Source organism: Lagenorhynchus albirostris, chromosome 3, assembly GCF_949774975.1.
Source record: "Lagenorhynchus albirostris chromosome 3, mLagAlb1.1, whole genome shotgun sequence".
Classification (NCBI taxonomy): Eukaryota; Metazoa; Chordata; class Mammalia; order Artiodactyla; family Delphinidae; genus Lagenorhynchus; species Lagenorhynchus albirostris.
The window spans coordinates 54246867-54391045 of NC_083097.1; the positions used below are offsets into that span (position 1 = coordinate 54246867).

At 42.2% G+C, this 144179-nt stretch overlaps 2 protein-coding genes across 5 annotated transcripts; one reads left to right on the forward strand and one right to left on the reverse strand.

Moving 5' to 3' along the window:
- Nucleotides 1–16549: 16549 nt before the first annotated feature.
- Nucleotides 16550–26881, reverse strand: LOC132518319 (collagen alpha-2(I) chain-like). Its single transcript, XM_060146312.1, has 3 exons — nucleotides 26803–26881; nucleotides 25406–25422; nucleotides 16550–18097 (listed from the first exon to the last, which is right to left on the reverse strand). The coding sequence occupies exons 1-3, from the start codon at nucleotides 26879–26881 to the stop codon at nucleotides 16550–16552; spliced, it is 1644 nt and encodes a 547-aa protein (XP_060002295.1).
- Nucleotides 17161–102165, forward strand: PIK3R1 (phosphoinositide-3-kinase regulatory subunit 1). Of its 4 annotated transcripts, XM_060143044.1 has the most exons (16): nucleotides 17161–17343; nucleotides 28337–29056; nucleotides 75304–75396; nucleotides 75834–75908; nucleotides 82007–82138; nucleotides 82919–83120; nucleotides 83331–83410; nucleotides 94951–95053; nucleotides 95609–95707; nucleotides 95830–96010; nucleotides 96259–96384; nucleotides 97101–97243; nucleotides 97452–97628; nucleotides 97727–97795; nucleotides 98487–98657; nucleotides 99776–102165. In XM_060143044.1, exons 2-16 carry the CDS (start codon nucleotides 28723–28725, stop codon nucleotides 99963–99965), a joined length of 2175 nt encoding a protein of 724 aa, XP_059999027.1. In that variant the 5' UTR covers nucleotides 17161–17343; nucleotides 28337–28722; the 3' UTR covers nucleotides 99966–102165. The 4 variants fall into 4 exon arrangements, with proteins under 4 accessions (XP_059999027.1, XP_059999029.1, XP_059999030.1 ...); XM_060143046.1 differs by lacking the exons at nucleotides 17161–17343; nucleotides 28337–29056; nucleotides 75304–75396; ... (2 more) ...; nucleotides 82919–83120; nucleotides 83331–83410 and adding an exon at nucleotides 85630–85749; XM_060143047.1 differs by lacking the exons at nucleotides 17161–17343; nucleotides 28337–29056; nucleotides 75304–75396; ... (2 more) ...; nucleotides 82919–83120; nucleotides 83331–83410 and adding an exon at nucleotides 91097–91490.
- Nucleotides 102166–144179: the final 42014 nt, after the last annotated feature.

A 144179-nucleotide genomic window follows, 5' to 3' on the forward strand; every position in this document is an offset into this window, starting at 1 on the left:
TCATAGGGGAACAGTCGAGTTAGCAAAGAAAAAACTCTATTTTAAAATGTCTTTTTGTCACAGGCTTGGGACCCAGTGTTATTTGATAAAGACTTGCCCTTTTTTTCTGTAACGTATGTACAGAATAAATGATAAATATTCTGAAGTATTCCTGAAGAGTTTTGCACAGGACAAGCTTTGATAATTTTAAGCATATTCCACATAAACAAAGGGACAGCCATTTAAAGAAACCCTACTGAATTTGTTTATCTAGATAACCCCTTATTCGTATGGGTTTTTTTTAATATGGGGTCTTACATACCACCTGCAGTTAGTATAATCGTGAAGATAGATGTCTCCCCACTTGTTTCATTCATTAGTTCCAAACCCAAAAGGACCTTGAATGAATTTTATGTTTATTTTCTGACGCCCCTTCTCCCACATATACATACCCATTTTCTTACTCGACTTATATAGTGCATATTAAAATTCAGATGACAAGAGGCAGGTAACAGCACAGGCAGACGTGGCCAGGGTGAATGCAAGTTTTAAAGATTAACCTCTTTTGAAAAAACAAATTGAGTTGATTTTGAAAACTACCGCATTTGCAAAGCTGATGTGGTATTTTTAATTCTCAGGCTTTTTTTTTTTTTTTTTTTTCAGTCAGTTTGCCACCTCCCCCAACCTACGCAGTGACAGTTAAGGTAGGTCAGGACTAGAATTACAATGTGGCAAGTAGAGAAACCAAAATGAAGAGGCCAGGTTAGCTGTTAGCTGCTCTCCCAGGTAGGCCTTTAGATTGTCACCCGTTAAATAGAGGTATTTTCTGCAGTGATGGGAGGATGCATCCTCAGATAAGCTCTAGGTCCGCTGAGTTATGACGCAGTCATTTTTAGGAGTTGGATCATGCCCTGTACGTTAATCATAGCCCTCAAATCTTGATGGTACTGAAAATAGCTATGAGTTTCTGGTGGGATGGTCAGTTGCCCCACGAACTAGCTGAAGCGAGAGGAGATAGGAGTCTGTTCCTGTCTGCGTGTGTTTTTCCTCTGACCCCCAGGCCAGAGTGTGTTTCACTGCAGTTAGAGTAAATAAAGACTCAGGAGGTGACTTTTTTTTCCCCACACACACAAAAAATTATTTGTCCTGAAGAAGAGCCCTGATAATATAAAAGAGGACAACTGTAGTTGTTATTTAAGGTATCATCTTGGTCTCATTTTTCTTAAATTGAATTTTTGTTGTTCACAATATCATGTTCCATGGATACGTTTCTAGTTTGAGGAAACAAACTACTTTTCAAGGCTATACTTTAAAAAAATAAGGCATTGTAGAACATTGCATGATTGTTTTATGTGGGTTTTAGGTCACTTGTACCACGCTTATCTTTCTCTTCTTGAGTGTGCACTATATACTTATTGGAAAAATTCTTAGAATATAAATGTTTCTATGTTAACTGATTCTGGAAGAATTAAGAATAATTTTGGTGATGATGTTGTTGTGGTTGTTATTGCTGCATTAACACATTACCCTAAAACCAGTAGCTTAAAACCACCATTTTATTTTGGTCACAGTTTTGTGGGTTGGGAATTCAGAAAGAGCTCAGCCTAGGCACGTCTTGCTGTGGATTTTTCATTCTGTTGCAGTCAGGTGTTGGCTGGGGCTCCTACCATCAAAGGCTCCACTGTGCTCTCTCCTGAGTCCGTGGTTGCAGCATCCCCCTGGGAGCTCAGCATGGTTAGTTAACAGAGCACCTACACCAGCATGGCAATCCTGGGGTACTCAGACTTCCTAGATGGTGCACAACTTCCCCCAGAGCCAGCGTCCCAAGAGAACCAGGCAGTAGCCTTTGCCAACCTAACCTCCGACATCACACAGCATCACTGTCACAAGACTCAGCTGGTTACAAGAGAGACACTAAGATTGGGCCCCTCCTGTTGGGAGGAATATCAAAGACACCTTCTTAAACCGCCAGATGTGTGTTTTTGTGTTTTTCTTTAAAAATAACAACTTAGAGTGTATTATCTTAAACTAGCAACCTGGATCCTCCTGAAGACCCCACAAGTCTGTGAGTTCATTTTGTACTTCTGGATCCTAGCTCAGGCACTGTGTTGTAGTGAAAGCTCCAAAGTACATGTTAAACTAAACATAAGGCTGACAAGCTAAAGACCCTCCAATCCAAACCAAGGACTTCATGGCTGCCGAATTTTTACCTTTGGTAAGCTGCAAGGCTTATCATGCTGATAAAACCACTCTATATGGAGATAACAGAAAAGCTGGGGGGTTTAAAGGTAAAGGAGTCTCAGAGATCCTGTGGTCCCATCCTCCTCCCTCCCAGCCCTCCTAACCCCACCCCAGTTTTTTCCAGCTGAAGCCCAGAGAAGTTAAGTGACGTAACTGAGAGAGATTGAGTCTCTAGCCATAAATTCTAGTCATTGCTTCTTTTCCATTGTAATACTTTTTGTCAGTCACTGTTGGGGGTTATGACTTTATCAGACTGTAGGGTCCCTGAGGTTTAGATCTTTTTTGCATATGAAGGTGAATGAGACTGAGACTCTGCGCACCTGTTGACCTCAGCCTGAGTCCCTTTCCTTCTGAACCTTTCTATCCATTCCATCGGGCAGATAAAGAAAAGTCCCAGAAAGATTTCACCGGGAGGCCCCAGGACTCCAAGTGACTCTCTTCAGACGTAGGCCAGAAAACCTAACTTCCTGACACTTTCCTCCTGTCTTGCAATAAAATCTTGTAGTTTCTATATCTGGGGAAGTGCTGAGTCTGGAAGGCTTCCTACAATTTACAAAAAGCTGTGAGGTAACTGAGATGTCCCCGAGACTGCCTAAAGCCTGTCACAGGGACTGGCTGTATTTCTAGGTAGTGACCACACAGCGTACTGTGATCGTGTGCGACACCGTCCTAGCTGTTTGGGGTCTTTGGAGGTAAAAAGTCAAGCCACTTATTTTGCATCACAAAGATGCAGTTTTGTCAGGAAGAACAGTATTTTTAGAATGACCACCCAGTTAATTCACACAAGTAAGGAAATCACATCTTCTCCTTTGAAGCGTCTACAGCTCCCCTTAGCAGGAGAAGGCTCCTGCCTTAGCCTCTGTCAGGGCCATGTTCGAGGCTTGTTCAATTTAATAAATTCCATAGTTATAGGGAAAGGCAAGCAATACAACTGGTGTCTCAGACTTGTTCCTAAACTAATTTCATGGGTCAGTCAATATTCCTTTAATTCATTACATTGATCTTTGTGAAAGAGACTGACTCATAGCAAGCACTCAGTACATGTTAACTCCCCTTTTCCACCCCCTCAGGACCGAACAGTGACTGACTCATGTTCACAGTGTTTCTCTAAAATCTTCTGAATCTTTGTTAGCAATGAAATGTCAATAATATTTGGCCTTCTGACCTTACTAAGGCAGAAAAATCTTCTGAGTTCCTTGTATTCGGGTTCCCCAGAGAACCAATAGAAAAAAAAAAAAAAAATATATATATATATATATATATATATGTACATAGGGAAAGAATTGGTGATTATGGAGGCTGACAAGTCCCAAGATCTGCAGTCAACAAGCTGGAGACCCAGGAAAGCCGATGGTTTAGTTCCAATCTGAATCCAAAAGCCTAAGAGCAGGAGAACCAATAGGGTAGTTCCAGTCTAAAGGCCAGCGAGCTTTCGACTCAGGAAGAGCTAATGTTTTAGTCTGAGTCCCAAGGGAGGAGAAAAAGTCCCAGCTCAAGGAGGAAATACCCTCTCATCTGTGGGTGGGTCAGCCTTTTTATTCTATTCAGGTCCTCAGATGATTGTATGAGGTTCACCCACATTAAGGAGGGCAATCTGCTTTACTCAGTCTACCTACACACATGTTAATCTCATCTAGAAACACCCTCACTGACACATCCAAAATAATGTTTGACCAAATGTCTGGGTACCCCATGGCCCAGTCCAGTTGACACATGAAATGAACCATTACATTCCTCTTCCAAGGAGTGCTGGCCAAACTGAACTTAGAGATGAAATTTGTATGGTTGTAACACAAATGACTTTCCAGTTAAAATGGATGTGTTGCCAAGGATGTGTATTGTATCCAATTATCTGTGCCGTCAGGTGTTACTGTGTGCTCAGAACATTTCATTCTAGGGCATGTGAATAAATGGGATGCCCCCCATCCCTGTCCCTGCGAACATATTTACAGGGATGATGCAAGGCCAGATGGAGGAGGATGTCCTATGCAAAGGGTCGCCTCTATCACTATCCCAGGAAGGGATGCCGATGCAAGCTCTCCATCTTCCCTTCAGAAGGTGAGAGACTTGCCTTTAGAGGTGTTACAGGACATGGAGATTATAGCACACTTCACGGACATTCGTGGACAGAAATGACATTTTAGTGCACGTAGTTGGAAAGCAAATCATCTGCACAATTATGAGTGATCTAAGATTCAGACGTTGTAAATGTGCTTCACTTTGGTCTTATTCAGAAACCAGAAGGCTTTTCTCATTGGATAGCAGAAAGTTTGCACTGTAGCATCTGGGGGTGTGGGTTGCAGTGGTTCAGAGCATGCAACTACCAGGACACCTACTGCAGATCCACCAACACAGAAGCAAAAATGGGGAACCTTGCAGAGTTTTAGAGTAGGAATAAAATTATAAAAACAATAGCTGAAGAAGGCTTGTGTTAGCTAGAATTTGTGCTCGTGTTAGCTAGAATCTGTTGTCTTTGTAATGAATCTCTACAGAGATTATATCTATATAATGTTATATACCTGTTGTGAGGGACACACTCTCATCCTTCCCATGGTACAGTCTGAAAACAGAAACATAGAGAACATAAGTAACTTGTCCTAAGGTCCCATAGCAAGTAAGTAGCAGAGCTCCCTGTAGGGGTTTGAAAAGAAAGAGTCTGGCTCCAAGTCTAATCACCAAACTAGATGTCCTGTGGTTGGATGGGTCCTCTCCTTGTAAGTCAAACAAACCCACAGTCTGCCCTAGTGACCCCACATGGTTGCTGCCTTGTCCTGCCAAGCCCACAGGGATTATTGGGCACACGTTCTCCTTTTTTGCTTTCAGGCCATGCCACTTAAGCCACAGGCAGAAGTTTATGGGGATGAAATGGAAGACCAGACCCGGTGGGGTCAGAGACCTTTCCTCCAGACCCTTCACCTGTCCTGAGTCTTTTACACCCCACTCCCTCCATCTGCCATCAACCACATGCCCCTTAAAGTTTTGTACTGCCCATTCCACTCAAGACTTGGGTTTCCCTCTGAAGTTTTTGTTAGTTTTGTAACAAAAATCTTGGTGCTGAATTTTAACTTCTGTAGCAGTAGGGCTGCCCTCAGGAAATATCACCCTCTCCTCCCTTGGTCCTCATAACAAAGAAGGAGGGAGTTCTATTCCAGAGGTAGACTGGGGACTGGAGATGCAGTGGTGAGCAAAGCAAACATGGCCCCTGCTCACAGAGTTTATAGCCTAATGGGGAACACAAACATGATTCAAACAATTACACATAAAGGTAAAGCCTACTGTGACGAGTGCCGTCAAGGAAGGGTTCAGAGTTCGATGGGCCCAGAATGGGAAGTTGACCTACTTGGGGAGGTCAAGCAAGTCTTCCCTAAGAAGGTGATACAAAGTGCAGATCTGGAGAAAAAGGAGAGTGTGTCACAGGTAGAAGCTGCTCAGAGGCCCTAGACCCAGGCAGGAAGGAGTGTGGGGACTTTGAGGAACCAAGAAAAGACCAGCATGGCCGGAGAACTCAGGATGGGGATGTGGCAGGTGATGAGGGCAGAGAAGGAAGCAGAGACAAGAGCATGGCCGGCCCATGTGAAGGATTTTGGCTTATATACCTTGACCAGCTCTGGCTTTTCATTAGACTCACCTGGGGAGCATTTTAGAAATGCTGATTCGGATCCCACTCCAGAACAATTAAATCCGGATTTCTGGAAGTGAGATCCAGGCATAAGTTTGTTCATTTGTTTGTATGTTGGTTTGTTGTAAAGCTTCCAGGTGATTTTACTGTGAAGCCAGGAAGGAGAATCATTGCCTAACAGCAATGAGGAAATCATAAAATGTTTAAAAGAGGATATGTGTATTGTGCGTGTTTGGGGGGAGATGGATGTCATCATCAAATTCACATTTCAAAAAGCATCCTTTGTCTAGAACTGTGGAGTTAGGGATGCTAGGAGTTAAGAGGTTTCAGAAAGGAGACCAATTAAGTGACAACTAAATGATGCAACTTTGGATTAGGGTAGCAGCAATGGAAATGAAATGGATAAAGATGAGAGATTTCTACTTGGTAAAACCACTGGGACTGGTGGAATGGTGAAATGATGGACTTGGTACAGGAGAAAAGAGAGAGGGTGATTACCTGGGTTTGGCTTACACAACAGACTGGATAATTGGCTATTTGTTGAGACAAGGTTAGAGTGAGGGTGGGGCTTCAATTTTAGCCTGTGGAGTATGCTTTCCTTCATCGCATGCTTTATTTCTCTTTTCTCCACGTCAGCAATATGTCACTCACTAGTCCTTCCTCTTTATTATTCATTAAAACAAACAGCAGAAACAACAACAACAAAACTGTTGAGCGCTAACAAAGTTCAAGTCATTGGTCTGATTAATCTGCTTTCAAGTGTAACTCGAAGAAGCTTAGTAATGAGTAAATAAGCTTTCCTAGTAAATACACATATTTTCCTAGCAAAATTCGATTTCATCTTCTTAAAAATTTTTAATGCTGTGTATTTCTTGAGATGTTTAGTGCCTGCCAAGTGACAGAAGCCCCACTCCAATAAGCTTAAGCAGAAAGAACATCTCATTATAAGGATATAAAGGTATCTCATGGATACAAAGGTGAATGTGCAGGAAAAGCTGAAATCAGGAACTCAGGACTTCATGGTAGCTCTCCTCAGTTCCTCTCTCTGCACATCTGCTTTGTTCTTCCTTCTCTCTCCTCATGACCTTCCTTGTCAATATAAAAGGAAACATGGCAACTGACAGCTTCTGAAGTTTAAGTGTTAGAGCTCAGACTAACTCTTTCAACAGAAAAATCCAAAATCCTGAGGAAGGAACTCATTGGCTCAGCTGAGCCACATGTCCTCCTTTGGACCAATCATCCATGGCCAGAAAGTAAGACTTGAGGAAAAAGGGATGGTCATCCCACATTGATTCATATACCCCACTGAACTGTGGCCGAAATGGATGCTTCTGTGATAACCCTTGGGAATTGCGTTGGGACCGGGTTGCAAATCCTGGAGAAGCAGGGGCTAGGCAAATAGTGCAAGTTTACCAATACATCCCAATGAGTAAATTAACATGTGTGAGCCATCAGCTCTAACTGAAAACAGTCCCAAGAAGGTTGATAATTTTACAAAAGATTTCCTCTCTCTGGCCTGGTGTTACTATGGCATCTGAAGTTTCCAAAATTTCTAGAATTTCATATTAGATAGTGATGTACGCCAATAAATTTGCATTTGTATATGATTTGGACTATGAAGTTTTGAACGGATTCAACAAAGCAACACACTAGTCGTGAAATTATGCTGATTTTAAATGTCATTTGCATTTCTGTAGATAGAAAATTATATAACGATTTCTAGCTCTTTTGATTCTCATTAGTATTTGATTAACACTGACTCCCCAAAGCCCTAAAAGAAGGAGCAGGGGTTGTGATTTCAGTTGCTTTTGGGAAAATATGTACTTTGTTCCCTTGGAAATGAAGGAGAACATGTTAAGTGACAAGTCATGAAGAAGCTGGTTTTGACAGTATTCTTTTGAAGCTCTAAGATAAAATGAGGGCTTTGCAAATGACTGGTGATGAAAATGAACAGAAATACAGATCTCAGCTGAGCTTTCTTATGGGTGGGCCTTGAAAAATACTAGGAAATAATCAGGTCGATATTTCCATTCTGACTTCTCAGGGTGGGGCCCCCTTTGCAGACTCTATACCTCACGTATTCATGACCTTTGGAATTTCCCTCAAGCCATTTACAATCCAGTTAGGACTAAATGAATACATGGTTAATAATGTTTATAAAATCATCTATTTTTGAGTGTCCGGTAGACAGTCTACACTAGTTTAGAGAGAAGTCAAGGGCTGGGAGCCCAGGCAGGCTTGAGTGGCCCTGCCCTGGCTGGCCCTCAACAGAATTGTGAAGTAGCCGCCTCTGTACACCTTAATCAGCACAGACTGGGTTTTCTCCCTGTTGGCCTCTCTGTACTTACCTTTAACTTCCTTCTGCATCTGCTGGATGGTCCCTCTGATTTGTTCCAGTCTTGTTCTCAACTCATCTTCAACTAATTCCTGCTAAGGCGCTAACTGAAAATTGAGGGGCTGTCTCAAACACAGCAGGACAGTGGGTTGGGGATTTGTGTTCTGGACCTGCATCTGCTGTTATCAGTGTCATCTAGGGATCATTTTTCTCATGTCCCCAGACCTCAGTTCCCTCTCCTTGAAGACAAACGAGAAAGAATTTGATAGATGCTAAACTATCTCCCAGATATTAAATTGTTAGTGTACATAACCACAGCCTTCAGATGTGTTTGTACTTCTAAAAGGTGAGAGAGGGACGGTCTCGCTCCTTCCCCAGTATAGTTCAGAGCAAGGGTCAGCAAACTCTTTCTGTAAAGAGCCAGTAAGTATTTTAGGCTCTGTGGGCCATGCTGTCCCTGTTGCAACTACTAACTCTGCCAAGCGAGTGTGAAAGCCACACAGATAATGGGAGTTATTTATGAAAATAGGTAATGGGCCGGAGTTGGCCTCTGAGGTAGAGTTTGTAAGCCCCTGGTTTAGAAGATGCTGTCTGGCTCCAAGTTGCTTCCGTTCAAAGCTCAGCTCTACCAGCTACCTAGCCTTTTGATGCCAGTTTCCTTGTCTGTAAAGTGGGAGGAATGGCACTGTGGAGACTAAATGAATTCATGTATGTGCAGCACTTGGACCAGTGCTTGATTAGGTGACTAGTGAGGTTAACTATCATTCTTCTCCCTCTTTTCAACTTCATGTTGTGTTTCTGCACACTGTCTTTCTGTTCACGAGTATGACACAACAACTTTTTCTGCAGGGAGATGGTACTAAGGCAAGAGGCACTCGCCTGCCGGGTGAGGACCTGTCCCCGTAGAGAAACTTCTGTCTTCTGAACTTTCTACTGGTGAACAGTCATCAGTCTCTCCAAAGCTTCTTTTACTAGAGCAAAAGCGTAGGAACTTGGCCTGCCTCAAACGAATGGCTCTTGTGCTCCTTTGTCGGATGCTACTTTGACTCTAAAACAAATGGTCTTGTAGCCTCCTGCGGGGTAGCTCTTGGTAAGCCAAGAAGTTTCTGAACCCCCTTCCAAGAAACGATGAATAAGGAAAAGCTTGGCAAAGCCGCCTCTGTCAAAGTACTGAGCCTCATGATGGGTAGAATACTAGATTTTTAGTATCACACAGGGATTGGTGAGGGAACGTTCCCCACATGAGGGGACTATCAGGGCATGCTTTTAATGCGGTCCAACATGGCTTGCAGAAAGGAGGTGGTGTCGGTGGTGGTGGGGGGGGGGTTGTGTGCCGACATTCATGGCCAGGTAAATGGTTTGGGAAACAGGTACATATTCTTTTTTCCCCTCGAATTCAGTGACTGAGAAAATAGCAGGAATTGCCATCTCTTTGCCATGGAACTGGGTGTTAAGAGTCTTTTATAGCATTTCAGGTGTAAAGAGGTTTTGTCCTTAGAGCGCATCATCAGCCTGCATGGTTCCTCCCGTTTTTCATGCGGCACAGTGCCTAAGTTGCGTACAAGATTATTAATCTTTTACAAGGCCGTTGTTGACAGACCCATAATCATGTATACACGTCATGAATCTTGTCTTCCATAAGTCAGCAGTACCTGTTATATTTGTCAAGGGCTCACCAGGCACTAGCTAAACCAGAATCGTACTGTGATGCCACAGGCTAGACCAGTGAGGCCTACGGCCAGAGTTAGGAGACATAGGTTCTTTTCATGATTCTGTCACTAACTGGCTGTGTGACTTGGAGCACCACCTAACTCTGTGTCATAGAGACAGTTATCTAACTTCTCTGAGACTCTGTTTCCTTCTCTGAAAGAAAGAGCGTTAAGCTAGATGAGGCAGGCCCTTGCCAACTCTGTGATTTAGGGTTACCCAAGCGGGGAGAGGAGGTGGTCTCAGAGGTCTGAATTTCTCTGTTGGTCAGCCTAGATCCTTTTGGGCCCTTTCGCAGTTTCTCCTGGATTGGTAGTGATGCTAGATTAGCTGATAATTGCAATAGTTAGACTGAAAGTTGCCTAGAAGTGGCTGATCACAGATTCAGGGTAAGGAGCGCATCAACCGGAAGGGAGGTGTCACTGAACAATGAGGCAGCACATGCCGCAGTCCTAGAGTCGGAAAGCCCCAGCAGAGATGTTATTCCACTGCTCTCAGTCTGTGAAACCCGGGTCAAATCACATAGTCTTCCTGAGTCTGTTGCTTCATCTGTAAAATGGAAATCAGGATGCAGGCTCTGCCTATGACCCAGGGAGGATGCATCAGATAAAAGAATTCATGTTCAAGTCCTCTCGAAGCATTAAAATCTGATACAAAAGCCATCATCATAAGCACGGCTCCCTTCTTACAACAGAAAACCTAAGATGTATTTTTCAGACGTATTCATGGTTAAAGAAACTCATGCCCTACAAAATATCGTAAGTGAGGAGTAGTCATTCCTTCACAATGCATTTTGTTCATAACTGAAGAAAGGAAATCCTTGTTAACATTGTGATACAGTCACCCAACAAAAGGTTCTAAGAATCTTAGAAAATTGGTACTGTCAGAAGATAACCTTACCTGATCCTAAGCGTTTTCTTTGCATACACAGCTTGGCAAGCCCCAGAGAAAAGGCAGTGTGGTAGGGGCTAGTCTGGAGAGGTTGATGGTAATGGGTTTCCTTTATTCTGCGAGGCTGTCTGAATACTCGGGGCTCAGTTCTGTCAGAAACACTGACAGTTCTGGGTCCCCTCCAGTGGAGGGAACAAAGGCTGGGGTTTCTTTTGAAAAATTCTTTCTGAGCAGTGAGATTGTCCAACACAGTTTCCTTGATAAAGGGCTCATTATCTATCGGTGTGACTTTGCCCTTAATTTTTATGTTGGCAGTGCCAACATGAGCATATTTAAGCCAACCCTTTTACCCAGACAGCTGTAACAGCACCCTAACAATTCGTGCCAGTGCTCAAAGCTGGGGTGTAGAATATAATCAACCACGGGCGAAATTTCCAAGTAGTTGAATCACCAGGAAATATAATGTATCAGCTTGCTCTTCCATCATATTTACACTTTTTGTCATTTTTTAAATGCGAGCCCATTTTAAATTTAAAAAAACGTAGTAGAATGTTTCAGAATTGCTTCCTTAGCTTAACGGATACGTGCTTATGGATCTAAGTGGGTTGATTTTGTTGGAGAGAGGTGGCTCCAGAACTCTGGGAGAAGGTGACCCTCTGAAAGAGAGATCCACATTAGCAATGAACACGCGATACACCAGGCTGCCGGTGGTGACGGAGAAAATCGCGCATCACCCAAGTCTAAATGAGGTGATTAAATTTTAGCCTCTAAAACCGGAAGGACTGGAATATGATGTTAGCTCAGGAAGCTGAGAGCTAACTAAGCGTGTACTATAAGCTTTGTAAAAGATTTTTAATCAAAATGAGGAAGCTTCACGGAGCCTACACAAAGGGCAGTCAGAGAGTAAGAGTGAAATAGAACCGGGCGCAACGTTTGTGATGTGGGACCTGTAAACACTGTGCTCACTAGGGAGGGGCACATTCCAGCGGGTGCCTGGGACACTTCGGTAAGGTTTTCCAAAGCCAGGATGGAACATCCCTCAAGCCTCCCCACCACCATGTGCTCTGGATGTTTCTGAGGTTAGAACTCCATGTGTCAGAACTCCATTCCTTTTTAAGGCCAAATAATATTCCATTGCATGTCGGTACCACATTTTGTTCATCCATTCATCTGTTCATGAATACTTGTGTAGTTTCCTCCTTTTGGCTATTGTGAACAATGCTGTTCTGAACATTGCATACAAGTATCTATTTGAATTCCTTCTTATTGCGGTTTTAATTTGCATTTCCCTAATAACTAAAGTTGTTGAGCTTCTTCTATACATGAGCTTATTTGCCATCCATTTATTTTCTTGGGTAAAGTGTTCAAATCTTTTGTCTATTTTTAAAAACTGTTTTGTTTGCTTTTTAAGAAAGTATTGTGTTGTGAGGGTTCCTGACGTATTCTAAATACAAGTCCTTTGTTGGATATATATTTTGCAAATATTCTCTCTAAGATGTGGCTTTTTATTTTCATAACAGTGGCTTTTGAGGAGCAAACATTTCTGATTTTGATGAAATTCAATTTACTGGTTTTCTTCCTTTTATAGTTCATGCTTTTTGTGTCCTAATATCTAAGAAATCTTTTCTAAACCTATATTCTCTTCTAGAAGTTTTATAGTTTCAGCTTTTAGTTGTAGGTCTATGATCCATTTCCAGTCAGATTTTTTATATGGTAGGATACCAGGATCGAGGTTCATTTCTCCTTGCACATAGCTTTCCAGTTGCTCCCAGCCTGGTGATATTTTAGCAGCACTCGTAGACTGGCAGCATTTGTGACCCTGTTGCTCCATCCTCAAGTCTGGCGCTGACTTAGGCCCTCAGAGGTTCTATCTGAACAACACTTGCATTCTATTCCTTTAACAGTTGCACATATAAGAATTTCATGTTGAGTTTCCTTTAAACCTCCAGACCATTCTCCTTTACTGAGTGCCCACTGTGTACCAGGAAGTCTATTATTTGCCGGAGTTATACAAAAATAAAGGTGGCCCTGGCATTCAAGAAAATAACTACACAAAATTTTGTTTGTGTGTCTCATAGTTTATCAACTGAGATTACTGTGTTGTAATTTTTTTTTTAATCCAGCTTCTTATTACAGGGGATTTTGAGAGCAGATACAGAGTAGAATTAACTGAAACTATCACTAAGGTGGTTCATTTACTTCCATTGCTTGCTGGTTGATTTATTTAGTTTTATTCCCAAAGTATAGAGGACTGAAGAGCTGAAAGAGACAAGAATGCCCAGACCACAGATTATGACCAGGGAACTCCGAGTACAGGTGATTATGATCTTACATGTTCTCTGGGGGTACAGTCAGGAAGTTGCCTCTCCTTCTAATACCTCAACAGGTTAACAGCAGGTACAAGCTCAGAAATAACAGAATGAGAATTCTAAAACTGTTGGCCTTCTGAATTCTCCCTCTGCTAGGAAGCACTATTCCAGCCAATAATTTTTTTTCATGCTTCTCTTAATATGTGTTTAACCTGGTTAGTTCACAAAGAGGGGAACATTTTCAGCTAAGTAATACGAAGATTGATTTTTCTCCCATTTCAGTTATCAGGGCAGGAGATAGGAAAAATAAAAATACTGGACGAAATTCCAGAGTGTTTTGCCCCAGGGCTGCTAGCACTGGTATCTCACCCATTACCAGTTCTCAGCCATTGAAGGCCTGCAATGTTTGGTGTTGTAGAGAATAGAAGACTCAAAATACATGATCCTTGAGATCAACAGTTTGACCTTCCAACAAGCCCGTTCTCTTCTTGGGTGTGCTTCCTTTTTTTTTTTTTTTTTGGCCCACTTAATTTTATGATGTACAGCGTCCTAAAACTATAAACTACTGGTTGTCATAACCTTATGTGGCCTAACCCAGGTTTCAAAAACTGTTGAGTGAATTGCCATCATTTAATAATTGGGAAACTGCCCAGTAAAAATCTGGATTTCCAGCTTCTCTCTGAGAATTGGGAGGCCTGGCAAATCTGGGCTCACATTCCTGCGTGGCCACAGTCAGCTAAACTCTAGTACCAGCTGCTCCCTTTAAGACCAGCCATTTGGGCTCCAGTCTCTCCCCGGCTGGCTTTCCTGATGGTACCTTTCCTACCTGGATTCTTCAAGATGGTGGTTCTTGAACCTGGCTTCAAACTGTCAGGAATCACGTGAGGAACTTTAAAAGCGACTGATGCCTGTGTTGCAACCCCCAAAGATTCTGATATAATCCATCTGTTGTGTAATCCAGGCACTGGGATTTTTATAAGCTCCCCAGGCAATTCCAAAATTGAGGACCCCTGTGTAAGAGCATCTCGAAGTTTAGCTTGCATATGAATCACCTGGGGACCTTATTAAACTGCAGATTGTGATTCAGCATGCATGTCTGGGATTCTGCATATCTAGCAAGCTCCTAGATGGTGTCAGTGCTGCTGGTCTATGAGAAGTAAGGCTCGAAGGCATTTGTCTTTGTTGTTTTGTTTTGTTTTGTTTGCGGTACGCGGGCCTCTCGCCTCTCACTGTTGTGGCCTCTCCCGTTGCGGAGCACAGGCTCCAGACGCGCAGTCTCAGCTGCCATGGCTCACGGGCCCAGCCGCTCCGTGGCATGTGGGATCTTCCCGGACCGGGGCACGAACTTGTGTCCCCTGCATCGGCAGGCGGACTCTCAACCACTGCGCCACCAGGAAAGCCCTTTGTTTTATTTTGATTTTGAACCCTAAACTACAGACTTAGGTTTCAAGTCTAATGGACGCTTATTCTAGCACTCACATTATTGAAGTAGCTGGAGTGATGGTGGCAAATGAGAATGTACTACTGGTCCTCTTTGGGAGGGTACATCTCAGCTTGCTGTGGCCACTGAAAACCTTTTGGTGTTAGGGGTCCTTAACTCCCATAGGTCTGCCTTCCAAACCACCTTTGCTGTCACCAGTGATGCATGACAGCCCTCTCTCCCTCTGGCAAACTGTACCTCCTTTGACATTTTGAGCTCTTTGATGGTGGGACCGCTCTCATCCACCAGTTCCGCCGTTACTGATTGCATGGTAGTGTTTGTGCGTTTATTTGAGCATTTTATTGCAGTGGTTTCAGTTTGTGTTCCCAGATGCCTTAGGCCTGGAGCAATGGTTCTCAAACCCTAGCGTGCCACTTGGAAGGTGTATTAAAACAGACCCATAGGCTCCATCCCCAGTATGTCTGATTCACTGAGGAGAGAATTTGCATTTCCAACAAATTCCCAAGAGGTAATGCCATGGCTGGTCCAAAGACTTAGAGGCGCCCTTGGTCTCACCACATGGCTTCTCATAACAGTTACATTTTTGGAGTCCAGATAAGATTTGATTAAAGGAAAAGGTTATTTTTAAAAATTTTGAATACTGCTGTTTTGGTGACTTTTGCTTTAATTATTTCATAGAAATTAATAGAAAATAAAAATAGATAAAAATTTGAATATTAGTGATATGGCGGGGAGGTATCAATTTAATAAAGATGAAACAAAGACTAAACTTATTCAATTATGGAAAGAGAGCCATACTGTCCTATCATGGAACACTCTTTGGACTTACACTATGTGTTCAAAGATGACAGAAAAACATTAAAGAAAAAAACAACATATACTGGAAATAAGTTGTTGAAGTCTATCTAGAAAAGGAAGCTTGATTAAGGATTTCATGCTATTTTTAGGTTTGGGGGGAATAGAACCCCATTATAGCAGTATATAAATGTCTTTCCAGGAATTCATCGTGTATAAAAGGAGACAGCTGGTGAGGTTTCTTCAGACGCAAGCCTAAAGGAAATACAGCAAACGTCACAGCAGTTACATCTCAGCTTATTGGACCGGATCAAAGTAACTCTCTCACAGGGTGAGACACCTCATTTCATTTATAAAGCTCAGGCAAACAATATATGAGGTCCTTCATTTCACAGGATGGGTGGGAACCATGTAGCTTAGTAAACTTCATATTTACTTTTAGATGAAGTGGATTCTTAAACAAGACAGTATCTGTCTGCTTTTGTATCTCCACTTCAAGAAATATGCTGTAATAACAAAAATGCAAGGGCCTGAAGACCCTAAAGTAGAACTAACTTGTCCGTTAGAATGTGACTCACCTTTAAGAATGATTATATTTCCTTAGGACAGTCAATAAATTTCAGGATATTCTTTACTTCCAACGCCCAGAGGAATAAAGCACCAAATTCAAAGTTTGACAAAAGTCTAAGTGCTTGGTTTAAAAAAAAAAAAAGTAATATTCTTGCAAGGAAATTGGGAAAAGGGCTCTAGGGCAAGTAGGCTGGGCGGGTGCAGGTCTCAAAACCGCAAAAGAGGAATCTGGGAAGAGCTTATTAAAAAGCGGACTCAACATGTTTTCACGGGCGAAAGAGGAACAGAGGGTGCTGGCATCCCATCCTACTGTCAGAGGAAGGTTCGAATCAACGTCAGATTTTTCTTGAGCAACTAAAATAATGACGACTAGCTGAAGAGTGTGCATTTGAAAATTAACAAATTTAAGGAACCGTACAAGTCACATGAGTTTCCTCCACCGACCCCATGAGCAACCAAGGGGCCGCGGTCTGCCTGAGCGACCTACATTTGCTCTGTCATCTCAGGACTGCGAGGGATCAGCCAGCGTGCGCCCTCCTCATAAAACTCTGCCCTGCTGGCGGGCCGGGCCGGCTCCCGGTGGCGGCAGTGCCAGCCAGGCTCCTGGAGTTCTAGGCAGGCTGCGGGCGCTCGTCCCTCCGCTTCACCCTTTCACCCCTCCTTCACCCCCAGGCGCTACGCGGGGTGGCGAGGATTTTCCGCCCACTCCCGCGGCCGCGCTGGCGAGGCCATGAATTGCAGGGCCTCCCGGCTTTGGCGAGCCTGGAATCCGAGTCCTCCCCGTCCCGGCCACTCCGCTGGGGCGCTGGGGGCTCGAAAGAGGCTGGGGTTTGTTTCAAGACACTGCGTTTAGAGACGCAGCTTCTAAGTCTGAATTTGTCCTCGATCTTCCCCAGACCCGCCGCCTCTGGTCTCGAAGACGCCCGGCAGCCGGCTCGGCCGCAGGCAGGCAGCAGCCTGGCCGGCCCGGAGGGCGCAAAGCCAGAGCGCTCGGCCCGGCAGCCCAGGGCATCCCCGCGGCTGGGGGCGGAAGGCGAGCCCGGCAGCAGGAAAGGTTCGCAGGGCCGGAGCTCCACCCGGCTGGCCGCCGGGCTCGGGGGCCCGCAAAGTGAACGGCGGCGGCGGAGGGCGCGGGGCCAGCGGAGAGGGGCGGAGACGCGGGCGCCGGTTGGCGCGGGCTCGGGGGCGGGGCGGGAGGGGCGGGGCCGGAGGCGGGGCCGGCCGCCGGGCGCTGGAGCTGCCGGCGCACGGAAAGGAGTCGCGAGCAGCTGGAGCGGAGTTGGAGGAAGCGGCGGCCGCGGCCGGGGCGGCGGGGAGCGTGTCGGGAGACGGCGAGCTTGGGTCGGGAACGGCTGGCGGGTCGGAGCCTGGTCAGGGGCGCATCGGAGCCGTGCGCGCAAGAGGCTGCCGCTGCAGCCTGGGCCCCGCAGAGGAAGGAAGCCGGCCGGCGGGGGAGGTAGGCGGCAGCAGCGGGTCCGGGTGTGTGCTCGGGAGGGGGAGGCGGTGCGTGCGCGCGCGGCTACCGCCGCTCTCTTCCTGTCACCAGCAGCCGCTTCTCCTTCTGCAGAGCCGAGCCGGGGGAAGCGAGCCGGCCGCCGTCCTCCCTGCCGCCGGCATCTCCCGCCCGCCGTGCAACCGCGGGCCCTACTCGCGGCCAGCGTCCTGCGTGCTCCCGGCCACCTCGCGGCTCCCGTTTCCCTAGTCCTCTTCCGAGCGGGTTGTGCGTGCCGCCGGGCGCATTCGTCCCTGGAGTTGCAGGCGAAGTCGGGCTTCCGCCACCCCTCCGTCACCTCACGCTTCTGTGGGTCCCCACTGTCGCCTTGCTGCAGTTTTCCGGCGCCTTTCAGCAGAGGAGAGCGCCCTGACCGCTGCCTTTGCGTTAGCGGGAAGGAGCTATGCCTTCCCCCGCGCCCTCCGGCTGCACCCGCGTTGCTGCCCGGGCCCTTCCCCGGGGCGAGCGGGGCGGCGGGGGTCCCCGGAGCTAGCCCCCAGCCCCCGCCCTCCGAAGTTCGCCTCCCTCCTCTTCCGGGGTGGGGGAAGTGCGCCTCGGGGCGGCCGGTCGCTGGGACCCTAACTCGGCGTGTGGTGCCGACCGGGCCTGGGCAGGTTGTTGGAGGCAGACTTAATGGGGTCTTGGAACAGCCCGGAAATCCAGGTTTTTTGTAACGCGGGGCGAGGCTGGAGGGACCGGCCCAGCAATATGGAGCCGGCTAGAGAGAGCGAGAGAGCGTGCAAACCCGAGCTGAAAGATCGTGGGGAATTGTCTGGAATCCACAGTTCTCACACTCACTTCCCAAGGGCAGAAACTGCCCCGCAGATCACAAGACAAAGAGAACAGGAAAGCTCAGGCCAACCGCTCCAGTGCAGAAATGTACTTTGGTAACCAGAATTCGATCATGAAATGTAAGGGTGTGAGCGGAATGGCTGTTACATGTTGAATGCAGAATGTGTGTGGACTGGATTTGGGGAAATTCTTCTGCTTCTCTGGGCGCAATTAAGATCAGAAAGGTCTCACTTACACCGTTAATCCCTGGTTGGAGCTGCAGCACTGTTGGTATCTGAGTATGAGTTACTCTGTTTGGGGGTTTTGTGACTTTAGAAGTGATAGGGGTTTGGGGGGCTTTTTTTTTTTTTTCAGTTCTTTTCCTCTTTGTCAGTGCGAAGTACGAATGGATAAAGCAGTTCCGGGTTTTGAATGCAGCAAAAGATTGTCATTTCAGTGTGATGGGGCTGGAGTTTTAGTTGTTAGGCGGGACATTCACAAAGTAAGTGACCCAGGGGTTATGTGGAATGGTTTTTGTTTGTTTGTTTTTTAATATTTCATTATCTTGTCTTGCGTTTGGCAGCTTTAAAGATGGTTAGGTATTAGCTAGGAAAGGTCAGAGTAGGAAGACAAGTTTATTTCTGAGACAGGCTATCAGTAATGGGGCAGATCATCAGGAATTTGGTGACTTCTGCACAGAAGGCCAGAAACATCTTTTATCGTTGGAAGAGAAAAAAAAGCACCCTCGTAGCCATAATTTTTTGATAGATTACACTGTCTTGAAATAAACAGCTTTTAAAAAGCATAGATGATAGTCTTCTTAGAAACAAAAGTTCTTAAACTTTGGGAATGTTTTGGTCATGACAAAGAAAATACCCTGAGTGATTTTGGGGGGGATCCCTCTTCAGTTTGGGAAGGTGTGTTTGGTTCAGAATCAGGCTTAAACTGGAAAGGCTGGTGGAGGAGGCTCCCTGCCTTGCAGAAGTGTTGGGTTATGTCACTGCTGGCCTCTTCAGCTTTTATATGACAATTGCAACTAGAGAGTTGTACTTTTTCCATAGAAGTGTGTAGATTGTTGTGGTTGGAAGAAAGTTTTATATATCTGATACTGGCTTTCAAAGTGTGATGTGCATTTGCTTTATAACTTTCATCTTGATTTGGGACCTGTTCTTGTCAGTTGCATAGCAGATAATTTGCATTGTACACACTACTATCTGCTGTTTTATCTGTTTTTGTAAAATGACGGTATCACTGTGTCTTTTCACCTCTGTGATGCTGATAGCCAATGTGAAAAAGCATTTCACTTCCCATTGATTAATTATATTGTCTTTCCATAGCTGTTTCTTTAAATTTCACTTTATTAAGAACAGTAAATCCCCACAACATTAAGTTGGTTTTGGGAAACAGAAGTGGTACAATAAGTCATAGGTGATACGTATTTTGGTTACTGACAGTGATGATGGTAGTACGCATTTATTTGTTGGAAACGTTAAGTGCGTCTAAGCTGGTTTTTGAAGGGTTTTGGTATCTTCAGTGCAAGCCTGCTCCACTTACTCAAATTTTGTGTTATGAAGAGTGTTGCCCATATATTTAATTAAAATTTTCCATGAATGCCCCGTAATTCTTAGGCTAATATGTTCGTCAGAATCTCCTTTTTTTTCTTAGGTAGTTCAAGGGAGTATTCTAAAAAAGGCATCCACTCTGAAAGGTTGTCCACACACTCATTAAAACAGAAACAATTCTAGTTCAGCTCTCATTGTGTTTGCATTTTGTCATATGCAAAATGAGTTTTAGTGAATAAAGAGATGGTCAGTGAGCACATTGAAAATAAAATGATTTCATGGTCAGTTAGAATATAGAAAGCTGAGATCATGTTTGCATTTGGTGTTTTGCTTTTAATTCTCCCACAACTGGGGTATACACAATGCAGAAGAAAAAGGGAAGTGCCTTTTTCAGTATATTATACATTTAGGTGGGCTCCCCACAGCTCTTCTGTCTTTTGGAGGATACAGGGATTGCCAGTGAAGGCAAGAGAATGGAGCATCTTACTGAAGCCCTCAGAAAACAAGAAGTTACTTATCAATGGAAGGAAGAGATTATCACTTCGTTTTTACCTTAGAAGGCATAATATCAATTATATAACAGCTTTTAATAAAAAAACTTATGTTGTAATTGATTTTAAAAATATTCATCCTATTTATTGTTTTTTTCCCCCCGTCTCCTCCACCTACACCCTAATGTGATTACCTGCCATGGTTCTGCCAACCCTCTTATTGGAATTACTTGCTTAAGAGAGTGGCAATTAAAGGCCATTTCACGTACGTTATGCCAAAGCAGCTGAAAATAGACTATGTAATTACTCCTAAACTTGTCTGTTTGGGTGATATTAGGGGTTTTGTCTGTTTTATTTATTTGAAAGGATAGAATGAGTGTAGTGTACCTTTTGCTTTAAAAAAAAAAATCTACTATAAAAACATCTTTGGAGATTGTATCCTCCCAACATTGTTTTCCTTAAAGTGAATCCAATAGGTACCCCCAGGCACCTGTAATCAAAATAGTTTTCATGTTAAGGATCACCCAGAGAGTACTGCCAGTACTGCGATCACAGGAGTCTAGCAAAAGTGAGGAGACTCCAGCAGTGGGTGGAGAGAGTGAAGAAAGCAAGGTGCCTGGGCCGGGCTGGAGTGCTTTGCCCCTCTCCTTTTTGGCTGGACCCCCAGTGGTCTAGCCCCGGCGCTCAGCCCCAGGATCTAGGGCTGTAACAGGAGGACGCTGCTGCCCTCAGTCCCTGGAGAACCGCATGAGTGCTGTCACCTTTCCTCTTTGAGGGCAGCTAGGGAGCAGCCACCAAACCCTGCTGGAGAGGAGTGTTGTCCCCTAACTCCACCCCCTGCCTCATACCACCCTCTCACACAGCCCTGGCTCCTCCCAGGTCTCCTCTGCCCTGACCTCTATAGAGCCACCCTCTGCCTCAGGACTAGATGGGCAAAGTCCACAAGCAGCCCTTATCTGTCTATCTATTTACTCTGAAAAGAAGTTAAAGAAACAGTGGAGAGGTTGATTTTGGCTAGCTTGAGGATTCTTTCAGTAGACTCTGCAGCATTTAGAGGCAGGGCCAAAGAAAATTCTTGGCAAATGTTCCGGTTTTAAAATGAATTGTATAAGTGGTAGGAAGTGGCAATCAATATTAATAGTAATGACAGTAGTAACAATACTACTACTAGAGCTGTGGTTTACTAGCCATGTGACTTAAAGCAAATTATTTTACTTCTCTGTGCTTATTTTCCCATCTGTAAAATGGAGATAGTAATCATACCCACGATGGTTGTAATTAAATGAGTTGACATATGCAAAACCGGAAGAAGCGTGCCTGGCCCCTAAGAAGCACTGTGTTGGTGTTAAGCAAGCTCTAATTATCAAGCATGGAGTGCAGTCTTTGTATAAATAATTTCCTTTACTCTTCATAATAAATAGGGGCACGGAGAGGTTTAAGTAACTTGCCCAAGTTTAAAAATTTAGGCACCAATGGGGACAAGAATCTTTGAGGGTGAAACCCAGTGCTTATACTCACCTTCTTGCTCAGGATTTTACACAGTAGCATTGTATTTTCACAAGAGGGGGGACCCTAGATTGTCTGCTGTAGTCCTCCCATTCCATGGCCATCTCCTCAGGGCTTCTTCCCCGGGATGACGCAGAGAGCTAGAATGGTCCATCCCATGGCCTTTTCTGGGTGATGGGATATGTTTCTCAGGCTCTGGAAGCCACAGCCTCCCTGTGGTGACCACTGAGCCTGAGAACTGCCTCCAGCTGGACCTGTGTCTCTGTCGCTCGGCAGTGCTCCGCTATCCCATCACTTTGCTTTCTGCAGAGCCCTGTGTCCTTGTTGTTTGACTGGGGCTTGTCCTGTCCCCCCACCCCCATACCCCCAACCCCCAGAGGGCTTGCGGGCAGGAGTTGTGCCCTAGGTGCCTTGCTTCCCCCCACAGTGCAGACCCAGCCCTGAGCCGGGCAGCCTGGGACACATTCTGGTTGGTTTGAAAAATGAATGGAGATACTTGAGGACTGTGGCTTGGGGCTTCCTCCGAGCCCATCATTTTATTTTGTTTTAATTGAGGTAAAATTTACATCCCATAAAATTTTGCCCCGAGCCCATCATTTTAGCTTGAAATTCATTTTGTTAGTAGGAAATTTTAACTGTTCGGTTTGATTTTCATGATTTCCAGGACACTATTTGAAAGGTAAAAAGAGTTTTAAATAATGAATTGTGCCTTTTGTTTTTTAAAAAGGCTGTGTGGATTTAGTTAGGGAGCTTGCCCTACTCAGAGCTACCACACTGAAGATGGAGAGGTGAATGATAGGTCTGGGGGCCCAGGAACCTCTCTGTAGTTTTGCAGCTGGATTGAAAGTCCATTCTGTGCTGGGACCCAGGGCCGAAGTGCTGATTTCAGGGCAGGATAGAATCACATGATCAGGCTATATTCTTGATTTATTTAAAGTGATTTGAAAATATCCTTTATTCCTGCCTCCCCACCAAGTTTGCTAAATCCCCGTCCTTTGTGAAAGGGGAATGAGTAAGTCAACAAAGTCAGAGGACTTTTCAAAGAATTTTGTTTGGTTCTTTGCCCAAATGCCTGCGGGTTAGAGGGTTTAAATTGAAAATTTACTTTCAAGCAGTTGTACATTAAAAAGTCATGGATTGCTCCTTGTCAGGCATCAGAAACAACTTTATTCTGAGGAACAGAATGGGAATTGGTTGGTGTTTTAGCAGAGAGAGAAAAATCTGTCTTCCAAGTAATGGTATTGCAGGCAGTCTGTAAAAGGCTTGAAAAACAGGAGCAACATTTTTCCTGTGAAGGACCTTTTGAACTGCTGCATATGATGTTCTGTATGAGTAAGTTAATTTGTTATTTGTTCCTAGGACTCCTTTATACCTTTTGTTAACAGTAACTTAGGTTATGCACTGTCTTGGAGCATGTGTCATAAAACTGCCTTGGTTATTTGAAAACATTAGATTATCCACATATAAAAATCTTAACTGGGAAATAATTCTGTTGAAGCTGGCTGGAAACATTTCAATGAACAGGTGTATGTAGCCAAAGAGGTTGGAGGGGTAAGCTTGTGGATCTGGGCACCATATAGTTTCAGCTCCACACTGATCACAGGAGAGTGATCTAGGCACTACCAGTGCCCCGGTCTGCTGAGTCTTCTGCTCTGTGGGTAAGAGAGAAATTTGAGGGTGAGAGAAAAGAGAACTTGCCAGTCCTCTAAATGTGATAGCCCTGGTGACTGTGGACGATGCTTCACATACCCCCCAAAGAGGAGCTGAGCTGTTAGAAATTGTGCAGTGAGGGGCCTGGGGTAGCAGCAGGGGGCATAGATGCCAAGAAGCATGTAGGTGACAGAAGCTGAAGCTTGTAGAGCAGAAATGGGCAGGATTCCAGAAGAGGGCAGCCTTCCAGAAGTGATGTGCCCAGTATTCTTTGATTCACTAGTTCATGGACTTCTTTGGCAAGGATGCATCTTAATGAAGTCTCTTTGGAAGAAAATCTGTGTGGTCCAAGTTGCTGAGTCTCAGACTGAGGGCACTCCTGCTGAGTTATAATGCTTCTTTTTGTGCAGGTGTTTTTGTGAAAGAGTCACAAACACTATCGGTAAGGCCACCGTCACAGAGAGCAACAAGCAGACCTTCAAGATAAAGAGAGGTCAGAGTGTGCAAGCGAGGAATCCGCACCATTGACCCCATGTATATATCTGGGCCGTCCTGGGGCATCCGAGCAAGCTAGCTGAGTTTGGGCAGTAGGTTTTTGTTTGGTTGGTTTTTTTTGCGGTACGCGGGCCTCTCACTGCTGTGGCCTCTCCCATTGCGGAGCACAGGCTCCGGACGCGCAGGCTCAGCGGCCATGGCTCACGGGCCCAGCTGCTCCGCGGCACGTGGGATCTTCCCGGACCGGGGCACGAACCCGTGTCCCCTGCATCGGCAGGCAGACTCCCAACCACTACGCCACCAGGGAAGCCCTGGGCAGTAGGTTTTAAGGTGTTAAAAGTGGTGGCTCTGGAGCCAGCCTGCCTGGATTTGAACTCTAGTTACACCTCGCCCTTGGTGAGTGTTATCATGGCCAAGATATCACAGCCAAGACACTAAACTCTCCGCACCTCGTTTTCCTCCTATGTAAAGTGAGAATGTTGATAGTACCCATCTCATGGTTACCTTGAGTATTGAACATGTTAATACACCTATAGCTCCCACTGAATATTCGATGGTGATGATTGAATGGGTTAATACACCTATAGCTTCCAGTATTTAGTGACGACGACAGTGGCAGCCATTAAAATGGGCATGGCCGTCAGGAGAAAGTGTACACTGTGTAGCAGGGGAGGGCCGCCCCCCTCTAGCCAAGGCCTCTCTGCACCTCCCCATGGGATGCGCTCCACTCACCACCCCATGGCTAGTCAGTGCTCCCTCTTTTTTTTTTTTTTGCGGTACACGGGCCTCTCACTGCTGTGGCCTCTCCCGTTGCGGAGCACAGCCTCCGGACGCGCAGGCTCAGCGGCCATGGCTCACGGGCCCAGCCGCTCCACGGCATGTGGGATCCTCCCGGACTGGGGCACGAACCCGTGTCCCCTGCATCGGCAGGTGGACTCTCAACCACTGCGCCACCAGGGAAGCCCAGCGCTCCCTCTTAATTGGCACTGCATCATGGATGACCTTGGACTGTTTGGATTGGTCTTCCTGGCCTTGACGGTGGAGTCCCTGAAGATGAGTGGTGTGTGCTGCCTATGGTCCAAGAGTCATAGAAGATCTGGGCTTCTCTTGGTCAGTTGAGGGCCCAGAGTTCTGCATAGGATTCTTCTGCACAGAAAGTAAGGTGGTTCTTACAAACGGTGGGGGAGGGGGACTTTGTAGAGACAGGTAGATCTCTGGCATCTATGGCGGGAATTGTTACTCTAAAGTCTGGTCTTACTGAAGTCTTTGGGTTCCTCAGGGTTCTTTATCTCCTTGCAGGGATTTAGCCTCAGGCCAATGTAAACACAGTTTTTAGGTTTGTAAAACCTTGAGCAGACCTGGATCTTTTCTTACTGCAGTGTCCCCTGGTGAGGGACATGCATAGCTACATAGGTGCGCCGTGAGCAGGGCTTGGCGATTGCTGAGAGCCGTGTAGCTGAGAGCCGTGTAGCGGGGAGAGGAGGAATTGAGGTGGACAGAGTAGGAGGGAGAGGGGAATTATTATACTCCCCATTCTGTTAAGAATCTCACCAAACTGGCCTCCTGGGCTGTTGAAATAGAGGAAGACATAGGCGGCAGCTGGCGGAAAGATCTACCCAGCCTACTAGTTGAGGTTTTTTTTTTTTTTTCAAAAAAACATACATTGCCAGGAAAAGCTAACAAAAATTTCAAGGCAGATTTGGAGGAATTAAATTATTCTCAGGCATATTGCCTGGTTTCCAGGCATTTAGGGATATGTAAATTTTCATGTTCTGTGTCTCATTTGTAAGAGTACATTAGTACTAAAAATGGGATTTGCTAGTTCTACATTTTCTTGTGAATTTATGCAGCGAATATTTAATTTGATTCTGGATCTAGCAAAAGGAGAGGCTGTCTTCAAACATAACATAGTTTATTTTTCTCATATGCTGTGCTGGCTGCTTTAATTTTTTTTCTCTGCCAACTGAAATACAAAGTAGAATACTACTGCAAATTAATATTCTTGCTACACAAAGATCTCCAGTGTTTGTTTTTCCTTCTTTTAATATGTAACTCTCCTAAGAGCGTTATTGTATTACAGCTAAGAGGCTTTAGCCATGTAAAGTTGAATACTTTACACTTCTGAATGCCAGCATAACAATTAATCTGTGATTAGATTTGCTTCTTAAGATGCCTACACCGCAGAGTGCCTATAATAATAAACTTCTAAAGGGCTCCATTCTTGAAAACTTATAAAAGCTCTCTTTGACACAGCGCACCGAAATTGTGAGGCTATTGTTTTTATTGCTTTATTGTTCAGCCAGCTTAACTGAAACCTTGAGTTTGCTTTTCCTCTTTCTAACAAAGATAACGTGGAGAAATGAACGGAGCACATAGTGTGTCCGTGTGCACATTGTTCTCTACTGTTCTAGCAGCTATCCAAGCTGCCTTACTGCCTCTCTAACTTAAAGAGCCTCTGACTCTCTAAGCCCTCTGCCTCTACTAGTTTAAAAAAAAAAAAAAGAAAAAACTTGCATTTCCGTTTCCCCCTCCACTGAGCTTATCTTCATAGTGTGATCTGCAGCCATCTCTACTTTCTTTTTATTCCTTAACTCCTTAAACTCTGGTTACTCTTCTCAATACTACTAGACTAGAGTGGGCTTTCTCAAGTCCGTGATGATTCCACTATGGACAAAAGCCCCAGATGACCTAGCCCTGCCTGTTTCCCACTTCCAGAGGCCCCTGCAGGATTTAGTCTTAGAGATCACCTTTTCCTACCTGAACCCTCTTATCCCTTGTTTCCAGGACATTGCATTGTCTTCAGACCTTGACTTTCCCTCCTCAATGGCATTCATTGAACCTTGATGTTGGGTCCTTGGATCTTTTTTTTTTTTTTTTACTTTTAATATTTTCCCTCTGAGTTCCTTCATTCCATTGAGCTTGGCCTTGCCTTATATGTGGCTGATTACCAAGCCTCAGGTGTGTTTCCTCTCCTGAATCACAGACGAGGTTTTCCACGATCCACGCTTGCATTTGGGTGCCCAGCATCGCCGTTAGCCCATCAGGCCTCCTGGCTTCCCTTTGCCTGATATTGGTAGCTACATTCTTCTTGTGAACTCAGGATCAGGCACCTTTTGCTTCTCTCTCTCTTTTTCTTCTTCTTTTTTAAAAAATATATATCATTTTCATTGCTTTTTAAGAAAGGAATCAACGTAAAATTAAAACAGTAATCAACGTTGGGATAAAAGAGAAAGTGCGAGAGAGAGAAGTTTTTCCTTTTTATTTTGCTTTTCCTTTTTATTTTGTGCTTGTATTTTCTGTACAATTTATACTTTCTATTTTACTTTTTTGCTAGGAAGGTACCAACAAAATGACCTATGCTCTGCTATTATGTCCTAAGTTTTGTGTCTTTATTTCTTTGGCTTAAAAATACTAATATGTTGCTAAACAGACACACAGGTCAGTGTATCTCTCTGATTATCTCATGTCATGCAGAAATGAACTCTAAAATAGCTGGCAGAGTGGATCCTCTTTAAGGTCCAGCAGTCAGCTAGTACCTTGAACCTTGGCTCAGCCCTCCAGACTGGGAAGAGCCCCTTCCTCTTGGCTTCTCTGCCATCCTGTTTCTCATATGCTGCAGTCTGTCCGTTTCCCCAACCAGGATCCAGTACCCAGTACCGTGTGCTTCTCTCTTTCTTGATCCATTTTTCAGCATTGCCACGTACCACACATGCTTCTTTCTCCCTTACTTCAGTCCTCCCCTTTCCGTACCTTCTGCTGCCACTTTGGTTCATGCCTTCATGGCCACTTGCCCAGATGGCTGCAAAACACCTTTCATGGCTCTCCTCTTCTGTCCCTACGCCAGTCCCTTCCACGCACCAGGATTAGACTGAGGTTCTTCAAGTGCCGCTCTGGTCTTGTTGTTCCCCTCTCTCCAAGCCTTTTTCCAGCTCCCCAGTGTAGATTGCATCACTCATAAACTCGACACGGGTGTGTGTGATGTTTGTTATACAACCCCTGCTTATCTTTCTAACCCGGACGTGATGTTCCCTCTTTGGCTTCACACATACCGGTCTGCCTGTTCTAGCTCTTCCCAGAATATGACAAGTGCTTCATCACATCTGTACCTAAGATCATGCCACACGTTCTCTTCTGTCTTCAGATGCCTGCAGTGAGATGTGGTCTCTCCCTTGTTTGAACTCCCTAGCGTTCAGTCTCTGCTCTCTTATGACATTTACCTAGTGTTATAGATCCTTGTGTCCTGTCTTATCTCTGAGATGTTGCCACATTCCAGCATCCCTCCCACGCTGCCGAGTGTTCTTCGAAGGCTGGGACTGCCTGCCTCACTAATCTTTGTTGTGTATACCATGTCAAGCAAAAGCATACTGGCCTGTGTACGTCTGCCAGGTTGATTAAGTACTTGTTGAATGGAAGTCGAAATTCAGATTCACACAGATGGCCAAGTGTGCCGTTGATTCATAAGTCTTGTTTTCCCTTTGCTAGGTGCAGCTCGCATGTGGTGTGTGCCACAGTCAAATCAGATGACAGATGGACAGTGTGACAAGAGTGTCAGAAAGGATCGGGCCTCGAAGGGAGAGTCAGCCCCGAGTCAATGTGTTGACGAGTTGCTGAAAAGGAAGCCGGTGGGAAGACTGCGGCCACAGAGGAAGTGAGCCCTGACTTCAGTCACACCCTTGATGGAGGACAGATGGACGGCCGGATGGCCAATCACCTCTCCTCTTAAACCTTTGGAGAGTTATCCTTTATCCCCTGCCGGACGTGTATTAGGAATTTTAACACACTCTCTGAATTCACTTTCCATAGAAACGTCAGGTTAGACTGCGGTGTGCAGCCAGCCTCAGCTGTCGCATGGTCGCAGGTCGGCAGCCATGAGCGCCGAGGGGTACCAGTACAGGGCGCTGTACGACTATAAAAAGGAGCGGGAAGAAGACATTGACTTGCACTTGGGGGACGTACTGACTGTGAATAAAGGGTCCTTAGTAGCTCTTGGATTCAGTGATGGACAAGAAGCCAGGCCTGAAGAAATCGGCTGGTTAAATGGCTATAACGAGACCACTGGGGAGAGGGGGGACTTTCCGGGAACTTACGTAGAATACATTGGAAGGAAAAAGATCTCACCGCCCACACCAAAGCCCCGGCCACCTCGACCCCTTCCTGTTGCACCAGGTTCTTCAAAAACTGAAGCAGACAGTGAGCAGCAAGGTCAGTATTGATGAGTGATTGCTTCATGACTGCTTTTTTTTTTTTTTTAAAGGAGAAGTCTCATGTTGGTTGAGCTGGGCTGAAACGGTCTGGGCAGAAGTTGTTTTGGCAACTTTACCTGAATTTATGTATGGTGCATAAAAGTTTGGTCAATCATTACATGGCTAGAAATTTGTGTTTGTGGGGTGGAGGGTTGTTATAAAACTAGGGTGGTGATATCTGAGAACCTTTTCAGTTAGTGTCTCAAAACACTATTATTAGAGTTGCCATGGAATTAAACACCTTTTGCATTCTTATTCTTGTAACTAGTATTATATACCTAAATAATCATTTTGGGAAAGTAGAGGGTAAGTCTAATGTACGTATATTTAACATTAATTTGATCTGCATGGAAAATGGAGAGAGTAATAAAATGACCACAGAACTCAACAGAGAAGAAACCATTGCTTTTGTAACCTGGTGTCTACCTCTTGGTTTCCTCTCCAGGAATACTTGCTGAAGCTGAAACTCTATCCTGTAGTTAGTGTAGGCGCACAGGGAGTCCTCTTCCTGCCTGGGTAGTGTCATCTGTAGCATTAATGCCAAGTGTGCTTGGCCTTCATGAGAAAAAAAAAAAAAAATCACTGAATATTTTTCTCAAGTGGAAAACACCTTGATCCAAAGCCCACTCATTGTTCATTGGAGATGGTCCCCACTTCAGCTCTGAGCACAGCTGTTCCTTAAGGTATTTCTTCTGTTCAGTTTCACACAGAGACAAGCCTTTTACTCCGCTTTGCTGTTAACAGCCTTGTCAAATCATTCATTTCTTCACTGGTAAATCTCAAGCATTGTTCCCCCTGTATAATCTTTTTCCCAGAGAATGAGAAAGGCGTGGAAAGATGTGTTTCAGATGGGTGGACTCAACTGCGGTGGTTATGTGTCAAGTAAAACTGACTGTGGGCATCACGGTGTATTTCTGGAAGAGATCCTGTTCCTATTGTGTCTTCTTTAATGTTGGCTTATTTTAGCACAAATGAATGAGGTACCGGGAGTGAAGAAGCAGAATGCAAGGGTAAATGGAATTGGGAATATTTCATAAATGTCGAAGAACTCACTAAGGACACTTGAAGGGAAGAGCTTTTCTCTTCCCATCCCAACCCAAAAGGGATACTTGTTTTATAAACATTATACTGTACTTTAGAAATAATATTCAAATGATATGTTTTACTTGACAGTTCAAAAGCAAAAGTTAGGTTTTTTTCTAGATGAATCAAAAAAACTTGACTCTGAAAGTTTCTTGTATATATGTAATATACGATTTTGTCATTTTATATATATATATATATATATAATTATATATAATTTTGTCAACCATTGTGTTTCTTGCATAGTTTCACTTAGCTGAGGGGAGGTATATACATAAGTGTTTTTTCCTACCAAACTACATATTTTTAATTTGACTTTTGATTTTTTAAGTGAGATACACTTCCTAATATGTAGTCTAATTCAAAAGGAAAAATGATATAATTTCTCCTGGCATACAAAAGATTACAGACTTATAAAAATATTTGAGTCAGGTCAGAAAAGATTATTTAAAAGGGGTACCTTGTCAAGATTAGGGACAAAAAGATTTTGTAAAAATAGCTTCTAAACAAAAATTGCATTTGATATTTTCATTTGGATATAGTATACGGAAAAGCAAGTCTTTCCTTAAAAATGATTTTCTCTTTGTAGGATCTAAACTATTTTATAATGCTTTCTTTCTAATGTAATGTGGTAACAACTGAGATTTTTAACAGCTTTTTCTTTTTTTTTTAATACATAGAAAGAGTAAAATGAAATATTTTAGCAGAGTTTAAGAAAGAGACCCACGGTAATGTGCATTAAAGTATTAGAGCAGGCCTGAATATAAATGAGAAATTAGGAGCAATTGAAAGGTTGAAAAGACAGTATGGGGGTTGGGTGGGGAGTTGAGGTACTAAATATTAGATTTTCTACAAATGTTACTCTTGCATTCTCATTTAAATTTGATTCCTGTGAAATGAGGATTCCACAGCTCCTGCTAGTTGCATGTCAAATTGATATGGAAAGTAGTTGTAAGGACAGACTTATTTGTTGGAACCTGTGGGGCTTTAATTTCTTTTGCCTGAGGGTGTGTTTATTTGAAAAGTGTTTGCAGGGACAAAGTATATGAAGGTGAGAAAGGATAGTACTTTTCTCTTCTTACTGTAATTGAATTCTTTCGCCTTTTTTTCCTTTTTACTCCCTCACCTTACTTAGCCTGTTTTTCATGTTTGACTGTATTTTATTGAGAAGGTTACCCCGGTGACATGCAGGTCTCTTTTGTGGAGGGAGTGTTATGGGGACAGTGGGCACGCCCCCGAGATGAGCGTGGGATAAACCTACCTTTATGCCCCTCTCACCAGCTTCCCTCTTTGTATTTAAAAGAACGTTGTCTTTAAACTCTGCCCACAAGTAGCATCTGTGTGAGGAGTTCCGCCTGATGACAGAACCCACTTTTTGCTTTTCTTGCATGTTCCTGGAAAGAAGGCTGTGATGTCTCACATTTTGGGGAAAAGAGAGTCAAAAACCCATTTGAAGATCTGATCCCCAGCTCCTCTCAGGAGAATGTACCTTCCACCCATCCAGTTTGCATACAGTTTTCTTATGAAGCCCTGGCCTAGTTTGGATTGAATTTGTATATTGGATAATCTTGTATTTCTTGGAGTTTAAATCATTCAGTAAATATGAACTGAGCCCCTATCTTGTGCTAGAAAGCAGGGATGAGAGATGAAGTCGGACCCGAGAGAGATGGCGTGCCCTCTGATGCCCTTTCCGGTTCTTCTCCCACCTCCTCGGGCCTCTGCTTGGACAGCTCTTCCTCAGCCGTCCTCTTAGCTGACCCACTCTCCACTCTTTGTTTAAAGCTTTCTTCTCAAGGAGGCTGGCTCTGCTCATCTCGTTTCACATACAATCTGCCCTTCTGCTTTTGCAAAGCATTTATCATCTAACCTACTCTAGAATTTACTTACCACATTGTTCGTTTATTATCTGTTCACTCTGGTAGATTGTTAAGTCCTGTGAGGGCAGGGGTCTTGGATGTCTCTCCATTATCCCAATTACCTAGAACAGCATCGTAGGTGATTAGCAAGTGGACAGATGCTTGCTGTGGAAGCGCATCATCCAGCTGTTTCACATCCCACGTGACTCTGGAAGTGAGCCACGTGCTTGGTATGTCTCGTGCAGGCATACGGCTGTAACAGCCCATTCTGTTTTTAAACATCACGGTTTATTGTTAGTCACATCATTCACATCTGAGGAATCTTGACCTGGCCTTGACCATTGCATGCTGTGTCTCCAAAGCTGTTATTTTTTACCCCATTTCCTAGGACGGGTAGTTCTGCGGGTGGGAAAGCATGTTGAGCTGAGAGTGTACTCTGTCAGCCACTTAAGCAAAGTTAATAGAGCACATGTCAAGATCAGCAAGTGTCCTCGGGCACAGATTTTATGCTGTCCCTCCCCCTCTTTTATCTCCTCTTTGCATGGAAGCTAAAATCACAGATATCAGCATCACATTTCATTTTCCCACAGCCCAGTAAAGCCCTGTTTTACCTTCTTTGGAGAGAACCTCTTCCCCGTCAGGTGCAGGTGAACGGTGTGATGGGGGTGCACAATGGGTGGTACATGCTCCTTAGGGGAGCTCTTGAAAGACCATCTTGCTGCTCTTTCTGCATTCAGCGGTGCTTCCATATTTCCCCTGACACAAGGAAATGAGTTGATGGAAGTGGGGATTTAGGAATAAGAGAATCAAACTGTATTCCTTTCATAAGTAAGCTGTCCAGTGGGGCTATTTCTTGAGACAGTATTTTGAGATCCTTTGATTAAAGTCACACTAATCCAGAATATTTAGACTAGTGAGATTCCATGACCACATCAGTTTGTATAGGATGTTGAAATCTGCTAGCTTGAGAGATCACTTAGGAATCTGAGTTCATCCCCACTTCCATCCCCCATCTGCACACCCCTCCCCCAGCTCCCACTCTGGACTTTGACAGTGGGTCCCAGCTGGTCCTACATATAAAACATAAAGCACACATTTGGTATGGGCTGTTTTAAACTTTGATCAAAATTCCTTCTAAACAGAAGAAGAGAAAAGCCTGCAGCTTGTGTTTGCTTTCATGGTCTCCCCAGCCACGTGATTTTTCCATTTTTCACACTCAGCATTTGAGTGTCCCTCCACGGTTGTCGCCCCCTGTCTAGAAAGCAAGGCTGTAATACATCACATAGATTGACTACACTGTACAGAGGTCGCAGAGGATGGTGACCCGATCCCAAATTATACACCTTTGCTGAGCCCCCTGGTCGGAACGTACTGCTGTTACTCACAGAAATAGTACCTGTGAAAGTAGTTTGCTTTGCTTCACGAATTCCTGCCTTTATGAATTCTGTTTTAGTTCAGAAGCTGTCTTGTCATAACTTTCCTCACCTTTTCTCCCGCTTAAGTGAGACTTTGCTGTGAAGCGGGAGGACTGTGGTTAACCGCCCCCAGTGATGGGGTGAGACCTCTGACTTCGGTGCTGACTCCCTGTTTTTCATTGATCACTGTGTTTTGGGAAGCAAGCAGGCCTGGTTGCAGGATATTTGAAGATCAGGGCCTTGGAGTCCTGTCTTTAATTTCTGACCCACCAGAAAAATTAATCAGAACAGTAGAGATTTTTACCCAGATGTAAACATATACCTGTTTTTTGTTTGTTTGTTTGGGGATTTGTTTGTTTGTTTGTTTGTTTTTCTTTTTGGCCACACAGCGAGGCTTTCAGGGTCTTAGTTCCCCGACCAGGGATTGAACCCGGGCCCCGGCAGTGAAAGAGCTGAGTCCTAACCACTGGACCGCCAGGAAATTCCCAACATGTAAGTGTTTGCCCTTCGTGTTTTAGTAGGAAGTGACATCTGAAAGATGTCATCAATATAATTGATTAAAGAGCAGGCCTGAAAAAAACAAATGTGGTGATCATTTTTGATAAAATCAGGTGAGCCTACCCAATTCTCTTATGACAGACTGTATCACTCAGGCATTTAGTTACATATGATAACAGTTCTCCCTCTCAGGAGCACCAGCGTTTCTATTCTTCTTACTAAATTCTTGATTTTTAAGACATTTTCCCTGTTAATTTTAAATTTAATTCTTTTGTTTCCCCAGAAATGTGAAGGAGAAAGTAACCCTAATAAACAATTTCCATCTCCACAGTTATTTGAAAAGGAAATTGAGAAGAAGAGAAAGTGTTCTCGCCTTTGCTGCTTTTTAGCAGAAAGGTTCTGCCCCGAGCTGGCCCAGCCATGTTAGAAATTAACAGGGCTCCCAGAGGTGGGATGGGCAGGAAGGTCCCCTTGTCTCCCAGAGAGGAGAGGACTCCTCCCTCCCTCCTCCAGTCTGTTATTAAACAGGAAGGATTTGATTCTCGCTTTCCTGGAGCTGCGGTGACAGCTAAGTTCAGGGTTACAGATAAGACATTATTTGAGGAAAAGCTTTTCTGCCAGGCTACCATGGCATGTGTCATTTAGAATCACAGCTGTAGTATGCAAATTATATATATATTTTTTTACTTAAGTGAGATATATGTTCAGAGGCTTTCATTAAGGCTGCTGGCTCTAGAGATTTCACTCTGTGTTCTTTTTTCCAAAATGGGTAAAGGGTCCAATGTCCATGTCTGTATAACCAAATAAAGCCCTCACACTTCTGATTCGAGCAGGAGCTGTGTAAGTGGAGTGATCCTATTTTGTTTACTAGCCATCAAGGTAATGTTGATGTTCTAATACAGTTTTCTTTGTCATGAAAGTAGAATTCTGTATGTTAAAAGTGTTTCTATTTTTAACTTTTTAGCTTAGTTGTCAATAGATCCTTTGATAACTTTGAAGTCGGTCTTCCCTTGTTTGTAGGTGAATGCATCTTTGTCTAAAACAGGCAAAATTCTGATTAACAAACACTTCTCCACTAAGTCAGAGTTTGAGAAAATAAATGTTCAAAATTCTGAAATCCAACAACAAATGGCACCTTATATGCTAAGTAGCTTCCAAAAAGGGGAGAATCTGGTACCTCTGGCAAATAAGAATACCAAGTATTAGATGCCATTTACATATCCATGTTTTTCTCAGTAAAAGAAAGCAGATGTTAGCAGTACAGCTGGTTGTTGCATATTTGTGTCTTTGTTGCTAACAAATTTCCATGAGGAAGGACGTAAAATTGGTTTGAAGGCTAAAATAGGAGAAAATAACTTGGTATTTTAACTAGAAATGAGAAGGATAATTGCATGATGGATTATATCTTAATTTTTGAGGTCTTGATTGAGTTTATAGCATTCAGTATCAAAACAGTGTTTTCAGTTTCAATAAAATAATCTAAATAGAGAAGGTCAAAGCGAATTAGAAATTGACTGTATTTTAATTACTTGGGTACAGTTTCCCTAAAATATCAAGTTTAATGAAATGTTGTCAGAATACTTTATAAACGCATCATTCCTACTTACTAGTTGATGTAAAAGACCGTGATATTTTGCTTCTGCTACAATAATTCCATACACTGTACATTTAAAAAATGTTCTGATGAAATATAACTTTGCAATTAAAAACAAAACAAACAAGCAGCAGATCTTTCTGTTTAATTTTGCATGGAGAACTTTGTCCTAGTGGCTTTATGCCCCCTAAAGTATGGCTGTCATTTTCAGGAATACCTTCTCTGTTCTGTTTCTTGCTTGGGGGTGTTTGTATTCATCTATTTATCTCTTCTCAGTTGGTAGCTTGTATTGTGCAATGCTTATAGATTCTCCTGTCCTATCACAATTTGATGCTTATTGAAGTTCCCACTGTGAGTTAATTACACTGTATTGTAGAAGACTATTTGTAATTTGATGATCAAATCTGATATCCAAGATGGTAAAGATGTAGCCATAAGTGAAACATAAATCCCTGTGGTATATTATTTGAATCAGAAATTCCACTCTGCTTTGCTTTCTGTAAATTCCATAACCCTTCTAATCCCAGTGTTCTCTACTTTTAAAACAAGAAGTAGATGCTATGTCTTCTGAATTCTGGCTGTATTTTTATTTTAACCTCTTACTGACACTTGATCAGTAAAAGTTTCTCCATTCCTACTCATAAGAATTGTTGGAGAAACAAAACGCAGAAAGTGTTAAGTTCTCACTAGTAGTGTTTCCCCAGTAGTGCAACCCAGAAGCTAGAAGGGAAAATAATGAAGGAACTCAGAGAAATAAGCAAAGATGGTTGGGCAGATGTGCTCACATGACCTCACTGTAAGATCTGATTGGAGGTTGGTCCTTGGGATGATACAGGATTGTTGCTAATGAAAGCGCCAGATTGGTACCAAGTTTTTGCAAATCTACATACTGTATGATTTTAAGATCTGTTTCACCAAGTGTGAGAATTTATGCTCTAACTCTGTTGGTGGGCACTCAGCAGTTGCTGACATCAAAATTGATTTGAGATTCTTCCCGTTTTACACATCGCAGTTTATCAGCGAATTCAAAGACATTGATGGAATGCCTCCCTTGGACTGTGTCTGTGTGGCATAGCTACATTTGTTGACATGATATGTGCTCAGAGTTCCTAGGGATTTTTCTAGTGGGTTTTTCGTTAAATTTTCCAAGGCAGATAGAAGGTGATGTTTTTAACATTTGCCTATTCAGGTTATAAAGATTTGTTTATTCAGACCTCTTCAAATTTATGTGATAGCAGTGTTAAAATATGTACGCAAGAGATAACACATTAGCATAGGCATTATGTGAGTCTTCATTGTAAAGCCAGAGGGACTGTTGGGTGGTCAGTGTTATATTCCAAATTTTACCCTAAGGAGCAAAACTGCCATAGTGCCTTCATACGGCACGAGGTACCACCGTCACAGCAAGAGACAGTCAACATTGGTTCCAACTTGCTACTGGGTTTTGGAAAATGCAATTTTCAAAATGACTTGAGGTTGTTCATAAGATAATCTATTGTGAATCCGCATTAAACACTGCTGGCTTTATTTTTTATCCTGTTTAAAAATTTTCTAATGTTTAGGAATGTTGCTTCTTTATCAGTAAATAGTTCACTTGAAATATCTTTCTATTCCTGTTCTTAACTATAGAAACGTAGTTGAATATTTATATCATTATTAATTTATAATTTCCGAGTATTTTACAACATTGCTTACTTAGGTCTTACCATGTTTCTTCAGGGAGCAAAAAGTAAATTTTCCATTTTCAAAGGAGACAGGTGCAAAGAAGTTTGAGCGAGATGTGACTTTATTGCTAAATAATCGTGATTATCGACAAAGTACCAAGGAACGAGATGTAATGAATTTGGTTAGAACATATCAAAGTATATATTAGAGTCATTGTCCCATGTTTCCCCATGGGTCTATTTAAATATTGAAAATGGCTTTTTCTAAATATTCCCTAAAAATTTGCTGACTTACTGTTTGCCAAGCATTCTGCTCAGCATTTTAAAGACATTTTTCAGTTGATCCCTACAGCCACCCTGCAACTATGGCATTAGAACCATTTTCCAGATTAAGGAACTAAAGCTCAAATGATTGTGTAAATATTTAAAAAGGAGGGGGCTCCCTAGAAGGAGCATTCAGAGGGTTCAGGAACACTCCAGAAGGCAGTCGTGTGGGTCTTGTTCAGCAGTCCTTTGTGAAGTTATCAGTAACTGAAGGAACTGGCTCTTTTCTGCTTTTTGGGTGGTCTGTAATTATGTCTGTTTTATCTGTTAAGTTTCATTGGCTGTTACATTCGTACCATCACACAAATTATCTTGTTTTACCTACAACTTATAGCATTTTCTTACGTCTGCTAAATATATGAAAGAGTTGAGTTACAAAGAGACTGATAAGGCCATGAACCTGAGACAAAGTTTGGGGTTATATGTGTGTATGTGCAGTTTTTCTCAAATACACCTTGATCAGATACTCAAAAGTTATGTACCATTGATAAGTGATTTTCCTTCCATTTCTGTTATTTTTGAAGAAGTTAAATGTCTGCTTCAAATGTTTCCCTGAGCTTCACATTTTCTTACTTCTGATTCATAATTAAATCATTTTGGTTAAAATTGAGCAGGTTATTACTTGCTTCTTAAAAGCCAAAAGCTGAGGATATCCAGCATAAAAATTATGTGTTTTGGCATGTGGACAGCAGCTGCTTAAAGTCCCTAAGTATAAGAAATCTGAAGTGGACTCACATGAATCTGAAGTCTTGTACCTGAGTTCTGTCAAAATTAGCAGTAAACGCCATTTTTAAAGTTTGGCTAAATGACTAAATTCCTTTGAATGTCAAACTTTATTTCTCAGGAAAGTTAGTCACTGCCAAGTTTATAACATAAACATCATGTTTCTGTTACCTGAATTCCAAGGACAAGAGGGTAGATGAGGGCAAGTGAAAGGCACAGGTGAATTTAATCCTAGGTGTTTAACTTAAAAGGACACTGTAACATTGCACAGAGAGAGTTTCTCCAAGGACACGAGTGCCCATAAAAATTCTTGGATGCTTTTATTGTTTTATTTTTCTCCCCCAGTTAAAAAAGAAACTTATTTAAAAGTTTCCTGATTTAAAAAGGTCTTTGCCTGGTAGCCCTGACACACTTCTCACTAGAGTCTCTAAGAAGGTAGAGAAAAGTCCTTATATTCTAAACAGTTATAAAAACTAGAACTAGCAGGAGAAGTGTCTACTGTAAACCAAATGGAACTGGGTTTAAAAACACAGGCAGAATAAGTTTTGACCACCTAAAAATAGGTAGGCAGAGACATGTCCTCCCCAGCTCTGCCTGTAATTCAGAAAGAGCCTAGCAGCTGTCCCCAGAATGCTCTTCCTTTCCTCTTTCTAATCTCCCCAACAGTGCCGTTTTATTCAGTGGAAGGTCATAACTCAGAAAATAACCAGGCAGAGCTGGGAGGGTGGGGTAGGGGCATTATTAATACTGTTACCTCTTGAGAATCTTACTCCACAAAAGTAAAGTGTTGGAGGTGGGGTAGAGTTAGACCCGTGTTTCCTGAGGGTTTCAATATTGTTTGAGTCCTCCATCCTTCAGAGCCTCAGAAAGCCTGGCAGTAAAGGTAGGAGAAAGTTTGCTTTCAGCAAAACTGTATTGAAATGAAAATCACATTGGAAATTGGCCTGGGAACTGTTCATCTCAACCTGCCTACCAACTCTTGGTCTGAAGCCAGCACCCACGTGGATCAAGAGTAGCTCAGAGCAGGGCTTCCCTGGTGGCGCAGTGGTTGAGAGTCCACCTGCCGATGCAGACGACGCGGGTTCGTGCCTCGGTCCGGGAGGATCCCACATGCCGCGGAGCGGCTGTGCCCGTGAGCCATGGCCGCTGAGCCTGCGCGTCCGGAGCCTGTGCTCCGCAATGGGAGAGGCCATAACAGTGAGAGGCCCGCGTACAGCAAAAAAAAAAAAAAAAAGAGTAGCTCAGAGCAAACACCAGGTCCAGGCAGATATCTCCCTGTATGGTGATCAATAAACAGGGGGAAAAAAAAAATAGCTGAGCCTACTGAAAAACATTGCTCTGTAAAGGAAAGGAGAGATTGTATCAAAGATTTGAAGGAAGAATAGACCTCCAGCAATGGCCCAAATGAAAGAGGGGCAGAAAGTAGATGATTATGAGCTGAAAAGAACTGGATGGGATGAAATGGGAGTGAAACCATTAAAAAAAAAAAATTGTAAAGAAATTAAGAATGCAGTATAACACATTAAAATCCATAGGAGAGGCAATAGAGAGTAGAATTAACACAGCTGAAAATAAAATTAATGTTGTAGAGAAGAAACTCAGAGCTCTTCCAGAATCGAAAGAGAAAAGAGATGAAAATGAAAGAGAAGATTGTAGATGCATAGTAAGAAGGTATAACATGGGGATTTTCAGTGTTGATAAATGAGTAATAAGTCATATCAAATGAAAAAGAACAAACATTATAAAAATAAGCATGCAGGCATTTTGTGCAGATTTGGAAGCGTGGTCCACATTGTTTAGATGAAATCAATGACAGGCCACCTCTAGATATGTTTTGGCAATTTTTTTTTTAAATTATAAGAATGCTGTTAAACGTCTTTCCAAAATATCTGGTTAACTATCAAGGAGCAGAATTCAGGCTTCCTTGTCTTTTGTAGCAGTAAATGCCAAAAGATGGTGGATGCAGAGTTTTGAGGAAGAAAGAAGGTGACTCAAGACCTTAATGTGTTGCTTCCTTATATATCATGTGGAAGGAATTGAGAGGCGTTCTCTGATAAGCAAGAGCTCAGTGAGATATATTCAACTTCTCATGTCACAAGGGCGAACTTCAGAATTGCCATTTCATTGTTAAGCTTTATAATTAGAAAGGCATAGTTTAAAAATGAATTCATTTTGATTAACTTAAAGAATAATTGCCAGAAGAATAAAACTGTAAATTATATATTTTCCAAATACCTAGAAATACAAGGCGTATTCCAAAAAACAGACAACAAAGCATAAAATTATTATTGACGTGGGGAATGTCAATACTATTACTATGTATGAAAATTTACAGAAATACATGTATTAACATATATCTACATACATAAATATAAAGTTGAATTTATACCTACCTATATTTGTGCATTCAACAAATACTAGTTTTGTGTCAGATGCTATGCTAACATTTTGCTACATTAACTTGTTACTTTTCATTAGAACTGTATGACATTGGCCTTACTATTATTATACCTGTTGTAAAGATAAAGAGATTAAAGCTTAATTAGATGATGGCCCATGGTCACACAGCTCAGGCAGGAGTTGGGGTTTGACCTCCAACCATGTGACTTTTGACCCAGAATTCTTAAGCAGCAGTGTGATACAGTGGAAGGGCCCTTGGGTGGTCATGTTCATGCTGTGCGACACTACTGTATTTCTGGCCACAGTCTGTTAGCCAGGAGGGCAAGTCATCCCCTGGCTTGCCAGTGACCTGTGAAGCAGACTGATAATGCAAAAAAATGAGTTAAACAACCAGATTTTCTCACTCTCAGGCAATAGACCCAAGAACATCTAAAGAGAATGAACAGATGCATGAGTTACTCTTGCTTCCAGCAAAAGAACCTCATCAGAACAGGCTGGGAAGAGGTGATTAGTTTTAAGGGACAGTTCCTTCCCTCGGCAGGTTGGAAGCTATGGGGCTTATTAAGTGGTTAAAATATTAACCTTCGAGTTAGCCCTCACTTGGCTAGTGCTGTCATATATATATGAAAACATGACTTTATAACATGGTAAGACATTAATATAAAATCATTTATATAAGTTATATAAATGATTATTAAATACATTATTATATAAAGTTATATAATTTATATAAATATGTTTATGTATAATAACATTTATATAGATAATGTTTATGTAAACATCTATCTGCTAGTACAGTATATAAGGCAATATAGAAAAGTCAACATTGAGTTAATGGTGGAAATGTAATTGATTTGCTACTTCACTAAAGGAGACTTGAAAGGATTGAAAGCTAGCTCTAACTTGCTCCTTTACTAGCCATCATTGTTTGTAGTTACATGCACAGTTACATGGTAACTGTCATTTGTGGTCTGATCTTCCCCTGAAGGGAAACTTGAGAAACCTGGTTGGCTTTAACATTTAGAGGAAGTTTAAACATATTGGAACATAAAATTTACAGTTGTTTAGGTTAAAACTCTGTTTCTTGTCAGACCACATCTATCCAGCTCTTCTGTGATTAGAATCATCTAACTTTGGCCTGAATTAAGGAAGAGTTTCACAAGATGCACAAAATATTTACTCGTGTTTTCTTTACCAGCTTCCTGAGCCTGTGCAGCGGACTGAGACCTCTTCTTATCTAAAGGCAGTGTGGTCACATAAGCCAATTGTCACCAGTTAACTATTTTCATCCCCTGAACTGCTTTTGGTGAATTCCAACCTAGTTATTACGTCCCTTTAATATTTTCAGTAATTTATATTCTTTAACTTTAAGAGTAAAAATATTTGTGAGTTTATTTTGCAGGGGGTGGGGGGGTGATTAGTTATAGTCTAGCTGTGAGGCTAGTTGCCTTTCATATACTCTAGAAGAGAAGGATGGGGTCAGTTTCACAATGATCTTTGTCCAAAATACAAGACCACTGTCACTCCCACCTCTCAGGCAACCCCTGCTCCATCTGTTTTCTAGAACAATTTAAAATATAGCCAACGCTTTTGCTTCAGCGTCTCTTGATTCACTGGATCTCTAAGGGACCATCTTTTGCCAGTGTCAGATGCTGTGTTTATTTCGCATTTTGAAATATTCTAAATGTTATATCCTAGCAAATATAGTAGTCTTCAGATTATGTTGTCTCACATTCATGTATAATTTCCTAAGAAAAGGAAATGGAGAGGGTGGGGGTTAATAGTTAGAGTAATTAAACCTTTTTAAAATGAAGGGGAAAACAATCTTTTGTTTATAGGAGGTGAAGAGAGCATTACTGATTGATGTTAGCCTTTTCCCAGAAATCCGTCTCACGGAGTTGATATTGAGCGTTTTAGGCAAAGGTGGTGTAGGCTCTGATGAACTTTGTTACCTTATTCTGGACCTTTTATTTATGGGCATGTAACTGAATGATTACATGAATTTTTGATTGCTATAAAAAGGTTGTATTTGCAGTTTTTAAAATATAACTGTTTTTAGTTCATTGCTTCTGAACGCTGCCTTTTTCTTTTCTTAAATACGTGTCAGATGAAATGTTTTACCTCTGAGATGAAAATTTTGAAGTTTATTCTTTATTGATATGTTTCCTGGCACGCATGAGCATTTGCTCTGTGCTTTACCTCCATTATCTTATTTAGTGCTATTCATAGGTTGAGGCTTAGAAAAAGCAAACTGCCCAGGGGCAAATACTAGTAGATGGTGGACAGCTGAGACTTGCATGCAGACCCTCTGACTTGAGGACGTGTGCTTGCCAACACCACACTGTACCACCCTCAAAGTGAAATGGGGGAGGACGGAACCTCTAGTTAGGATTAACTTCTCCAGAGGTCATGTCATATTAAAGCTACCACAGGTTCTGAAAGCAATTAAATAAATATTAGGAAATAGTGGCCTATAAATTGTAGGCTTTTTAAATACAGTCTCACATCTTTGTAACTTTTGCCCCATAATTCAGTTACCCTCAAACTAATTGAAAAATCTTAGAGATATTAAAAATGCTTGATTGACCCATATTTTGTTTCTGTTAAGATCATGTGCTTGAGCCATATGTCAAACCAGAGACTTCTATTAGACAATTTGTATGAAATCATCAACCTCTCTAACAGTTTTCTTGCAATAAAGAGGGAAGAATATGTAATGTATGAGTTAAAACAGTGACCTCATACCATTCATGCAAAAGTATTGTGCTAGCAGAGCAGTATCAGCGTTTGAACCTGGAGTTGGACTCCTCGACAGCAGGGCCAGTCCAGAAGAATGTGTGTGTTTTAATGGATCATTTAAATGAAAGTTTAATCTTTACTCAGAGAAGAGAGCAGCTCTGACTGAGAGCATCTGAAGCTAGAACATGGATCAGGGGGCTGAACGTTTCCATTTGGCCTCTGGTTGAGCCTTGCTCAGGGAACACAGCAGTCAAACTTCAGTTCATGTCAGTCATGGTGTAGGAAGCCAAAGGAAAAGTCCTCAGTTCTAGTGGTTTTCTTAAGTCATCAGGATGGATTTAATGATTTTATTTGAATAATTACTTCCAGTGAACCACAGCTGGAGACTCAGAAAGAGAGGTCTTCCAATGGTAGACAGGCCCTCAGATGCTTTCCCAGTGTCCACTACTGCAATATGACTTAGCCCTAAGGCAGAAAAATCCTCCTCTCTTAGAAGTGAGGGTATGCTCTGTAGCTGTGATGGGGGAAAATTCACTCCCATGAAATGGGAGGTATGCTGGGTTGACCAGATAGCCCAAAGCTGAGCCATAACCAAGGATTTCTCAAATTCACAAGGCCTCTTTCTTGAGCTTGTCTTCTTTCGGACTTAACCCTCAGTTTCTGGGTAAATTGCAATACATCTGTAGGGAAAGCCCCTGGTTTGGGTTTAGTCAAGCTTGCCAGAGAAAACTGGATCTAAGCGGGAATAAAATTTACTGACCCCTGTTCTCAGAGGTTAACATTTTCATTTATGTTTTACATGACTCATTTTAAATTACAGTGCTCTACAGATATAGAAAGAAGCCTTCCTCTTCCCACCCTCCTCCAGACACCACATAATGGAAAAAGCAAGAATTTTCTGCATGAGCAAGGCTTTTTTTTTTTTTTTAAACAAAAAGCCAGTCTCTGATGGGACTTTTTTTCCTGCCAGAATTCCCACTGGTCCACTGTCGCAATATTTACAAAAGGCCACGATGAAAGAGGAAGGCCCATTTGAGCCCTTTGCCTCTGTGTTATGTGAAACGTAACTTTTATTTCTGTTCTTGGTATCAGAAGAATTGTTACTTTTGAACTTCTCTGATAGGCTTGTAAACCTACTAGGTCCTCTTAACTCGTAAAGTATAATTTTGATTAAGAAAAGATTTGTCCCTCTGCTCTAACTAGACACATAAAACTTTGAAAGGTTTTGATGTTCTGTTTCCTGTTTTTTTTTTTAAAATGTATCCTCTCTTATGAACTCCAACTAGATGAGAGGATTTTCCTTAGAGAAAATTCAGCTCTGGGAACACCATCCACGAAGGTCATAACCTAGAACATTTTTGAAGGGAAGTTTCAGTGAATTAAAAGAGGGCGGGGTTAGGAAGCAGAAAGTTCTGTTCTACCATAGCTGTAGCTAAATAAATCGTTTCACTCTGGAGCCTGGGCAGTTCTGTAATTTATAGCTAATTGTCAACAGAGGTCACTGATTACAGTTCATCATGGAGGAGAGAGGTGGTCTGGGGCCCCACTAGGAATTCATATTAATAGTTGTACCTTTCCTTCTTCCCCAGAATGTTCACTGGAGAACATTCTGTTAACCACTGATCCTCAGTGATCTTTTATTTCTACATAAAAACCTTTTAAAATGGAAATAGGTCGACTTGATTTTTTCTTTTAGTCAGGTAGAAGATAAATGAATCAGCTCAAAGCACAATTAAAAAGTGTGTATTTGCTTGGGTGCAGGACTGAGGGATGGAAAATTCTGTTCTTTTATTCAGTGGGACTCTACAACCAACTGTGGTAAACACATGTATCCCATTGTGCAGCCTTTCTTTTGCTTTAGGGGCAGTTTGATCTACTGACCAAAAAGAAGCGACATTAAGACTAGCTCCCAGCCCAGGGCTTTAGCAAGTGCTCAATTAATTTCGGTGGCTCAGGGAGAGAAGCAAGTTAGTTTGGGGATGCAGATTCTAAACAGTCTGCCATTGAACCACCTCATAGACCGGTGACAAGAGACTGTTTAATTGAAGCTTCATAAAATGGTTCCTTAAACTTCATGGACAATTGAGAAACTTCAGTTTCCTCTCTTTACTCTTGTTTACTTCCTGCTCTTCTAGAAGGTATTCTGATCTCTTACAATGAGAAGATTAAACAGCTGTAGCTTAACTTCAAGCATTGATTTGGAGTGTTCTGTGGCTGCATTCATTATATCTTTACTAAGATTGCATTCCTGTGGATTGGGCAGAAGCGTATAAGCAGCGGTGTGGCTTATCCAGGGCAAACCCAGATCCTGTTAACCACTGAGCCTTGATGGTCTTTTATTTCTACATAAAAACCTGTAACACTGGAATAATTCGCCTAGATTTTTTTTTCTTCTAGTTAGGTAGAAAAACAAAAGAATCGGCACGGAACACAGTTGTGAGGAGTGTTTGTATGGGTGCAGGACTGAGGGAGGAAAATTCTGTTCTTCAGGCAATGGGACTCAGCAGGAAGCATGTGTTGAAAGTTTCTCACCTAAACGGGTCATAATTACAGACTTTAGGATTTATTTTTTTGAATTAGAACATGAAGCTCACTCAGCGGTCCTTATGAAAACTTTCCTTCTAACTGCATATTTTATGTCAAATCATAAGTTAAATTTCTGTGGTACAAAGAAGAGTTTTTTGCTGTAACCGTATTGTAGCCCACGCTGAATATATCAATGCTACTTTTCACTGAGTAGTTGAGTGGTCGGATCCATTGTTAATTTTAAGTTTTCTTTCTTGTTTTCTAAGAATAGACTTAAGGCTGTATGTTTTAGAAAAATGCGCTTGTTCAGAACTTCTCAGATCTAACCTGGCAATCAGTGGGACTAGAGGTAAGAAATAATAGCTTTAACTGAACATCATCTAAAATGCTGTAATATTCCATTGCATGACACATCCCATGTGTCTTACAATTTCTAAGAATTCAAAGTAGTGTGCAGTTTTATTAACCACCCTGCATCCCTGTAGCACAAGGAATTATTTTTGTTATTGAGCGGACAAAACAGGGGTGAAGTGACTCACAGTTAATTGCCGGATTAAATCAGGCATCCAAGTCACTCTGCTTCGGGTAGATTCTCAGAGACTCAGCTGCTGTCTTCAAAAGGAAGAAATACATCGCAGTATCCGGAAAGAACATAGCGTGCAATATGTGACGGGTCTTGTTAACTATCTCTTGTTTTCTGATCAAAGTAGCCTCTGGGTTGGAGGAAAATTTTGTACTACTGTAGTGCAAATCCTTATTATATTTCATCATTATTTATTGCGTTGTAAATGAATGTATTTAACAGTGCTAGTTTAGGAATTCTTGGTAAGTTTAGGAATTCTAATCATTTTTCTTTTTTTTTTAATTTTAAGATGGTTGAATTTTGCATATGCTAAGTTTTGGCCTTTGTGGGCGTGTGTAAGATGCACAGGAGAATGAGTTAGTGATGTTACAGGAGCACCAAAGCGACCATCACACTTTCGTTCAGTGTCCTTTTTCATTGTTCTTGCTTACGTGGAGCCCTTGTGCACAGGCTGGGCATCTCGGGGCTTTGAACAATGCCCTTGGCCAACCGTTAGTCCTAATTGCTGTGACTAATTTGCTGTGTGACCTAAAGACAGTAACATACTTAACTTTGGTTTTATCATCTGTAAAACAGAATTAATGACACTCTACCAAGCCAAGGCTTTCAGTGAGGCATCATCATCACAAGCAAGCCCCTAAAATACTAATTAGAGTATTAAAAAGGAAATCTTCTCGGTGAAAACCAAATACTCATTGATGCCAGTCAAAAACCTAAAAAACACATTTGCCACACACACATACAAAATTGTTTCTTAGACTTAAGTGATCTGTTTAGACCTGAAGGAAATGAAAGGAATTGAAATTGTTTAGCTGCGGGAAATAAAGACCTGGGGCCGATTTAAACAGTTGAAAATTATTTGAAGAAGTGTTTTGTCTCCATAGTAATGAACTTTTTTTTAGCTTCTCTGAGGCGAGGCTATTCAAAGAAGAAATGAGGTTCAATTACAGCAGAGTTACATAAGTTAGATAGCAACAGTAGTGCTACCAATTCTTTGTAAGACATAAACTTGAACTCACTTCAGTTTCAATGAAAAGGGCAGTGAATTTGCCAAAGAGCTGTGTACGTGTTGCCTCAAAAAGCAAAAAAAAAAAAAAAAAAAACCACAAAAACACTGGAATAGTGCTTTGAAGACATTTTCTAGTTAACTCCTGCATTCTTTCTACATTTGTGTGTCTTCATTACCTGTACCATTTGGTTGAGAGCTGTTTCAGAGTCTCTAATATGCCATCAGGGTATACTGTGTACTTTCTCTTTGCTGTACTTGGAGGTAATAATACTGCCAAAACAATGCTGGGACAAAAAAAAAAAAAGGAAAAAGTCGTGTTTTTGGTGTGTTTCTTTGTGAGGAGGTTTTCAGGTCGTCTTTTTCTCTTACGAAGCCAAAATTACAGTACCTTAGTAAATTACAACTCTTTCGCTTTTATAATTGCTCATCATTTAACAAATAGCTCATTAGTTAAAAAAAAAAACAAAAAAAATTCTGAGCCTTGACAGGAGGAAGGGAAAACAATCTTTCTCAGCTGAATCTTGCCTAAATAGTCTTAGCAATAAAGATTGCCACCTATTGGTTAAAGAAAAGAACTAAAACTAAAAAAAGGTTTGCCACTCTTACAGGTAATGAGTGTGATCAAAACAGAATTATTTCGATGGTGCTCTGGGTTGAGGTATTTGAAAATGTGTGATTTGATGAGAATCTTTATTCTGTGCTTTGAACTTCGCATCACCAATAGCATTAAATTATAGCAGGTATTTCAGGAGAGGAGGTATGCTGCTCTCAGGATCCCTTTTGAAAGCATATTTTTTGAGACTGTCAGAATTCCATTGTAATAGAATATTAAGTGGATAAGTGCATTTTTATTTTTTTTTATTTTTTTAAGTGCATTTTTAATTGGACAAATGTTGGAAGCTTGATTTTGAAAACATTTTTCTAACTCTATTGTTAGTTTGGACTTCCCTTCAGTCCAGGCTTTGAAATCCAGCATTTCCTGTCCAACCAAAATGGGATGGGCTTGGTGACATGGGCCTTTCGTGCCTCTTGGTGCCAGGATCTGTTTTTCCCAGATGATGAGCGCTATATAGACGATGCTCTCTCCAGTGTCATCAAACATCCTTTTAAGGTACATTTGATAATAATTTTTAAAAAGTTCATATTTTGATGTTGAAAAGTCTCAAGTGGTTGTACCCTGGGAAAATGTTCGTTTTAATAATTTTTCCCCAATATTATGTGTATATAAATTCAATTTTTAGGAATACTTGTATTTAATTATAAAACAGCAGTGCAGCAATTTTTTATTGTTAATAGTATTATACCATCTTAAATCCACCTTCCCTCTGTGTGTCCTCAATATCTACAGATCCTTCACATCTTGAGATTATTAAAATTTACATAGGTAAGTGTTTCATCAGTGATTGTGTGTGTACACATATGTATATGTAGGTATATATCCTAACAAATTCAGGATTAAGGCCATCACTGCTCCTGTGTGCTCTCTTTATTTTTTGCTCATGTGTCTGTCTGTATTTGAAATTTTAAGCATTTTTATCTTAGGTACTTTCCAAATAATCATTTGATGCCCTTTGTTGGCATTGTATATTTGGTTAATTAATTTGACAAAGCCTGTTTACCACCAACACCGCCCTCCCGCCTCCCCCCAACACACCTGGGAACTAAGTACTCTAACAGCTAAAGAAGATGTGGTACAAGGAAAACTGGAAGAACCATATGTTATTTGCTTTAATTTGTACATAGTACACCTATATATGTGTGAAATATATATATATAAACTGTTATAAAGCAACATATTGATGAATTTAAATGAGTAGGCACAATAAAAACAAAAAGCAAACAGAAGAGTGGTTGGAGTGAGGCCATAATAAATCAAGGAATGTTTTTTGAAGGAGGTGAAACATATTTATATTTTCCAGCTGATTCCTGTGGACATCAATAGTAGGCTTATACCTGGTGTATAATTTGAAAAGCTGAGATAGAGGAGAAAAAGGTAGCTTTGTGAACATTGTCAAAGAATTTAAGACCTGAGTGTTTTTATGTAGGAAAGTTGAAATGCATTGTTACAGTCAGTTTGTGTAATTTCCTTCTGTAAAGACCTGCCCATTTACCAGTAATGATACCTTCTTTCTCTTCTATTTTTGTCCCTTCCTTTAGGAAAAGGAATATATGCTTACTCATTATTTAAAATTCAGAGTCATTTTCCTGTTCCAGTTGGTGGGGTTCCTACCATTAAAGAAGAGTGGAATTAGGCACACGTGAAACTCTTCCCTCCTTAACTTGTGCTCTTTCCAACTATCCAACTTTTATCCCTTTTAAAATTCTACTCTTTCAACCATCAATTCTGTATAGTGGTTACCTCTCCTTGGTCTTTTTTGTAGTTTATTCCCATGAAAGCAGATGTACTGGGCTTTTTCAATGCTGCCCAAATGATCTGCCTTGGCAGTAAGAGGTCCTGTCACAGAATCCAGTATTTAAGCACACACAATCAAACTAATTAAATTCAAATTCATTTATAAAGAATATTGTATTAGGCAGTTGGACTTCATGACTAAAGTTTATTTCTCCAAAGGACATGTTAGTTCAACAGGCCATTCTAGGAATTCTGCTTCCCCTATAGCTCCTGTTACTGCACTACTATGATAATGATTTAACCTCCCATAAAGCTGCATTTTAATAGGTGTTTATAGGCATCACTTACCAAGCGTTTCAAGTATTCTTTGAATAGAAACTGCTGGGGAAAAAAAGTTAACACAGATACTTTCTCAATCAGGCCACCATTTGAACATTCTGCATAGAAGGCAGTTGGTAGATGATTTGGTGAGTACATGAATATAGCCATTTATATTCAGATGGTATTTGTTTGCCAGTTAATAATATTTATTATTCAGATGGGTAAATGAATACCCAGCTCAGGCCAGTGACTTTCAGTTGTTCCCTCAGAGAACTGGAGGGGATTCCCTGGGTGCCTCTGTTCACAGTCATTTATTATGCGCTTATTTTATGCCGAGTACTGGGCTGAATGCTGTGGTCGCCATAATGAATAAAGCAACCTCACCGCCTGCAGTGAAGCTCCAAAACCTAGTAGAGGGAAGCAAAAAGCATGAGCTTAGTGCCACCCCCGCCGTGTGAACAGTGAACCTCGGAAATGGAAGGAGGTGCCTTCCCTCACCTCTGCCACAAGCTCCTCTCCTGCATCACTGCCCTTCTCTCTGGGATATAGGTTGCTTGGGCTGCAGTGCCCCCTCCTCAGATTGTACAAGCAAGAGAAGTGAGTGGGTAGCCTCTCACAGAGTCTTGGGTCTCAGTGACAGTCCCCAGCATGGGAAGAACCCACGTGTTCCTTCCTGGCATTGCCAGGTCTCCTCTGACCCTTGCTTTCCACCCGTTGTAATTCCCCCAGCTCCGTCTCCGCCTGCGCCTCTAACAACATTGACAAAGAGGGGAGGACTGGATTATTCCTATTGCTCTTGAAATACTTAGATACAGAAATTATTATAAGTGGGTTAGGTTTCCATGTTCATTTACTAAAATTTCAATTACCCATGATGCCACTGAAATATGCTCATTTGTAGTTATCACCAATGTAGCTATTGAAAATAACTTGTGAAGTAGACTTTGGTGGTCTAATCTGGGGACCTAACCACCTTTTATAACATTTCTGGGGGAAAATGTGTTCCAAGTTTTGCACAACCAACTTACAAACGAGCTTGGGAAACACAATCCATATGTAAGTCGGAGACTTCCTGTATTGACATTCAGCTGCGCTGGGAGAGTTTGGTTTTGCTAGTGCTTGTGTGTCCCCAGCCTTCTGTTCCTAAAAGCAATGCTGCTGGGGATTTTGAATTGACTCTCTGGGCTTCTTGAGGTTACACAATTCAAAACCTGCTTACCAGCGCCACCGAGCTAAAGGAAACCTAATTCATATCCGAAAAGGTCCTTTAAATCAGAAGTGTGTGTGTTTGCCTTTTATGTATATACCTGCCGCTCCATCAGCTTGTTGCCCTGTGACTCTCCAAGGGACTGGGGAAGCAAGGGGAATGATTAATTTCCTGACACAGTAATCACCTCTTGGGTATTAAAGATTTATCTTCAGAACCTCTCGGCATACAATGGGCTACTGCTATTGCTTTCAGATAAGGATCCCATTTAAACTATCCTAGGGTTTGTATTGTTTGTTTGGTTAGGTTTTCTGCCAGGGAGGTTCTTTAAGGTAGGTGATTCTTTAAGATAGGTTAAAATTCCTGGATTCTAGATTTGATTTTAAAATAGCTATTTCATAATGTATGGTGGAAAAGTATTCTTGCTAAAACCTTTTTGGTAGCCCTGCTGTGCATGAGATGACCCAGAGGTTCTTGGTTCAGCAGATGAAAGGCATAAACAGTGGTTCTGAGTTGATTTTTCAATGTCCCCTGCTATGTTTAAAAAAACTTTTTTTATAATGAGTATGTCTCTCTGAGCCCTACTGGTCCTCAAGGTTTTTACTTATTTGACTGAACTTAGCGGGCTGGGTATTTGTGAGCCGTTGACTGACACTCACAGGAAGTGCATCAGAGTCAGTCTGTAGGTTGAGGTTGGGGTGTGTGGAAAGGCAAGTTCCGGGAGCCCTGGATTCATCCATTCGCCGATTTTGGATGGGAGAACCAGCTGCCAAAAGTAGGAGGCCTTTCTTATGGGCTAGAACAATTTTCTTTCAAATCTTCCAGCCTTTTCATTCGTCCATTTTTCAGACTTTGCAAGTTTGAAAATCAAGTCTTTTCTATCCAGAGAAAGGCACGAAGTTGACAGCGTTGATACAGAGAGGAGGAAAACTCGGTGTCCTCCAAGGAGAGCCTGAGATCCGGAGGTCTGCAGGGGCCCACCCTGCTGGGGGTTTGGTGGAGCCTTGGCTGTGTGCAGAAGGAATGGCTGACCATGGAGATGTTCCGGTTGGATCATGCATTTGGGCTTGGAAAGCCCTGCCTCAAGTTCACCGGCAGGAATGAGGCAGAATTCACAATGTGGTGTCTTAAGACCTTAAAGTTTGCCAAGTGTTTGAGCAATGCCTCACATCTCCCGTGGATGGGAAGAGCTGTGCCTTGTCCCACAGTAAATCCAGCAGAGATGAAAAAGGTCAGCCTCTTGCATCTCTCATGTGTTGTTTAGACTAAGACCTAGACCTTGTTAGACCACTCTTGGCACCCTGTCCTGAACCTGAGGATCCTCAGAATTACAGGCCCAATTTCAGGCCGACTTGAGGAGTTGGTGTCTGATGACAGGCAAGTACCTACATGTGTCTTTCATTATTCCGTTGCCTTAGGAGATGGTGTTTAAGTTGGCAGATAGACTTATTGAAAGCAAAGCTTGTCGCTGGTGAGATTACTGACTTCACCCAAAAAAAAAAAAAAAAAAAGGGATCAAATGCCAAGGGAGAGGGAGGGGAGTGTGTAGTATTTAAAAGTGTGGTGAAGCCATCAAGTTAACAAGAAAAAGTAGAATAAAATGTGGTTTCAATTTGTTGTACTGGGCTTGGGATGATAATGTTTCAATAGTAAACTGTAGGGGGAGAGAGAGAGAGAGAGCGTTTTCTGAATTTCAGAATCCTAGAAGTTATTTCGAAGGCTTAATTTGTTTCAGTCCCCAATTCTATACTATAGTAAATCAGTATTTTTTGCAGGACTTGCTGATGACGAGAACAAAGGTTAGCAATTCCTAGGACGGAGGTCCCCAGCCTTTTTGTGGAGAGGAGCTACTTTTTATTTCCTGAAGCCTTGGGTTATGGGGCAGAGCGTCTTAGGAGTGTTGAATGACCCATCCTAACTCTTAGCAGTTCTTACCTATGTGACATCCCGCTGCCATCCAGTGGCAGCTGCCAGACAGCATGGTAGCTGTAAAATCTACCTCGTTTTGCTCTCCCTTCCTGAGCGTCCATCTTTCTGCTGCTTCTGGTTTGGGGTCTTTCCCCCAGATAGTACCCGACACAGTATTTGATGGGAAAACTTGACTATATGTCTCGCTTCAGTAATTCAGGGTGAACGTGCATTTACTTACCTTGTCCCTTCTTCCTAGCAATACTAATTATTTATCTGCATTGATGTTTTTCCTCCCCAAATTACTGATAATGTGCATACTTTTTTTTTGTTTAAATTTTTTTAATTCCATCAAAGCAGTATAACATATACTTCCCATAAAACACTTTTTTAAAGAAGATCAACAAGGATTCTCTTACTGTTGAGAATTTATTTTCAATATACTCTTCCTTTAGAGGCACAAAATTGTGATCAATCATGAATTTTCTTTCTGAAATGCAATCTAGCAAATATATTTTGAGACATGGTAGAAATGCTGATAGATCCACTCAGTTCTAACACTGCGTGCATACTTTTTCCTTGAATGTTTTTGTTTCCTTGGCTAAAGAATTATGGCTGGTGGTATTTCTGCTATAACTGTTATAGTTTTAATTCAAAGTGGGTCTTCACTTATATCTTTGTGTTTATGCTTTGAGCTGTGGTGTCCCAGTTCCCAAGTATGTTTCATGACACTTATCCTACATTTCAGACAAAGTTTTATGTGTCCCATAGGATTCGAGCTGGACTCGGAGAAAGAGCCAACTAGCAAATGGAATTATTCTGTCTTGTGAAAGGTTCCAGCCCTTTTAAAACGCGACTCAGAGAGATAGAAAACAAATATTCTTGGGAAGAAACTGGGTTTGTTAGTACTTGGAGAGAAATTTTCGGAAAGGAAAGAACATTTCCCCTGGCCTCAGGAGCACATTCAATGTGAAATATTACTGTTTTTAAAAGAGTTAAATTTACCTTTGGGTCATTTATCTGACTTGAAAATAAATGGATCTAGTCCTTACTAAAAATAAAAAAAGATACAGAATCCTGTCTTAAATAAAATGATAGTTCAGTAAATTAGGTGAGATGTTCTCAACATCAGCTCTTCACTGAAAACAGCTGGGACTTACGGAGGTGTTTTCAGAGATCTTCAGGAGTTGGGGAATGGACGAAATGTGGCAGAAGTTAGTTCCGACTGCACGCATTTGCCTTGTCCGAGCTCTTTATGGTAAACGAAGCGCGTGCTTCCTACTTCCTTGTAGTCAGATTCTGTCAGCAGTTGACTAAGCAGGTGGAAGGTTTATTTAGTCAGAGGAATGACTGAAAACAATGAAGTGTAAACCCATCGATAGCCATTCCAAGAAAGAGCTATTAATGTCTTCTTTTTATTTTCCCACAAATCCCTTTTCTGGTTTGTTTTCGTAACCTTTCTAGAATCTTGAGTGATTTTGAAACGTTTGCCATTTGGTCATAAATGTGGCGAGTGAATGGGAGCCTGTACACTTGGACGTGATATAAAGCAGTTGACCCACCAGTGTTGGGGCGAGCTTCTGAGGATGGTTCTATGAATGCCCGCCCTTCTGGCACCGTCAGCCAGTAGGAAGTGGACCAGGAGAGATTTGCTCTCGACAAAAGAATGATCTGCGTCCTAACTCTAAACGTGCACTGTGTAGATGTTGCAGTGTTTGGTATGGTCAGTTCCCTTCTCTTGTCCTCTCCCCTTTTTAATTAGGGTGGAAAATGGAAAGTTTACTCAACAGAATTTTGAGTGGAATTTTAGATTTGAAAAGGACTATAGGGATCATCTAGTCCAAATTGGAAAAAAAAAAAAAGAAAATCCAAAGAGGATGAAAGATGTCGTGTTGGGATACTGGAATCTCTTCATAAAGTAGGAATCATCGTAAGGTGTTTTCATCTTAGACCTGTATCCAAAAGGGTATTTTTACAAAGACTTTGCTTTAGTGACGTCTTCAGTTACAAAAATGGCCCTGGGTCAGGAATTCTAAGGACAGGGTTATGGGTATGTTTCCTGAACATGAGTGTAATATTTAAGTCATTCTTACCTTGGTGCTGGTCTGAATAGACTGATAATTGTTTGAGTTAGTCGCCATCTGTAACCTACTTTGTACAATTTTAATGTGATTTAAGGGAAGACACCCTTGGAAGTACTTAGCTATGGTTCATACCTATAATCAATCATGTTTCTTTTTTGGTCTTAAAACTTCATGTAATACAGAAAAGTAGATTGCATAAGTACAGTCTTTGTTTTTCAACGAGGCAAATGAAGCAGTATCTTAAATTAAATCAGGGTTTCCTGAGGTTCCGGAATCTTACTCCTAAATTTTCCACTGGGTAACCTCCAAATCCTTCTCTTGCCTCTGTCCCTAGTTGACATGAGTCAGGCCACGATTTGTACCACGAATGAATACGATGCTGCTCTGAGGCTGTACTTGCTGGGGAGAGAAATCCTTCAAGGGAAATAAACCTAGAATGGAATGTTAGTCTCTGGGTGGCTTCAGAAGCATTTCAGAGCTTAACTTCTGAGCTTCTAAAGGGGGTTGAAATTTAACAGCATCTAATTTTCTAAAATTACCGAAGGAGAATGGTATCGGCCTGTGGTTTGCAAAGTACTCACTTTACAGTACTCTCAAAATTTTTGTCGGCTAAAAGCTTTTTCCGTGCCACAGATGTGGAAGGAATAGCCCACTCTTGCTGATAAAGGGAAGCTAGTGTTGAACGGGAACAAACAGTGAATTCAGGGCTTTTCCAGAGTCTTTGGAGGTATTCATTCTTGACCCAGCTATGTGCGAATAGCATCTTTATCCGGGTCAGCCTCTGATTCAGCCTCGTTATCTACTTCAGCAATGGAGTAAACAAATGCCACTTGTTAGCTACTTCTTCCTGACCCTGACGGATCAAGCATTAATTTGAAGCCATGCTCCATGAAATAGTCCTTGGGGGAAATGGGTTAGTGATTCTATAAATGATAGTAGGGTTTGGGGAAAACACCTGAGCTTGCTTATAATGATTGTATGTGTCTCCATTTTGATTCTCAGCCTCACTACTTTCATAGTATTCTTTTAGGATCCCAGCCTGACTTGTCCACACCACGCTGCTTCTTATAACTTGGAAACTGAGGGCAGGAGAGAAACATGCTGGCTGTCAGTGTGAAGCAGCTACTCCCCTTCTAGCATTGGTGTCTGTGGTCTTTAATCACTCTTATAATGGAGAGATTATAATACACATGTTCATCAGAGTTCTTATGTCGACTGGAACATTATTTATGCTTTGCACAATTCCCAAGAGTGGTGCTTGGGACTTTGGTCTACAAGACATTTCACATTAAAATGCAGATAACATCTTCAAAAACCACAAAGACATGGGCTTTGCAGGCTTGGTAACTGAGTGCCTTTGTGGTGTGGTTTTATTCTTTTTTCTGAAGTACCTGGTTGCAAGTAGTGGGACACTGAACTCATAGGGACGTATTCACTAAATCTTTAAAACCAAGTAGCTGTTTATTCCATATAGCACATCATTCAAAACAACTTTGATGACCCCAGCTGGATGTTTTTCTGGTCTCAAATGATAACACCCTGAACTTATTTATTAACCCGGTCTTTCTCTGCCTCCCTTGACCACCCCCCTCTGCTTTTCTCTTTATCTAGTTTCTCTCTCGAGAATCAAAAAAAAAAAAGAAAAAACATATAAAATCATTTTGTAATCTTTTAAGGGGTCTAGAAATTGAAGGCATTATTGTCACCCTTCTTTTACTGTTGTGGTGTGAAGTGGATTGTTGTTGAAGCGCTAACAGCCAGCATGGTTGGGCGTCTTAAATGATCATCTGGTCTCAGCTTTGCAAAATCCACCATGAACTGGAGCATTTTAATGATCTTAATTAGACCCATTCTCATGATCCACTTCAGAGCAGAGTACTAAAGGACCATATATGTGGGTGTATGTTTTCAGAGAAGATTATGCCTGGAATTCTATAGAAGAATTCTGCAAGCAGACCTTATTAAAATCAGCCGTGTCCCTCTGATGTGATACACGAAGCTTTGTCTGTCATTTCCATTTCAGTGTGATTGTTTATCAGACCCTTCCCTTATAAGAGACTGGTTTTTGAGCGGGGATGGGAGGGGCGGGGGGGAGTGGGGGAGTGAAGGGGGGTTGAAGTGGGTGGACGACAAGAGAGACCACGGGGCACTGAGTGGTCTCATGGCTTGGGGAGGAGGCTTAACAAGGGAGTGGGATAATGGAGGAAGGAAAATACTGCCAAGTTGGGAAGAAGGTTCAGGAAGGGAAGATGGAGGCATTCAGGACAAGCCTCCTGGTTTTCAACTGTGTCGAGGGCTTGCCCTGTTGAAGAAGGTCAGTGCATCCACCAGGCCACTTGTAGCTTGATGCCCGGCCAGGTTGGGGTTGCACTTGTCCTGTGGTAGAGAGCGGCCTCCTCAGGGCGTGGCTACACCAGGGAGAAGCAGGTGTGGTACGTAGGCCACTGCATAGCTCACAGTCTGAGCTGGGAGCCCCAGAAAGAGATGAGGGCTGCAGGGCCCAGCCAAGCCCGGCTCATCTCCACATCCTGTCTCATCTTTCTCCTCTTCAGTATTTTGAATTATAAGAGCAAGTAAAGGGGTTCATAACTCAAGGAAATGTGATAGATGACAGTAGAAGCTGTCCCCAAAGTTCCGTCTACCTGCACATTTCACCCCCTCTCATCTACCATGCAGCCATTACCATGACAGAGTAACCCAATAATACAGGCCTGACCTTTAGTAATTTAATGTTGGTCCTTTCATGCCTTTGGCTTACTGTCTGTGAAAGACCCTAAAAGGGAGCAATGTAGTCTTGACAGTTGGGTAGGACGGGGAAGGGGGCTTTCACTGCTCTGTGAAGTTATGACACTTTTACTTGCATCCTGCAAAACAGTATTCTCCTTCCTTTGTTAGACTGTTTTTGCAGAACAGGTTAATTGACATTTTCAAACATTCACTGTATATGGTGTTACTTAGGATTTTGCTTGTTTGTTTGGTTTGTTTTTTATTTTTTCTAACACCATAACATCTTTTTATTGTTCATCAGTAATCTGAGTTATTTATACACCATCTTCAGGTGCTGGGTAAGGAAAGATCTATTACTTATGGTTGCTAAAATCGTGGTGATATGTTACTTTAGGGTTTATGTTCAGTATTGTTAACAGAAATAGATAACACAGTTGCTCAATTATTTTCATCAGCAAGTTCGCTTCGTAACATTGTTCAGAGAGCACTTGAAAAGATCTTAGAAATGATCTTAGAAAAGATCTTAAGCCACTCCGTATAGTTTATGTCTAAGAGAACTGAGGAACAGAAAGAGTCAACTTAGAAGAGTCCAACATTCATTCATTAAAAGGTTTTTTGTGTCAGGCACTTGACAAATCACAGGGTCCAGTGATTGACATCCTTGCTCTAGATCCCTGCCTAGAGACACCACCCAGTGGAAAAGAGGCAGGGGTGTCATTTGAACCCGAGTCAAGCTAATTCTAAAGTGATTGCTCTTTCATGACATTAAGTAAACGCCTAAGGTCTTTTAATTAAGCACCTCAAATGGATCGTAATCTGTCCTAAGTTTCATCTTCCAGTTGTCCTCTTAGAACAAACATTCTTGAACATTTGGGGTGAAATGGACCTCTTTATAAATGCACTCAGTCAGTTGATCACATCCTCTGGGTCCTGGTACAGTGAGTTTGGGGCACATTCCAGGAGTGACCTCCCAAAGCCTATTCTCTTGGTGATCTTTAGCCACTTCCTTGAAATACGGGTTTACATCTGAAGTGAAGCTCCTCTGGCTGTATGGACCCAGTTTTACAAACCGCACACTTCCTCCTGAGAGCCAGTTTCCTAGGTATCACCATAAAGTAGCACATTCTACCAGAGTTTCACCTGCAGAGTCAAACCCTAAAACCATTCACATTGACACCTCCAAAGCCATGCTACCCTGATAAACTCTCTGTGTCAACTGCCTTACAAAGGGCAAACTCTTGCGAACCTCTGCTTAGAAGTTCAGGCATCGTGCCCCTCACTGCCTTCAGGCCTGGAGGCCTTATCCCAGAAGGAGCCCAGAGGTCTCAGCAGGATGCTCACTGCAAATTTCTGTTCTTTTCTCGTCCCCTTTCCTGAATCAGAAGTTTTGATTCAGTGCCTTTTAGCTCTTTCTGATGTTATCACGTCATCTGAGGTAGAAGCTGCTTGCCACTTCCAGCCTCTGCCACCCATAAAACATTTCACATTTGGAGAAAACAATAGCAGCTTGAGTTTTTAAAGGAAACAGCTTCTCTTCTGGGATCAAACTGAAAGCAGATATCTGAACTGTGAAACTTTTTTTTGTTGTTTTTAAGAAGTATCTGGAGCTGGATTGAAGCGTCGTGTTCCATGTACTTGGACAAAGTCAAGTTTTAGGACTAGATTTAGGACTAGAAGCAGGCAGCATGGGCACCTGCTTCAGGAGAGACAGCCTTTGACAGCACAGTCTTCCTCTTAAGTTTCTCCACCCTTGTCCACAGCCCTGTGTTTTAGCAGAAGTTTGAAGTCCAGAACACACTTACTGTTAAAACCCACACAGTCGACAAATAGTCTCCAAGGTTTCATAAGAATGGATACATTAAATTATATGTTCTGGGAAGAGTGGTTGTATTAGGAACTTTGAACATAAAGATGCTGGGCTGTAAAAAAAATACCCACATTGGACCATCTTATCAGAAAGAACACTCCCTAAGGTGCCTGCCTGTGCCTGTGAGAGTAGGTAGACATTTTGACCTCCGCCCTTTCATTCTGACTTCTGTTCATTTATCCTGTAGCAAATATCAGGCATGTTAACGATCTCAAATTTTATAAATGAAATTATTGCAGCTCGCGCTGTCAGGATGTGAACCTAAGCAGACCTCATATTTTCTGACTTAATAGTCAGACTGTAGCAGCCTTCCCTTGATAATGGAAGCTTCTGTCAGCTGCAGTCAGCAGCCTGTCTCTAACAGGAGGTACCCAGACACATTGAATGCAGATTTTAAGGGTAACTAGTAACAGATGGAGAGCCACCAGGTGAAGCAGTTTTACTAATCATGGCATTTCTGAAGAACCGACTTACAGGTCTGCCTAATGTCCTGACCCTAGGCCAGGCACTGTGATGGACACCAGGCCTCTGCTGCCTAGTCTTCCAGAAGGTTCTTAGTGTATAATGAACCTGCAGGTGCCCCAGCTCCCAGTCAGCCTGGACTCAGTGCCTTCACAGTATGGTTAAAGCTGGTTGTACTCATTACACACTGAAAGTAAAGAACTCAGAACTCTTAATTGATCTTTTGGGATATAAGGAATATGGTTCTTTTTTGTATATCTTTTTAGTATTGATCCCAAAGCTAACATCTTCTGCAGATAACCAAATTCATACTGAGACAAACTGAAGGCTGTCCTTCTAGGGCTGTGCTGCCCAGTACAGGGTCCACCAGCCACATGTCACAGTCACATGTGGGAAATGCGGCTAGTCTAAATTGAGATGTGCTGCGAGTGTAAAAAAAGAAATGAAAAATGTCAAATAGCTCATTAATAACTTTTATACTGATCATATTTTGAAGTGATAGTACTTTGGATATATATTATTAAATAAAAGATTAAACTTTCCTCTGTTTCTTTTTGCTGCTAACGTGGCTGTTAGAAAATTTTAATGTATATGGCTTACATTTGGACCCCACCATCAAAGGTACTGAAAGCCATCTTTCTCTGAATTTCTGGTATAAACTCAACTATTTTGCGTATTCTGTTGGATTTCTTTTCATGTATATCTGTGTCTTTTCTTCCAAAATGAACTGTTACCTGGTCAAAGACAGGACCTTGGAAATGGTCCATCTCATACTGTGATTTTCAGCGATGGAGAGGGTGAGTGTTCGCCATGCCTGGGGAGTTCTCTCCTTTGTGGGACAGAGCACATATGCTCAACATCCTGTAGAATATCATAGAATTCAAACAATGTGGTTAATAGGGAGTGCTGGGAGTCAGGGAGTGCTGTTCTCTCTCTTTTTTAAATATTTATTTAATATTTATTTAAAAAATATTTTTTAATATTTATTTAATATTAATTATTAATATTTATGCTGGGTCTTCGTGGTGGCATGCGGGATCTAATTCTCTCACTAGGGATTGAACCTGGGTCCCCTGCATTGGGAGTGCAGAGTCTTAACCACTGGACCGCCAGGAAAGTCCTTAGGGAATGCTGTTCTCTCTCTCTCTTTTTTTAATATTTATTTTAAAATATTTTTTAATATTTATTTAATATCAATTATTAATATTTATGCTGGGTCTTCGTTGTGGCATGCGGGATCTAATTCTCTCACTAGGGATTGAACCTGGGTCCCCTGCATGGGGAGCACAGAGTCTTAACCACTGGACCACCAGGAAAGTCCTTACGGAGTGCTGTTGAACTCTCTGCCTTCCAGGTCTGTCCTTTGACTGGAGAACTCTCGTCAGCTTTGTTTTTTTCCTAACTCTATGGTCTGGCTCTTGGCCATCCCAGTTTCCAGAGTAGTGCACTGGGCTGCACCAAGGAAAGGTGCAGTCTTTAAAGAAAACATGTGCCCTATGGCACTCAGAGGGAATGACACACAGTTAGTACAGAAGGATCCCTTGCAAGGAAGGTGCCGTCTTGTTCTCTAAACCCCTCTCAGTTAAGTCCTGGCTCTGACTGGAGCAGCTGTGTGAGCCTGGACAAAGCACCTAACCTCTCTGAGCCTCAGTTTTCTCCTGTGTAAAATGGGGATGCTGATAGAACCTTCCTCATAATCTAATAATTTCAGTAAAGCAATTTAGTGCAGTACCTGACACATCACAAATGTTACCCGTTATTATTATTACTATGGTGGTAATGAGAGCCTCAGCTACTAAGGGCAGTCTTGAATGTTTTATTCCTGGTCTTGTGCGATTTGGGATTATTCCTACTGCCACATTTTTGAGAATGAATTATTTTTCAAATGACTGAATGGCCAGTCCCAAGTCCAGAGGTTGTACTGGACTTGGGACTGCTCTGTTCCCCAAACCCAAAGATCTAGGGTTTGGGGAACAGAGCAGTTTCCTCTGAGTATCTAATTCACCCCTTTACCTCTTTTATCACTGATATTTGTACTCACTGACTGCATAGCATAGATCGCCAGCTCATTTTGCATGGACCCGCGCATCTCTTAGAACCCAGCCGGTCATTGGGCGGAAATCTCAAGATGTTGAAAGGAACTGCATTGACAAGCAACTTGATTCAGAAACTCAGAAGACGGTGAGCAGGAGAAAACTCCCTGTAGGAGAAATCACAGGTGAAGTAGAAAGAGCAGGGCCCTTGGTTCCAGACAGATGTGGGTCGTGGTATGTGCCCTGGCAAACACTAGTCAAGGGATCTTGCCGTAGCCATCTAACCTCTCCCGAGTCTTCCCCACGTACACAATGAGACCGATGGACTTTGCAAGGCTGTTACCATGACTCAAGGAAATGGCCTAAGGGACTAGAGCAGTATCTAGGCCAGTGACTGCTCAGCCCTCCCGCCTTCCTCACTTGGCCTGACCCTCACTCTCCATTTCCTGATCTGCCCTCCCCCCACCCCCATAAACCATGGTGTATAGAAGCCAGTTAGTGTTACATTCCCTGACTTGTAGCAGCCATGGCCTTGGAGTACATTTAAGAATATGTGGTTACCTGTCTTCCGTTAGATCCATGTACAGAAATGTGAGAAAGGTTTTAGTTCTTTTGAATTTACTGTTCATTCTGGCAAAGTGAAAGTTTATATCTCACTTAAAAACACTTTCAAAAAAGTTTCCCCTTCCCTGTTAGAAATTGTAAACTATCTTAATGAAATATAACTAAATTTTGCCGTTTTCCCTCTTACTTAATTTATTGAATTTATCCCCCCCCCGCATATTTGAAGTAAGTTGTTGCTTGATGCCAACACCAGCCATCCCCAGGTGCCTGTGATTTTTGCCAGCTTTGCAACAATATGGTGGCTAAAGGGAATATAGAGTTATTTTTAGAGTAATTCATGATTAAATGCAATTTAGTATTTTGTATTGGCCATGTGATCTCCTTGACGTTAATCTTCAAATCATGGAATTTTAAGAACTAGAAATTATTTTAGAACTTCTTATCTAAACTTTACCACTTCAAGACCCAGAGATATTAAATGTTTTCCCCAAAGTTCCCCAATCTGTTATTGCCAGATCTAGAACTCATGTCCTTACCTATCATCTATTTTTTTTTCTACTATGGCACAGTGGCTTTTCAGTTGTTTTTTCATATGATAGAATAATAATCCTGCATAGGTATGGCATTTAATAGAGCTTTTTTTTTTTTTTTTTTTCTTTTTTGCGGTACGCGGGCCTCTCACTGTTGTGGCCTCTCCCGTTGCGGAGCACAGGCTCCAGACGTGCAGGCTCAGCGGCCATGGCTCACGGGCCCAGCCGCCCCGCGGCATGTGGGATCCTCCCGGACCGGGGCAGGAACCCGTGTCCCCTGCATCGGCAGGTGGACTCTCAAACTACGCCACCAGGGAAGCCCAGCGCTTTTTTTTTTTAAACAGAAGTCACAGAAAGGATGCAATGTGTTAAAAGACCCTGATTTTTAGTTTCTCCAATAGATTACGTTCAAGTAATAGCCAAAAAGTATTTTACAGACTAAAATTAAAGTCTTTAGTCTTTAAAAGGCTAATGCAAAAAGTGACCAATGGGGGGAAGCTAATACAGCCTTTTGGATTAATTAGCTTAACTTCGCCTAGCCCCTTTTAAAGAATTACCCAAGCTCCTGTCGAAGCCAGCAAAAAACATCTGTTGACTTATTTATAGCCACAATTTCTAAGAAGCATATTCTATAGCAGATGAAAAAGTAGTTGACAGCTCATAATTCATAAAGTTACTGAGGCCTAATCTAACAGAACAAAATGTACAAAACTCGCTCCCGTGGTTCAGGCCCTATCACTTCCCTTTTAACTGAAGACAGAAGTGGTGCAACAAAGTGAAGCATAGGTTGCTCTGGTGGTTAAGAAAGGTGACTGGGTCCTTTTTTTCATTAACAACATCACAGGTATTGCAATATCTCCATTGTAGGAAACCAGCATTTTTCTGACCATTCCCACTTTTCACTGGAAGTTTGAACAGGGTGCGACCTACAGATTGTTACCAACGTATTTTCTATCAAGAATCTGAAGGGTTGATGAAAATGACTGATTGAATACTTCTGTATCTGGGGCAAGCTTAACTTTTTTCTTCATTCCTTTTCTTTGACCACTTGTTATATTTGACATAGCCACTATGATATAGTCAGCCCTGCTGAATTTTAAGCAATTATAAAAATACACCCACTCCTCAGATGTCACCTATCTATACTTTTTAGCTCACTTCTGATCATCTTTTTGGGAACATAGTCAGATATCTTTCTAAAATCAATATGTTTTATATTTTGCTTCTGGTCTAGACAGGAAATCCTGTCTATCACAGTTTTTTTTTTTTTAAAAGGTAGATTAGTCTGGTACAAATAAGTCTTATAGCATAGTACTATTTATTACCCTGTGCTTTTTTTTGAGAATGTAATGATATGATCCAACTGCTGCCCAAATTGACCCATCTAAAATTGTTATCTTTAAAAAGAAAATCATATCCAGAACAAGTCCATGGATTTCTTTAGCTGAGAGGTGAATAGCCTCTAGTTCATTTCACTGTTGATTTTTGTACATTGTGAGATGAGAGAATTTATTAGCCCACAAGAATTACTCACATTTGTCTGAGGTAGTGAAAGTATTGCTCTGTTTTTTAAAAACTCTGATCCCTCACACGATTGTTAATGGTTGTGTTTACCTTTGTCTCACAATTGCTACCCTTTATTGTATATGTGTTTAAAAAACATTTAATCAAAAAGTAGGATTAAATACTATCTTCCCTTCTTAGTTTTCTGTGCTAGCTGATAGAGAATTTTCTATTCAGTTATTTTCAGGCCCCTTGTCTTTCTCGCCTTTATTTTCTTTTTCTTTACAATCCTATAGACACGTCATCCTTTTCCTTTTCTCTGCCTCTTTGATCATGAGCATTTTAACTCCCTTCATATACTTATTAAGCATATCGTATTAATATTTCATTTTGGAGTCTTTGAAATATGTTACTATATATATATATAATATTTTTTTGGTAAATTTTTTGCTGGGCCCTTTCTGCATCTGATGATTAACGAAAATAAGTCCATTTGTACCTTGCTGAAAGTGATGTTAGCCAGCTATATTTAGCTTAACAAAACCCATTACATCCTTGGGGAAGAATGTGCTTAGTTTAGCCTTATGAGAAAATATTTAATAAATGCTGTCCTGAAAATATTTAGCCTGGCTGAGTGGACTGGCAAGAGTTTAATACTGATAAAGCCGAGGTGATGGCGAGCAGCCGGCCCTCCAGTCCAAGCTCAGGTGGAACAAACGCACCTCTTGTCACTAAGGGTTGTAGCTGTGGGTGTCTCCTGTTGCCAGGTGCTTCACCATCAGTATCCTGCAAAGATTTTCCACCCCCTTCTCATGGCTTCAGAATGGCATCATGCAGCAGGTCTGCCTAAGGAGGAAATGAGGTTCACGGAGTGGTTTTATGGCCAGCTTGGAAGTTGATCTGTTCTTTAAAATCCTAGCTTTACCACTGACTGCTGGCGTGTCTTTGACCAACTTGCTGAACTTAGCCTCAGTTTCCTCCTCTGTAAAATGGGGACAATTACAATACCACACAAGGTTCTGCACACGAAATGAGATAAAGCACATAAAGCATTGAGCAGTTTTCAACACTTACTGTTCAATACTATCAGTAGTACTGGGAACTAATACTGCTAGTAGATGGGAACTATCAGTAGTAGTAGTACTAGTAATAATGTGTTAGGTCAGCCTTTCTAATACATCCTTGCCTTCCCACCCCCATCCCCCTACCCACTAAATTTAAAGAGCTGAGTTTTCTTGAACGTGGCAAGGTAGGAAAAGCTCTGATGTGGACATCAGAACCGAGTTCTAGCCCTTGGCCTGAACTTCTGTGGGACCTTGGGCAAGTTGTGACCCACGCAATCTCACCCCACACCGTGGTCCACAGATGCACAGAGCAGTAGTAATAAGGTCACACTACTTGGTCTGCGTTTTGCTGGTGAACTTTAACTGAAGCCTTCCATCAGCCAGAACCTTGGAAGAGAAGAAAAATGCTAATCTCTCTCTTTTGGTATCTAATTGGGTATAGTAGCAGATCTAATTAGAGTTGATAGCCAGACCCTCTGCGTTAGGCAGCCTCACTTGCCTGACACATGTTTAGGTGTTGGGCCACAGGATCTGGTATAAGATCAGCCCATGAAGCCAGGACATTTAGGCAACGAGTTATCAGTGTGGAGGTCAATCGTTGGGAGTCTGTCTCCCACAGAGATCTGGATTTCCTCTCTCTGATTGGTGGCTTCACTCTTAATCCTTGCTACTCAAAGTGTGGTCTGAGGACCAGCAGCCTGGGCATCACCTGGGAGCTTGCTGCAAATGCAAAATCCTGAACCCCACCCTGATCTACTGAATCAGGTTATTAATCCACATCAAAGTTTAGGAAGCACTGCCCTAAACATCTGCTCTTGGGAGTATTCTGTCTGGCACAGAGGATGTTTACTAAATACTGGTAGAATTTGTATTTGGCATTAATTTTTTTCTAGATTTACAGCTTCTTTCCTCTCTTTGGGTATAACATGTTGATGTGTTAGGTAGCTCGGATTGCCGTGACAAAATACCATATCCTGGGTGGCTTAAACAACAAAAATTGGTTTCTCAGTTCCGTTCACGTGGCGGAAGGTCTGAGATCCAGGGGCCAGCATGGTTGAGTTCTGGTGGGGGCCCTTACCTGGCTTGCAGACAGTGCCTCATTTTGTGTTCTCATGTGGCAGAGAGAAAAAGAGGAAGCTCTCTGGTGTCTCTTCTTATAAGGGCACTAATCCCATCGTGATGGCCCCCACCCTCATGATGTCTACTTAATTACCTCCCAAAGGTCGCATCTCCAAATACACTCACATTGGGAGTTAAGGCTTCAACATGTGAATTTGGAGGGATGCAGTTCAGTCCACGGCACCTGATTTCTACACCTTACTTTGAGATGCATCCAAAAAAGTAAGATGGGCTGATGGAAAAATATGTAATAAATATAGTAAATATTTAAATATAGTAAATGTTAATTATAGAGTCTAGGATGAGGATATATGGACATTCACTGTACAGTTCTTTCTGGTATGTTCACAATTGTCAGAGAAAAAGCCCTGCTCTTTCTTTAGTTACTAGAACAGAATCTGGTGGTTCTTTTCTCTGATTTCCATCCGGGCTTTCTTAAAACTGCCTCACTGGACAGCTTTGCCTCTTCGGCAGTGCCCCCCTCTGCCTGCTCTCCTTGGTCAGCCAATGTCCTGCTTCTTCGCTGTTAGTGAGGTTCCAGCCTCCACTGAAATGCTTCTTTCTGGTCTCTGGTTTCCCCAGTAGTGTCCTTCTGTCCAGTTTCTCTCTTACCTCCGCCCTCTCCTGATCAGAGGATCCTTCAGTTCTTGTGAGATTGGGGTTTCTCAAGTTAACATTGGAAGAGCCTACTGTATGGTTTTTAAGCATTTCTACCATTTTCTGCCTTTGACGGTGAAATCTGCTGTCAGATAAAAGTGGGAGAGAAGTGAGTGCCATGCTCTGCCCCTAGGGAGAGAGCATGGCTCACCTGGGGCCCCAGCCTCCCTCTTGTTGTTCATGGGGCTCCCATTGTTTTCTCTTTATGACCTTAATTATCTGCAGTTCAAGATGTTTTCTAGTGACGGGTGATGTACTGACTTGTATATTTGGGGGGAAGCTCAAAAGCCCGTGTTATTAGGGTCATTTTACTTGAACACACCAGAAAGTACTATGGCTGCCCACTTGTAGGATGGGGCATCCAGTATCTGTGTGTCATGTGACACCCTTGCCACAGTTACTCTTAAATTAGCCTTGGTGTGAAATTCGGGGAAACTTATCACAGGTTTCTCTCCTTGACTGGGGCTTGTAGACTCTGGTGGAGAGAAACAGGTCCAAGCTGAACTCAGGGACACTATTCATGAGCTTTGTGACCAAATGACTTAATTTCTCTCTGTCTCCCCACCTTTAAATTGAGGGTGATAAGGAACTGCTATGAAAAATAAGTGAAAGCATGTCTGTAAAATACTGAGTGTGGAGGTGTGAGTCCTCATTGATGTTCAGTAATAGTCATGCACCCAAGAAACTCAGGGCCCATTGGGTATGTGTCACATGATTTTCCCTTCTTTCCTTCCTTTTTGGGGCCTCTCAGTCACACTTCATACAAAATCTTTCTAAGCCAACAGACCAAAGGCTCAACTTCCCTTATAAACCATTAGCCTCCGAAATCCCGGGGACTCAACTATAAATTATTTTCCTGGTGGGGAGAAGTGGGTGTTCCCTTCTCTTCCCCATTTATCTCCTGCCCAGAATCTTAATTTGCTGTATGCTGTAAATTGTAATCTTTAAATCAGACTCCAATTTAGGTGATAAGCATCACAATTAGGCTAGCCTGTCAAAAGATTAAGTGTAATCTTGCATTTCAATCTCCACGCAGAGGCTTTAGCCGAGGCCATCAGAAGCTAAGCTGTAATGTCTGCTTATGTTTAATAAAGTCTTTGCCTGCTGTTTGTTTCCTGTATAGTCTCTTGTCTAGAAATAAATTAAATGGGCAGAGGATCTCAGATCCCTTTCATTTGTTTTTAAGCTGTGAAGCCGAAGAGATAAACGGGAGAAGATAAACTTAAAGATATTAAAGACTAATTAGTTTAGGGTGTCTGAAAAGATCTGCAAACTTCTTGTTTAAATCTGTTGACAACTCTTATTAATTCCCTCTGACTAGTTATCCCTGAAAATAGTGTAGTTATGGCTGAAGATTTACTTTCACATCTACTCTTTCTACTCCCATTTTCAGTTGCCCCTATTTTTTTTCCTTCCTTCTCCTGCAAAAGAAAAATCCTTGTTTCCACCAAGTTCAATATCCTTCCAACTTCATCTTTCCTTTACATTCAGAAAACTGGAGTATAATAACTCAAATAGATAGTCCTTATAGGAGAAAGTGCAATGTATTGAAAATCATGTGATAATTTAGATATGAGTTCTGAAAAGATATTGTTTTTATATGTAGAAAGGCAAAATGCAGATGTCTACCCTAATTAAATGTTTCCTGTTTGCCACCTTAAAAAAGTATTGAGAATTCTTTCTGTCTTATAATAATTTCTGGTGTTAAAATTTGCCATTGCAACTGGGTATTTTAAAAATCTGTAAATAATAATGAAAAAGAGTACATGAATAAGTCTCAATTAATAATAGCTACCCATTAGTTTGTGCTTGCTACATTCTAGGCACTGTGCTTACCCATGTTTGTTGATACAGTATTCATTTAATCCTTGTTACACTTAAAATTATTCCCATTTTACAGATGAAGAAACTGGGATTCAAGTTAATTAGCATACCCAAGATTACACTCAGTAAGTGGCAAAACTAAGATTAAAACCCAGGTCTCTTTGGCTTTAAACCTGTGTTTTTAATAATTTCTCTACTGCTGATTAAACAGGTGTGTTCCAAAATTAAGGAACTCATAATTGGTGGTGGGGGGGGGTGCTTTGTTTCAGTTTTTAAGTGCATTATCTTAGCCAGCATTGGTTTTGGCTTTGCCCATAGAACTTAAGAAGTTTAAACCTTCAGAGTATTAACTGTTATAAGCATAAAGTATGAACATGCTTATAAGGTTTATTTAAGAAAAGTATAGGGATTTGTTAGATTTTTGCCCGCCAGAATGTCCATTTTTCATTTGAAAGAATGAGAGAGACTGTGTTAGGCAGGACTAAAGTTTTGATTCAGCTACAATTTAGCAGACAAGCATCTTGATTTAATATTGATCCACACTTTGCACATACTTTCTTTTCTGTGTATTTGTATTACATTTTAAAAGGTAAGTGGCAGCTTTTCATGTACCTCCAAGCTGCTTCCATCAGTAATGGAATACTGGGCTTGGGCAATCTCTGGAGTCCCAGAATTTCAGCTTAAACTTTCCATTCGTCCCTTCCAGGCACTAACTCTAAAATATCCTTTTTTATGGAGAAGGCCTCCAAAAGGTGTAGCTGTGTGCTGGTTTCATCTTGCACTTTGTAGCGCGTTGGCACCATTTAACGTGAGGCATGCCACTATCTCCCACACACCACTGGTGCCCAGGGACTGTTCAGGCCTGTCCATGTTAGTGATTTGGGAAGGGCCTAAGTCGGGAGAGAAGGCTCTCTTCTGTGTGACTCGTTGTCACCAGGGCAAAGGGGGAAAATAGAACTAGTGGAAAATGCAGCACTTATGATGTGTCATCAAAAATTCTTTCTACAACCTGGGACACCTACTTCATTGGTGTTCCTGTTAAAGGCTGATTCCTCTCTTTTTTTGAAACAATACACGTCTTGGCTTCACCACTGCTTTTAGACCCTTTTGCTGTTCTTTCTTATCTTCTTTCTCCTTAAGTAATACTGATTTCTTTTGCTGAAAAGTGATTCAGCTAAGTGAAAAACTGGTGTTGGCTTGTCGTAGAGGAATCTAAAATTCACCCAGTTTTAAGAGTGGACTTGGCTCTCCAGACGTGTACACTGGCTACAGCAGGATTCAAAACCCAAAAAACATTCCTCATTCAGATATAAAAATCTGTCTGAAAGGTGAAATCAAATGAGAATTTACATGTAAACTTGGTGAGGATCATGCTCTGCTAATTTGTGTTTTGTTTAATAGCCACCATGTACGATCTCTACATTTTGTGTGTGTCTGTCTCTCTCTCTCCTCTCTCTCTCTCCCTCCCTCTCTCTCTCTCTCTCTCTCTCTCTCTCTCTATATATATATATATATATATATATATATTTAGTTCCATTATGTTTTAGTTTATTGAACTGTATGATGTGGTACTTTATCATGGACTTTTCAAAGAACAACTTGCCAAATTTGGTACTTCCTAGCAATTGTCATTTCCTGTTGGAATTTTTTAAAATGGGATCTAACGGAAGCGTAAATATTGACCTTGTGTATTTAATAAAAGTAAAAGAATCGTTGATTTTAGGATTATTGAAATAATTAATACTTTGCTTTAGAATGCTTTTTAGACTTTCACTGTTAATTGATCCTATTGCCCGGAATAGAAAATGTGAACTTTAAAAGCTTACTGGGTGAAGCTTCCACATCCCATATGTTTAAATAGTTTAAAGGGGAAATGGATTGAATCATAGATATTGTACTAGAGAATAGGAAATCCTTGAATTGTTATTTTAAAAAACCTTGTCTCTTTGTAAAATTTACCTTTTAAAACTCCCATTGAAAAACTTTGATTAGTTATGATGCTTTATACATTGGGGTAATAAGCTTTTTTCAATATTAACAAAATTCAGTGGTAAATTCACTCGATGTGTTACAAAGGAGTACCTGTACTTCCTAATGTATATGTCTAGTTTTTATCTTTTTAAAGTATTCTGGGGTGTACTTTGAGAAGAATGTCGTTATAGATACCTGATAGCCGTCACAATGCTTTTTAGAAACTTCATGTAGTACTTGTATGAGTGAAAGAAATGATATTTTGCAGCTCAGGATATGCTGCATGGAAAGTAAACTACCATGTTTTGCCAAAGAAACATTGAAAGGACTAAGGAAAGGCTTTTTTTCCCCCTCCTTCTTCAAGCTGAAGTGAAGCAATAAGAGTGGCAGAAACAATTTTATATGTAGTATTTGCCAACCCAGTAATATAACAACTCTTGGGTGCATATTTCAGTCACAATTAGGTGAAATCTTTAATTATCACTGAATTTAACTTTCATATTTGCCTGCAGAAATGACTGTGTTGATAAGATTCTGAAAGGAGATAAACCTTTATTAAGTAATTCCATTTTTAGTTGCCAACTTTAAGGGGTTTTTTTTCATTTTTCATTCAAAAAAATGCCTGTGTCATTTATGAGGGAAAGAAAAGAAGAACGAGGCATGTTAGTTGGATGAGTGTCGCGTGGATATGTGGGTTCATGCATTTACTGTTTAATCTTCAGCTTTTTGCATTTGGCTGTGCTGAGATCTGTAAGTTTGAGAGGGCTAAGAAGAGAAGCTACAGTGAGTCCCAATTAATAATATTTCTCTACAATATATCTCTACCTTTATGTTTTCCTTCTGTTACATGTGCTGATAGGATGATATTTCATTTTGCTCAGTGTAGAAGGCATCTCTGAGGGAGGCTATTTTTGTGAGCTGATAATCTAAGGCAAAGGGAAGTAGTTTATAACGTATCAGAGGAATGAGATGCTATGCTCTTTCACTTTATAGTATTCCTTTTTTTATTTTACAGTGCTTTTAACTAAAAAAAACTATGAAACTTTCAAGATATTTTTTATTAAAGTATAGTTGATTTACAATATTGTGTTTCAGGTATACAGCACAGCGATTCAGTTTCATATATATATTCTTCAGATTCTCTTCCCTTATAGGTTATTACAAAATATTGAGTCTAGCTCCCTGTGCTGTACAGTAGGTCCTTGTTGGTTATCTATTTTATATATAGTAGTGTGTATACGTTAATCCCAACCTCCTAATTTATCCCTCCCCCCCCCAAGATATTTGTATTTTTAAGTGCTTTTCGGGTATACTCATATTTTAACAGATTTGGGCGACATCATTGCTGGATTTTTTCAGGCAGGGGGTGGGGGCCACCCGCATGGATTTGCTTATCATATACAGCATGTCCTAAAACTTACTACTAACCCAAAACAGATGACTAGCTCCATTCCTGGATATTCTGATTCTGGGGGTTTGTAGTCATACCCAGCATTCTGTCTTCCTGGCAAGTCCTCCAGATGACCCGTAGGCACAGGCCAGTGGGGAAAGCACCAGTGAGATGAAGTGTCCATTCAGCCCTCTGCATCGTGACTGTCTGGCAAGTCAGTGGCATATCTGTCCTGCTTTCATGAAGTGCGAAATGTATTCAAGTGCTGTTGCAGTAGGACAAAGTGGCCCAGGAAACTCAGTGATAAATTTTGTGTGCCCTGCGTTCAGATGTTGATAAGCCCCGTGTCCAGATGCCATGTCCTCTGGGACAGCTTTTAGTGGGGTCTCTGCAGCACGAAGTCGACTCAGGAATCTTTCATCTGTTGCTGACAAAACTTGCCCTTGCTCAGGCTATAGGACTGCGCTCTTCAATAGTGTGGCCACTAGCTACATACAGCTATCTCATTTTAAATGACGACAATTAAAAATTCACTTCCTCCGTTGCAATAGCTACATTTCAAGGGCTCAGGAGCACTTGCTGGGTAGCACAGCTAATAGAACATTTCCATCATCACAGAAAGTGCTTCTGGAGAGTGCTGCGATAGGATTTTCTTCCATAACGTAGCTCTTCTCCTTTTATCCTGGGTACTTGGAATGGCTAATAGCGTTAGGTGGCAAGATCACGTTACTGTCTATCTCGGGAGATAGTGCCACCTAAAAGGGTCTTCTACTACACGGTCTGGGTTTCCGAAATGACGTAAATCATACTTAATTCTCTAAGGTCCAGATTTAACATAATCTTACTTGACTATTGTCTTGTGAATCTGTTGTTCTTCTGTTCTGACTCACTGTTAGAAAGATGGGCTTCGTTAGAAATGTGCTTATCTAACATGATATATGGCTTATAATAAAAATCACACCACTAAAATCTCATTGAAACAAAATTGTCAGTATTTAGTCTTTCTTATTAGATTATATTAACTATTCCTAGGTGAGAGTATATACACAGCATTGAACCTTAAGTGTCTACAAATTATTTATTGATGGCTGATGAACAGACTGCACATGTAGGTATTTTCATGAAGGCTGTCATTTTACCTATATTTTGCACTTTGAGATGAGTATATTTAGCTCCCTCTTCTGGTATATTATGAGAAAAATATTTGTCCTTTACTTTCGTATATTTTTGGAGTGAAAATACAGTTATCAATGTTATGTTGAAGGGCATTATTTGTGTCATCCAATTAGACTTTTGTTTTCCTTTGTATCATTTGGTAAAACATGTGAATAAAAGCATGGACACAAGTTCATGAAAGCATCACATTTCTTAAGATACTAACTGACCAAAACGTATGTAAGCAGATAAAGGCTTTTCAAGAGCAGGTCCATGGGGATTTAATTTGAGTCTCAAGGGGCCAGGGATCATTTGTACTGGCTTCAGATCTGATATTAAGCCCACCCCGCCATTTGTGGGGCTTGGGGCAAAAATACAAAAGGAAGGCCAAGCCTGTATCTAAATATTTTAAAGTTATAAATCATATATTGATTGTTAACAGACTGTTCAGTAAGATACGTTCCAGTCTCCTACCTGGGAAGTTACTTCTTCACAATGACCAGCAAGCTGGATTTGTATTTAGAGTTCTTGGGTTCTCAGTTCTGCCTGAGAGTGTGGTGATATGGGGAGAGCTGGTTCCCAGCCCACCCCTGGCTTGGCCCTGCGCTGCCAGGGCCTTTGCACGTCCAGACTCTGTTCCATCCTGATCCCCACTTCCCACAGCCCTCGCCCACTCCCCAGGTCCAGAGGGGCACCCCTGCGGGGAGGTCTGCCCTGGGGAGGATGGACCTGGGGAAGAGGCCCGCGAGGCCACTGGGGCAAGGGATTCCAAGCTTCTGGGAAGTGTTCTGAGTGTGTCCTAGGAGAGAAGCAGTGGGCGTGTCCCCTTGGCCCCCCAAACTCATCACACTGTGGGAAGAGGCACAGCTGGGGGGCGGCCCGCAAGGAGCCTTCTCACCACAGGGCGCAGCACGGGCTCCCTCTTGTTCCGGCCTGAGGCTGCTGCCATCCCAGTAGGACTACATGACCTTGTGTTCTAGTCATCTTCACTGATGTTTACTGCATTGGATTACCCCCAATTAAACGTAACCGCACAATTGTGTTTATTTGCAGCTTCGACTCTTCCAGACCTTGCAGAGCAGTTCGCCCCTCCTGACATTGCTCCACCGCTTCTTATCAAGCTAGTGGAAGCCATTGAAAAGAAAGGTAATCCAGCTGGTAGAGGGAGTCGGTTAACGGGTTATGGCCTGAGTTCGTGGGCGTTATCATTTGTATTTGTCTCATGGACGTTCATTAAATACACTCCTTGCCACCTGTGCTGGACCCACAAGCTGTTTGTTGCAGTGACCTGGGGAGATAATCTTGGTCTGACTTCTGACTCTCCACTAACATGTAGTTATTGCATGGAAACTGTTAACTTCTCCCTATTTTAATAAAGAGAATTAACTTGCTCCTCAGTGGCCAGGTGAAGTTGCCAAAATTATTGACATGCCATAAGATGAACAGTAGGAGTTGACTTCCAGGAATATTTGGTACACATCTAGAATAGACACTGGATGGAAACTGGAATGTCCCTCTGGCCGCAGGCTCACACATTCTCCAGAGAGCTGTGTTTTGCATACTCAGTCTGTTTTGTGTCCTAGGTCTGGAATGTTCAACTCTATACAGAACACAGAGCTCCAGCAACCCAGCAGAATTACGACAGCTTCTTGATTGTGGTGAGTGTCACAGAGCTAGAAATACACGTGGGAAAGGCGATTCTTACCTTTCTGTTTCAGGTAAAGCACAAAACATGTGAGCTTAACTGTGCAACATTCTCAGTTTGAAGGGAGCTCAGAAATATGCACACTTCCCTCTGCCCTGTTATGGTAAGAGGGCAGACCTCTGATGTTTGTCTCCTGAGTTGGGGTGTGTGTGCCTGCCTGCCTGCAGGTACTTGGCTGTCATCACAGCCATGAGCCCCTGGGTGCTGTAGAAACTGCAGAGGAGAGAAGCATCTTGGGATTTCTCTGCCTCTGCTTATCTGCCATCTTTCTCTGACCCTGCCATTGGCTACATCTAATTCATCTGGACCAGTTAAAAAATTATTTATAAGTCTATGTCATTTAACAAAGGTCTCTTCTGACCTTTCCCCTTTTCCCTTTCTCTCTCTTTTTCCTTTTCTTTTCCCTTTCTTTCTGTCTTCCTTCCTTGCTTGCTTGCCTTTTCATGCCATATTTACATCAAGTAACATCATGATATTGTTATCTACTGTAATGTGCTGGTAAACCAACTCTCTGGGGGGGGGGGAAAAAAGCCCTGGTTTGTAGCATTTACCTACTTCTGTGGTGTAAATCTTCTCACCGTGGCTAATTTCAAGCTACCAATGTGTCATCACTGAACTCTTGGGAAGAATTGTGAGCCAGTACAAGTCGGCTGAAGCACACCATTGGTTAAATGACGTCAGTTAATTTAACCAAGTGGGGGCTTTATTATTTGTCCCTGCCCTCCTTTGCCATACAGAATAAAACTGTACAAATGTAAATTTACTGGCCATCATTCTAGCAAGTCATCTTCTACATCAACTTCTAGAATCTCTCAGACCCTTCATTCCCTCCCAGTACTTTTCTTTTTATTAATAATTTTTTGCCTCACACTATTTTAACTGAATTTGGGTGTTTGAAACAAAAGGAGTGAAACCCAGTTTTGGAAGAAGCACCTTCAGGCGTGCAGTTATGCAAAGAATGCCCACATGACATTTAATAAACGAAAAAGTTTGAAGTGTGAGGCAGCTTCAAAACGAGGCAGCTTATGAAAATTTCTAGAAAAGATGTTTCTGGGAAAAAAGAAGGAGATTAGATCTTTATCTGTCGATAGTTTTACTTGAAATGCACCGCCCAAATGTTTGAAGCTTAAAAAAAAAATTTTTTTTTAACTTTCATTTTTCCTTTGTACATGGAAGTCAGTCTTACACACACACAGGGTACATCCTCCTACATACATTCAGAGTAGGTCATTAGAAGTTGACTGGCGGAAAAATCAAGGTGAAAAGACTTGTTTTTCTTTATCTCTAACAGCTTTACCAGGGTGTTAAGGAAACACCAAGTTTTGTCCTAGCCAGCTGAAATAGACGTACCTGTTTTGGTCAGAAAATTGGTCAAATCAAACATGTTAAAAGTCACAGGAAGTGTTTAGACTTCAGAGACTGATGAAATGGAAGTTATTTGCGAAAGAGCGGTTACGTTTTTTAATGTGACCAAAAACAAAATGATGCAGTTTGGCTTTAAAAAAATCTTCACACCACCTGTAAGATGGAATAAATAACCCAAATTCACTTCAACAAGATATTTTGACAGACAGCTTTCTTTGCGCATTTGAGATCAAAACACACATAGAAAACTGGTTTCCCTTGGATTCTGTGCTATAAAAGTGAATTTTGTGGCAAAACAAAAAGAGTAAACATTATCTCAATTTAGGAGTGAGGATCCTCCAGGACTGTTTCCAGCTTGAGGAGTTTTCAGTCTATAAAAAAATCGTAATATCCTGGAGGAAGCTCAAAGATAAGTCACTTACACTAAAAGCAAAAAGTATGGCTTTTAACCAACCCCATGAATTACCAATGTCTGAAAAGGACAGACGTGGGTGGAGGACAACAGCCTACATTTATTAGCACCTACTGAGTTATTTTATTTCATCCACACATCAGTCTTGTGATTAGTAACTGCTGATGGTAAAGCCATGACTTGCATCCAGATGGTTCTGACTCTCAAAGCCCTTATTCTCGTTTTTCCCCCACTATATTGCCCTAAAATAAAATATTTCTTTCTTGGTTTTTTTTCGTTTTAATGGTGTGAATTATTTTCTTTCTCTCTTTCTCTCTCTCTTTTGGTTTCTCTTAACCTGCATTAGGCTTTTCCTTTAAAAGTTCTCATTACAAGAAAAACCTATGTGTGTGACTCCGTGTGGTGATGGATGTTAACTAGACTTACTGTGATGATGGTTTAACAATGGTATATACAAATATCAAATCATTATGTGGTACCCCTGAAACTGATACAATGCTATATGTCAAGATACCTCAATTTTTATTTATTTTTTTTTTTTTTTTAAAGAAACGGTAGAGATTTTTTTTTTTTTTTTGGCTGTGCCACATGGCATGTGGGATCTTAGTTTCCCGACCAGGGATCGATCCCACACCCCTCTGCACCGGCAGCACAGAGTCTTAACCACTGGACCTCCAGGGAAGTCCCAAGATACCTCAATTTTAAACATCAGCCTTCTGCAGCCTCAGCACTGTGGGCATTTTAGGATGGATAATTCTTTGTCGTGAGGGGGCTGTTGTGTGCGTAGGGTTTCAGCAGCACTCCTGGCCTCCACCCACTAGATGCCAGTGGGATTTTCCCCTGGTTGTGACAATTGGAGATGTCTCCAGGTGTTGAGAGATGTCTCCTAAGGGTGGAGGTGGGGCAGCAAAATTGAGGACCCCAGTTGAGAACCCTTTACTTAGATAGAGATCCGTCGGGGAGGGGACTCCATTCCAGTGGGAGAAGGGGTGAAGTGTTGGAGAGTCTGCTCGTTGCCCGTCAGGAGTAGACTCAGAAAAGCAGGGTAGAAGAGGGTGTAAACGCCCCAACCCAGACCTAAAGATTGGGTGGCTCTCTCTGAACTAACTTCCACTGTCATCACATGACAGATGTGTCTAGCTCTTGGAAGAGCACATTAGCATAGCTTTAATGCAGAAAAGGAGACTGCTAGAATAGAAATCAGAAACCCCAAGGAGCTTTAGAAGTTGTCTATAAATAAATAGAACATACTACATCGGCTCTAGTGGAATTTGACATACGGTGAGCTGATCCAAAGACTTGAAATAAGGTTATTTCATTCAAAGGTTATAAAGGCTCTTTGGAATACACCTCATGTGTTGGAGAAGGGCTTCAGTGAATGAACATCACTCTCAGGACTTTGTGTAGCTCAGCTCACAAACATTCAACAAGCACATTCTCTGCTGAGCACTGAGGGATGTGAGAAGAGCAGGTGAGAGCCACAGTCCGTGCCTTGGAGGGACTGTCAGTCTAGGAGAGAGACTCGCAGTTACCATAGTGGGAAGTGTCAGGTGTCATAGAGAGATGACTCCTGCCGGGGGGACGTGTGGAACCTTTCGCATCTTAATGTTTATACCTCATCGCCAAATGGTGTTTTAGGATGAGCAAATTAAGTAATAAGAATTGGCTGGGCAAAGTGATATTAAATGAAGTATACAGGGGGCAGATTTGGGGGGAGGGGCAGCCGCTTGCTGTAGAGTGGGTGGCTATGGAATACTCCAACAGAGATGCACGCACAGTTTTGTGTGACAGTCACACTAGTAGTTGCATTACTTTCCACATGGACCCTTTATGCAGAGACCCAGTCTTGCCCTTCCCCACACTTATTAGAGCTGTCATATGCCTCTGGTTTGTTCTTTGTGGGACACTTAAGTGATTTAAGCCCTTGCTTCTCCACCTTTTCATTCTTTTCCTCAAACTAACCTATCCACATTTGCTACCAGCTGAGGACTTTCCTGAGCTCTATGGTATTGTACGATTATCTTTCGTAAGTTCTGCCTAGTTAGTGGGACAGGTTTGACTGATGATGATGCGTCCAAGAAGCTTTGTTAACTCAGCCTAAGTGCTTTATAATATCACACCTGGTTCATGGGCATCCAGGATGCCACTTCTCCTTCTCATGCTGAATACCTGCGAGTAAACTTTGATTCTCTCTCATCCTCTCCTAGGCCACAACCCAGTCCTGTCAATCTCCTAGTTAGGTTACTTCTTTTTTTTTTTTTAACCGGATATTCATTTTTATTTATTTATTTATTTATTTATTTATTTATTTATTTATTTATTTATGCTGTGTTGGGTCTTCGTTGCTGCGCGCGGGCTTTCTCCAGTTGCGGCAAGCGGGGGCCACTCTTCATCACGGTGCGCGGGCCTCTCACTATCGCAGCCTCTCTTGTTGCGGAGCACAGGCTCCAGACGTGCAGGCTCAGTAGTTGTGGCTCACGGGCCTAGTTGCTCTGCGGCATGTGGGATCTTCCCAGACCAGGGCTCGAACCTGTGTCCCCTGCATCGGCAGGCGGACTCTCAACCACTGCGCCACCAGGGAAGCCCTAGGTTACTTCTTGATAATGTCTCACACGTTTCTAACGGTCCTGAAATCCAGATTACCCCGAGTGGTATCAGCACTTCCAGCAGCGCTCCTTTCCGACTTATTTTGAATGCCACGATTAATAAAGCTGTTTAGAAATGTAGCATTCTGCTCGTCAGGGCCCCTGTTCTCCACTGAGTACATGCACTAGTCCCCAGATAATTTCCCTCAAGTCATCTTTCCTGTCAGTAGTGTGCATCCTTCTGTGGTCCCTCCTGCCCACAGCACCCCTTCCTTCCACCAGGCAGTGTGCCTCATTCTACCCCAAGTACTCAGAGAGCGGCTGTGATTCATACTACCCCAGTGTTGAATTGCCTGACCTGTTTTCCAGATGAAAGATTTACTGGACAGACTTCATGTCTTATCTTTCTTCTGAGATAGTTCAGTGCCCACCAGTTATATTAGTAATACCTTAATCAGAAATACCCTGTCAGAACTAGGGAGAAACATGCTAAAGATGTTCACATCATTTTTATGGCCGTTCTTGAGACTGACTGCTAAAATTCTGTAATAGCTTACTGTTTAATCAATCAGTCTGTACTTTATTGGATTAAATTTATATTAGTTCTGATATGCAGTATCGAGCAATTCAAATTTTAGGAAATCTATGGATTTGCCCGTCATGTTTTCTTGTTGCAATTTTAGGAAGTATTTACTGTGTGATTCACCATCCCTAGAACAGAACCCTTCTCAATCAGGGCAGAACCACCGTCCAGAACGTACCTGCAAACATTGTGGGGGGCTGCATTTGTTTGCTGTGGCTGCCATAACAACATTCCACAGACTGGGTGGCTTAAAAAACAGAAATCTGGGCTTCCCTGGTGGTGCAGTGGTTGAGAGTCCACCTGCCGATGCAGGGGACATGGGTTCGTTTTCCGGTCCAAGAAGATCCCACATGCCGCGGAGCGGCTGGGCCCGTGAGCCATGGCCGCTGAGCCTGCGCGTCCGGAGCCTGTGCTCCGCAACGGGAGAGGCCACAACAGTGAGAGGCCCGCGTACCGCAAAAAACAAAAAAAACCCAGAAATCTATTTTCTCCCAGTTCTGGAGGCTAGAAGTCCCAGATCAAGGCAGGTTTTGTTTCTTCTGAGGCCTCTCTCCTTGGCTTACAGATGGCCGCTTCCTTGCTGTGTCCTCATATGGCCTGTCCTCTGTACGTGCACCCTCGGTGTCTCTTTGTCCAAATTTCCTCCTCTTATAATACCAGTCAAATTGATTAGGGTCCACTCTAATGGCCCCATTTTAATTTAAACACCGCTTTAAAGGCCCTGTCTCCAAATATATTCATATTCCGAGGTGCTGGGAGTTGGGGCTTCAGCATATGAATTGTAGGGGAAACATTTCAGCCCACAGCAGGAGCCCTGTTTTTTGTTGCCCCCAAAGTCTGGGAATGTGTTCCTGGCATTGTGGGCAGGGGCCTTCATGCTAAATGCTTACAGGGCGGGGGACAGACCTACACAAGGGAAAAATGTTCTATTCGAAATGCCAGGAGCAACCCCTGCAAGAAACACTGCTCATAAATACGCAAGCATCTTACATATGTCCTCATACTCCTTCCTTTCATGTGTCACACCGAAGTCGCACATTCAGAAAATCGGCCCAACCAATGCATAAAATGTCTGAAAAAATTTTTTTTGCATATTTCTACCATAGATGCTGCCTCCGTGGACTTGGAAATGATCGATGTGCACGTTTTAGCAGACGCTTTCAAACGCTATCTCCTGGACTTACCAAATCCTGTCATTCCAGTTGCCATTTACAATGAAATGGTTTCTTTAGCCCCAGGTGTGTTGTGTCTTCTGAGAACCTCCCTGAACGTGTATTGAGATGTGGATGTACTTGTCAACTCAAGGGCTGCAGATAAAGAGAGATTCCTTAGAAAATGTTAGGAGGGGTCTGCCCCCACCCCCATCAGCACAAATTCCCTCCCTTACCAGGGCATCCGATAGAAGAACCAGATTCTAGTTTGCTTAGGAAGGCCGTCCACATGTTGAAATGGCTAATTGTTAACCTTTTATCAGTATTTTAAGGTTCACTACGTCAGCGAATGCCTCAGCGTGTCAAGTGCCATCCCTGGATTCAGGGAACCGGACTAGGACCCAGGGACTGGGGATGTTCCCATCAGCTTCCTCCAGTGGCCATTAGAAAATGAGTTGAGGGAAGAGGACTCTCCGTTTTAGGAGCTAATGCTCAGTTAAAGTGCTTTGGGGACAGGAAACTGGTTCGTAACCTTCAAAGTTAAAACCTGTGATACTTATCTGATGCTCCTCCGAATTAGCCAATCACACTCAAAGCCGCTCCGTGGACGGCAGCACACCGAGAACTTCTTGTGGTTTTGTACACCAAGAGTTTCTTGCATTTCCATTTGACTTGAGATTTTGACTTTCTCGTAATGCCTTTTCTAATGAGAAGAGCAAATGTATTGTCTGCTGTTTCTGATGCCTTGGTTTTAAACGATCCCTCGGTAGCTAGAACAGAAATTTTCTAGGTGTTTATTCACTAACAGCTAGAAACAGTCTCTTATTCCTTTTGCTTTCTTTCTTTCTTTCTTTTTCTAACCTGTAGAAGTGCAAAGCTCTGAAGAATACATCCAGCTGTTGAAGAAGCTCATTAGGTCGCCCAGCATACCTCATCAGTACTGGCTCACGCTGCAGTATTTGCTAAAACATTTCTTCAAGCTCTCTCAAACATCCAGCAAAAATCTTTTGAATGCAAGAGTACTCTCTGAACTCTTCAGCCCCCTGCTTTTCAGATTCCCAGCAGCCAGGTAAGTGATAGAAGAGCAACCTGGATTTTGGGGTGATGAGGGTGGTCCTAAGTTTATGGGTCATTAAGCTCCTTCTGAAGATACCAGTTCACAAATGCTTGTACATAGTTCCATCAGACACATTCATTTGAATATGCAGAAATGAAAATAAGTTTGTTGTTTGGGGAAAAAGGTATCTAATGGATCGTTTTTTTTTTTTTTTTTTTGTAGTTCTGAGAATCCTGAACACCTCATAAAAGTTACAGAAATTTTAATCTCCACCGAATGGAATGAACGCCAGCCTGCACCAGGTAATGCCTTCGGAACATTTAAAATTCCCTCACTGTTCGTTTTTTAGAGCCTGAAAAATGGTGGTTTTTAGTCTCCTCTGAAGTGCTGTAAGTTTCTCGTGGAATTGAGATCCATAATAACATGTTACCTCATGACTTAAGGGGAGAATAGCTGGGCAGCAGCGCTATGGGTCAGTATTATCCAGCTTTTGATATTTGTGGCTTTTACATGGTCTTGGTTTCAGGTGAGGGTTGCTGGGAGAGCTCCCCGACCCCCTTAACTTGATGCTTCTGGTTGTTGCATAAATTATGGCGTTGATTTTCGTTGCTGACATTTTTGTTTTTCTTTCTCATACTTACAAAGTAGGGGATTTATAATTACTATATAATTTAAAGTATTTTGGAATGTGTTTTTTGGAAGCAGGTAGGCTGAGAAATGTCTTGTCAAAATAAACATTTATAATAATGCAAGTAGTATGAAACTAGGGGTCTACTGCAACAAGTTCGAGCAAGCCAGACACTTCTGTGAAAGCAGGCTGGCATTCAATTAGCCGTTTAACAAAGCGGGAAATGTAGACCGAGTTAGCAGTGGATTTCATTTACACTGATGTATTTTTCCTCTACTGTGGAAAGTCTAAACAACCCTACTTTGCTGTATACTGGTTAAAAGTGAGCTGGTCATTTAGAAAGTGATGAGGGCCCTAGAAGTGAAGTGGAGTTTCAGGACCAGTAGAAGGTGTTGCTTGTAGTCTGAATTTATGTCTGGAATTTAATTAAAACATCATGAATTTATTATTTATTATGAGTAACTCATGCAAATTACCAAACTTATCTCTGTATGAGCAAACGTGGGGACCCAGATATCAGTCATGCAATGGCGGACCATGTTGTGCTTTTTATTAAGGTGTTCCATAGCTAGGCTCAGTTGTTTGCATCTGGAAGGGGCAGACAGAGAGGTGAGGGCCTAGACTTAAAACCCACGTGTAGGGATGGGATAAAGAATGGGATGGGTAACCACTCATGAAACAGGTATTGGGAAGGGCTTCTGTCGACAGATCCAAAATACGGGATCCACAGGTAAGAGTGGCAGCATAAATACTACGTAAGGCAAGCCTGGTCCATTCCAAGTGTTCCAAATCCCAGCAAGCAGGATATGTAACAGGGATACCCTGGATTGTAAACCGCATCAGAGAAATCTGTCAACAGGTACGGCCCAGGACTGGAGTTCCAGAGGGTGACCAAAAGGTGTCATATCGTGTGACTGCTTGGGTCACTCGATAATGGATTTGGGAGCTCTGTGTTGGTGTTCAAAGGCTGCCTTTGGGCTCAGTAGGAAACGATGCAGTGATAGATTAGAAGTACCCTGTGGGGAGGGGACAGGGGCAGGTGTGAACGTGGCACTGGAGCCGTTTATTGACTACCCACTCCTAGACTGATCACATGGGTGGGAAGAAAGAGGACCAGCAAGAACAGAACAGGACCCCCGGCCAAAGGATCGAGCTACGATCTTTCACTTCCTCCTGACCCGTGTGGAGGTCCACCTCAGAGAGAGGGAGAGCTGGGCCCTGCTTGCAGGGAAGGCGGGGGAGGTGCCCAGTCTTCTCAGTGGCCAGCTCTCTGGAGAGGGGGGAGACATGGAAGCTAAAAGCCAGACAGGGCTTGACACATACCCACAAGCGAATTTATCGCATGGAGTTTTCGAGAATTTCTGCTACACGGGGTGTAGTAGAATCAGTGGTGGAGTTTAATGCTTCTGCTTCTGGTGTAAACTGGTTAAACGTCTTTCTCAGTTTCAGCCTAATTCCACCCAAGAAAAACTTCATCTGCATCTGTTTTGATAATGCACACTTAAGACTGCTTGCTATGTCATAGACCCTACCTACATCCTTCTACTAAGAAATTGGCGTATCAGTTTCAAAGGCAGATGGATTAGTTCCATCAGCTCTGTTCAAGAACGATCCATAAAGCCTTGAACGTTGCTAGACTATCCCAGAACACATGCAGCCTCTTCCAAAAAATTGCATCCACGTAATTTTTAAGTCCTAGTTGGAGGCATTTCCCCCTTTGTGTGATCTCTGTCAACTATTCTGCAAATCGTATGGGACTTAGGGAATTAAAAGGTTGCTTCAGCGTCTCTCACTGGTGAAAACAGACTACCCACCCCAGGACAGCGTCCTCATTAACACCTTTGTATTCAGGAATGGCTCCAGTGAAGATGATTGGCAGGGCACCCTGGGTTAGAGAAATGACTTCTCTGGCCTGGTAGGAATGGGATGTTTTCATGGAGTCTTTCATCATTACCCCTGCATGTGCTCATCCCAGTGGGCTGGGAAGCACCGGCGCATCTCCAGGGAACACTCGTAAGTCATCCATTTGCAGTAACTTTGTCATGAATAGAAATGAGTGCTTGAATGATATTTGGTGGGTGGAGGACAAGCAAGACTATTATGGGGCAAATAGACACCTTTTCTAGTTGTTATCAGTTAGAACTTGAGATGATAGGCAGGGCTAATGATGTGTGAGGCAGCGTGTCAGTTGCAATAAGACCCGTTAGCACACAGCGTCTCATTAAATTCTGGGCAGGAGGGTGTGTACTGTAAGTATAAAAAGAATTTGAGAGATGTGGTTGGTGACTTTTTTAGTAGACAGGAAAAGCTCATAGGAAAAAAAAGAACTTGAAGTGGGCTTCGAAGAATAGGTACAATTTGAAAAGGGGAAGGAGAAACAGCATCTCAGTTCAAGGAGTTTCAAAGATTTCTTCAAAATAGATTGGAAAGGACAAAAATAACAGCTTGATATTTTTACCGGATTTGAAAAAGCAGTAAATATTTTAGGTGACAACGTCATAAAAAGCATCACTTGAGAGCTGAATGCATTGTCCAGCTCTCCGTTTGCACGTGAAGAAACTGAAGACCACAGAGCTTGACGGTTTCACCTGGTGCCACCCCAACCAGTGTGAGCCGGAATGGGTCTGCCGGGGGTGGGGCACCTGGCCCAGACACCAGGCTGCTGCTCTGTCTGCTACCCGGGCTTTTGGAACCTTCGTGGGCAGCGGGACTACCCGTAGTGTCCAGTCAAAAAGTCCTCCGAAGTTTCCAGCAAGCGATAGACCAGGAATAGGTGATATTTGTACCTATGGGTCACATATAGTAAAGAGCCCCAGTGCGACTGTTGGTAGCTTTGGGGATCAGGCTCAAGGTCGCTCCGTCGTGTGTCATGCAGTGGAAAGAACAGTGCAAGTCACGTCTGGGTTTGAATCCCAACTCTTGTTGCTTACTTACCGAGTTCATCACCGGGCCATTCAGCCTTTCCAGACGGTGTTCCAGTCTGTGAAATGGGAATAACGCCTCTCTCCTGGGATGGTTATGAGCATTAAATGAGGTGAGGAGTACTGAAGCTTACGACCCTGTAGTATGTCCTTGGTGTCGTTGTGTCAGCTCTGGCGTTTAAGGCCCTGCCGGAGCTGGCCTCGTTCAGGGCTCCATGTCCTCAAGCCACCTTCCTGGTTAGTGCCGTCTGAATCCTACCAGGCCGTTCTCCCCACTGGTCCCACATTCCCATGTTCCCGACCCGCGGAGCCTGGCCTCAGGATGCCTGGAGGGGACTTAAACGCAGATCTGAAAAGGACACTCAGTGGGCAGTTGCTGCCCCGTGGGCGCATTGCTTGGAGGGAGGAGGATGCCTTTGTCTGACCCCCTTTGCTCCGTGTGCGACTCAGGGAGTGGAGGCGCCTGGATCTCCGCACCAGCCCCAGCGCCGCCGCCGCCCCCCCCCCCGCCCCGCCCCGCACCTTGCCCAGGTGCCTTTACGCAGTGCACAGCCGTCCCCAGTCGCCCCGAACAGTGCCATCCTCTTCATCTGCACCCAGGGAGCTCCTCCCCTGCTTGATGTGCAGGGTTTTGACCCATTCACTACATTTATGTCCTTAAGCCCCTTGTCCTCTTATACGTAACTGTTCTGTAGTTGTTCCGGTAGTTTCATCAGCTTAGCTACATTTCTCAAGGACAAAGGCTTCTTCTTTTCAGCTCTTCTTAGCGTAGAACTGGACACAGCATAATAGTCATCCAAATGAAATCTCAAAGAACTCTAACACACCAGCTCATTTAATGCATCCAGCATACCTGTGAAGGAAGACTTCTTCCCCTGTAGGGAGGGAAACTAAGGTTTGAAAGGCTAAGCACAGAGTAAGTTCTCCGAACTTGGTTGACAGTTTGCTGTTCTCTGTTACTAAAAGTCTTAAAAAGGGTTAAAGCTGAACAGCGGGTTTTCTTGAATCACTTCGTGTTACGTTTACCCTACTGATCCTTAGGTCGCTGAAGTAGATTTCTATAGGGCAACTAAGGTAAAAACGGACCATTTAACACTGAGTGCCTTTGAATGAAACCCATTATAAGTGTATTTACATATTTCAGATTTCATGGATATATTCAGAAATATTAATGTAGCATAATTGAAGTTTAATATTGCACCCTCAAGCCCAGAGGGAAAATAAATGACTCTTTCTCCCCCCTGCCCTTCTACACCTGTCAGAGTTAATTTTTAACCGCTGGTGCCTTTGCAAAACATTCATCCTGAAGAGCCCGATTCATGAATCTTGTTTTAAATGCTCTGGGCTTGGTTTGCAACCAAGACTAAAGCAAGCACTAAGGTAGAAGGAAATGACTTTCAAAGAGTTTTACTTTTCTCTGATTTATTTTTTATTGGGTTTAAAATGTGGTCTGACATTAGAAGGTTGTTTCAAAGGTGAGAAGTGAAAGTTTGAAAAAGCTGCACGTGTTTAGAGGGGCAGGAGTAAGCAGGCAAGGCGTGTACTAGGTTTTGTCAAAAAATAGGAAGTTTTATTCGTGCTCTGAACAGGAGATGTATTGGAGGGTATAGTTCAGTTTTACTTTTGTTTTCACGGTGCAGCCTTCTCTTTCTCTCAAGGGACATCTGAGAGGGCAATTGTGGAGAAGGGGTCCTTTTTTCTACTAAGCAATGGGCGCACCTTTTCAGGTGAATGTATCACTTTTAGAATGTATCACTTTTATGCATCTGTAAACCTGAGTTTATTTATAAATTCAAATGGACATTTTTCTTAGTGCAGGGTCATTCAGAGCCCTGGATGTGGACTAAAGAATTGACATCATCCTGAAGGGCCCTTCTGGCCTAAGTTGTCTTAAGTTAAAATTATGAAAAGAGGCATTAATTTAACCCCTAAAAGAAGATTTGGGCTCATTTATTTTTTTCTCAAACGGGTTTTTTTTCATATGGGCTTTTGTTCATAAATCGTGGCCCTTGACAAAAAACCATTTAAGAAGCTGTGCAGGATGAAAGCTGCTCGTGGAGCATTTGCTACTTGATGGTGATTGGCACGTATGAGCTACAGTGTTCAGTCTGTAACTTTCGCACTATTTTAATGATTAAGGGACATTTTCCTGACTAGATCACACCTGCTGAGAAGTGACACATGGCCTCATTTTGCTTCTGAAATGAGTTTTGCAAAACTTTGAGAGAGAGGAAAGTAGTAAGACTTAGTGTTTTGAAGAATCTAGAAGGTAAAGATAGCTTTTCAATTATGTAAGTTTTCCAGTGTGGTAGACTAGGCTTTGGGTTTCAGAAATTGAAATACAAGTTTTCTTACAAGAGCTTATTAGCAGGCATGTGAAAAATATTTCCAAGGTTATGACATCTGTGCATTTGATTTATTAGTGATTTCTTAGTGAATCATATAGATTTAAGTGACAGTTGGGCAATTATATTTATTTTGTGTGAACTTCTGGACATAGTGGGAGATGAATGAAATACACAGAAAGTTGACCCTTTTCTCTGGAGCAGAAGTTACTGATTCTGTTCTACCAGCAGAGGGCTCCCTTTTTAAGCTAATGAAGAGCATGTTTTTTGCAGATCACTAAATTGACTAAAATTGGGAAAAGACTCAGCTCACACTTTGAGTAATATAATAGAACTTCTAGGGTAAATGATTGTACATATTGTGAGAAATTTGAAGCAAAGTTTTCAAATCTATTTTAAGACTTTCTCTAAGTAGAGAGTGTGCCACTTCCCAGTAGATAATTTTCTTCTGAAACGGGAAATAGACTGTCAGACTAGAGAACACTTTAATCTTAGAAGGTTTTGACATGACATATCCTGTGAATCCAGACAGGTATGCTTAAGTGACTGATGTTTCCAAAGTTCCCAGCTTCAGAAAGACTATTTTTTAAAGTAGGGCAAGATTATGCAGCTCAGGAGGCAAGGGTATTCTGTGAACTAACCCTGTGTCTGTGATCAGCTGGCAGGAACTGTGTCTATTCACTTATAGACTAATTTTTTGCCAATTGGAAAAGTAGGTGTTTCGTATGACCTCAATTGCACCAAAGGAGAGCTTGTAAAATCACTTTCATTGTGAGTGTAGCAGCACTTCCCAGATATTGCGAGTAATTCTGAAGCTGGTTCCTGCCTGTGTGGACTCTTGTGTCAGCCCCTAGATCTTCCTTTGTCACTGCATGTGACCTTTGGGTCACCTTGTCATACAGAGTCTGAGGGTATTATAGACAGAACCCGTGTTTCTTCAAAGATAATTAGAAAGCAGCTTTCTTTTTTTTAATTAAACTAAAAATAGAAAACAAAAGTTTTGTTGTAGGTGTGAAAGTTTTTGCATGGGGCTTAAAAGAAATTAACTTCAGTTTCACTTGTTAATTTTTACTTTCTCTGGCAGAGGGAAGTAAAGAGCAGGGCAAGTGAGTGGAGAAAAAGGAGTTTAGGACCAAACATCGGAAGTCTGGGTTCTGGTCCTAGTGCTATAATGTTATTGCAAACCACTTCATTCTGGGTGAGAAGCGTACACGTGTGTGTGTGTGTGTGTGTGTGTGTGTGTGTGTGTGTGTGTGTGTGTGTGTGTGTGTGTGTGTGTGTGTGTGTGTGTGTGTGTGTGTGTGTGTGTGTGTAGCATGAGGGAATTGAAGTGATCTCTAAATTTTTTTTCTGGTTTTAAAGCTAGTGATTTTGGGATTTTACATTGGGTTAAGGTTCTTGGGATAACAGTAAAGCCGTCTATGCTGATGTGAGTGGAAATTTTCTTTGGCCAAATTTTAGTTCTTTAAATAGTAGCCAACAGTCCTAAGTTTGGTTCCTTGCAACTTTTTCGAATAAAGGGAAAAAAAAAAAATCCTCTAGAAAGGTGTGCCATTCTCCTTGCCCTCCCGTCCTTTGCTCCATGTAGCATCTGCACCAACCTCATGCAGGCAGACCTTTTATGGCCATTTTAACAGGAGTTGAAATTTGACTTCATACAAACAGCTGCAGAGTAGAGTTTTTATCTTGGAGTGTATTTTTAATACAACGGAGCTTAGCGTACCCATGCCGAGGCGCAATACTCTTCCCGAGGAGCCTCCTCCTGGGAAACGTTTGGAAACCTGTTCCCTGCAGGGTGGCTCCGCGGGGCTCTCCTGTGACACCTGCGGGGCTGTCTGTGCTGGTATGTGGGAGGAGGTGGACGCGAGCAAGGCACGGTGTTCTGGGCAGCTCTGAGAGGTTCAGGCCTTTACAAGCAAGGCTTTGATTCTATTTTTTGCTGAACTAGCTCAGCCACTTCCTGTGTTTGGCAGCGCCTAGTGCCTCGCTGCACTGTGGCCACTTGAGCCCCGCGAGCCTGCGAGCCGCGCGCCGCCGCAGCCGGTTCGAGAGCCTATTTTAGGTCCCCTGACAATGGCCTTCTCACTTCCTCGGCGAGGAGGAGGACCTGGGCTGGCACTGGCCACTTGTTAACGATGATGACAACTTCGACTTGGACTTGGGCTCCCCTCCCCCACCCGAAATCCCTAGCTCAGCAAATATTTGAACCTGCCCAAGTTAATCATGAAGCCGCGATCGTTATCTGAGAGGGACGTGCGAGCGCCCGGGCTCCTTCCCTCCCCGGCGCAGCCTCGGCCCCGGCGCGCAGCCGGCTTCGGCTTCTGCACGGGCGGCGGGCGCTGAGCTGCGCTGCTGCCGGCGGCGCGTGCGAGCCTCGGGGTCCTGCGCCGCACAGGCTGGAGGAATCGCTTTTCGGATTTTTTTTTTTTTTTCCGTTGTCGGATACGGGCATTTCTAAGGGAAACCGTTGAAATGCATAACCTGCAAAGTAAGTTGCCTTTCGTTTGGGCACAGCTCTGCCCCTTGGCTGTTTCACTGTTTTGGGGGACTTCTCTGAAAGGTTCATTTCTGCAGTTTGTCTTCGTGTGTGTGTGTGTGTGTGTGTGTGTGTGTGTGTGTGTGTGTGTGTGTGTGTGTGTGTGTGTGTGTGAGAGAGAGAGAGAGAGAGAGAGAGAGAGAGAAGAGGGAGAGGGAGAGCGGGAGAGATAGTAAGCGCTGCCTGGGGAGGGCAGATGAGAGATTAGGGGAGACACTCCCCCATTTCCTCGAGGGGCACAATGTGAGGGAGAGATGGGGCTTCGGTTGGAAATGGGGAAGGAGGAAATTACCAAGTGCTGGTCTGGAAGTTGGGGCCTGGCCAGGCCTGGGAGAGACGTGGAAAGTCACCTGTCTCCCTGCCCTCCTCCCGGGGTCTACCACATGGGTTCCAGCAGCAGGACCGGTTTGCACCAAGTGCTCCCAAAGGCATGGGGGACAGGTCCCCTCCGGGCTGTCGCGCTGTCCTCCACAGCTGCTGGGAGGACTTGGGTCAACATTTTTATTAAATTAAGATTTTTTTTTTCCTGAGGACATAACCCCACCACCACCATTTTTCTTTGCATTTAGGGTTACTTCAACCTTTAGGCAAAGAGAGCCTGTGAGTGGGAGACGGTGGGGGGGTATAGGTTGAATCTGCCTGCCTCCTTAGTGGGAAACTGAATTAAACTGGAGGAGAGACACGTGAACAGTGCTCAGAGGCTGTCTTGCCTTTGCTCTATTTCTATATATTTTATGATTCCAAATTTGACAGAATGTCTAAGAATAAATTTCCAGGGCTTCTGTGTTCTTTAAATTGTCACAGAAATATGTGACATGCACATGTACGTAGATCACACAGCCCACTCTAGTTTTTTAAATTAACTACATTTATATGGGTGGGGGGAACCTTTTCTCCCTTCCTCCCCTCTCACTGTAGAACTAACATTAATTTAGATTTATAGGGGAATTGGTTTCCTCACATTAAATACTGCTAAGAAGGAATAATAACGTTTCTTCCCAAAGTGAGGCATTTGAGATGGAGGGGACAAAAGCCCCCCCGCCTCCGCACACACACACAAGTGATTACATCACCCACCCCCCCTCAAGCAGTATTTAGCCCAGTAAATCTGAAGATGGGCTCATCAGTGAGAAATACTTAGCAAAGATAGCTCTGCCTGTACTCTACATTCTGATATGTGGCCTCTCTTTTTTTTGCATTTTCATTCCATATTCTATAGTTTTAACTGCAGTGTTTAATAGAGATTTTTGCCTCTACCTTTTTTTCATTGTGCTGCCTATAATGTAGCACGTTTGTGACAGTGCATAAGTTTGAGTTTGCAGTGAATTATGGAGGACTGAAATTAAATATCCAGAGTTCTTGATCCTTCCTGCTTTTAATATATATCAGAGGCATTTTAGGACTTTAAAATATATCTTGAGTATACTATTTGGATGCCTTTGTAAGATTTTTAAACCAAGAAATGACCGGGCTATCTATAAACCCAGATGCACTGGGGGTGCGGCGGGGGGGGGGGGGGGAAGCTACGTGCCGCAGCGTATCAGCTTTTGTCAACCTGCCAAGAGCGGAGCGTACCATGCTGCACGGAGCAATAAAAAAGGAATTAGAAAACTCACGGCTAGAGAAGAACAGTCAGATTAAACACCTTTTTGAAACGAAGAGCGTGTATACATTGCAGTTCTGTTAAATGTAGGATCTTCGTGAGATTTGGGGCTGTGTTAAGGCTGGTAGAGAAGAGAAATGATGAAGCAGGAGTGGTCTGGTGACATTTTTCTGACTTGATTGGCTGGGGTGTGTGATGTCATAGGTTACAGTGCAGCCCCTTATAGGTTTTGAAATGAATTCCAAGACACCATTACAAAGAAAGCCGGACTCTTTTCTTATAACTGAGCTCAGCCCAGGAAACTCTCGCACAAATGTACAACACTGTTTGGAATATGGAAGACCTGGATTTAGAATATGCTAAGCCAGATATAAATTGTGGCACAGACTTGATGTTTTATATAGAAATGGATCCACCAGGTAATACTGCAGTATTCTTGTAGAAAGCTGGTTAATGTTGTGGCATTTAATCTTTCTGACAACTACGGTTAACAGCTCCTCTTTGGATGTCTGTTTTTATTCATTTGTTCTAATTTAATGAGTTTGCTCATAGCTTGAAAATGAAACAAATGGTTTGACTGCCTGTGGGAGCAAGTCAGGCTGTGTGGGGTAAATGCTTATTCTTAGTTGAATGGCTATAAATTGGATTCCAGTTTTGCACTGGTGTCTTTTGTTGCTGTTTGGGTTATATTGTTGTATGTCGTTCCTTTAATTAAAAGGATGCAACCTCGGTGCCGCTTTCTCTGTTGACAGTGGATGAGGACAGTGTGGCACTTGGCAGTGATAACACTCGGTACTTTAGAAAGCATGTACCAGTGCTGCTATCAAATGTAGCAGTGATTGCAACTCAGTTCTAGGTGCCCCGAAACTATTCTGAACCAAATGTTGAGACTTTGTCTGCTCTCTCTTCTGTTAAGATACTGCAGTGAGAGAAGTTGGCTTCTTCCCATTACTGAGTCTCGGTCTTTATAAAATATACCTGCTAGACTCCTGACATTTTTTGCTTAAAATAATAACAGTGCTTTAAAACTTATGACTTAGCATTTAGCTAGACATCCTAGACTTATTTTGCTTTCTCAATTATTTTCGCCTTCCTCCCAATTAAGAAATTCAGAAACACCGCAGTCTTTCTTTATTTGTCACCAGTTGGTACATGAATACTGATTTGATATTGAGGAAGAGGGATATGGTTTTTAATCACTCTTGGCATAATATAGAGCACAGTTATCCAATAGAATATTATCATGAATACTAAAGAGATTGAGGTCACAGAGGAGTTTCTTAAAGTGCCTGAAATACTAAGATTAGAGAAACCCAATTCCGCCTCTTAAAACATATTCCTGTAGATGAGCTTTTTTATTACCACAGCAGCATTTGTGGAGGACAGAAACCAAATTTGTCTTTTATAATTAAATAAGAGGAGGAAATTAAAACCAAGCCATGTGATTCCTTCTGCTGTTCTCTTTGTGGTCTCTTACTTTAGATAGATTTGACCAGATATGAAACTTTAATTCAACTCAAACCTGAAAGTAGAAAATGTCGTGACTGAGTCTGGGTTTACTTTGAAATTCATTCACATGGCCAGCCCATTTTATTTGTTGGTCTCTAAGCTCTTCTCTTTTTTTCCATTATGGTCTATAGTCAAAAAGATTTCTGATTTTTTTTTTTTTTTTGAGAAAATGTTCATGGACTCGTGCATTATTGCTGTGTTTCACAGTTGAAAATGTTACTTAAAGGAACTTGGGTCGACTTTTAAACGTTTATTTGTAGCTGGGACTGCAAAAACTTTTTCTTTCTCCTTCATCTACAGCACTGCCTCCTAAACCACCAAAACCCACTACTGTAGCGAACAACGGTATGAATAACAATATGTCCTTACAAGATGCTGAATGGTACTGGGGAGATATTTCGAGGTAAGGCTACAGAGACTCTTTGAGTTTCTCACCAGAGCTAGGGAGTTTTAGATGAAGAGAAAGAAAAGCAAAACGCACCAGCTTGCTAAGTTCCATTTTTAGGCTATCATCCAACATAAGCACGAAGCTGGTTCCCTTCCAAAGACGACCACAGAAGTCACTGAGCTCTGGGGAATTGTGGGTGCTGGATGCCACAGGAAATTAAATACCCGAGAAGTTTCATTACTGACAGAGCTGTCAGGGGGGCAGCAGGGTGAAGTGGCACTGCCTCAAGGCAGAGTGTAAAGTCACTCTCTTTATTAGACCAAACCTCTAAGAATTAATGTTATCAGCTTAAAGTGGCATTTCTAGTCTCAGCTTTTTTTTTTTTTTTTTTTTTGAGGGGAATGAAGAGTTGTTGGGAAGAAACCTTTTGGGGATCACGACTTTCTGTGCTGATTTGTCAGAATGACTTGTGTGTTAATTCTTAAGCTCTGAAAATACAGTTAAGAACATGTAACACGAGAATCACCAAATCCACTAGGTGAGCATTGTCTCATGTTCTTTTCACTTCAGGGAAGAAGTGAATGAAAAACTTCGAGATACAGCTGATGGGACCTTTTTGGTACGAGACGCATCTACTAAAATGCACGGTGATTATACTCTTACACTAAGGTGAGTTAGGGCATGTGGCTAAAATTCTAAAATTGGCGTGTTAAAGGTGATGGGAGAACACGCTTTTTTTTTTGTTTTTTAAAGAGAATTCTAATGCCGTTATTTATATATTGCATTTGCAGGAAAGGAGGAAATAACAAATTAATCAAAATATTTCACCGAGATGGGAAATATGGCTTCTCTGACCCATTAACCTTCAACTCTGTGGTTGAACTGATAAACCACTACCGGAATGAATCTCTAGCTCAGTATAATCCCAAACTGGATGTAAAATTACTTTATCCGGTATCCAAATACCAACAGGTAATCACATACTCATGTTAATATTTTAAAAAGCTACTTTTAATGTTTAGAAAATATTTTGAAGCAGATGAATTGCATGTAATCAAGCTTGAAAAACGTTCAGACTGCAATTTTGTGATCACAAGTGGCTCAATAAAATACTTTCACAAAACAAATGACCATTGTTTTGTTTGAGGATTTTTCCCATGTCAGATAAGTACCTTATCAACTGAATTTATATTTTGTCCATTTTCTTCTAATCCTTCCAGGATCAGGTTGTCAAAGAAGATAATATTGAAGCTGTAGGGAAAAAATTACATGAATATAACACTCAATTTCAAGAAAAAAGTCGGGAATATGATAGATTATATGAAGATTATACCCGTACTTCCCAGGTGAGTTTTCTGTGAAAATCACATTAAAATTGTAGAGCTCTTAGTTACTAGAAGCTAATGCATGTTATATTCAGCTTCAGAAAAAGAATTTAAAAGGTTGCGTTTTTGCCAGTAAGAAAGTGGGGAGATCATTTATTTGTGAATCGTTGATTATTCTAATAATTACTTACTATAAACCTTTTAAATCAAGCCTGTAAGTATCAGAATAATAAATTAAGTTGGATTGGCATAACTGCAGATTGAAGAATTCTCTTTAGAGTGAAAGCTAATAATACTGGAAGTGCCACAGACTTGTCTAACCTCTGAAATGGGGATTTAACCCTGCGATGCCCTTACTATGAAAGGGTTGAGGCTACATGTACTGCCTTGTTTTCCTAGAGGCTTTAATCTCCTCTAGACCATCACGTATCCGGGACCGCCAGAGGGAGCAAAAGGATGGCATAAGCTGCTGATAAAGTGGAATGGTTTTTAAAGAAGATGAAAACTGTAGAAAACTGTCAAGCAGTCATCTTCCAGAGACTGGGAAAAGTCTCCAAAGGAAATGTGTGCTCCTGTGATACTATTTTAAGGGCTTTTATGAATTTGAGTCCCACCTTGCTAACAAAATACTTCGTGCCAGATAGTAGCGCCGGTCAAATGTCCCGGTAGTGTCTTGCCGTAAGAAGTTGTCTTTTCTGTGAAAGGAATGACCTTGTCTTATTAAAATTGGGTTGCAGGAAATCCAAATGAAAAGAACAGCTATTGAAGCATTTAATGAAACCATAAAAATATTTGAAGAACAGTGCCAAACCCAGGAGCGGTACAGCAAAGAATACATAGAAAAGTTTAAACGCGAAGGCAATGAGAAAGAAATCCAAAGGTTGGTGACCCAGGAGGGTTTCCCACTGCCCATGTGCTAGAGCACCACAACTCTCTTAAACTGTTCAAAGGTGACCTCGCTTTCTGTGAAACGACAGGGAGAGAAAGCATTCTTTACCTGAGGAAAACTGCTGGGAATCAATACTGCAACCTTGGGGGAACTTTCCTGATGCTCCAGGTAATTATGGATGCATTGCTCTTGCCTACAGGATTATGCATAACTATGAAAAGTTAAAGTCTCGCATCAGTGAAATTGTCGACAGCAGAAGGAGATTGGAGGAGGACTTGAAGAAGCAGGCTGCCGAGTATCGTGAGATTGACAAACGGATGAACAGCATTAAACCAGACCTCATTCAGCTGAGAAAGACAAGAGACCAATACTTGATGTATGTACTGGAAATGGAACCCTGCACGTGCATGATTGGTCATTGCAAAAATCAAGGATAGGTTCTTAACGCATTTTCCTTTTAAACCTCTTTTCCAGGTGGTTGACTCAGAAAGGTGTTCGGCAGAAGAAGCTGAACGAGTGGCTGGGCAATGAAAACACCGAAGAGTAAGTAGTTAGCACAGATGGGAGGTAGCAAGGGTGTTTTTTCATTTAAGGAAAATGCACAACTTGCTTCGTTTTGCAGAGCAAGTGAGGAATGGAACGTCTCGTAGGAGAAAATATTATCAGTCTCATTACCCAGAATTTTAAAAAAGGAAAGTTTAGCAAAGGAGAATGCAGATTTCCTTTTCCCCCATGGGGCTCTGAAGTGACATTGTGTCCGTGATGATGTCCTGGAACCGTCTAGAAAATCCGAACATATTTTGGGTCCGGTGGGGGTGGGGGTGGTGTTGGGGGGAGACAACCCTGTTTAGCATATTTTTAAGGCTTAAGTATATGTTTTGTTTCAATTATTTGAAAACTGGTGTTCCTCCCGGTCAATCAATTTCCTGATCTAAACTGGACAAACGGGATGGTTTAATACCTTGCTGTCTGCCGCAGGTAGCTACTGACTGACTTGAAACAGGAAGAGTATCACTTAGTGCTACTAAAACTCTTTGTTCGGGGGTGGGGGTGGGGGTTGAAGGCTAAACTCAACGAGGAAACTCAGGCCAGAGAGGCTGGTCGAGTCAGACCCGCAATCGCTGGCCTGGCTTGCTTGAAGGAGGGGCAGGAACTAGATCGAAGCGAGGAGAGCTCGGGCAGGCTGCTGGCTGCCATGTACTTCATTTAGAAACCTTCTCTTCTACCTTTGTAGCCAATATTCGCTGGTGGAAGATGACGAGGATTTGCCCCACCACGACGAGAAGACGTGGAATGTTGGCAGCAGCAACCGAAACAAAGCCGAAAACCTGTTGCGAGGGAAACGAGATGGCACTTTTCTGGTCCGGGAGAGCAGTAAACAGGGCTGCTACGCGTGCTCCGTAGTGTACGTACCCCCAGCCCATTATTTGTCTCGTCAGACAGCTCAAGGAGGTGTTTCATTCATTCAGCCAGCCAACCGTGCGGGCAAGGATTTGGAAAAGTTCTAACCTTTAAGAGTGTTACAGTAGTACAACGGTGGAGAAGAGGAAATGAGACCTACTGTTTTCAAGTCTAGGCAGGAATGGCTGTCGAGTAGAAAGAAACCTGCTGTTTAGGTGGGAGACTAGGGCTTGGGAGAAGTCCTGTTTTCCTTTTTCGTCTTTCAAGTGGAAATAGCCACGCTTGCTGCTTTTTGGGGGGGGGGGGGGCTTCCGTATAGTTAGAATCTGAGGCGATCCACATGGAAGCACCACCCACAGGTAAAGTCCCCATCAGCGACAGGTTTAAAACAGAAAGAGAAAGGACCCTGCTCACTGTCCCTGAGATGAGTACACCCAAGAGAAGACATTTCCGTCCTATGGCCTATTTTCCTTTGTTTTTGTAATAGTTTGGGGGTACTTTGAAGAGTGAGGTTGGATCACTGACATTATTTCAGAGACGTGAATGTCCTCTAGGAGAGAAAGGGTCTCGCGTATTTTATAGCCCATCGCCTCCCTCCATTTAAGCAGAGAGATATTGCTACAGGAAAGAAGTGAGACCTTTGAGTGAGGACAAGGGAATAGGAGAATAGATGGAGAGGTATGTGGACGATTCCAGGCCTGCCTGAAAGGAGGAATCCTGTTAATAATTGTAATGGTACCACTCTGGTTGGGCGGCAGCGCTCATAGTAACGGCTAAAGTCACCACCCGTTGCCTGCTCACCGCGCTCTAGGCATCCAGCAAGCCCCTTCCGTACACCGCCTCATTTCTCAAAGCGCCCCTCTTACAGATAGATGACTACTGTCTCCCTCTTAATCCATGCTAAAGATGGCAATCCAGTGGCTCGGTGAAGCTGGGTTACCTCCCGAAGTCACTCAGCCAGTAAGTAAGTGACAAGGGACAACTCCACGAGTCTAGGGCTCCCCCAGGACTGGTCCCCAGGTGGAGGCTGGCCTGCATCGGGGCTTTTCACGACGCTTTTACCCAAAACGCCTCATCCTGGCCCAGCTCACCCAGGCCCTTGTGCTCTCTCTCCATGTGCAGGGTGGACGGTGAGGTCAAGCACTGCGTCATCAACAAGACGGCCACGGGCTACGGCTTCGCCGAGCCCTACAACCTGTACAGCTCCCTGAAGGAACTGGTGCTCCACTACCAACACACGTCCCTCGTGCAGCACAACGACTCCCTCAACGTCACGCTAGCCTACCCGGTGTACGCGCAGCAGCGGCGATGAAGGGCCGCCCTCCCGCCTGCTTCTCACCTTCAGCTCCCCGAGGCCTCCAGCAAGCACAGGGCTCCCCTGCAGCCCGACCTGGGAACTGAGCTGCGGACACCCAGCCGCCCGTCTTCAGATGTGACTCGAGCTCTCGATCACACGGCAGTAGGGGAAGACAGACACATACGCGGCGGGCTCGCACTGGGCGACGACCACCGTTCCTCGTCTGGAGTGCTTAATTAGCCTTCCTTCCTTTCCTCTTCCTTTCTTTTTGGTTTTGTTTTTTGGATTAATTTAAAGTCACAACCACACACGACACCAAGAGAAGAAATGCAAAAATCTCTGCGTGCAGGGACAAAGAGGCCTTTAACCATGGTGCTTGTTCGTGCTTTCAGAAGCTTTACCAGCTCAAGAGTTGGGACCTTGGAGACCGGAGCGGGGACGGGCTGACGAGCCCTGGCCTGGGGTCGCTCAGTCCAGCCTGGGTGTTGCCGTGCACGGTGGCCCCAGACACATCGCACTGTGGATTATTTCATTTATTTTCTAACGAAATGAACCGATATGTAGCAGAAAGGCACTTCCGCTCACAGGGGACGCTTTGGGGGAACGTCCGCTCACGTACGTTCAGAGGAAATTCTGTTGTAGCAAAGTGCCAGAAAGTGTTTCATTAAAACTCTACAAACCAAGAAAACCCACCAACAGAAAAATGGAGCTTGGAAAATAGGACTTCAAAATGACATTTAGTATATAAAATATGTACATAATATTGAATGACTAACTATCAAATAGACGGATTTGTATCAATACCAAATAGCTTCTGTTTTGTTGTGCTGAAGGCTAAATTCACAGTGCTATGCAATTCTTAATTTTCATCGTTGTTACCTGTTTTAAACGTACCTTCAGAATAAGCTTCCCCTGCCCCAATTTTTGTTGCTTGAAAACACTGTCCCAATTTTTGTTGCTTGAAAACACTGTCCCTGATTTTTTTTTTGTTAATATTCATTTTGTTACTCGTTACCTTTTTTTTAAAAAAGAAGAAATGTACAGGATGCCAGTTTAAAAAAAAATGGCTTCAGATTTAAAACTATGAAATATTTTACAGTTTTTCTTGTACAGAGTACTTGGCTGTTAGCCCAAGGTTAAAAAGTTCATAACAGATTTTTTTGGACTAAATGTTTTGTTGGGCAGTGCCTGATAAGCTTCAAAGCTGCTTTATTCAATAAAAAAAGAGAAAGATATATGAATATGACAAAGTATGGCTGAGTTCAACAATGTTGTTTCAAGACTTAAGATACGGTACCTGGCAATGTTTGTTTCATAAAGAATTGTGAACTTCTTGAATCTGGGGAGGGGAATGTAGCAAAGGGATGTACAGGTGGGGGGGGAGGGTGGCAGGATGGCATGCACTTTCTCTTTCTTGTGATTACAGAGAAGTGGATCACTGCAAAGTGAAGTCTTTTCCCACTTTGATCTGCTACTTACTATACCCTCATGACAAATACAAACCTATGGGAATGCTAGGTCTTAGGAAGGCAGGCAGGCAGGGTCCTGGAGCAGTGTTCACCCTTGTTGGAAACACCCATTTTAAAGTATCATTGCTGCATTTAGAAAACCTGTCTCTCTTTCACATTAGACTACCCGTTAACAACCAGCCAACATCCACTGTAGAAAAAGCATGATCTGAAAAGATATTTTTAGCTGGATATCTGCTATTTTCCTAGCTTTCCACTCAACTTAGATCAGAAAGCAAATAGACGTGGTCATAATCGTTCCTGCCCCGATTGTGGGGAGCTTGTTCAAGTCATGGCCATTGTAGGAATCATAGTAACAGTCCTCATTCACCCAAATAATTGTATGTGTTACACTTCACCGTGGGGAAAAGGAAGGGCTTGTTAGAGTATTCTTGCCAACTGAAGGCAACAGCAAGAGATCTCTCTCCCCAATTTACATATGCAAAAGCCTTTGGGTTCAGTGGGAACTGTACCTGTGTTGGGAGGAATAATGGGGAGATTAAAATGGAATCTTAACAACGTCAGTTTTCCTTTCCTATTTAGATTCACCACAGCTTTATTTCTCTTTCCTTCAACTACTGGGGGGAAGGGGGTTTTGTTTTGTTCTCTAATGTTGTTCCTTTTAAAATTCTTTTGAAAGAATCAGTCTAGTGGCTGACTCAGTCAACTGTAGAATGTATTTTTTTTTTCCTTTTTACATGAAGCTACTCATATCAATAGCAATAGTCAGTCTTACAGCCAGACTGTCAGCCCTCAAACTTGACTGTACTGACCTGACCATCTCCCTCACATCTCCAGACAATTGACGATTCCCCTGGTTTTATTCTCTGAGTGTCTCCTTTACAACTATCCTTCCATGTCATACAGAAGCCCAACCATTAGTTAATAGTAGTTTATCAACTAGGTTTGGTGGTTTTTTTAGTAGCACATCTGTGTATGCTATTAAGGAACTTTAATTTCTAAAATATAAGATCTGAGATGGAATATTGCGTTAAAAAGCTACCATTCTGTCCACGTTTTTGCTTCACCACTTCACAAGATGGCATGGTATTTAGGCCCTTGCCTTATTTCTGCCTCTCACGAGCAGAAATGCAATAGGTTTTTCTTTGACCAGCAAAGGCAGGATTCATCGTTTCCTGTCACCGTGAGTCACAACTTAACCTATGATGCTACGCCTGTGCCCAGTACCCTTCTGCCAGCGTGTGGCATGCCATCACATCTGTCCTTGTAGATGTTTGACCAGCAGGGCTCTGAGTCCAATCATTCATCTCCTAACCACACTGAGCAGCTTATGATTAGGGATGGAGACAGCAGAGGCCCTCCTGATACATGCTTACATCCACGCATTGATTTTCCCCACCCAACGCAGCATCCTGAAGATACAAGCCAGAAGCTAAGCTGAAGAGAGGCTGTGATGGGGCTTTAGAATTGGGAGCATTGGGATCTGATATAATACATGAGGGAAAAGTCATAACCACGTTGAAAAGGCAGAAAGCCTGCGTCTGCAACACCGGACGACTTCACGGCCCTCGATATATGTATATATGTATATGTGCATGGACTGTGTTTCCAGTACACCTTTCAGCCAAAACAGATCCACAGTCGTTGAGTTCAAGTACATAACAAGCCAGTGTCTAGTACAATTCTTGTATGTGTGTATGGGGTTTTTTTTTTCCTTTGAAGTTGCTTTGTTTTGTCTTACAAAGGTGAAAAGTGTTTGCAAGTGAAGTGAGAAGAAGTTCATAATTCTTTGGCTTGTTTCTGTTGTTTAAAAGTTACTCCTCTTGGGTAGCTGGTCTACGTGACTCGCTGAACTCGGAAATCCTCGTTTTCAGTGTGTCAAGTCAAAATGTGTTTATGTGAGCCGTCACTGTGGGGAACCAATTGCTTTGTCATATAGCTGGTTATGAGCTAGTAACGTGTTTGGGAAGTCCTACTGATGTTCCTTTTTGGGAGAAAAATTCTGCTGGTTCTAACAACTGTGCTTTTGCTATGCATGGTATCCAAGTCAGTTGGAGAGCAGACCCTGAAATTGGAGGTCAGGGTCATTTAAGAAAGGGGCAGTTTATAGCATAATGCCTCACATGGGACAAAGTTCTGAAATGCCAAATTCTTATTTTTTAGAAATCTAGTTATGTAAGTTACTAGTATAAATTACTAGTATTATGAACAAAATTGGGTTCATTGGAAACACTAACCGACCTCACTTGGAACTTGTCACCGTGAGATAGCGTGAGCTGCCCGGGGTGCTGCTATTTAAAAACAGAAGAAAAAAAGGCAAAACAAACAAAAAAATCTCATTTATATGTGTGTATTTTTTAAAGCTACGATCTCTTCGATGTTTTTACAAATCTGTTTCTATGACATTGTTAAAGTTGGTCTTTTGACGAGAGGGAGGATGTCATGGTCAGTTGTAATTTTGCCTTTACAAGGCACCTGGGGCGGGGGGCGGGGGGACTGTGCCTCCTTGACATTTGTTCAAGCTATAGATTCAATGGAGCTATGTCTTGTTGTTTTAAGTTGCTTTAATGCATTGTATTAGGTCTTCAAACAGAATAAAGTTTGTTTTGAAACTTAGGTTATGGTTTGAGATTTCAGTGATCACCGAAGACGATGTTCTCTTGCTCTTTCGGTTAATAATGTTGCTTCTCCTGGAGTCTCCCACCCGCCCCCTTTCACTGTCATTACATTATCTCATTTTTGTCAAGTGAGAAGAACACATGAATGATGGTTCAGTGTCATTTACATCGGTTCACTGTATCCTTAATGATGAAAAGAAGTAGCTCTAGGTGATGTCATTGCAAGGCATGTTCTTGGTCCAAAAAAATGTGATCTCTACTGTCCCTCAATCCCTCCCCTTCACCATCCAACCCCAAACCTTCAGAATGGTTCTCTACAAACTATCGTTCGTGAAGGTATCTGGCTTTGTCTCTCTGTTCTACAGGCTGCGTCTTTGAAACAGGCACAGTGCGGGGACACTGTGAGGCACTGTGCAGCAGGCAGAGGTGTGACATGGGGTTCTAGACAAGGAACAAAGACTCACTACAGATGCTGGTTTCACACTCTAGTATCTAGTCAATATATGCAAACCATTCTTAATCTAAAATAACTTTCCCCACTTGTTTTGATTGCTGAGTGAATTTATAATGAGGCCACTTTGCATGTACGTGGCACTCAACACCTAAGCACAGTGAGGGTCCTAGACATGGAGGCATGGTCTAGTGATGGCGATGAGAGGGGCACATAAGTAATTACAGTCATGGCAACAATGACTAATATACCGTGTAGAGGAGTAACTCTTGAGACTCATTTCCTGCTTTTCCCCTGCTCTGTTCTGTATCCCAGAGAACTATATACTCAGGGTCTCTTGCCCTCTGGCTTCTAGGTAGTGAATCTCCCCTGTGGCTCCAGTTCCTGCCAGAAAGACTCTGGGAGCTGAGCAGCCCTGCTGTGCTCCTCTCTCCCTCTCTGTGCCTCTGGCAACAGTGCCTCCTCCCATTTTTATTCTAAGCCAAGGGGTAGTTGCAGCTTTCTGTTGTTGCTAAACCTCTGGTTTCTCTCACCACCCCCAGTTTGGTTTCTGAGTCCTTCCATCACCTGAGTAACCAGTCCTCTTTATTCAGGTCTTTCTTTAAGAGCTAGAGTCATTTCTTTTTTCCTGACTGGTCTCTGATTGCTAGACCAAGCGATTATTGTTCATTTAAACTCTTTGTATGTGTTATCTGATTTAATCCTTCCACAATTATGAGTTAGAAGACAATATCTCCGTTCTACAAATGGCGAAACTGAAGCACTGAGGCTAAGCGACTTATCCAAGATCATGCAGCCATTAGAACACAGAAGAGAGCACCTAGGCCGTCTGACTCAAGCCAGAGCTCTCCACCCCTAAGCAAGTGCTGAAAAAGGCACTAGGAAGGTCAGAGAAAAGTTCACTAGTTGCTCTTCCTGCTGGGGGATCTAACCATGTGGCTCTCAATTGGTGGACAGTATACAAGTGGCACATAACAAGTAGCAGGAAATGGCATGGGTTTGCTTTAGACCACCTAGGTTCCCGAAGTGTGGTCTCTAGGCTAACAGCATTACCATCAGGACCACTTCGAAACCTGTTATAAAGGCCTACTTGAGGGCCCCATCTACTAACTCAGAGTGAGACCATCTGTTGCAGCAAGTTCTCTGGGCAGTTTTAAATGTATACTAAAATTTGAGAATCACTAGAATCACCAGATTGTTGAAATAGTACTTCCAGTATTTTAATTAAAAGCCACTACTATTTTTTTTTTTTTTTTTTTGCGGTACGCGGGCCTCTCACTGTTGTGGCCTCTCCCGTTGTGGAGCACAGGCTCCGGACGCGCAGCCTCAGCGGCCATGGCTCACGGGCCCAGCCGCTCCACGGCATGTGGGATCTTCCCGGACCAGGGCACGAACCCGCGTCCCCTGCATCGGCAGGCAGACTCTCAACCACTGCGCCACCGGGGAAGCCCCCAAAAGCCACTACTATTAATGAGTGATATATATTTTACTTTATGGTATAATTTGTGCTCACAGTATAGATTCTATACAGGAAAGATAATAGACCCATTTACAGCTTAGGAAGGCCTAGCTGGGTCTTAGCTCTTTCTTTAACCAGCGATGGAAATTTGACCAACTCCATTTACCTATCTAGATCTCCAACTCCATACCTGTGAAGTAAGGTTATGAGTCCAGAAAGTCTTCAGGACTCCTAGAGCATATACTGTGGTCTGGTGAACTGAATGAAACAACTCAATCCCCCAGTTCTCCACTTCTAATTTGACCAAAATGATAACCCACAACGTGACTTGTAACTACAGACCACTGAAGTTGTAGTACCGGCCCTTTATCAGTGACAACGGTCAAGAAGCATTAGCCAAATTAGAGTCCCTTATCTTGCTGATGTCTTAAAGTTACACTCCAGGCGAATCAAAATGGTAAGCCAAGTTCTCGATAATGTGATGAGGAGTACGTTGGAAATGACACTTTGTCCACCTATCTAAAGCACAAGGCACGGAGTCAGAGAACTTGGCCTTCCAAATCTTCTGGGACATGGTGGGAGTGAGGTAAGTATGGTACATTAAGACTTTAGGGACTTCCCTGGTGGTGCAGTGGTTAAGAATCTTCCTGCCAATGCAGGGGACATGGGTTTCAGCCCTGGTCCAGGAAGATCCCACATGCCACGGAGAAACTAAGCCTGTGTGCCACAACTACTGAGCCTACGCTCTAGAGCCTACGAGCCACAGCTACTGAGCCCGTGTGCCACAACTACTGAAGCCCGCCTGCCTAGAGCCCGTGCTCCGCAACAAGAGAAACCACCGCAACGAGAAGTCTACACACCGCAACAAAGAGTAGCCCCCGCTCGCTGCAACTAGAGAAAGCCTGTGTGCAGGAACAAAGACCCAATGCAGCCAAAAATAAATAAATTAATTAAAAAAAGACGTGATACTTCTTGATACTGTGTCAACTCAAAAATTTTTTTCTGAACTTGTCCCTTAAAAAAATATATCTAAAAATAAGAATCCTGTAAAGACTTAAATGTAAGAACTGAAACCATGAAAGTCCTAGAAGAAAACATAGGGAAAAAGCTCCTTATATAGGTCTTGGCTGTGATTTTTTGGATATGACACCTGAAGCACAAGCAACAAAATCAGAAATAAATAGGAGGGACTGAATCAAACTAAACAGCTTCTGCACAGCAAAAGAAACAATCTACAAAATGAAAATACAATGAACAGAATGGGAAAAATATATTTGTAAACCACATATTTGATAAGGAGTTAATATCCAAAATATATAAAACACTAATGAAACTCAATAGCAAAAAACACACAAATAATCCAAAATGAGCAAAGGACCTGAATAGGCTTTCTTTTTAAAGATACTGAAAAGGCCAACAGGTACATGAAAAAGATGCTCAACATCACTAATTATCAGGGAAATGCGAAATGAGCTAACACTCACTCCCCCTCACAAGGGAAACAGTTAACAACAATTCATGGACAAGACACAACTAAGAGAATCCTAGAACAAGGGAGTGAGGCGAAAGCACCCCCCCCCCCCCGTGCTTCAGTAGTAGTCGCAACCAGTGGCTTTGCTCATCTGTAGAACCAAGTCGATGGCCCAGTCTGACTAGGGTACTTGGCAGGGTACAGGTCTATCTGATTCAAGTCCCCAGTGGAGGAGTTTTGTGGGCCCTGGAGCCTGGTCTGACCACTCCCAGGCAGAAAAGCTGAGTCACAGCCCTACCAGCTGCAGAACATGGCTCCCATCCCCATCTGACAGGAAGGGCTGGTGAGAACATCTGGAAGCTGTGTAACCCAGCAACACTTGAGCTGAGAGGCAGGTGGACAGAGCTGATGGCCCCCAGAGTAAAGTGAGTGGCCCTGTTCAGCCAGGGAACTTGGGGCATGGGTCTACTTGAGTCAGGATCACAAACAAAGAGCCTTAGTGGTTTTGGAGCTGCTTTTCTCACTGTGCCCAGGCAGGGAAATGAATTCATAGCCCCGCTCATTGCTGAATACAGCCTTCAGCCTGCCTGACCAGGGAACCTAACCAGAGCACACAGGAAGCTGCACAGCCCATCCAACAGTCCTTCTTACATTGGAACTTCAACAGAGCATAGCCCATGCTTTCCCTGTCTGCAGAGCAAAACTGGTGGCCTCACCTGACCAGAATATTCAGTGCACACTGTTGCCTGATTCAGGTCCCCAAACAATGAGTTGTGCAGGCTCTGGGTCCCATCCTGCTGTCCTAACAGGGCAGGGAAGCTAATTCATAGCCCCACCTACTCTTGAGTATATTACCCAGTCCCTGCCATCTAGTAAGCCTGACCAGAGAATCAAGGCAACTGTGGAGCCCATCCTATAGCCTCACATGGGCAAGGAACCAAGCCAGCAGTCCTTTCCAGCTGTTCTCAGCTAGTGGCATACACCCCCACCCCTGACCTCAGCTTGAACAGCTGCCTCACCCCAAAATAAACCCTAATAGCAGGCTCAACCTGCCCAAGGACATTACTAGGAGACATGTCCAGAAACCCAAACTGAACTAACTGGTGAAGAACTGTCTCTGCCAAAGTAAACATGCAAAATCTGGAAGAGGAGACCACATACTCAAATGCACAGATACCAATTTAAGGAATCAAGGATCACAAAAACATCAGGTAAATATCATACCACCAAAGGAAACTAATAAAGGGCTAATAGCTAACCCTAAAGAAATGGAAATCTATGAACTGTCAAAAATTTCAGAATAATCCTCTTGAAGAAGTTTAGTGAAATACAAGAACACAAAGCCAAACAACTAAATGAAATTAGGACATCTGCATGACCAAAACATGAAGTTCAATAAAGAAACAGAGACCATATAAAAACAAAAAAAAGACATCCTAGGGCTGAAAAATAAAATAACTGAACTGAGAATTCAACAAAGAGCTTCAAAAATAAACTCAACCCCACAGAAGAAAAAATCAGTGACCTAGAAGATAAGATGTTTGAAATTAACCAGTCAGAGGAGCAAAAAGACAAAAAAAAAATGACAGAGAAGAAAGTTATGGGACACAATAAAAAGAAACAATATTCATATTGTGGGAATTCCAGAAGGAGAAGAGAAAGAGAAAGGGACAAAGTAAAACTAAAGCAATAATGACTGAAAAGTTCCCAAAACAGAAATAGATATCCAGATCCAAAAGGCCCAAAGGACCCCAAATACATTGAACCTGCACAGGACTGCACAGAGACACATTATAATTAAATTATCAAAAGACAAAGAATTTTATGAGCAGCAAGAGAAAAGAGAGAAATTACATAAAAGGGAATCCCCATAAGACTATCAACAGTGTTATCAACAGAAACTTTTCAGGCCAGGAGAAAATGGGATAACATATCCAAAACACTGAAAGAAAATAACTGTCAACCAAGAATTCTACACCTGGTGAAGCCATCCTTTAGAAACAAAGGAGGAATAAAGACTTTCCCAAACAGACAAAAGTTAAGGGAGTTCATTACCACCAGACCTGACTTCCAAGAAATGATAAAGGGAGTTCTTTGAGTGGATAGAAGAATGCTAATTAACATCATAAAAACAGGATTGGGAGACAACATGGCAGAGTACAAAGATCTGAGCTCACTTCCTTGCATGAAAACACCAAAATCACAACTAACTGCTGAACAAACATTGACCAAAAAACACTGGAACCTACTAAAAAAGATATCCTACATCCAAAGAGAAAGAGGAAGCCACAACAAGATGGTAGGAGGGATGCAACTGCAATAAAATCAAATCCCATACCCACCAGGTAGGCAACCCACAAACTGGAAAATAATTATATCACAGAGGTTCTCCCACAGGAGTGAAAGATCTGAGCCCCACATCAGGCTCCCCAGCATAGGGGTCTGCCATCAGGAGAAGGAGACCCCAGAGCATGGCTCTGCCCACCAGAGGGACAAGACCCAGCTCTACCCACCAGTGGGCAGAAACCAGCCCCTCCCACCAGGAAGCCTGCACAAGTCCTTAGACCAGCCTCATCCATCAGGGGGTAGACAGAAGAAGCAAGAACTACAACCCAGCTACTTGCGGAATGAAAACCACAATCACAGAAAGTTAGACAAAATGAGATGGCAGAGGAACATGCCTCGGATGAAGGAACAAGATAAAACCACAGAAGAACAACTAAATGGAGTGGAGATAGGCAATCTGCCCAAAAAAGATTTCAGAATAATGAGAATAAAGATGATCCAAGAGCTCAGAAAAAGAATGGAGGCACAGACCAAGAAGAAACAAGAAATATTTAACAAAGAGCTAGAAGATCTAAAGAACAAACGAACAGAGATGAACAATAAATAACTGAAATGAAAAACAAGCTAGAAGGAATCAATAGCAGACTAACTGAGGCAGAAGAATAGATAAGCGAGTTGGAAGACAGAATGTTAGAAATCACTGCTGAGGAACAGAATAAAGAAAAAAGAATGACAAAGAAATGAGGACAGTCTAAGAGATCCCTGGGACAACATTAAATACACCAACATTCACATTATAGGGGTCCCAGAAGGAGAAGAGAAAGAGAAAGGACCTGAGAAAATATTTGCAGAGACAATAACTGAAAAATTTCCTAACATGGGAAAGAAAACAGTCACCCAATTCCAGGAAGCACAAAGAGTCCCAGGAAGGACAAACCCAAGGAGGAACACACCTAGACACCCAGTAGTTAAACTGACAAAAAATTAAAGACAGAAGATATTAAAAGCAACAAGGAAGGGACTTCCCTGGTGGTGCAGTGGTTAAGAATCCACCTGCCAAGGCAGGGGACACAGATTTGAGCCCTGGTCCGGGAAGATCCCACATGCCACAGAGCAACTAAGCCCGTATGCCACAACTACTGAGCCTGTGCTCTAGAGCCCATGTGCCACAACTACTGAAGCCCTCATGCCTAGAGCCCATGCTCCACAACAAGAGAAGCCACTGCAATGAGAAGTCCATGCACCGTGACGAAGAGCAGCTAGCCCCCACTCACCACAACTAGAGAAAGCCTGCATGCAGCAATGAAGACCCAATGCAGCCATTAAAATTAATTAATTAATTATTTTTTAAAAAGCAACAAAAACATACAAGGGAGCTCCCATAAGGTTATCACCTGATTTCTCAGCAGAAACTCTGCAAGCCAGAAGGCAGTGGCACAATATATTTAAAGTGATGAAAGGGAAGAAGCTACAACCAACAATACTCTACCCAGCAAGTCTCTCATTCAGATTTGACAGGGAAATCAAAAGCTTTACAGACAAGCAAAAGCTAAGAGAATTCAGCACCACCAGACCAGCTTTGCAAGAAATGCTAAAGGAACTTCTCTAGGGAAAGAAAAGGCCACAACTAGAAACAAGAAAATTACAAATGGAAAAGTTCACCAGTAAAGGCAAACATACAATAAACACAGGAAATCATCCACACACAAATATGATATGAAAATGAGAAATTATGAGAAGACAGTACAAATTCGGGATATTGGAAATGCATTTGAAATGTTAAAACCAGCCACTTAAAACAATCTTGTATATATACAGACTGCTATATCAAAACCTCATGGTAACTGGAAACAGAAAATCCACAGTAGATACACACACAAAAAAGAAAAAGGAATTCAAACACCAACATTAAATTTAGTTGTCAAGTCACAAGAGAACAAAAGAGGAAGGGGAGAAAAAAGACGTACAAAAACAAACCCGAAACAATTAACAAAATGGCAATCAGAACATACATATCGATAATTACATTAAATATAACTGGACTAAATGCTCCAACCAAAAGACATAGATGGGCTGAATGGATACAAAAACAAGACCCATATATATGCTGTCTACAAGAGACCCACTTCAGATCTAGAAACACATACAGACTGAAAGTGAGGGGATGGAAAAAGGCATTCCATGCAAATGGAAATCAAAAGAAAGCTGGCGTAGCAATATTTATATCAGACATAATAGACTTTAAAATAGAGACTGTTAGATGCAACAAAGAAGGCCACTACATAATGATCAAGGGATCAATCCAAGAAGAAGATATGACAGTTGTAAATATATATGCACCCAACATAGGAGCACCTCAATACATAAGGTAAATACTAACAGCCATAAAAGGAGAAATTAACAGTAACACAATAATAGTGGGGGACTTTAACACCTTACTTTCATCAATAAACAGACCATGCAGACAGAAAATTAATACAAGCAGTTCTAAGAGGGAAGTTTATAGCAATACAATCTTACCTCAGGAAACAAGAAAAATCTCAAATAAACAACCTAACATTACACCAAAAGCAATCAGAGAAAGAACAAACAAAACCCAAAGTGAGCAGAAGGAAAGAAAGCATAAAGATCAGAGCAGAAATAAATGAAATAGAGATGAAAACAATAAAAAGATCAATAAAACTAAAAGCTGTTTCTTTGAAAAGATAAGCAAAATTGATAAACCTTTGGTCAGACACATCAAGAAAAAAAGGGAGAGGAGCCAAATCAATAAAATTAGAAATGAAAAAGAAGAAGTTACAACTGACACTGTAGAAATACAGAGGATCATAAGAGACTACTACAAGCAACTATATGCCAATAAAATGGACAACCTAGAAGAAATGGACAAATTCTTAGATAGGTACAATCTCCCAAGACTGAACCAGGAAGAAATAGAAAATATGAACAGACCAATCACAAGTACTGAAATTGAAACTGTGATTTAAAAACTCCCAACAAACAAAATCCAGGACCAGATGGCTTCCTAAGCAAATTCTATCAAACATTTAGAGAAGAGTTAACGCCTATCCTTCTGAAACTATTCCAAAACCTTGCAGAGAAAGGAACACTCCTACTCATTCTATGAGGCCACCATCACCCTGGTACCAAAACCAGACACAGATACCGCAAAAAAAGAAAATTACAGGCCAATATCACTGATGAACATAGATGCAAAAATCCTCAACAAAATATTAGCAAGGGATGCAAAGATTTTTCAATATCTGCAAATCTATCAGTGTGATACACCACCTTAACAAATTGAAGAATAAAAACCATATGATCACCTCAATAGATGCAGAAAAATCTTTGACAAAATTCAACACCCATTTATGATAAGAACTCTCCAGAAAGTGGGCCTAGAGGGAACATAACTCAACATAATAAACACCATATATGACAAACCTACAGCTAACATCATGCTCAATGGTGAAAAGCTGAAAGCATTTCCTCTAAGTTCAGGAACAAGACAAGGATGTCCACTCTCACCACTTTTATTCAATATAGTTTTGAAAGTCCATAGTTTTGAAGTGACCAACAACGGACTAATCTCCAAAATATACAAACAGCTCATGCAGCTCAATGTCAGAGACAAACACCCCAAACAAAATATGGGCAAAAGATCTATATAGACATTTCTGCGAGGAAGACATACAGATGGCCAAAAAGCATATGAAAATATGTTCAACATCACTGATTATTAGAGAAATGCAAATCAAATCTACAATGAGGTATCACCTCACACCAGTCAGGACGGCCATCATCAAAAAATCTACAAACAATAAATGCTGCAGAGGCTGTGGAGAAAAGAGAACCCTCCTACAATGTTGGCGGGAATGTAAATTGGTACAACCATTGTGAAGAACAGTACGGAGGTTCCTTAAAAAGTAAAAATAGAGCTACCATATGATCCAACAATCCCACTCCTGGGCATATATCTGAAGAAAACGAGGGTTCGAAAGGATACATGCACCCCAATGTTCATTGCAGCACTATTTACAATAGCCAAAACATGGAAGCAACCTAGATGTTCATCAACAGAGGAATGGATAAAGAAGATTTGGTACATATACACTCTGAAATATTTTCAGCCATTAAAAAGAATGAAATAATGCCATTTGTAGCAACATGGATGGACCTACTGATTACCATACTAAGTGAAGTAAGCCAGACAGGAAAAGAAAAATATCATATGATATTGCTTATATGTGGAATCTAAAAAAATTATACAAATGAACTTATCTACAAAACAGAAATAGACCCACAGACATAGAAAAAAAACTTATTGCTACCAAAGAGGAAAGGGGGGGGCTAAATTAGGAGTTTGGGATTAACACATACACACTACTATATATAAAATAGATAACCAACAAGGACCTACCATATAGCACAGGGAACTCTACTCAATATTTTTTAATAACTTAAGGGAAAGGAATCTGAAAAAAATGGATATATATGTATGTATAATTGAATCACTTTGCTGTATACCTGAAACTAACACAGCATTGTAAATCAACTATACTTCCATAGGAAATTTAAAAAACACAAATGAGATATCACTTCGTACCTATTAGAACAGCCATCCTCACAAAGAAAAGTGAGAACAAATGCTGTCAAGAACGTGCACTGTTGGTGGGATTATAAACTGGTGCAGCCACTATGGAAAACAGGATGTAGGATCCTCAAAAAATTAAAACTAGAACTACCATATGATCCAGCAATTCCAGTTCTGGGAATATATCCAAACTAAATGAAAACACGAACTCAAAAAGATATCTGCACCCACACGTCATAGCAGCATTATTCACAATAGCCAAGACAGAGAAACCACCTGTGTCCATTGATGGCATTGACGGATGAATGGATAAAGAAGTTGCACACACACACACACACACACAATGGAATATTTTCATCCACTAAAAAAAAAAAAAGAAAAAGGAAATCCTGGCATTTGTGACAACAGGGGTGGACCTGGAGGGCATTATACTAAGTGAAGCAAGTCAGACAGAGAGAGACAAATCCTGTATGATCTCACTTATATGTGGAATCTAATAGTAAAAAAAGAAAAAAACAAACTCACAGAAAAAGATCAGATTTGTGGTTACCAGAGGTGAAGGGTAGGGGGAGGCAGAATTGGAGGAAGGTGGTCAAAACGTACAAACTTCCAGTAATAGATGAATAAGATGATTAATGTACAACATGATGACTATACTTAACACTGCTGTAAGATATGTATGAAAGTTAAGAGCATAAATCCCAAGAGTTCTCATCACCTGGGAAAAAATTTTTTTTCATTTCCTTTTTATTTTATCTATATGTGATGATGGATACTAACTAAACTTATTGCAGTAATCATTTCACATTATATTTAAGTCAGGCCATTATGCTGTACACTTTAAACTTATACAGTGAGGTATGTCTGTTACATCTTGATAAAACTGGGGGAAAAAAGAATGGCCATTACTGAGCTTCCCTGGTGGTACAGTGGTTAAGAATCTGCCTGCCAATTCAGGGGACATGGGTTCGAGCCCTGGTCTGGGAAGATCCCACATGCCGCGGTGCGCCACAACTACTGAGCCTGCGCTCTAGAGCCCGCGAGCCACAACTACTGAGCCCACGTGCCACAACTACTGAAGCCCGTGCGCCTACAGCCCATGCTCCACAACAAGAGAAGCAACCGGAATGAGAAGCCCACACACCACAATGAGGAGCAGCCCCTGCTCACTGCAACTAGAGAAAGCCTGCATGCAGCAACAAAGACCCAACACAGCCAAAAATGAAATAAATAAATAAATTTATAGGGAAAAGATTGGCCATTATCAAAAAGGTAAGAAATAACAAAAGCTGGGGAGGATGAGGAGAAAAGGGAAGCCTGGTGCATTGTTGGTGGGAATGAAAACTGGTGCAGCCACTACAGAGAGCAGTATGGAAGTTCCTCAAAAAATTCAAAATAGAACTACCATATGGTCTAGCAGTCGTACTTCTGGGAATACATCCAGAGGAAACAAAAACACTGTGTCAAAGAGATATCTGCAACCCCACTGTCAGAGTACACACATACACACACACACTGGAATATTATTCAGCCATAAAAAAAGAAGGAAATCCTGCCGTCTGTCATAACATTATGGACTTTGAGGGCATGATGCTAAGTGAAACAAGTCAGAGAGAGATAAACCCTGTATAAGCTCATGTATATACGGAATCTAAACAAACAATAAACAAAAAACGAAAGAAAAAGCAAAACTCATAGAACAAGAGATCATATTTGTGGTTACAAGAAACAGGGTGGTGGGGATTAAAGGCGGTCAAAGGTACAAGTTTCCAGTTATAAGGTAAGTAAGAATGAGGGATGTCATGTACAACATGATGGCTATAGCTAACACTGTGTGGCATATCTGAATGCTGTTAACAGAGTAAACCCTAAGCACTGTCATCACAAAAACCATATTTTTCTTTTTCTTTTTCTTTTCGTATCTATATGAGATGATGGATGTTACCTTACTGTGGTAATTATTTCACAATATATATAAGTCAAATTATTATGCTGTAAACTTATACACTGCTGTATGTCAATTATATCTCAGTAAAATTAGAAAAAATAGCAAGAATCCTGTTGTGCTATTCTAAATAGATATATAATTGATTGTTAACCACCCAAGCTTCAGATAATCTTCCAAAAGATAGCAGTTTTTCTACCTCCAGCTTGGTCCTGATGTTGTAAATCAGCTCAACAGAAAACTGCTGAGGTGCATTTGGGAGAAAGTAAAAGGGAGGGGCAGGGGATAAACCAGTAACCACCAACATGCTTATCTGCATTTACTTTCCAGAAGGAAATTCAGAAATTCCCTGCTCTGTGTAGCACTCAATCACAGCTGTCTGAAGCATGACCTCAGGTTTAACCTTCTCTTAAATAAAAATTTCTAAAGCTGTACCTGGCTTGACATGTGTAAAGGTTTGGTCTGTCAGACAAGACTAGGACAGTCAACATCCAACCACCACCATTTATCACATTAAGAGCAAAGTTACAGGATAGGTCCATTCATCACCAAGACTGCGCATTAGAATTATGGTTTTGACTGGGAAATACACCATACGTTCTATGACTAACCTACTGGAATCAATTTATTTATGGAGCTCTCATTTCAGAGCTCAATGATTTATCGTCCAAGCCCTCACAAACCAAAAAATATGGATAACTTCACCACGATGGAGAAAACGTGCTGGTCACTTTAATTCATAGTTTACTGTCATCTTAAGAGAGGCCCTGTGCCGCATGACCTGGGACTTTAAACAGTTTCCTTGACAGAGGTGATACTCTGTTTCCCCCAGACCAGTGAGGATGAGCTGTCTATAATGGCTTATTGATTCATTCGACGAAGCCTTATTAAACACCTATTAGGTGCGCAATACTACGCGTCCCTCAGGCAGTCCAATGATAAAGAAGACAGGTGGCTGCCTCCACAGACCTCGGTCTGCTGGGTAAGGCAAACTCTTAAACAACGGCCATCTATCGTGATAAGAGATAGAGCAGAGAGGAATGAACAGTAAGCCTCCGGAGGCCAGAGGGAGAACGAGTTAGGTAAAGCTTCAGAGAGCAGATATCTTAAAATGTTACCTAGTTTAGGAAAACCAACCCTCCTCCTGGCTGCTCCCTGTCTTAGCTTGGACTACCATCACAAAAATACCATTGCTTATAGACAAGAAAAACATTTTCTCACCATTCTAGAGGCTGGGAAGTCGAGGAGCGAGGCGCTGGTAAGGCAGGCTTCACTCTAAGCCTTCTTCTTTTGGCATATAGGCTGCAGCTGTCTGCTCACGCGCCCTCTGTGCGTGCGTGCAGCGCATGCGTGCATGGGGGCGGGGCCAGGCACTCAGGTGTGTCTTCTTATTCCCATCATGAGAGTCCCACACTCTTTACTTCATCTAACCTTAATTACCTCCCAAAGGCCTCACCTCCAAATACCATCACACTGGGGGATAGGCCTTCAGCATGTGAATTTGGAGGAAAAGAAAACATTACTCTGATAACTCTTCTCCACAGCCTTCATGAGAGCTGCTACTGTCAAGCCTAGGCCACTGCACCGCTTGAATACAATCACTTTTCAGACGTAGTTTGTTTTCACTTTTTTTTTTTTTTTGCGGTACGCGGGCCTCCCACTGTTGTGGCCTCTCCCGTTGCGGAGCACAGGCTCCGGACGCACAGGCTCCGCGGCATGTGGGATCTTCCCGGACCAGGGCACGAACCTGTGTCCCCTGCATCGGCAGGCGGACTCTCAACCATTGCGCCACCAGGGAAACCCTGTTTTCACTTTTTTTCTTTTTTTTTAAGTACTGTCATAGGCATTACCTCCATTGCAAGTTCTCCAGAACTGAACGTCTGCATCTGTGGTTCCTGTGCTGCAGGTGGTTTCAACAGCTGACATCACACCCTCTGCTCCAGGCAGGCTGCTGTGTCCTCCCCATGCATGACCAGATGCCAGGGTGTCATTTGGCTCTGCCTTGGCATTGGATGTGAACTGCCAGCAGTCACACCTATTCCTTTTATTCTGAATTAGGAATTCTCAGCCCAAGCTGCATGTTAGAATCAGCTGGGTAGCAATCTAATAGGAAACCTGACCCACTGAATTGGTGTCGAGGGGGTGAGGATTAAATAAGATAATATACAGAATGCACCTGTAACATGGCTGCGTCTAATAAATGGAAGCAGTAATTATGGTTATTGGAAAGATTTCCCTATCCAATAAGATTAGGTTCTCAAGAAACTATATTTATAACTTTTGATTTTCTGTAGTTCTTAGCATAAGGACTGAACATTTGGTAGACCACTTGAAATGTATTTACTTAACTTCTAAAATATTTATACCTTTACCAACTTCAGAAAATATTTCATCATTATACTGGATCATCGGTAGACAGCATTGGATTACTCATAACCTAACACACTAAAGTCACTGATCCACATATGGTTGGCTGTTCTATTTAGGTATTTATTCTGATAAAAATATTGTATAACATTTTATTAATTACGAGTATGACAAGAGGAAAATAAAAAAGGACCAGCATAAAATAGATACAAAACAAGTAGTGGGGCTTCCCTGGTGGCGCAGTGGTTGGGAGTCCGCCTGCCAATGCAGGGGACGCGGGTTCGTGCCCCGGACCGGGAGGATCCCACGTGCCACGGAGTGGCTGGGCCCGTGGGCCGTGGCCGCTGGGCCTGCGCGTCCGGAGCCTGTGCTCCGCAGCAGGAGGGGCCACAGCGGTGAGGCCCACGTACCGCAAAAAAAAAAAAAAAAAAAAAAAAAGTAGTGAAGGGCAAGGGGAAGGGAGAAGTTATTGAAAATAAAATTAAGTCTAAGGAAATTTCCAATAATTGAAGGAAAATGGAGCTTCCTATTAGTCAGGCAAGAAAAGGACCACACAATGGTTTCATAAACCTAATTCTCCAATAGGAGGAACTTGTTAGTTCACTGTGAGATAAACATTTCCCTTACCCTGATACTTGAGAGGAATCTGTCAGAGTGGACTTTGTAAATGATAGTGCCTCTTACACAATGTTCTTGATGTTAAAAAACTGTTTCACAGATATCCCCTGTATAGTACTTTCTTATTCACCCTGTGGCAGAAGCTAAATATTGTTCTCGAAAGGGGGTTCTGTGGCTTAGCTCTAAAGCCATGGTGCAACGTGTCCATTTCTTAGCCTTCCATGGGCTGCACTTGCTTCAGCATGCCTGATACAGCTGATCTGCAAGTTCTTCAGAGGAAAGGCCAACAAAATTGCAGACCACAACTTATATGCTAGACTGTTCCAGGCCAGAAGCTCAGTAGTGCATCTCTCTTGCCACTTAATGTTCATTTTGGCACATGGATAATAAAAGTTAATGCAAGATGAAAGCTAATGCAACTTTTCAAGAAGTCCTTATGACATCTCTGGCAGTGCCAGATCTCAAACGTGTGGAGAACCAGACGCTACCATCTCTTATCTGCACATCAGCTTGATCTGGTCTGGAGCCCAACTTCATGTGGCACTACAACCTGTTCATCATTCTCTCACAGGATATACTAATTCAGTTCATTTTTACTGTTCATTTTCTTTTTAACGTCATCTCTCAACAATCAATTTCAATGATACATTTCAGCTAAAATAACACCCACGAATCTTTGCGAGTCCAAGTTTTCTGGACTTTTCCTGAGGGAAGGAGTTTTCATCAACACATAGAACTTTTGAAAAATTTCTGCAAACATTTGTGAGCACAGGACAAGACGGAAGGAAGTTCTCATCGGCCTATGATTAAAGGCATTAGAAGGATAGGCATCTCTGGGAAGTAAGGAGCTGTAAATCTTCAGCAGAACTCCACAGCACACCTCCCTCTCCCCTTAGTTCAGAGAAGTTGATGCTAGAGGTAAGGGTGGACCAGCAGGCGTGTGGTAGGACATGGTCAACCATCAGCTCTCCCTCATGTCACTGAATGTGGAGTTGGGACGTGATACAGAGGAGCACACTGATACATAGCTTTGCCACCATATGGATGAAAAATACAATAGACGAAAAATACCCTCAAGAGCACAGATAATAAAATGTTGTAAAACGCTTAGGAAGTGATGAGTTTTGAATATACATTTGATTGTAAGTTTATATCATTTAACTTTTAATGGTGACTGTACTTATAATTTGTATGATTTTCAGTTGGTATCATTTACTTTTTAATAATAGCTGTATATAACAACCACATTGTAAAATACCAGAAAACATAGCCAGTGGATTTTTGCGTCATCCAGCACACCCCTAGCAGTAAGAAGGGACTGATCTTAAATTGAAGGGCACTTTGGGCGATGCATCAGGTGCCTACATGTACCAATTGGCTGTGGACCTCAGGTTCAGCTTCTGCTTGGAAGGATGGTTGCTAAGAAAAGCAGAAGGATCCTCATAGCAGGTTCCTAACAATATCAGTTAGGTAGACTGAACTGTGTCCTGGCTAATTTAGGGCCACAATACAGTACGTTTACAGTAACATGGAAAACAAATTGGAGCAATGGCTATTTTTATTCAGGAGTTCTGCCTTATTTCATCACAAAACAATGATCCCCTAGTCTAGAAAAATAGAAATTTTTAGATTATTAAAATTTTAATAATTATTTTTTTTAAATCAAAAGCTTTAAAATGTTCAAAAACATGTAGGTAACTCCCTCTATCCCCCACAATTTCAGGCAGAATCCATATGTGTTCCCAGTGATAAGCCCCCCAGTCTTCCTGCTGCAGAAATTTCACAGCCAATCTCTGGGCCCATGAAAAGTTTTAGTAATTAAAACAAAGGGGATATTTCCGGAGGGTTAGAGCAAACATCTTCCATGTAAAACAAATTGACTGTAGGAAACAAAACAAAAAAATCAAAGTATTTTCTCAGTGCAATTTGATAAAACATTGCATTATGTGAAAAGGAAATAATTTGAGATCAGGTCTAACTGCTGTTAGATGAAAAACACTATTAGCAAAGTATAAAATGGAGGGCTGACAGTAGAAAACACATTGGATGCAACGGAAACTTATACTAGTGAATTAGAGGAATAATTCAAGGTATCCTCTCAGAATACAGAGAAAGAGAGAAAAGAGATGACCAAGGTAAGTGAAAAGAGAGAAGACCTAGTGAATAGACTGAGGAGATCTAATACATTTATACAGTTGACCCTTGAACAGCATGGGTTTGAACTGTGTGGGTTCACTTATAAGTGGATTTTTTTTTTCCAGTAGTAAATACTACAGTACTACACAGACCATGGTTGGTTGAATTCGAGGATGTGGAATCATGCATACTGGAAGAATCCCCTATATAGAGGGCTGACTATAGGTTATATGAGGATGTTCCACTGCATGGAGGGTTGGCACTCCTAACCCTCACCTTGTTCAAGGGTCAACTGTACTAGGAATTTCAGGAGAGCAGGGCAGGCAGAGAAGTACTAATGAAAGAATTGCTAGAAGGAAATTTCCTTGAGTTGAATAAGGATTGAGCCTACACATATAAAGGACCCACTGAGTAGCATAAAATAATTAAGAGCCTCAAACTGCTGGTAATTCTTTTTAAGACTCAAGAGAAGAAAAAAATAAAATTTTACAAGTAGCCAAACAAAAACAACAGACTATGCTAATAAAATACTTTTAAAAATAAGGTTAATAATGACTTTCCTTCTACCACTTAATGACAGAAAACAGTGGAAGAATATCTACAGTGTTTGAGGAAAAAGGATTGTGACATAATGGTCATATGACCACCAAATGATTGTTCATGTTTGAAGGCAAGAGAAATTCAAGACAAATAATGCCCAAGAGTGACCACTGTTTACCTTTTCTGAAAAAAAATTACTCAAAAACTCCTCTAGCCAAATAAAAAGAAAATCAAGAGAAAGAACACTACATGGAAAGTTGTCTTTAAAAAATGGTAGACAACAGTGACAGCAATAAAAACACTATTATTCAAATTGTTAACACATCTATGAAAAATAATGAAAATGACAAAATAATTATTGAATAAGGAACATATGTAATGTAAAGGTAAATTAAGATGAAAAAGAACAATATGGATGTAAAAGTTGAAATTGTTCCAATAATCCTGAGAGCTGGGGGAGGGAATGGATAACTGAACAAGTGTGTATTTATATATGAGTAAGAATGCTTATTGATGTATTCCTTTTAATGGTAAATATTGTCATTCATCTGAATGAACAATAATTTGTTGAATAAAAGTATAGTATAAATCAGAAGGAAACCATCAGCAATTAAAAAGTTATATAGGGCTTCCCTGGTGGCGCAGTGGTTGAGAGTCCGCCTGCCGATGCAGGGGACATGGGTTCATGCCCCGGTCTGGGAAGATCCCACATGCCGCAGAGCGGCTGGGCCCGTGAGCCATGGCCGCTGAGCCTGCGTGTCTGGAGCCTGTGCTCCGCAACGGGAGAGGCCACAACAGTGAGAGGCCCGCGTACCGCAAAAAAAAAAAAAAAAAAAAAAGTTATATAATCTGATATCACTTATATGTGGAATCTACCCAAACTCATATAAATGGAAAGCAGATTGTAAGTTTCCAGGGATGAGCAGTTGGGGGAAATGGGTAAAGGTGGTCAAAGGGTACAAATTCCCAATTATAAGATGAGTACGTTCTGGGGATATAATGTACAGCATGGTGACTATAGTTAACGATACCATATTGTATACTAAGAAAGTAGATCTTACAAGTTCTTACCACAAGGGGAAAAAATAGGTAAGTGTGTGAGGTAATGGGTATGTTAATTAACCTAATTGTGGTAATGGTTTTGCCATACATACATCAAACTATCACGTTGTACACCTTAAACGTATACAACGTGTCAATTATATCTCAATAAAGCTGGAGAAAAATCTTTAAAACTGAAGTTTATCCTTCTGAATTGCTTGATGTTCCATTTAAAATTAAAAATAAGTCAAGAAATAATATATCAGCAGTTTGATTTAGCAGTTACTTCAGGTATCTTTTGTAGATGTTTCAGTTTTATTAAAGTCAATTATTAGTCTCAGCCAGTTTACTCCAGACTATGGCAACTCTGAAACCATCACAGAATCTAAAGGTCACTGTTGGAGGTTTTGATCTTCTTGCCTTACATATTTCTTGTATCTTCTGCTGGGGAAAAAAAATCACATGGTGGGGCTTCCCTGATGGCGCAGTGGTTAAGAATCTGCCTGCCAACGCAGGAGACACGGGTTCGAGCCCTGGTCCGGGAAGATCCCACATACCGCGGAGCAACTAAGCCCGTGTGCCACAACTACTGAGCCTGTGCTCTAGAGCCCACGAGCCACAACTACTGAGCCCGCGCGCCACAACTACTGAAGCCTGCATGCCTAGAGCACATGCTCCACAACAAAAGAAGCCACCGCAATGAGAAGCCTGCGCACTACAACGAAGAGTAGCCCCTGCTCGCCACATCTAGAGAAAGCCCGTGCGCAGCAAGGAAGATCAGACGCAGCCAATACATATATACATAAACAAATAAAAATTTTTAAAAAATCACATGGTGAATTTTAGCTTAAAAGTCTATTTAAAGGGCTTAAAAATAATAAAATGCAATATGTTATTTATATACTCAAGGCAAATTTGCTTCAAAGAAAAATGATTTCATAAGGACCTTCATTAACGTTTAAAACACCTTTGAGAAATGACATTCCCATATGATAGATGGAACAATTGGGTTCTAGGGGGTTAAGCAAGCATCCCTATGGTGGCTTGTAGAGATGTACAAAATAATATCTGATCACAATAATGATGATAATAATAACTACCATTCATGTTATTGAGTGTTTACTATGTACTGAGTACTATCTATGTGCTTTACATACATTATTTGGTTAATTTTTACTGCTCTGAGTGTACAGACGAGGAAGCCGAACAAAGTTATGTAAAGTGCTGAGTCATGCAGCTAATTCGAGGTGGAGCTGGGAATCAAACCCAGGTCTGCCTAATGCCAGAACCCTTGCTTAGACACATACACTGTACTGCCTCCAATGACACAAGATGTCCCTAGCCTTGTCACATCTTAGGGAACACAATCTTGGCTTTAGAGATACAGATTCAGTGACAACCACAAGTGGAGATCCTGTAGAATGCCATTCTTCCTTTCATCTGCTACATTCCGTCTACCCAAGCATGCCCCAGTGACCCTGATTCCTCCAACCAGCCCTCTCTTAACCTCCCAGCTCTCATTGAATTCACCTCTCACTAATCTTTCAGTGCATTTACTTTCTAACACTCTCATTTGGACTTCTCTCTTTCACATCACTTAGAAAGAATCTGAAAACAAGAGAAAAGCCACCCACAAGTGGCTTTAATGAATATTACTAGAAGTCTGGAGGTAGGGGGTTGGTGGAAGTTTGGAAAGACAACAGTGCCATCCATGACCAAGTTTCCCTTCATGCTTTACTCTGCATATGGGTTTTCTGGCCTCATGTTTGTTGCTTCATGGTCACAAGATAACTGCCCTACTGTAGTCATCACATTCACATTCAAGGCAAGAAGGAGATGAAGGGGCAGTGCTAATGAGACCTCTCCTCACACCTGTCTCTTTTATAAGGAAAGAAAATTTTCCCAAATGCCTCCAGCAGACCTTATGCCTCTTTGGCCAGGACTGGGCTATGGGGCCACTCCTAGCTTCCAGGAAAGCAAGTACCTCACTCCTCCATCTACTGTGCAAGGGGGGCAAGGAGAAGGTACTGAAATGGCTGCTGGGTGAGCCAGTCAATGGTGTCTGCCACTGTGGCTTTGTAGTTTCTTTCAGCTCTTTTTCTTTAATGCTTTGTCACCCCAAAAGGACCATAAGATTCTTGAGGGCAGAGTTTTTAAAATTAGATCTTTTTTCACTGTGTCCCCTCCCCACTCCCACCATTATCTTGCAAAGTTCTGGGGCACGCTGTTGGTATTATATAAATACCTGTAAAATTGAATTTATTAAGTATAAAATGCATACCTAGAAATACAAGGAGTATTCTTTTTTAAATTTCCTAGAATCTAGATCAAGAAGCAAAAAAGAGAAAGAAAACCTTTGAGCAATTCTGTGAAGATTTGATTGTATTTCATCGTTGTGAAAAAAAAAAATGCAATGCTCAGAGCAGAAGGGAGGTAGCTGAACCTAATGCTTTCTGTTTTGGCCCCTTTTCTGACCATTTCTGTGCAGGCCAACCCCCTTACAGAGGCTGAGCAGGAAACAGCACAGGAAGTCAAGCTTCTATTTGCTTTTTGTTGGCAGGATGGATGAAAGTTCTGCTGGGGTGGAAATTTGAAACTATTGGTTAAAGTTGACTCTGTTACCCTTCTGTCCTGCAACAGGCACCACGGGAGCCGAGCAAGACAAGGCTCTGTGTTCCTGAAGCTTTTCTGCTCTTTTTATGTATCCATGTCACTTCCTTGCCTTCTCTTTCCGATCATCTGCACTACCTGCCTACCCAGCCTGCTCTCCCAAATGGTCTTTGGGAAGAAAAAGTGCATTTTGGAGTCTAAAGTTCAGAGAACAGAAGGAGGTGCTGGGCTGAGAGGAAGCCTGAATTTCAGCCAAGGTCATCACTCAAGCTAGAAGTAGTTCCAACTTACAGCAATATTCTCAGATAGAACAATACATCTGATGACATCTGCAGTATCCAGCTTATCAAATGGCTTCTAGGATGGCTCCAGTGAGTCTTGACCCCAGTATTCGTGTTTCTATGTAGTCCCTTCCACATGGAACAGAGCTGACTTACATAACCAAGAGAAAGCCTGTGCTGAGGGAAGCCCGCTGGATGTCATGAGAACACTCAAGCAGTCCTACCAAGAGGTCCACGTGGTAAAGAACTAAAGGCCTCCCACCAAAAGTCACCATCAACTTGCCAGCCATGTGAACGTATCCTCTGAGACACAGAGCCTCAAGCCCCCGTCCCACCTTCAGCTGACGCAGTCCTGGCAGCTATGCTGACTGCAACTTCATGGGCATCCTCAAACCTGAGCCACTCTGCTGAACTGCCCCCAAATTTCTGACCTACTGCAACTGTGCGACATAATAAATGTATATCGTTTTTGGAAGCCACTAATTTTAAGACAAATATATTCATTCTCTCAGTATTTAACTCTCATTTGATTCACGTAACCACCCTATAGAAGAGAAGGAAGAACAGGTATAACAATCTCCATGTCACAGATGAGAGGGCCCAGGCTCAGCAAGATGGAGCAGTGTGGCCAGTCTCACGTCGCTAATACACGTTGGGGCCTGGCCAAGGACCCTGATCGTCCGGTTTCTAGTGTGGGATATTTTCTACCTCAGCCCTCTGCTATACCAGTGGGGTTTCAGGAAAGTGACAACAGAGTCCTCATTTCACTCCCTGTCCCAGAGGAATGGATCATAGCAGAACTACTAGCCTGAGTTGTAATCAAGCTGACACCAGCTTAGATCTCCAGTCTCTCACTGGGATCAAAAATAGTCACCTTCCTGCCATGGGCTTCCCAAGCTCAGGAGCCTTGCTACCTGTGCTGGGTGAGGTACATGGGGAAATGCACATGGTCTCTCCAAACTTAATTTCTTTTCCTCCTCCCTTTTTAAGCCTCAATCTTCCTCTGGTCCTCTTTGCTTCTCTCAAAAGAGAGTTTTGAAGTTATGATGGGAAGATCTTGACTCTAGATGCTTGGTCTCAGCTCAGAGTTATATTAGTGGCATGTCATTCTCACAAGAGTCAAGAGCTTCCCAACTATTTGGAGTAAAGTTTTGGGTAGAGAAGTAACCCCCGTGCCTTCCATGACTTCTCCTTCCATATTCTCCCCATCATAGCTTCTTTCCAATACCACCTCCATTTCCAGAAGATCCCTGGTTCCAGGATGCAGGAAATAGCACTTGGCCACTGAGTCAGGCCCACGATTTAGAAATCCCTGGTTAGAGGGCAGCTCTCAAGGCTTCAGAGGTAGAACATGTTAGCCCAACACAGACCACAGCAAAGAGAGAAGGAGCATGGAAATATGAGCTTTAAGCAATCCCTGTCTGCAGGACAATAAAACAGAAATGTATTCGGGCATATGTGTGTGAGCAAACCATTTCAGCTAAAATTTTCCTTCCTGCAGTTGAGTTCTCCCATCATGACTGGAAAGGTCCAGCCAAAGCCTCTGGGCTACCCCAGATCACATCCCCTATGCGTCCACTTGTCCAACGGGAAGGCTTGGCTCCGTGTTTACAAACACAGACAGGGAGCAGATGTCTACAGTCATATGGGACTTCTGTTTTCTAAAACACATTGCTTTTGTATAATTATAGGTTCTCATGGTTGGAAATGTTCTTGGAAGTAATATAGCTCAACCATTGCATTTTATAGGCTAAGAGATGAAGGGCGAAAGGATAATGAGAGGCACCTGGGGTTAACCATGGTCAGGACTGTAGCTCTATGTCCTACACTCCTTCTTCACACATTGCTCAGCCTCACCCATAACCTACTCACCTTGCTAAGAGATAATTCAGAATAGTTCTTCTTTTGCCATCCCTGTACCTGAAGCTCACAGTTTAGGAATTGACTATATCACGGGTTTGGGAGTAACCTACCCTTGGGACCTCCTCAATGGGAATCAGCTCTGGCCTTCACGTAACACATATATGACAAACTTTCACTTAACCTCTCTGTGACTCAGTTTCTTCATCTACAAAATGGGTACAAGAATAATACTTGTTTCATAGGATGTTGGGAGAATTAAATGAGGGGAAAAACTACGTAAAGAACTTCACTCAGTGCCTGGCATGCATAAAACTCCCAATAAATGTTAGCCATCAGAAAGAAACAATCACAGAAACAAGACATCTCTATGGAGTAGTAAAGACTCACCATGGAGGAAGCGGGTTCCTTCAGTCAGAAGTGGAGCACTTATCAAAAGCTGTTCTGGTCACACTTACAAAAAGGCCAGATCAGGCCAAGGGGGGAATAGAGGTCACCGTAAGGGGAGGATCTGGGGAAGCAGCCAGCATATGGGAGAATGGATGTAGACACAATGAAAGGGCGGGGGTGGGGGGGGGAGAAAAGGAGAGCCAGGTCCAGTTATCTCTCCTGTGCAGCTGAGAAAAGCCTTTATCCTCCTAACCATTCTGAGAAGGTGGCGCTAGGTCAGCTCTCCGAGAAACCAGGAAGGGATGAAGGAAACACACAAGAGTGACGGCGGTGAAATCTGGGCTTCCCGCCTCTTACCAGGCTCTCGGTAAAGCAGGCCTAGGGCTGAGTACACCCTCAGGTGCTCAGGCCCTGGGATTCCCCACTCACTTCTCCCTGGGCCTTAGCATTCACCACACCCCCTTCCACAAGGCTGCTGGCTGACCCCCAGGTGCATCCAGGCCTGCCCACTTCCACTCACTTCAGTAGCATCTTCTTCCAGGAGGATGGAGGAGCAAGCAAGCCTGAATGTACGGCTTATTTGTTGGAAAGCCCTAGGGGTATTTGTGGGTAGTGACCAGGTCTTAGCACCAACTTGCTAAGAAACTTTGGGTAGGTAACTTAGCCTCAGATACCACATCCATAAAATGAAGTCAGTTGGAATCTCCCCTGCTGTTATATCCCAGGGAGGGGGTATGGATCAGTGAACTGTTAAAAGAAATGGCCTCGGGATGACAGGTGTCAGCTAATTACAAGCCATCCTGATTCATCTGATGAATCTCTCTGATGGACAAAACAAGAAAAAGAGAGGAGAAAGAGACAAAGAGGTGGATGGGAGGAGAAAGGGGAGAGAGAAAGAGGGAGAGAGAGAGAGAGACAGAGGGAAATTTTTTAAAGGCTAAGGTAATTCCACACTCCACTCTCCAGCCTCAGGAGAAAGAAGACATTGGCTTTCTCTTCCCAAGAAAGCTTTCCTAATAGTGAGGGGCTCCTGAGGGACTATAGAGGGAAAGGTGATTTGATTCTGCCCAAGGTGAATTCTGCACATTCTTGCTCTCAAGATAATTCCCCTGTCTGGCTTGCAACTATTTTTAGGGTTGCCCTGAAGAGTTTCGGGTATGTGAGTCTATTTATTTGCTTGGAGGACCAATCAGCTCAGTGGAATAGGTAAGCCTGTAGGATGGTGTGGTTGGCCTGAAAGAAATGATGCTTCCTTAGAATCTCCTTACGCTCTCCAATGTTCTATACAAGTGGTTCTCAAAGTGTGATTCCCTGGGAACTTGTAAGAAGTAAAATTCTTGCACCCTACTGAGACCTACCAAATCGGGAATTCAGCAATTTATAACAAGCCACCTGTGTGATCCTGATGCTTGGCAAAATTTGAGAATCACTGCTCCACACCAGGACTCCTTAAATGTTAATGTATACACAAAGCACTTAAGATTGCGTTAATCTTCAGGATTTGACTTAGCAAGTCTTGGTACTCCACACATCTACTGAGCTCCACGTGTTGCTTATGCTCTTGTCTCCAGACCACACTTTGAGTGGCAAAGCTCCACATCAGTGATTCACATAAGAATTCACATGAGAACCAACTGAGGGGATTTTTCAGACTATCAATGCTTGGGCCCCATCCCCAGAAATGCTAATTCAAATGGTTTAAGGTTGTATCCCAGCCTCTGTATTTTTTATAAACCTCCCCAGGTTCCTCTCACCAGGGTGAAAACTGCTGCCTACACTTTCAACTTTATTGCATTCAGTTAACAATACTTTGATCTCTGTTTGTGTAATACTCACTGAGGAGCACAGGCAGACCTCTGAGATATTGTGGGTTCAGTTCCAGACCACTACAATAAAGCAAATAATGAAATAAAGTGAGTCACACGAATTTTTTGGTTTTCCAGTGCATGTAAAGGTTATGTTTATATGATACTGTAGTCTGTTAAGTGTAAAATAGCATCATGTCTAAGAAAACAACTTACAATCATTCATTTAAAAACACTCTATTGCTCAAAGGAAACCATCAACAAAACAAAAAGACAACCTACAGAATGGGAGAAAATAAATGATATGACTGATAAGGGGTTAAGATCCAAAATATATAAACAGCTCATACCTGTCAACATCAAAAAAAACAAACAACCCAATTAAAAAATGGGCAGAAGAACTAAATAGACATTTTTCTAAAGCAGACATACAGATGGCCAAGTACATGAAAAGATGCCCAACATCATTAATCATCAGAGAAATGCAAATTAAACTACGATGAGATATCACCTCACACCCGTCAGAATGGCTATCATCAAAAAGACCAGAAATAACAAATGTTGGTGAGGATGTAGAGAAAAGGGAACCCTCATACACCATTGATGGGAATGTAAATTGGTACAGCCACTGTGGAAAACAATATGGAGGTTTCTCGAAAAGCTAAAAGTAGGACTTATGTATTATCCAGCAATTTCACTGCTGGGTATTTACCAAAAAAACACTAATTTGAAAAGATACCTGAACCCCAATGTTCATAGCAGCATTATTTACAATTGCCAAGATTTGGAAACAACCTAAGCATCCATCACCAGATGAATGGATAAAGAAGATGTGGTGTGTGTGTGTACACACACACACACACACACACACACACACACAATGGAATACTACTCAGTCATAAAAAAGAATGAAATTTTGCCATTTGCAACAACACTTGGAGGGTATTATGCTAAGTGAAATAAGTCAGAGAAAAACGAATACTATATGATATCATGTATATGTGGAATCTAAACAAATAAAACAAACTAGTGAATATAACAAAAGATAAACAGGCTCACAGATGTAGAGAAAAAACTGGTGCCTCAGTGGGGAAAGGGTGGGGGGGGGAGGAGCAACGTAGGGGTAGGGAATCAAGAGGTACAATCTACTATATATTAAATAAATAAGCTACAAGGACAGCACACGGAATATAGCCAATATTTTATAATAACTATAAACGGAATATAACCTTTAAAAATTGTAAATCACTATACTGTATACCTAAAACTTATATAACATTGCAAATCAACTATACCTCAACAACAAAAAAACTTTATTGCTAAAAAATGCTAACCATCACCTGGGCCTTCAGCAAGTTGTTATCTTTTTGCAGTAATATCAAGGATCACAAATATAATAATAATGAAAAAGTATGAACTATTGTGAGAATTACCAAAATGTTACACAGACACATGAAGTGAGCAAATGCTGTTGGAAAAATGGTGCCGATAGACTTGCTCAACGCAAGGTTGCCACAAATCTTCAATTTGTAAAAAATACAATATTTTCAAAGGGCAATAAAACTTAAATGCAATAAAACAGGGTATGAGTGTGTATGCATCTTAAGCACCCGATCATTGTAAATGCATATCAATGAAGTCGTTGGTCTAGTGATATAAGGGCAGAGAGAACTTGAGGCATTAAGAAGGGAGGAAAGACTTTAGAAGAACTAGAGTCAGGAAGCTGGAAGTGCTGATGCCTGACTGTGTTTGTTACAAGACTTTGGAGTTGCCTAGTGTTTCTTTGATGATCAAAGGGAATTTTTCAATTGTAAGAGGTGTCAGGAAACACTGTGAAAGACTGAAATGGGCAACAAAGGTTATTGGGTTCCTAGGATAGCCCCTTGGGTTATCTTTGTCTTTCAAATGAAACCACAACTCCATAAGTTGTAGAATATTGATAGAATGTAATAGAAACCAGTTTTTCATAGAAATGCAAATCATGTGGAGATGTACTCAAGTTTTGTCCTATAGACATGGACCAATTTTATATCCATCTATAAATTCATTTCAGCATTCCCAATGGCCTATGTATGTATGTGGGTTTTTAATTAACCTTTGAAACAGTTGTGCCATTTTACCAGTTCCTTAATTAATTGGTGTGTTAAATAAAATCTTTGACGTGTTGATTTTATTTTGTATCTGTAGAGGGTTATGGCTTTACCACTGGGGAAAAAATAGCCTTTAGCAAAGGGAATGAACTTCACTGCATAGTTGTGGTAGGTTGAATAACGGCTCCCAGAGATGTCTACTCCCTAATCCTGAAGACCTCTGAATCCCTGGTAAAAGGGATTTTACAGATGTGATTAAATTAAGAATCTTGAGATGGAAAGATTATCCTGGATTATTTGGTGGGGAGGGCAATGTAGTCACAATAGTCCTTATAAGAGAGAGACAGAAGGATCACGTCAGAGAGGAGATATGATGACAAAAACAGTTTCAAGTGATGAGCAATAGGGACCACAAGCCGAAGATGCAGGGTGTCTCTAGAGACTGGAAAAGGCAAGGAAATGGATTCTTCCCCAGAGCTTCTTGAAGGATTGCAGCCCTTACAACATGTTTTGGACTTTTGACCTCTAGATCTGTAAGCTAATACATTTGTATTGTTATAATTTGTTACAGCAGCAATGGGAAAGTAATACAGTAGTGATCAGAAGGCTGCTTCCAGTTCCCTTTAAAGGCCATGAGTCACATGGGAGTGTTTGCTGTTTGCTTTGACAAGCAAAGATGACTCATGCCGTGCTCCTGCCTCTGGCTCTCCATGGCTGAAAGGAGAAGGTTTGACTTACACTCCTTCTAACCTTCTCTCCAGTTTGGTGTTCCAGCTTCCCTGCCTGAACCAGTAAATGCCACCCCACTTCTAATGACCTTTGAGTCAATGACCTCTTCTTTCCCCTCTCACTCAGACTTACAAAAAAGGATACTACTGAAGTTTAAATCCTCAGTTCTTGGGGGCTCTCGGAAGCATTCCTCAGCCTCATCTCACCCCTCTGTAACTTACTCTTATTCTTGTCAATCTGCACTGAGGATACCGAGGACCATGGCATGGGTGACTCACTGAGGGCCAGCAAGTAAGTGGCTGGGCCTCCCTCATCCTCCCAAGGGGTTCAGCAGCTCTGGCCTGACTCCTTCTCTAACGAGGTACTCTCAACATGCCCTTCACACTGCAAAGGGATGAGCTGCAAAAATGCCTCCTGATCCCTGAACTTGGTCTTCTTGTTCTCTTATCCCAAATCCTGGTCTTTCTCTTCCTCTTCTAAACATGCTTTGAACTTTAGAATTCTTCCTCACTTACAAAAGCAGCTATGGAAGCCCCTACCTGCTGTATCAAATGCTGAACCGAGAGAACAGCAAAGAGTCCTTGACCCTTGGGTGTTCACAAGTTAAGACATGGACAAGATAGCCACTTAACCTAAACATGAGATGGTGAATAGACAAGGAAGAATTTATCCATTTAGGTCAAGGGTAAGCGCACAAAGGGGGAGAAGTGACTGGGGTGGGGAGGGAGGAGGGGAGGGCCCATGAGGTCCAAGCCCAGGCAGAAGTGAGAAGCCACTACATTCCAGCGGTCAGTGCTGGGAAGAGCTTTCATGGGTTTCATGGACGTCAATGAACCTTTTTGCAGGGGGTAATGAGTAAGAGAAGCTGTTCTCCAGATACCTGCAGTTCAATAGGTCCCCAGGGAGAACAGCCTTTAGGGGGGCACTGGCCTGAAAAGCTTCAGAGTAGTGAGTCAGCAGACACTATTCACTCCTAATAAGAGCCCTGCAGACAGACCTCTCCAGGAGAAACAAAATCAAGTTCCAGCCCCATCAGCTATTATGGTTGATTTTCAGCCAATTGCACCTAGAGTGAGCTGGAAAAGGTACCAGTTAACTGTTGTGATGTAGCAGCACTCAGGAAAGCAACCCGGAGCTCCCATCTTAACTTGTCACTTTCCCCTGCCCGGCAAGTGGAGAGGCAGGGCTGCACGAATCCCCACCGTCCCAAGCCTGTGAATTAGGCACCCCCATCACAAGGAAATAGCAGGGCTGTGCCAGGTCCTGAGCTATTTCATCAGGAGAAATCTCCAGACTCTTCTCTTTCCTATGTTCTAAGAAACAGACCTAGGAGGGGGGCTATTTCTACGCCTTGAAGACTTAGAGAGGAAGGCTAATGACAAAATATTTGTAGAAAACACCTATTTTTAATAGATACATTAACCAGGAAGCATCATATTCTCTCTCTCCCTCTCTCTCTCTCTCTCTTTCTCCTTTTAGGGGAATGAGGAACTAGGATGTGGTTCCTGGTTGGTATGGATAGAAAGCCTCTCAAAATCTCCTTTGATAGGGATTGGTTTGTCCTACCTGCTTTTTTAAAAGTATTATTATTTTCTTATCAAAGTAATACATGAATATAAGTTTTAAAATGAAATGATAATAGACGAGATTTATTGAAGACTTCCCATAGGCCAGACACCATATTAGGTCTTTTACAAGGATTATCTCATTTAATTCTCAACACACCCCATGACTATATCATCCCCATTGTACTGATGTTAAAACTGAGGTTGGTGTATCATCGGTAACTTTCCCAAGGTCGTGATGTTACTAAGTAGTGGCATTAAAATTTGAACTCGGACAATTTTTCTCTAGAGTCAACACATTTAACATTATGGTATTCTGCTTCAAGAAAGTTTATAATAAAAGTTTAGAGTCTTCAAAACTAAAAGTACCAGATTCCTAAAACACACACACACACACACACACACACACATACACACACACACGCCCAACTTTCACTGTCCCACTCCTGAGAGGCATCTACTTTTAACCCTTTGCAGTGTATCTTTGGGTGTCTACCACTATAGTTCTAAATAATATTCATATACTTACATCTCTTGGTTTATAATTTTGCTATAATCTATTTAATTCTTATTATGGCAGATGAGCATTTTAGCTCTTTTATTTTTTCAATATAATTATAATTATAGTTCTGGTTAAATCCATATTCAGTGTTTTATTTTTGACTACTGTTCACTTCTAAGCCAAGTAATGTACACTATTTACATTCTTTATGCTGTATAACTTTTTGTTTTTCCCGTAGTTAATTATTACCTAATTTTTTATTTGCTTAGGGTTTTTTTTTTTAAATCAATGGCAAAAATCTTTCCATATCTTCCTATAGCTATGTACCATGGCTTTTTTTGGGTTTCTTTTTGCAGTTCGCGGGCCTCTCACTGTTGTGGCCTCTCCCGTTGTGGAGCACAGGCTCCGGACGCGCAGGCTCAGCGGCCATGGCTCACGGGCCCAGCCGCTCCGCGGCATGTGGGATCTTCCCGGACCGGGGCACGAACCCGTGTCCCATGCATCGGCAGGCGGACTCTCAACCACTGCCCCACCAGGGAAGCCCCTGTACCATGGCTTTTAATACAATTTTTCTCATCTTCAAGCCCATCAGATGACTAAGTTTCGACATCTCTCTGGAGGCATTTTTCCCAGCATCCTCTTTTCTCCTGTTCCCCTTTGGGCTGGTGTTCTGTATTCCTGCCACACAGCTGTGGTTCGGGAACTTCCCTTTACCATCATCCAGGGAATTCCCTTTCCCTCTTTCCTGCATGGATCTCCTGTTTCCTAAAACCCCCGTCTTCCTCTTTATTAGTTTATACCCTGTTTTGGTCAGTATATCCTTCTATAGTTTCCTGCGAAAGTGGCAGCATAGTCCAAATCACTTTTATGTCGCTTTTACTCACCCCCTTCATCTTTTTCAGTCTCCCCCACCCAATCTCTTCCCATATTTTGCAATATTTGGTGTCTCCAATTTTGATGCCTTTCCAGAGTCCTGCAGGTAAATTGGCTAAATTTAGTTCTTCCTTTATAGACCCTGAGTTTTGACCTTGAACTCTTTTGCTAAGTCATTTACCAAACTTCCATCTGATTTTATCTCCATAGCTCATGTTTCAGGGTTTCATTTGGCTTCTAGTGTCATGGAAGGCAGTGTTGCTGTTTCCTGTGATTCTTGTCACTAAGGGGATGGGTTTTAAGAAGAGAATGGGCTATTGTTATCCTGCTCTTGTTAAGCCCCACGTCTCTTCATCACTGGCTGTCTTACAGAGTTGGTATCGGGCAAGGTTGGATCATAAGATGATCAATGCTCTTTACTCAATAAATGTCCCACAAAGCCAGTTCGTTACTACCTCTGTGGTCAATTGATGTCTTGAAGGCCTGGGAATTGGAATAATTTTGTCAAGCCTAAAGGCTCAGGCTAGCTCTTGTCCACCTGCAAGTCCACTTTGATCCTGGTGGGATGCTGTTTTTCTTCCTTTCTTATTGGAGTATAATTGCTTTACAATGTGGTGTTAGTTTTTGCTGTAGAACGAAGTGAATCAGCCGTATGTATACATATATCTCCTCCCTCTTGAGGGGATGCTGTTTTTCAGCCCTTGGATGGGTGGTAAACTAAGTGCCTAACAATCACTAGAGAAAGAAAGAGGCTCTCCAAGCCTCCCTTTCCCCATTTATAAAGTCATGATAATAACAGTGTTATATTTAATAAAGTTAGTAAGGATTTAATGAGCTAATATATAAATGGTGTAGCATAGTACCTGACGCAAAGTAACTATTCAATAAACATTAACTCTTATTATTAAATCTTTTTGCTCAAGTTTCTGACCCAGATGGAATTTTGCATAAAAGCAAAAGGATGGGTAACACTGTCAAGTTTTAATTTTTTCTCATTGGGTCTCCACTTTAACCAACTACGGGCTTGTTTTTTCCTCTGTGAAAACAGAAATATCTTGATTTATAAACAAATAATCAAATCAGACTTCTATAACTACTGCAGCCTGTGGGAACCTCTTGACCTTCTGTAGCATCTTTGTCCACATTACGCACTTGGTACTTAATCGAACAACCAGAGGCCACTGAGGCCATGTGATGGACTTCGGAACAAATTCTTCTCTCCAAACACCTCCTCTCCCTTCCTGCCTGTGAGATCCTTAGGGTTCTTAGAGAACTGGTTCTGTGTTTTTTTCTGAAAGTCTCCAGCACAAGAAGGTATCAAATTGTTGTTTTATGATGAATAAGACTTGTCATGCCGAGTATATTCTTATCCAATACAGAAAAGAAAGTACGAGCGCCAGTCAGTTTATTAAGACCTCTTCTTTCTAGCAACACAGGCTGGACATTGGCTTTTGTCCTGCCCTGAGCACCAGAAGCCCCTTGGGGTCAGTTAGCACAAGTTAAGCAGAGGCCTCTCATATCTGACGGAATCTACGGAGAGTTACTTTTTCGGCTGCTTTACCCTACTTCAGACCCTCACACTTGACCACTGATGTACTGCAAAACCTCAGGTTAGTGGATCCCCATCCTCCATGCCAGCAAGCCTGCCCCCGTCCCATGATGTTTCTAACAGCACCCCTTGCACCGAGGCAATAAAAGCCTTTATTGGCCCCAATCTATGCTTCTTCTAAACTAACCCTGAACCACCTCTACCACTTTTCCTCCCATGATTCCCCTGCATGAACCCCCTGCTCCAGCCAGAATGGCCTATTTATTGCATCCTCTTCTCCCCTGAATACGGGACACTTGTATCTTGGTCTTGCCGAGATACACCCCATGACCTCCTCTCCTACCTATGTGTCAAGACTCCAGTAAAACCCTACGTCCTCCAGGAGGAATACCTCCACTCTAATTCACAGAGGTCTTCCCTCTCTCAGTTTGCTGTAGTTACCATTCTATATTTATTATATGCTGCCTTCTATTAGCAGTTGTATTTTTATGTGCAGATATGTTATTTCCCCTTAACATTTGGGTGTTTGCTTTGTGCCACTTACTTTATAAATGTCTAATTCACTTAATTAACGTCTAAAATTAATTGCTAATTTTTATAGCAAACATAGGAGGCAGGTCCTATTATTAGCCCCACATTAGATTAGGAAACTGGGACAGAAAGAGGTAAAGGAGGTTAGTAAGTGGTGGAGCCGGTAGACCCAATACCCTATGTACTTAGCCATATGCTATGCCCTGCACACAAGAGTTACTCAATAAATATTTGCTCATCAATTAATTGTTGATTTTCCCACCCATTCTCTGACCCAGTCCTGCCTACACTACCTTCTCAAAGAGAGCCCAGCTTGGGAAGATGACCAAAGGTCTTCATTACGCTGACCTCCTTGGGATAAAAGTATACCCAAAATAGCTGAAACCGTGTTATTTTGATTCTGTGTTTCATCACTGTGGTCTGAGATTCCACTCTGAAATTCTTTGTTACCAGAACCCCCAGATATAGGGTCTGTCGTAAAGTTGTTATTTTTGATATCAGAAAGTTTCTATTTGAAACATTGTCTATTTACATTCCTTAGCCCAAAATAGTATGAAGTGTCAGTATAATGTCTTCATGTTTCTAATAGAATGTGATAATGTTACATCAAGAGTCACAAGGCCCAGTGAGGTATTTTTGCCCTCTCTAGCTTTTGGGAACGCGTATTATGCTAATGAGTAAGGTCACATTTATGAAGTGATGCCAGTATATCTTTCCCCAATATGAGAAGGAAAATAGAATACGTATGGAATTAAGTTGTTGGCAATGCACAGGAATAAGTTGCCCTCATTAGAGCAAAAGTTCTCACAACTCCTTCATTACAGTGTCATGAATCGGCCCACTCCTGGTTTTATCCTGGCCCCCAAAAGAAAATCACGTGTCCAAGGCCACTCCTGTGGGACTGCAGGACCCATTATATCACATGAATGCCTTCATCTTCTCCTATTGTTATTATTGAGATAAATTCCAGGTACAGTGAATAACATCAAGGACCATCTGCAGGAGGAAAAGCCGTACAAATTCATCCTGCTGGTGTGTGACAGGGGACGAAGGAGGTTTGCTGCCAATCATTGTCACATCACAACCTATTCGTCTGCTTTTTGCATGCTCGTCATTTTACCAAAAAGCCAAGAAAAATGTAGAGGGTGGTGTATTTGTTACTGTCTGGTTTTAAAGCAAACGTATCAGAACTGGTCATTTATATCAACGTGTTCTTAAAAGTAGTCACTTGAGGAAGTTGGGCCCTCAATCTCCAAATCCTGCCACTGCTTACACATTTGCTTCTTCCTTTTTGGAATTGTCTTCAGGACAGGATATCATAATTTATCACCCAAAGTGGGGCACTTTGAGAGTGACAGTGGGCACTATTAATAATTAAGTTAACCGGGGAAAACTCAGTCTTGGGCAACGAGAATGGGTGATTACTTTGCTCTAGGGCCACATCAGAAAATCAGTTTTCATCATTTTTTGACCAAAATGTTCTTACTCGGCTGATATACTAGAATATTATTTATAGTTTGTACAATTACATAAATTAAAAACCATAAAACAATGGTTTAGGTTATTTAGAAATATTCATGTAGTAAAAGTGTATAAATAGACTGGACTGACCCCAGATCATGACAATGGTTGATCCTAGGGAGAAGGGAGGGAAATGGGACCAGGGAGGACAAAGGGGACTTCAACTTTGTTGGGGACACTTTTTTTAAATCTACAATGAACATGGTAAAGTTATTAACATTTACAAATTGTTCATAAATTTTGGCAATATTATCTCTTGAAGCTTTCTGTTATTTTTTCAAAATTAAGGGGAAAAAATTGAGGTTTTACTGAACGTCTCTTGAGGAAGCTTAAAAGAAGGGATGAAACACACATCACAGGTACAACTTTCCAGAGATGCTCCGTATACACCTTCATCTGAAGTCTCACCTGTCAGCCTCCTCTCCCCTCTCCCTCTCTGTCCTGCTGCCTTCTAATATGCCAATTCTGTCCTTTTCCCTCCTTCCCACATGAAAAAGCCACCTGATCTATTCTCATTATAATTTCTGCCTCAGTCTTTCTGGGGCAGAATGTGTGAAGATGTGGGTATTCATCCCAATCAGAATAACTTGGGAGCTGGTAACTGGCTTCCTTAGACACAGAGCTTCTCAAACTTTAATGCACTAGGAGGCACCTGGGGATCTTGCTGAAAGGCAAATTCTGATTCAGTAAGACTAGGTGGGGCCTGAGGTTCCTCTGGTCTACAGAGCTCCCTGGTATCTTGGTGCTACTGGCCCCTGGACCATACTTGGAGGAAAGAGGCCTTGGAAACTGAGTGAAGGAGGAGTAGAGGAAAGGACTGGTGGGAGCCTGCAATTACAGTTTAGTATTTTTCCCTGTGTTCCTTGTCACGTGCGTGCGCACACACACACACACACACACACACACACACACAATTTGCCACTCTGACCCCAGCAACACCCATTGTGTCCTCTCAATCTCTGATTTTTATCGCTTCCTTGAAACTTATTTTCTATACTTGCAAAGTAAATCTAAACATAATGTTGGGCTCTGTATCAAAGCGGGGGTGGGTGTTATCAGCAGAAGAACATTTACAGTAATAAACTCAGGTTGTCGGAGGCTAGATACTGTATGTTGATATTTATGACCCCGCTTCTAAAAAGAAAAGGTAAAAATAATTTGCTAAGTAGCATTTCCATTAGTATTTTTGTAACAATTAACTACCATTCATTTATAGACCTGTTAAAATAGTCTATAGCATTTGCCTCATCACTGTAGAATTTCTTGGTTTTAATGGCCTTAGTGCCTAGGATAAAGCCAGACCCAGAGACATGATTTACCAGGTGATTTAGGAATCCCCAGTAAACTTAATTCCTTCCCCATTCTCCTCATTTCCAACCCACTGAGCTGCTGTGACCCGAAACTTTTGGCCGTTTTTGTCTACAGGATGAAATTTAGAGGATGACAGACTTCACCTCACCCGAGAAAAGCTCTTAAACAATGACTGTTCTTTTACGTATGCATGAAACTATATATGGAAAGAATGCTTATAAAGCCCTTAACGTGGGATGGACACTCTGTGAAGTCCTTTAAAAATATTTAATACTCCTAACAATCCTAGAATATAGGTAATATTATGATCCCCATTTTACAGATGACAAAAACTAAGGCACAGAAACTCACCCAGTGTCACATAGCTAGTGTCAGGCGTTGTTATTTCTAAAGCCCATATTCTTACCCACTTCAATGGAATAAATTGTATTTTAGTTTGGGTTTCCTCAAAATTAGAGCCTGAGGCAAGGGTTTGAATGCAGGCCATGTATTTGGGAGGTGATTCCAGGTCACACAAAAAAGAGAAGGAGGTGGGGGGTAGTGAGATTGGAAAGGAAGAGGAGCCAATATCAATGAGCATCTTCCAAAGACCTCTGAGAATCTTGGCGAAAGGTCCCAGGATCACCCACCTAAAGGAGGGTAGGTTGCAGCACAGACCCAGGGCCACCCCCTCCCCCATTGATTGAAGGTCACCCCGAGGGCTACCACTCTACTTCTGGGCTACACTTGAGCAGTAAGTGGGCCGGGAGCAGGTCATGAGCAGATGTGGAAATATGCGGGGGCACCAATCAGCTCAAAGCGAGTCTGGTTTGGGCCGCGGCTTAAATCAGAGGTGGGCCGAGCTGATGTGACGGGGCTCCAATGTTATTTCCAAGACTGCCTCTAGAAGCAGGGACATTCGGCGGTGAAGGACTCTGCCTGGGGAATGTTGCAGAGCACGTAGGCTAGATAATCCCTTCATGTATGAAACTCTATAATTCTCTAAGTAAAAGTTCGTAGGAGCCATCACACTTTGGCAATAATAAAAATGCTATATCTTTAACATTATAATTATCAAGCGTGATGAGAAGTATAATTTAAGGGAATACTGTCAGTTGCAGCCAACTTCTTTCCATTCACATCAAGTACTATTTAGATACGACCCCCAAGTAGTAATAATTCCAATGGAGAAATAAATCCTTTTGAAATATGTGTTAATGTACTCTGGCTTTGGTCAGTTGGAGGGGGAAATTTCCTGTATACTCTCCTCCAGAGGCCATCATGACTAAGAACACGAGATTTCCAATCTTCTAATGATAATTCCAAGTCGGGAATATGTTTCACACAGGAATGTGCATATATGTTCTCTTGCTAAACCAACACTCTCAGTTAACAATGGGGTTTTTGAAAACTGGAAGGTGACTTCCTGTGCTCAGTGCAATGCCATCCATCCTATCCATTTTGCTGAATTCCCGAGTAAGTACCAGAAGGACCCTTGGTGAAGACTCAGTTTTATCCACTGACTCACAGTTGTGGTTAAGGTTGAAGAAATTCTGAGTCTTCTGCCTCCAGGCCACTGGCCATTTCTAAGTTTGGAGGTTCTATTTGGTCAATTCAGGATGCTTTCTGAGGAATCATGTGTTAGGATTGTGGGGAGTAAGGGGTCAGCTCAGGTCACATCAAAGTGCAGCTCAGCCCAGCCCAGCCTAGGCAGCTGGTGAGGATTTGGCACCACTGGTGAAAGGATGGGATGGAGGTCAGCTTTGTTGGTTTGACCCCTCAGTGGACCTGTCATCTTGGTACAGTTCCACGGCCACAGAGTGTAACCTCATTCCAAGCTGTGGTCTCCTTCACGCTTCCCTCCTGGCTCATCCAGGGAACAAAAGAGAGGCTGTGGATGAGTCTGTGCACATTCATCATTTCTACTGGTGTAAAACCTCAAAACTTTTGGATATTTTCCCAAAGGCCCACATGAACAGTCGGGAAACACATGAAGGCAATCAATGCCTAGAGAGAGTATTATTGTAGAATAAGGGCAACACCATTTTCTCTGTATTGTTTTCCTCTGTAAGTTTCCTCTGTAATATTGAGATCCTCAATATTCACTTGCCCTTTGTTTTATTTTTTGATCACTGGTGAGTTCTTCCCTTTGGTGATTTGATGATTATATTGTCTCCCTGCTCCTGACTGTCAACACACCCTTCCTTCTCAGGAAATGGAAAAGGAGAATGTAATTAGACTTTAACAGGGGACACGCAGAGAGAATATAGAAGAATTATAGTCTCTTGGGGCAGCAAATTGTGTTGAAGGCCCCACTCTGGTACGTTGGAGTCTTGCTTCCTGTGGGAAGGGTCACTGAGAAGAAAAAAGATAATTCTAGATTGCCACATGAGTCAGTCAAAAGAAAGGGCTGTGATTGTACGGACTCTAGCCATTGCAAAGGACAGAAACACAATTCAAATTAGCTTTGGCAAAAATGGGAATGTCTTTCTCACATCACTGAGAGATTCAAAGGGTCAAGCAACTTTTGTGTTCAAATGTATTCAAGGATTCAAAAGAGGTTGACAGAGAGTTTTTTCTTCTCTGCTTGCTTCTGATCGCCTTCCTTTTCAGATAGGCTCTCGCTCATGTAGCAAGATGGCTGTAGGAAGTTCCAAGCTCAGAATGCGCTTGTGGAGCCAGAGAAGGTGAGAGGCAAAGTCTTTCCTGAGAGCTCTGGGAAGTCTTAGGAAGCCCTCTTATTCGGCTGTGTATCAGTCAGCATAGGCTGGTTATGCTGCGGTAATAATCAAACCCAAATCTAAGGCTCAACACCCAAGTTTATTTCTTGTTCACATTACACGTCCCATGTAAGTCGTTGGTCATCAGGGACCCAGGATGATGGATATGCCACCATTTTGTAGCTGTACAACCTGGGGTTTGAGATTTCCTTTGCTGTGGCGCAAGAAGGGAAGGAACTAGAGAATCAGACATGAGTTTTCTGCTGCTTCAGCCCACAAGTAACCAACATCATGTCCTCTTCCTTCCTTCGGCCAGAACTAGCCGCATGGTCCTGCCTAACTTGCAAGGTGACAAGGAATGTGAGAGAGGATTTAGAATGTTCAACAAGCATCACTGTCCTTACTACATATGGCTTGGGTTATATGCCCATCTTTAGGTCAGGGCTGTGGCCAGAGGACTAAATGCTTCCATTGCTGGACCTAAGCCACATGCCATCCCAGGGAATGGTGAGGAAGCTCAATGCAAACCTCTGCAGAGATCCAGTAGCTCCAGGCCTAGTCAAGGGCTGACACTCCACCTGGAGCAGCTCTTAGCAATCAGATGTTGCTTGGAAGCATGTTTCAAGCCTTGGGAAGCATATTTCAAGCCATGTTTCCCCAAAGTGAAATTCCCATCCAAGATGAAGTCTGGTGAACTGGTCACAGGGTGATGACTGAGAACACAGACCTTGTGTCATCCGGAAGGGAGAGGACACTGGGATCCCTGGAAGTTGATTCAGACCACACGCCTGGGAAGACTGCCAAGGGAGCCAGATCATGAACGTCTACCAATGGCCAGAAGGAGGCAGTTGAGTGGGTGAGGCTGCTGGAAGGCCAGCACCTGACCAGGCCTGCTTTTAGCAACGGTCCTGTGCATCC

What these genes read in the sequence shown, in the direction of transcription:
- LOC132518319 (XM_060146312.1), bottom strand. Translation starts at nt 26,881, where the DNA reads ATGCTGGGCACCCAAATGCAAGCGTGGATCGTGGAAAACCTCGTCTGT.
- PIK3R1 (XM_060143044.1), top strand. Translation starts at nt 28,723, where the DNA reads ATGAGCGCCGAGGGGTACCAGTACAGGGCGCTGTACGACTATAAAAAG. An exon ending in GGAAGCCATTGAAAAGAAAG is followed by an intron (nt 75,397 to 75,833) that starts GTAATCCAGCTG and finishes TTTGTGTCCTAG; the next exon opens with GTCTGGAATGTTCAACTCTA. An exon ending in ATTATACCCGTACTTCCCAG is followed by an intron (nt 96,385 to 97,100) that starts GTGAGTTTTCTG and finishes ATTGGGTTGCAG; the next exon opens with GAAATCCAAATGAAAAGAAC.